At 38.9% G+C, this 144,179-nt stretch overlaps 3 protein-coding genes across 13 annotated transcripts; 2 read left to right on the top strand and 1 right to left on the bottom strand.

The window, feature by feature from the left end:
* Window positions 1–8,965: 8,965 nt before the first annotated feature.
* LOC128744395 (uncharacterized) lies at window positions 8,966–86,200 on the top strand. Of its 11 annotated transcripts, none has more exons than XM_053841382.1 (5): window positions 8,966–9,230; window positions 20,192–20,464; window positions 41,047–41,390; window positions 58,016–60,459; window positions 85,031–86,200. In XM_053841382.1, the coding sequence occupies exons 3-5, from the start codon at window positions 41,367–41,369 to the stop codon at window positions 85,140–85,142; spliced, it is 2,580 nt and encodes an 859-aa protein (XP_053697357.1). In that variant the 5' UTR covers window positions 8,966–9,230; window positions 20,192–20,464; window positions 41,047–41,366; the 3' UTR covers window positions 85,143–86,200. The 11 variants fall into 11 exon arrangements, with proteins under 11 accessions (XP_053697357.1, XP_053697354.1, XP_053697360.1 ...); XM_053841379.1 differs by having other exon boundaries at window positions 41,095–41,390; XM_053841385.1 differs by lacking the exon at window positions 20,192–20,464 and having other exon boundaries at window positions 8,966–9,253; window positions 41,095–41,390.
* A 17,558-nt stretch (window positions 86,201–103,758) lies between these two features.
* Window positions 103,759–104,416, top strand: LOC128744019 (multiple coagulation factor deficiency protein 2 homolog). The gene is made up of 3 exons (XM_053840759.1): window positions 103,759–103,907; window positions 103,974–104,197; window positions 104,274–104,416. Exons 1-3 carry the CDS (start codon window positions 103,759–103,761, stop codon window positions 104,414–104,416), a joined length of 516 nt encoding a protein of 171 aa, XP_053696734.1.
* A 119-nt stretch (window positions 104,417–104,535) lies between these two features.
* On the bottom strand, window positions 104,536–117,760 carry LOC128744024 (uncharacterized). Its single transcript, XM_053840763.1, has 3 exons — window positions 117,491–117,760; window positions 105,066–105,186; window positions 104,536–104,816 (listed from the first exon to the last, which is right to left on the bottom strand). The coding sequence occupies exons 1-3, from the start codon at window positions 117,758–117,760 to the stop codon at window positions 104,536–104,538; spliced, it is 672 nt and encodes a 223-aa protein (XP_053696738.1).
* Between the last annotated feature and the right edge of the window lie 26,419 nt (window positions 117,761–144,179).

The following is a 144,179-nucleotide window of genomic DNA, read 5'->3' on the forward strand; positions in this document are numbered from 1 at the left end:
AAACCTTGACCGACGTATTTCCCAATGCTGCTGTGATTTCTCTGCTCAAAAGCATTGCTTGAATCTACTTCATTGTAAAGTGGTGAATTCCATTCCAGTCAGCCATAATAATTGAAACGAAGGGCGTGTAATCGAAAGCTCCTTCGATATCACGGAAAGCACAAAGTGCCGTCTCCTGATATTTGAGTGATTTCTCAATTGACGTCACTACACAGTGCAGTGGGTTTTCCGTAGATTTGCCGTGTTGGTGTGTATGTTGATTTCCATGCAACGGAGAACTCTTTAAAATCACCTTGCGGATATTCAACTCCCTTTGGTATGAACACCACCTCTACTTTCTGCAAACTCTCTGTGATATGTCCCAAAGCGTAATTGGTTCGAAAAAGGTTATTGAGCTTGGACATTACAACATCGTCTATTTTCTAGCCGAGCCGTTTGACACATGATGTAACGACCCATTTCAAACCAGCGAGGCCGGATTTCATCGATTTTTTTTAAACACTTTACACTCTGCATTTAAATGAAGGAGAAAGGGAATCAATGGAAATCATGCAAATATTTCTGAACAGCCCGAGATTATCTACTAGACTTTTTTAACATTTTTTTTCTAGTCATCATCAAGCGCAAGGTTCTGTGCGATCGCACGGGTTTGCCGGCCTAAACGCCGGCTCTGGCTGACCGAATGACGATGCGCACCGTAAGGCAAGCAATGTTGCAACTCGAAAGCTGCCTGCCCGATGTGTCGCCAACCAAAGCCGCTGACCGAATGACGATGCGCAGCAAAAGGCAGGCAAGCAGAAGCAATGCAATGCAATCAAATACAACCTTTCCTGCCGATAAAAAAGCAAAAGGCATAGCAGCCAAAACCATATCGTTCGCTGGGGAGTTGATGGATTCTTCAAAAATCTGTTTAATCTGTGTAATTGGTGAAAATCATTATTCTATGCACACAGATTCTGCATAGGCGATTTCTTTCAAATATCTGTTAAACACAGAATAATCTGCGCATGTGCGCCTGTTTGCTGGCGTCTCGCTTGGTGAATTTGGATGTCTTCGTTGCCTTATCCGGGGAAGCAGGAACAACTAGGGCGTAAATCTTCTATATATATAAAAATGAAATGCTGTTCGTGTGTCCGGTATAGACTCGCAAACTGCTCGACGGATTTTGATGAAACTTGGCATACACATTGCGTTTGATGTGAGGAATGTTGTTAGCATGGTTTGAGACCCCTCCCCCCTCTAGAAGGGGGGGCTCCCATACAAATGGAACACAAATTTCTTCATAACTCGGGAACTAATCTAGCAAATCGAACCAAATTTGGCATGTGAAGGTTTTCGGAGGCAGATATTTTTTCTATGGTAAATTAAAACATCTCCTTCCTTTAAGGGGGGGGGGGGGTTCATACAAATAAAACAAATTTCCTCATAACTTGACTATTAATCAAGCAAATGGAACCAAATTTGGCATGTGGGGGTTTCTAGAGACAGGATTTTTTTCTATAGTTGTTTGAGACCCCTCCCCCTCTAGAAGGGGGGCTCCCATACAAATAAAACACAAACTGACTGGCATCACTGGTATCACGCCGGATGATTCGATATTTCTATCGTCCGCGTATTTATTATGAATTTATTGTGTTTAATTGCAAGATAATTTCATAACTAACTTGTTTGCTAGTGATAACGTATTTTTACAGGCTAAGTGATGTTTATTGGTGGAATTGTGCTAGAATAAACGTAGATAAAGTGATTTTATTTAACTGGTACTACGTTTCCAGAAGTGGCTATTGTTTGAGCTGTTATTAGGCCGAAATTCGGCGCTTGTGGTTGCTGTTTGTTGCTGTGTTATGCTGCTGCGGGTTGCTGTATTGGAGTAAAAAAAAAGTCTGCTGGTAAAACTTATACTGAATTGAGTAGAAGTCAACTGTGAGTACACCTATAGATACATTTGTGACATCACAGATTCTCTCGAGAGCTCTTCGTGCTGCCCCTTGCCGCCTGAACGGCCACTTGACAAGCGTTTAGCAATTGTTTGAACCCTGTTCGATTCGCATTTGGTCTCGCTCCTGCAATAACAGCCTAATATTTTGTGATATTCTTTGCCGCCCAAACGGTTACTTGACGAGCAAATATTTCGTTAGTGGTTGAGCGGTTTAGTCTGGTAGGTTGGAAAACATACTTCAACGTTCGGTTTATAAGTAACTGTGGACTCACGATCTCATTTGCAGTATCATCTTGCTAGCTTAACTCTGGCTCGTTATATATACATATACAGACTCATCAAAACTGCTTTTGCATACGCACATACCATTCACATACGTTCTAGTACTGCGTCCCTTTTAGCTCACTTTGGTCACAATTGATTTTGTTTTCATTCTTGCGTGATATTTCGGTGGGTCAGTTGTGACAGCTTTATTATGGATGACGATATTGTTTGTGCCGTGTGCAAAAAACAAGAAGTTGATCCTAATAAAATTATAACATGCATGTATTGCTTTTCTGCATCACACTTCAAGTGTAAAAACATTATCGGCGCTGCCATTAATAGAATTAAGTCTAACATGTTTTTCTGTACAGAAAATTGTTCTGAAATTTATAAACGTATCATCGAAATGCAGAATGGCAAATCTTCAATGATTAGTTCGCTCGCTGCTGAGTTGAAAGCGTCTGTATTCAGTGCAGTGGCAGATCAAATGGTTAATGTGAAAGCTGAGGTTCGTTCAGTAACCGCAGCTATTGAAAAATCGCAGGACTTTCTATCGGCCAAGTTCGATGATATTGTGTTGGAATTTAGAACCTTGAAACTTGAAAACGAGGACCTAAAACACCAGTTGGGTGAATTAACTACGTCTCACTCTGAGTTAACCAAGTTAGTTCATCTATTAGAAGCTAACGTTGACAAATCCGATCGCAAAGCGATTTCGAATAATGCTGTCTTACTAGGAGTCCCATGCGAACCTAACGAGAATGTTAAGAATTTAGTCGAAAAAACCCTTGCACACATTGGAGTCAATTTAGAAACGGATTCGATACTCTCTGCTACAAGATTGTATTTAAGTAATAAACCGAATATGTTAATACCAATACAAGTTGCTTTCAAAAACAAGAATATTAAAGTAGAGATCTTCTCCAAAAAACGAAGCTTTGGGACTATTCTTTCAACAGGAATCAAAAAATCTCTCTTAATTAATAATAAACCAACCCACGTAACAATACGAGATGAATTAACTCCTCTATCAATAGAACTTCTCAAAAAAATGCGCGAATATCAAGAATTGTTAAAAATTAAATATATATGGCCAGGAAGAGGTGGTGATATTCTTGTTAAAAGGGATGAAACATCTAAACCTGTTATAATAAAAAACAGAGAAGACTTGATCCGTCTAGTAGCTCAGTACTCTGCCCCTCTTAGTCACTCTCCGTCCCCTAAGCGTAAAAAGAATTAATAAAAAGTTATAAAAAAAAACTCCTACTTAAAATGCATCAAATCCTAAATTATTACCACGATCATATCGATGATTTCAACACAGCTTACGAGAAAGTCCCAGCCAAACACCTACGTGTGCTACAGTGGAACGTGAGAGGAATAAATGATTTAAATAAGTTAGATGATATATTATTGTCAATTGATCAGCTAACAATCCCTATTGATGTGATAATTCTTGGGGAAACGTGGATTAAAAAAGGGAACACTTTATTGTATAACATTGATGGCTATAACAGTATTTTCTCCTGTAGAGATAATTCGTCAGGGGGATTAACAATGTACATAAGGAATACAATTGAGTATAAAATAATTGAAAATATTTGCAGTGAAGGTTTTCATCACATTTATGTTGAGTTGATGCTAAATGGAGGAACGTATGATGTTCACGGTTTGTATCGTCCTCCTTCGTATGATTTCAATCTGCTCCATGATCTGTTAGAGGGTTGCTTACTCAGAAGCAAGGTTAATCGTCCTTGTTTATTATTTGGTGACTTTAATATACCAGTAAACCTAGGAAACAATAACGTAGTCCTTAAATACAAGCACCTCTTGCAGTCCTATAGTTTTATCTGTTCTAACACATTTGTTACGAGAACTTCTAGCCAAAATATACTTGATCATGTATTATGCAAAATGATAGATGCCAACCGACTTTGCAATCATACAATATTAAATGATTTAAGTGATCATTCTCTAATTGTATCAGAGTTTAAATTGTGTGGTGGATCTAGCAGGGTAATCTTATCAAAAAATATTGTCAACCATGATAAACTTGAAGCTGAATTCAAACGTTATTTGGAAGGCATTGGACCAGTTCATAACGCGAATGATTCCTTGAAGAATATCATTTCTAAATATAACGATATCCTCAAAGGTTGCAGTAAAACCGTATCTAAGGTAGCTAATATAAAAAGCACCCAATGCCCTTGGATGAACGTTAGTTTGTGGACAATGATTGAAATTAAAAATAATTATTTGAAAAAATGTCGCAGAGATCCAAACAACACGCGATCAGCTGAACTATTGAAACATATTTCAAAAAAACTAGATACAGCTAAGAAACAAGCCAAAAAAAGCTATTACGAAAATCTACTAAATAATACACCGCATCCTAAACTTTGGAAAAATATTAACGCAATACTAGGTAAACCTACTAATAATCCTAAACTCTCTCTATCCATACAAGGAAATTCTGTCACTGATAATAAAACAATCTGTGAAGAATTTAATAAACATTTTACATCTGTTGGTCCAAAGCTAGCCGCTAAAATAAATGCTACTCGTGGAAATCCGTCACGGCATATCAACCCTGTTTCTGAGTCAATCTTTCTGCAGCCATCGTCTGAAAATGAGATTGTGCTTTTGATTAACGAGCTAAAATCTAACAAAAGTCCGGGTCCTGACAATATCCCCGCAAAAATAATCAAAAGTAATGTTGCTCATTTCTCACGAATCCTGTCTGAAACATTCAACCTGATTATCGAAACAGGTTCATATCCAGATTGTCTTAAAACTGCCAAAGTGGTCCCAATATTCAAATCAGGAGACTCAAGCCAACTCGACAACTATCGGCCCATATCAACCTTGTCAGTTTTCAATAAAATATTTGAAAAGCTTCTAATTAATCGTCTGATAAATTTTCTGAACCAGCATAACATATTGTACAGTTTGCAGTATGGTTTCCGTAGTGGAAGTAATACAACTGTGGCAGTAACTGAGCTCGTTGATCAAATACTAGAAGAAACCGATGCAAAGAAAATGGTGGGTGCCTTGTTCCTTGATTTAAAAAAAGCATTTGATACTCTCAATCATGATATACTATTGCGGAAATTAGAAAAATATGGCATCAGAGGCATTGCAAATAACATTGTTCGTAGCTATCTGAGTAACAGAAGCCAATATGTCGTATATGACGGGGAAATAAGTTCTCAGAGAATAATAAGTACAGGAGTTCCACAAGGGAGTAACATTGGCCCTTTACTTTTCCTCCTTTACATCAATGATCTTAGTAACATAAATCTTGCTGGGACAGCTAGGTTATTTGCTGATGTTTTACCCTCACATGAAGTTGAATATCATCATTTCAGACATGAAACAGGATCTACAACTGCTTCAGGAGTACTTTTCTACTAATCTTCTGTCATTGAATTTAAAAAAAACTAAGTTCATGATCTTTCGATCACCCAGGAAAATTCTTCCACAGGTACCTGTATTAGCTATTGGAACTGATATTGTTGATAAAGTCGAATCATTTAAATATTTGGGTGCATATCTAGATTCCACCTTATCTTGGAATATTCACATCGAAAAAGTTGCAAGTAAGATATCTTCTATGTGCGGAGTATTGAGACGTGTTAGCTATTTTCTTCCTCGAAAAGCTATGCTTCATTTCTATTTTGCACACATCCACTCTCATCTGAGTTACTTGATCATTTCATGGGGTAGAGCTTGTAAGTCAAAATTGAAAAAACTTCAAATATTACAAAACCGATGCCTTAAAATAATCTTTAAGTTACCGTTCTTATATCCGTCAATTCAATTATACACTAATCTTCCTCACACAATACTACCAATTCTTGGGCTGTGTGAAGAACAAACGTTGCTAATGGTTCGCAGCATTTTACATGACCCAAAGCGGTTACACAATCTAGCAATAGATATAGCACCTCGGATTCACAACACAAGGCAAATTAATTACCTTTCGAGATCTCATACGCATTCCAGCTTCAGTCAAAAACGGATTTCTTTCATAGGTCCTACCAAATATAATAGGCTACCTATGCATCTTCGAAGAATGACTAATGCTTCATTTTTCAAAACTAATGTCAAACAATACTTGAAAGATCAAATGGCGCAACTAATAATTTAAAAATAAATATATATATGTAATAAGTTGAAATGCTTTTTCTTTCTTTTCTTTCTCTTTCTATTTGTTATTTCCTTTAGTATTATTGTTCAATATGTTTTTGCTTTGAGTAATTTTGTTATAATCGTCATTTAAATATAATTCGTAAATAGTTCAATATGCTGTGCTTCTTTAAAAGGATACTAAATCCATATATTATTTCTATGTTAATTTTTTTTTTTTGTTTTTTAGTTAATATTAAATTTAATCTTAATATTTTGATCTGCTCTCAACCAATTAAATTTTGTTTTTTTGTTTAGTGTATGGTTGAGTGTTAAGTGTCCATTACCAGGGGGCTCAAGAGAGCTTTTTGGTGTGGGGGAGAGCGGAGAGTTAATTAGAGTAAAAAAAAAAAAAATTTCCCCATAACTCGACTATTAATCAAGCAAATGAATTAGGGGGTTACTGGAGGCAATTTTTTTCTATGGCGTATTGAGACTCCTTTCCCTTCTGGAAGGGGTGAGGGCTCTCATACAAATTAAACAGAATTCAAAAAGTAATCGAACACCCGAGTGTTGCCGTCCATACACAAATATAAGATAAATTTGGAACAAAATTGTTAAGAATAAATCGGTGAAGCCTAGATAATGGGTTAAATTGAATAAAAGTAAGGTAATATAATACTTATTTTAAAAACAAAAGAAAAGGCAGAGAAAATACATTGTTGAAATGAAAACATGAAGAAAATAATGTTGAGATTACACTAAGTTTATGGTTTCTGACCAGTTTTCAACTGATTTCAATCGAACTTCACTGATATTTTATTACGATTTTGCCAACATTACCATTTTAAGGGTTGGTAATAAAACCCAAGTCATTACGATGGACTTGCTGCTCGAGTTACAAATGCTAATGCGTTGGATTAGAAATTTGCGGCATGATTTAGGAATATCTTGGGTTGTCAAAAAGAAAGCTCTAGGTTGCAAGATTACAATTAATCAAATCTTCAGGATTATGCGTGTACCCCCTTTTTAGAATGGCGTAGCAACGCGCGCCGGGTCCTCTAGTTAAATATAATCATAAGCGAGCTTAAGTTAAGCTGCTTAACCCATAGCTCATTTCCTACATATTTCTGTCATCCGTGCTAGGGAAACATTGACGTGGTAAGACGAAAAATGAAAATAATGAAATGATGAATAATCGTCTGATATTTTCTCAATTATTTAACGTCTGTTATGGAAACATGTAATCTACTGTGTTCCAATCGATTGATACCAATATCTCTAGAATCTATTGACGGATGACTGAGTTATAAGCGTGCAAAGTATAACCACTTTTCGTTACATGTTCCCTTTTCGTTTTTCTAAGGTGCTGCCCCATATAGATAGAATAAAAATCAAAGACGTAGTCTTACGTCAAAATTATAGAAGAAAAAGATTTTTCCTTACTGTATTCTTTTGAAAAATGTAAAACCGCTACCTTTTTTGTACAATCAGTCTCTTCCTAATCAATTAAGCTAGCAAATTGAATGATTCAAATCGAGAATATTAGAGAATTGACATCCATTTTGAAGTGATCAGATTGTTTAATTCAAACTATCATACACAGTGATATATTCGAGGGCCAACCACATTTCACATGGACAGAGGAGGTAAGTTGTCAAATATCCACAGTTCATACAAGAGAACTCATATGGACGGTGGAGAGGGTTGTAAGATCCGTATGAATAAAACAGTTTGCTTTGCTTTTCCCGGCTAAATCTTAAGGAGGAAGCAAAGTAAACTGTTTTTTTTTCATACGACCCAATGGCTGCTGCTGAGTACTCAGTACCGATTCATCTCAATCCTGACGAAACCTGAATGCACCCGCTGGCAATCTACAGAATTTTCGTGTATCGTGTACAAATAATCGACTGATTCAACTGGTTGATTTAATGTTGACCACCGAAGCCGGGATCCGGAATATTCCAAACTATTCTGAGTGATGCCGGTTTTGCATTGAATTAAAACAATCGGCACATTTTGCCTCTTTGTTGTGGCGCATTTTGACCCTTTGTTGTGGTTCGTTTTGTACACACATATACGCATTTTACCCCTAACGAATCTGAAAACAAATGTTTATAGGCCTCATAATATTTCACGATTTAAACGTATTTTATTGAATTTTTTCACTTCAAGACGAGTGTGTTATGCAAAAAATTGTTCAACTGTTGGATTTATTGTATAGTTTCATAAAATGCATTCTGCATTTTACAAGTAATACGAGATTCTTTTTAACATGGGCGTTATACCCCCAGTCCCCCTACATATCGAGCTCCCCAGCTTCGAACGGCGATGGAGCTCTCCAGGCCAGCTGCACTGCAATTCTCTTTCATTCAATCTCTTATTCTCTCTCTCTCACTTTTAAAGTTTAACCACTCTCACCCTCCTCTACTTACCTTGTGTTTTTTTTCTTGTTTATTTATATCCATCATTATTACGTTATTAATTTTCGCTCACGATGCAATCGCTGCCACCCGTCCGTCCGTCCGTCCGTCCGCCGGCCATTCGGTTGGAGCAGCATGTTTGGAGTGTCGCACCCTCCGCGTCCGTCGTTCGGCGGCAGCGTGGTTGGAGTTTTAATTTTTACTCCAGCCAGCAGCTGGCAATCAGTTTTGCTGCTTCGACCAGTAACCATCAGTCAGTGCATATCGGTGGACCGCTCAGGACAGACATACCCGCAATATTCGGTGCTCGCGGCGTGGACTAAAAACTAAAAGCAAAAAAAACAAAACTAAAACTGAAACATCGCCTACTTGGTGCGTTCGATTTCGCTATCTGTACAATTAGTCTGCAACTATTGGGAAAAAAAGATTGTGCGAATTGTGTTTAGTGAAAGTCGACTTTGTGCTAGCCAAAAATTGTACGGATTAGTTCTTGCTATCGGTTTGCCTGTTTAAATTAAAAATTCAGAATGGTTTGATTAGTGTGCAGTGGTTGTTTGGCGTGTCCCAAATTAAACAAAAAAAAAACACAGACACAGTATCAATAGTGGTATTTTTCGCAAAACTGAAAAATAATCCAGCTTTATTGAACGATTGTCTGAACTGTTGCTAACATATCAGCTAAGTGCGTGCGAGAGTGGTTTTTTTGAAGTAATTTGACGAAATAGAAATGAGTTTGGTTTTGTTTTGTGTGATTGGAGAAGAAAATTACTAGCAAAGTGCGTACCTTCGATTGGTTAAGGCCAGCAGAAGATTCCTCCTACCCACCTTTACACATGTCACCCACCCGTTTCCTTGCTATCCTTCCCTGCTTCCTCCTGCAACGCGCGATAAGAGCACCAGCACAACTGCAAACTGGTGGAAATTCGAAAACGCTTAATCAATGTATACGAGTTTTCCACAAAAAATTTCTCCAGCTACTAGTTTTATGCTCTAATAAGTGCAGAGTTTTCCTTTTTTTCTCCTCCACACTATCACTGCCTACTGAGTGCCACTAAAATATTTCCCCTGAAATGCGTCTGTCTGTGCGGCAAATGAGCTGAAATTGGTACGAAAGGGAAAATCTACGGTTGTGTTCGGTTCGTGTGTTTTGTTTCCAAATCAAACAAGAGCAATAGGAGATAGTCAGTCGGTAATTGAATGCATCCATTGCGCGTTAAACGGGGACTATTGATGGACTCGGGGCAGCAGGGTCCAACAAAGTGAGTGTAAAGTGGAAAAATGGCAAATCCATGGAAGACTCGGCGGTGGAGTACCCGGACTAGAAGATCGAATGAACCAGTGTCCGATGTCCGATGGTGCACTTTCCCACATGCATACGCGCTCTCCCTTATAGACAAATATCCGCCCGGACCCGCCCGGGGGCGGAGCAGATCTTCGGGGTCGGATGTACGGTTCGGTGCATTTGACAGCAGTCTGTGATTACCATTGTGGACTACTCCGGCCGTGGTGGATTGAACTGAGGTGAACTGTTTGGATCGGGTTGTCAGTGACAATGGCGATTGCAAAAACTGTGAACTGTGAACTGAGGTCAAGCAAGTTGTGTGGAAAAACTAAGCGAAGAATTTATTTTCAATATTAATTATAAACATGTTTCGGATGCGGTTGAAGTTTCTGTGTTGGTGGAATCGTAAATTTAGTCACAAATTGATGGAATGGATAACAGGTTTAATTAGTTAGGACAAAAGGTTCTGCAAACTACATGTTTGCCCCGATTATAAACTGTCGTCATAGTAGACGGGTGGGTTTGTATAAACTTTTTACCAACAATCAAAGGCTGGTATGTTGCCTGCCATCGTTATTTGTCATTTTTTTCGTCCATAACCACAGAACAAAACCTGATTTAATCCACCTGGTGGTGAAAGGAACCTTTGTTATACGGGCTTACTAGCTATTTGGGATAGAAATCGACACGTCTCCGAAACATAGTTCTTCTCTTGGTTAACGTTGAGTTGTGCGTTGGTCACTTAAAATTTGCAGAAATTGAATAAGTTTACAAAATTCGAACAAAATAGCAACACTTATAAATTTTGATAGATCATTTTTTCAAGGCCCCCACCTTGGAGAGAACTAGCCCCTCTAGAAAAATCGAATCTATTTCTTTTAAACTTAAAAAACTTTAGTTAGTAAACTAAAAGTTATAAAAACTTGAGAGTAATTTTCATTTGCGTCCCTTTTATAAGATTCCGTACATTAATGTGCATTTCATTTTGATATATGGACAAATGTAAAATGTTCTAAATGTATCCATCTTTCGGTAGTCGAGTGATTCGGGGTCAAAATCAGGGTATTTTTTATGTTAAAAGTTCTACAGTTCCTAAAACAGATACTATATTTAGCAAAGTTGTTTGTTTGTTTGTTTATTAGAGACATTTTATACCTTTCGGTGCATTCGTGTCTGTTAAGAGGTTTTATCATCTATCTACAACTGCTTTTATAGTCCTGTTTCCTTGAGGTAGGGTTTATTTCTAATTCCCGTCTAAGTAAGGAAAACCACTCTAATTGTCATCATTTCTAAGGTGGATTTAATGAATACTCCAAAAGTTCTGCTACTGATTTGACTCAAACACACTTACCTTCCGATCCGTGCCCTTTGGATTCACTAAAAAGCGATTATTAAAGCATTTTATTCAAATTACGCAACTGACTTTATATCTTAAATTCGTCGTACCATTTTAAAATCCGTCCATCAAAATTCTTCATCGTCCGAACTAAAAAACACAATACTGTTTACGAAGCTAGCGCGCATGTATTTGTGTAGGACAGCATAACAAATGTTATTCTGCAATATTTCTGTAGGTTATGCAAGTTTTCACGGCTGCAGAATGACAACACTGCGTTGCGTGAGTTATTTTCATTTTATGAATGACGGAAATTGAAACGATTAGTCGACATTTTCTTTTTCGTCGCACGAAAAAAAGTAGGAAATTTGGCTGCTAGGAATTCTTGGAAATGAAGGAATGAAAAATGGCATTTAATTAAATCTCAGCTAACTTCGATTGATCGCGTATGATTGACAACAAACTAAAATATTAAGGAATAACTAATTTTTCATTATTTCTCATAAAAATCGCTGATAGTTTTAATAATTTGTGTTGGATAGGACGGGAATAGACACTTACGACGAAGCAGCAACATACCCTAATTCACTATTTTTCTTTCAGTTTTGCTTTGGTTGTCAAGTGCTTGCTGGAGGCTAGTAGAATTCACTTCATGTTTTTGTCTCGCGTTCTCGTATTTTCTACAGTACAGTCCCAAGTAACAATTTGGGTTTTATTACACGCTTATGATGGCATTTAAGACCAAAATTGGTCTTGAAACCCACCGTAAGACTACAATAAAACTCACATGGTTACTTGGGTATGCGTTAGTCGCGTGTGGCCAATTCGCAGTGTTGTCGAATGTTCTGCTTTGTAGTTCGCAGTGCATCGGTTGCTGGAGTTGCTGCTGGCAACTGGCAGAGTCTGTCACGATTACCATGTTGTTCGGATTAGGGGTGCTCGCAGCTGTTTTGATAGCATACGCTTCTGCTGAGAATACACTGCATTGCTGTGGAAGGCTGACTGATTTGGCAAGGCCTCCATTAAAAATGCCAGCACCACCCGTGTTGTCTTTCTTTGAACCATCAGTATACATAATTGCCGAGTTGTTGCATCGGCGGGACAATAACTCCTTAACGATCGGACGGACTATCTCAGAAGGGTCACCCGCTTTAGCGTGCTTTTTGACGTCCCAGACAATGCGTGGTTGAGTTGAGTACCATGGTCGGTTATTTAGCCTCAATAATTGTGCAATTTTTGGAATAGGTGTTCCAGTAAGTTGCTGGATCTGAGTAGAAGCACGGTGAATAAGTGACAGGTCGGCATTGTTGCTGTTTTTTTTTTCAAGCTGGCGAATGGCAATCCGCGTGATGGATTGTGCAGTGAGTAATTCGAATGGTAACGTTCCTGCCTCAGCCATTACTGCTACAATTGGGCTTCGTCACAAATGCACCGGAAGTGAAGCGTACCATTTGGTTGTACGCTGGAGCGAGGGTCTGAAGGGTTGCTGGATTTCCTTTACTCACAAGGCCCACACCGTATAATAGTTTAGAGGTTACGATAGCTGAGCCTACCTGTAGCCATGTGGAAGTTTGACACCAATCATTTTAAGAATCCGAAGTCTTGACGCGCATGCTTTTCCAACCGTCTTGCAGTGAGATTTGAAGCTTAAGGTTCGGTCAATTGAGATTCCAAGAACTTCAAGCAAATTGGTTTTGGGAACGGCGGCTCTGTCGATGGTAATACTTCTTGTGGGGTCTCGACGTGCATTGGGGCTGCAGTAGAAAGCCCATGATTTTGTAGCAGAGATGGTGAAGCCGACTTTCTTGACCCATTTGTAACAGCAGTTACAGCTTGCTGCAGTTTGTGATGTAGTGATCGGTTTTTGTTTTGTCGTACCGCAAGAAGGATGTCGTCGGCATAAACAAGAATACCCACTTCTTCTTCTTCTTCAGCAGCATAGAGAAAAACAATGGAATGAGTCAAATATTGATCTTTTCTTTACATCTCAATTTTACTTGTGAGAATTCTCGCTGAAACGGGGCCACTACTGACACGAGGTCAAATATTAGAACTTTTGCATTTAACTTGCACTTAATTGGTTGAAAATGGTTAAAAAATGAGAACTACACTTTTAATACCTCGAAATAGTAAACCCCTCTTTCGCCAAGGGCCCTTCTTCTTCTTCTTCAGCAAAGAGCCGGAGTGGCTCGTGCTATTTCAAGCACTCGTCTCCATTCAACTCGTCGCCAACTGCCTAGTCGTCTCAGAAGTCCCAAATCGCTTTCAACCTGGTCGAGCCATCGTGCACGTTGGGCTCCCCTGTTCCTGGTGCCGGTGAGGTTGTTGAAGAGGTCTATTTTCGCCGCACTGTCGTCCGGCATCCTTACGACGTGTCTGGTCCACCATAGCCTGCTAACTTTCGCTATATGTACGATGGGAGTCTCTCCAAGCAGTTCCTGTAGCTCGTGATTCATACGCCTCCACCACTCTCCGCTTTCAGTTTGTACTCCGCCAAATATCGTCCGCAGCACTTTCCGCATTCAAACTCCGCTTTTTGAACGATCATTTGACTGTTTTTTGAATCCAGTCAATCGGTCGCTTGCGCTGCTGCCGTCTTACAATTCTCGGGTAATTTTTCAAATAGACCTAAGTGACAATGAGAGATTCTCTTCGCGTCTCCTCTCTTCCGCTTTTTGCGGTGATCCTAATGCATTTTAACACATCAGCTTTGCTTAAAACGGTTGCCGGAGTCACTAGTTAGCTAAATGGTTTGAAAATTTCCTTTTCTATGCATTTATGTAGCCGTGAAAGACGGAAGAGAGGAGACGCGAAGAGAATCTCTCATTGTCACTTAGGTCTATTTGAAAATTTACCCGAGAATTCGTGCGGCATCTCAGCAAAAGCAAACAGTCGATCTCCCGTTTTGCTTTGCGCTTTGAGAATATAAACTGCAAACTGACTGGAAGCATACGGTGACGTATTTTTTCGTTTCTCTTTTTGTCTCGGCTGCTCACAGTAATAGGTTGTCACCCGGACGTCGGTCCGACACAAGCAAAATATTCGCTTGTATTGGACGGAGTCTGACCGACTTCTTCCATGCACATGTAATGGTTGTTTTTTTGTAGTATTGAATCATACGATTGTGTGGTGTGTGACCTTTAGCGTGGTGACTGCCGGTCATTTGACTGTTTTGCAGTCATTCGCTGCTCCAAACGGTAAAGGCAACTTGATCGAAAAGAAAATGTTATTTAAAAAGCTTTAGAACGCGTTCGTTCTACTGCGTGCAATCGGCGTTTGACTGAGCAAACTGCCAGTTGTGTTATGCATAGCGTTCGTATTCCACCACTACACGGACGGTGTGAACTTGAATGCGCGTTGATGTGACTGCGGTAGAAAAAAAGGATCGGTCGAAGCCCTGAATCCATTTCTGAAAGAGGGGAGGTTACTTCACGTTTTCCCTCCCCGCGTCGATCCTGTGCGCTTGTGGGATTCAAGTCGTGAGGTGATTGTTATTTGTGGTTTTTAATTTCATTTTCGACCGAGGGATGATTGTTGCCACCCTTACGCGTATCACAGTTGCAAGTTTGGTCTTCTACCATAGCCGTATGAAACCCGTAGGGTAAACCTCTACGAGCGGAGCCCCCTGGGTCCCCTAACTGGATGCACGGTGCTTGGTTCAGACGATTTGTTGCTTTTTCTACTGAGGGACAGGTGTTTCCGCCCTTGTGCGTCTCGGTTAAGCTCCTAGCAGAGGGCTGCAGGTTATCCGCCAGTACCGGTTCATTGTACTTTCATTGTAACAGTGAACATTTACTCTTATAGTGCCCAATTTCATTGCATCCGATTGTATCTGCTAGTCAACTTTTTGGACTTTAGTGCAATGTTGCGGATATTCTCTTCGTCAGGTACATCAACTTCTGCGTCCTGGAAGATCTGCTTCAGTTCGGGGATTGTTTTCTTACAGAGCTCTTCATGAGGTTGAATCATTAGCGACCCCTTGATCTAGCTCCCTTATCACTAAATCGGACTCGTCAAAGATTCCTTTCAATGTTTGTTGATTTTTATACTTTATGCCAAAAAGTCGGTCTCGCATACTTATTACTGCGGCTGTACCGGCTTTCTGGTACGTCTTTACAAGTACGTCCATGATTTCCTTTGCATATTGCAGTCCGATGATCTTGTTCAAAACTTCGTTGTTGATCAGCATAACGATTTCGTCCATGGCTTCAATATCTTCGTTCAATCGTTTCTGCAGCTTTTCCTATCTTGCTGACTCCGGAGTAGCTCCTTCTCATAGTCTGTAGAATGCCTCTTCCATCGGCGTCCTCAGCAGGGTGTGAATGAGCTGCATCTTGGCCAGGCGATGCTCCACACGCCACTTATAGGCTGCGAATACGGCACGGTTGCCGTCGAAGATGTTTTCCCGATCGAAGCTAGGGTATGTTGCTACATCGTCGTAATTGCCTATTCCCGTCCTATCCAACACAAATTATTAAAAATATCAGCATTTTTATGACCCACAATGCAAAACTAGTTATTCCCTAATATTTTAGTTTGTTGTCTATCATACGCGATCAATCAAAGTAAGCTGAGATCTATTTAAATGCTTTTTATCATTAAAGAAGTCGTACCAGCCAAATTTCTTACGTTTTTTCGTGCGACGAAGAGGAAAATGTCGACTAATCGATTTAATTTCCGTCATTCATAAATGAAAATAACTCACGCAAGGCATTGTCTTTATTCTACAGCCAGGAAAACTTGCCTGACCTGCAGAAATTTTGCACAATAACATTTGTCATGCCGTCCTACACAAATATATGCGCGTTAGATTCGTAAACATTGTTATGATTTTTAGTTCGGACGATGAAAAAATTTGATAGACGGATTTTAAAACGGTTCGACCAATTTAAGAAATAAAGTCAGTTGCGTAATCTCAATAATATTCTTTAATAATCGCTTTTCAGTGATTTCACAGTTCGCGAATCGGAAGGTAAGCGTGTTTTAGTCAAATCAGCACAACAACTTTTGGAGTATTCATTAAATCCATCTAACAAATGAAGAACATTATGGTTTTACTTACTATGACGGGAATTAGAGATAAACTTTAGTGTAATGTATAACAAAGGTAAAAAGAAAAGTAAAATCTAATGTTCAATTTTCAGTCCTATTTAAAAGTTGAGCTTTCCGATTTCCAGCTCATTCCAAGTCTTTGAAGCTTAAACTTGAACAATTTTTAGGTCCAACTTCAAGTAAAATTTCAAATTTACTCTTAGTCTGACTTCAGCTCTGGCTTTAAGATCAATTTCGAGTGCGAATTAAAATCCAATTTTATGTTCCGCTTCCAGTCCTAAATATATTGCATGTGTGATTTCAATTCGAGTTTAAAGTTCAAATACGAGTCCAATTTTGAGTTCAATTCAAGTTCAACTTCCAATTTAATTTGAGGCCAGTCTTCAAACCTAAATTGGACCAAATTTAAGCCCAATTTCAAGTCCGAATCCAAGTTTGAATTTAAATGTAAATTGTAATCTAATGGCCCAGTCGATTTTTAAGTTTCAATTGCAAGTTCAGTGAGGTATCCAGACTAGCGCACGTGTCCCGTACTCTCTATGAAATATTATGTGAAAAATTCTCATGATGTAACCCGAAAGTTCACAGCTTTCAATCCAATCAGCCGATGTTCTTGAAAGCATCCTGGAAAATTACGATCACTGGAATCAATCCTTTTTCTTGGCAACAATGACCAGGCCAACTATATGCAGCATGTACGTACCACAGAGAGAATTCCAAGAAATAAAATAAAACCAGAAATAATACCTAATTCCGTTCCTAACTCCTTGAAATTCTATCGTTAAGACCCTCGGCCCTTGGGAATGAACTAATGGCACTTAGACCAGACAGGATATAGACCAGACTGCATTTGGTCAAAGATACAGCGCTTTATTTTGCTCTCTGAGCATGGATTAAAGGAACCAGCTAACAAAAATATTAGTTTAAATAATATAACACTTGAAAAATAAAGCCGTATGGTTCAAGCGTTGCCCAAAACTACAGTTGTAAGGTTAAGAACTGAAAACTACACGATCCCGCAGTTCCGGACTTGGCAACTCAATTATACAAATTGAAGTATTTCCACGTATGGCCACGTGGAGGCGCTAGGTACTGGCCTAGCATAGTTAGAGCTATGTTGGTCACCATACCCCATTCATCAGCGGATATTTTTGCGATAAGTAGACGTAGGACTACGTGTTACCTTAATAGGGTGGGATGCTACGAAAGCAAAGATAATCATGACACGAACAAGTGATAGATTTTGACCGCTTATAGCTCAACCAATTCTGGATATATATTTATGGTTCGCATACCATTCGAACCACAAAAGATATGCCTTTCGTATAGTTTTTATCAAAAGATTGAATTTTTCAAGTAAGGCCTGGAATTTCCACGTAAAGTTGCACAATTTTTATAAATTCACTACAGTTTTCAGCACATCATTTCATTATTAGTTCTCGTTGCTAAGTCGCTACAGGCAACACCCTCTTGCCAAGGCTACTTGATCAAATCAGCTGTTTCTATGCAGCAACTATTACACCATCGAATCGTAAGAATGACGCCATCAGTTAGTGACAAATTGACCAAGAAGGGCAAGGCAAATGAATAAGTCACGCCATAAGGAGACCTAAAGCGGTGTTTTTCAATAGACTGTTTAATCAATGGTATCTTTAAATGCATTGTCGTTAGGTTTTCCGGTATGGCTCACTACCAGAAGTGCTTCACGATTAACTCTCGCGGTCTTTAGATCACTATTAGTTTGCTGTCATCTAATGAATTGGATAAGCTGGTTGTCTCTGAAGCTACCAAGGGTTGTTACCAAGTACACTTACTCTAAATTCGTGCTTAAGAATAAGCTCTATGATCATCAGTCAGTCTTTTCAAGGGCCTTTCCCGCAAATAAAGCAAAAGGTGATGCTCTTTACCGGCTACGATTTCTTAGGAGTCCAAACACCCGATGAGACCAATTTTTTGTAAGGCGCTAGTACTTATTATAAGCTAGGCAATTAACAAAAATCTGCTGATTGACCTGAAGATTTTTGAGGAATCACAACGGGTGAACAGCACCGCAGGCTTTTTGTGATTTGCACCAGCATTTTATTGCATCAACTTTACGTAGTCCTACGTTAAACAGGCGGTTGAGTCTTGAAAACAACCTTCCATTTTTTGTTACGTGATTTTAATTTACCCGGAACGTATTTTTTTCCATGTGTGGACTCATTACTGCGACCAGTATAGTTGATCTATTGTAATATCGCCCGGGTGTTTGCGGTATGACCTGCACTGCATTTCTTTTTGCTATAATCGCTATTGAGTGAGTGATATGCTTATTTTAAATTGTATGCGTGCTTGCGTGTATTGGGGTTTACCCTTCCTTCAAAGCTTGATCTACTTTACCCACTTATTCCTCGCTGCCAGCACTATCCCATATTATAGCCGTCCCTGGCGAGGACTCATTCGTACCTCTGACCAGTACACTTAACTATAGGAGGGACATTTGCACTGCCAAGAGGCTTCAGAGGGTAAATATAGAATTCAGCACGAAGGAAGGGTAAATGGAGGGGGCTGAGAATAAACCCATGCTAAAGTCACTTGACATCGAATGGCTTGATTCTACTAAGATTCGAACCCACGACCACTCGCTTGTCAAAGCAGACTCGGTAACCTTGCGGCTACGGAGACTCCCTACCCGGAACGTATACTTCGCGCGTAAAAAACGACTTGAGTGTAAACTGATTTGTGAACTTTTTCAATCAAATAACCTGTCAATTTAGTAGAGATTTATTAGTCAAAACTAATAATAATGGAGTTTTGTGATTCATTCCTCGTTTATTGTGATTAAAAAATGCATACGCCAGTTTATGCGAATAAACAGACTGTCTGTTGAACGTTTATTCCCAAAGCTTGGTGTAAAGCTATTGAAAAACTGGCTACTATTTTACTATTTTACAAGAAAAACTTCAGTAAACTACAGTGAATTGGCCACGTCGTAAGGAAAACGGTTCTTCACAACAAACCTGGATTGCTGGACAAATCTTGTTGCATTGTTATAAAAAGGTATTATCCGATGTTGGGGTTCAAGAGTTTTGAATTTTTTAAAAAACCTGCGTCCGCGAAAATCGCAAAGGAGACTTCTGAGGAAATTCAAAACTACGAGTAATTGACATTTTGGCAAGAATATTGAACTTTTAGGAATCCATCGAACGTTATCGTCTCGTTTCTTCAACCTGTTCCTTCTCGATCTAAGTCGGATCCCTCCAGTGGTAATCTGGCTTTAGATATCGTTGCTGAGAACACATCCTACAAACTACACATTTGATTCTACTACATCATGCGCCCGGAAGGATGGACGTCCACTAACAGCCGTGGTCATATCCATGACTGTCTTATTCCAAAGCTAAATCCACGTTTATTTCATAATCAGAATTTTATAAATGACCGCAATTTACTATATCATCTAGTTAGTATTCAATTATCATTTAACCACGAAAATGTTTGCATGACATGTGATATGTAATATTTTATTTGTAGTTTGTAATTTGTGCATAGTTAAGAGAAGACGGTGAGGTGTTTATGCCTACAAGAGGATGACCTCTTTTTGGCTTCTCCCCGTCCAATTCCATCTTCCATGGCAGTAATAACACAAAAACCATAAAATACTTAAATGAAGCAAACGTGAAACAGCGAGGTTGCGAAAAAGAATTTTAAAGAAAATAATAACGTTATAACAACCATGACACAGCTGATTCACAACGAGAAATATGTTTTTCGTCCTCATTTCAAAGATTGCACAGCTGTGCTAATATGCAGTGAATCCTAAGCATTCGAATGTGATGACTTTCTGGCTGGTTTTATACAGTTAGCACTGTTCCAGTTTATTTCAAGTTGAAGACTGGAAGCATGCATCGCCACGCTGCTGCACCGTATTCGTTCGCTCGTTACATTCTTATGCTTTTTCACGTGTAATTTCATTTAACGGTGAGTTTGCATTAAAAAGCAACGCGATATCAATGTGTCCTAAAGCATTTCTTTAAGCAATTCGGGTTGGTGGTTTTAGGGTAAGTAGGGTAAGGAACGAGCTAAGCAGTGTCACCTATTTTAATCAGTTGAACATGAATGAGCCGAAAATGCACTTTTTTATTCATATTTTCAAAATCTTTTGATAGGATCATCTTCACAGATCACTTAACCGTAAAAATTGTTGTTCAAAAACGTACATTTTTCAGCTGCTGAAGGCAATCGCCACCTCGCTACTAACGAATCCATCACATTTTTCAGCACTGATTACAACCACTCTGAAAGTCAAGCACTCAATTGTCACATACCATATTATTCAGTCTCTTTTTTTCTATTATCTAAGGCTTTGTCACTAGCCGAAAGTTTTATTATTTTCTAACAAAACTGAAAACAAATTCTGAATTGACGGAACCTGTTCACCACTAGCAGCAGCTGCAGCACAACTGATGAATATCGTGTTGCCAAGACACTGTTTCGGTTCTGGAAATAAGAATTTTAAGTTTGAAATTAACTGAAACCTCCTATGGTGAAAACGTGGTTCAATACTTTCAAGAGAAATGTATGTTCATAATTAATTTTTCTTTATTAAAAACAACACAAAAGACAGCTTTTTCAATAATTTTCGAAAATTTTCTCAGTGAATTAATAAAGCAACGATGTGTTTCAATGTTATTTGCTTTGACAACACTGTTCTGAGTCGGATCGTTTGTACTGCTATATGTTTACCTCTTTTGTTCTCCCACCATCCTTATGAACAGCGAGTGAGACGTCAAACTCGCAGTTTCCCATAAGAACACCAGAGAATAAAAGAGACGACGAATACCGTTTGCCGAACGGTGCGGTGAGTGTATGCCCCGATGAACAATTTAGACAGATGGCATTTTACGCATCTATGCCGATTACGCATCAGATGCCGATTAGTAGGTCGCGGATAGGAACGCGAACTTACTGAATAGGGGGAAAAGTTCGAGAGATTTTTTAAGGGGACGTAAAAAAATTCAGATTTCAGGGGATTGCTTAAAAAAGCACCTTGCGGGTGAAAATGGGTTCGGTCTGTTCAAAATTAGTTCCGCCGCTTCAACTTTTAAAGCGAAAAATCAAAAGTTCAGCTCAACAATAGTGTCTTCCAATGGTAACAGCTTGAAGAACTAAAGATAGCAAGAAGATTGGTATGCTGATATCCCCCACTTAGTCAACTTAGACTTAGACAACTTAGACTGCTTAAAACTAGTTCTTTACCCTATAAAGGCATTGTGATCTTGTCAATGTCCACTTTCTGGGGCTGTACTTTGGTAGCATTTTTTATGTTTTTCGAGTGCGGATACGAATTATTTTGTCTTCAAATATTTTGTCGTATATTGATAGGGATTTTTTCCCTCTCCGCCATAGAGAATGCTTCGCTTTCCATGCTCAAAAAAGGTAAAAAAGCCCACCTTTGATGTTTAGAAATACCGTGATTTTATAGAATTGTTTGTTAACTATTACTCTTTCAAGTGATTAACAAGTTTTGCCATTTTTGTAAGATTTTGTTTACTTCCTTACATGGCTTCTATAATGTGTGCAAATATGCGTTGACAAAAATAAAAGCCCACCCCCAAAAAATAATATTCAAATCACTTAAAACCTTTGTGGGACCTAAAAATTACATAGTTAGGGTTTACTCGGTTTTGTAATTTACACCTGTAATCTAATTATTTATCTATTTATATAAGAGGCTTATGTCTGTACCGAAAACTAGGTCTCTGACAGGACGTCATAAGAGGCTTATCGGTAACTAAAAACAGGTCCCTGACAGGACGTCATGCTTTCGAAGCAATGGGTTGTATTCTCAGTCACCTCACTGGTCGACTGCTGGACTGCTGGATTGCTCAACTGGTTCACTAGACTGCTAGACTGGACTGGTCGATTAGACTGCTCGATTTGATTGCTCGACTCAACTGCTTGATTGGACAGATCGACTTGACTGCTTGACTGAACAGCTCGATTTAACTGCTCGAGTGGACTGCTCGACTTAACTACTCGATTCGACTGCTTGACACATTTGCTTGACTTACTACTCGACCCGACTGCTCGACGTAACTGCGCGATTGAGCTGCTCGACTGGACTGTTCAATTCGACTGCTCGACTGGACTGCTAGACTGGACAGCATGATTCATCTGCTCGACGAGACTGCTCGACTCAACTATTCGACTCGACTGCACTGATGAACTGCTTGACTCAACTGCTCGATTGGACTATTCGAATCGGCTGCTCGACTCAACTGCTCAACACGATTGCTCGATTCAACTGCTCGACTAGACTACTCGATTTGATTGCTCGGCTCAACTTACAGCTTGATTCAACAGCTCGACTAGACTGCTCGACTTAGCCACTCAACCCGAATGCACGACTTAACTGTTTGATTCGACAGCTCGACTTAACTACTCGATACAACTGCTCGACTGAACTGCTTGACCCGACTGCTCAACTAGACTGCTCAACTAGACTACTCGATTCAACTGCTCGAGTGGACTACTCGACTCAATTGCTCGACTGAACTACTCGACTCGACTGCTCGACTCAGTTGCTCAACTGGACTACTCGATTGTTTGTCGCGATATCATATGGTCGGTGTTAAATCAGACCGGACCAAGTCGCAGCAAAAATGTTTAAAAAATGAGTTAATGATACCAAACGATCAAGAATTTTCTAAGCAACATTTTACTCTAATCAGACTACATAAATGTTGCAAACAGCCAGAAGTTTTTATTCAGTTGAATATAATCCAATGCGACTCTGAAAACTATTTGTTTCAGTTTCCGGTTGACTCTTTTATGCACAACTTCTTAAAGCTATATTATGCAATATAAGAACTCAAAGAACTAATACAAAGCAGTTTTCTGAATTCTGAACAATTCAAAATTCAAAGCAAAATGCAATGTTTAGAATGCAAAACAACTGAATCAATTGGTGTTTGATCAAAATATTTGAAATGAGACAAAAAATATGGTGTAAAAGGTACTATGCCCCCTTAAGTTAGAATGTTTTGTGCTGAAAGACTTTATTTTCAATAGGTCCCACTAGCCGTGGATGCTCTGAAGTGGCGCCTTCATTTCGAACCATATATTTGATGCCGTTTGATAAATTATACAACTAGTTTTCGTGTGGTTACAAGTTCAATACACTAATAATATTTATCTACAGTCAGAAAAACATGTTCTTTCACAAAAGCCTGTGACCAAAATGTCATTCATAGAAAAGTGCGTCCAACTTACAACACAAATTGTAAAAGATACTCCAATTTGAAGTTCAATTTTGGTGTATGGAAAGCAATTGTAAGCAATCTATTAAGCTAGTGTATGCGTTGGCGTTGTATCTTTCATTTCTAGAAAGATTCAGTTGGAGAAAATAAGGTTAAAGCGAGCTATTCAAATTGCTCCTGGGTAACTTACTTGAATGAGTAATAGTTAATATACAATTCTATGTAATTACGGTAGTAGTTTTTGATGTAATCAGAGCCGGCATTTAAGCCGGCAAACCCGTGCAGTGGAATGGAGCCTCGCGCTTCAGGAGGGCCGCGCGCTTGGTGATGACTAGAGGAAATTGTCAAAAATTTTAGTGGACAATCCCTGGCTGTATACAATACAATTAGTTATGCAAAAATATTTGCATGATTTTCATTGTTACCTCTCCTCTTTTGTATAAATATACTTTGTGTACTACTTTGTGTTTTTCTTGATATTGAAGGTGCTTTCGATAGCGCATCCTTCACTTCAAATTTTACAGCTCTCTTTCCAAATGGAACCACCTATAATGAGCTAAACTCAAGCTGAGAAATCACAGAATCATTGAGCGGTACATCGGTCAAGATTTGGATGGATTCACACATTCCTTCACAAGCTATCGCAGCTTGGTTAGGTGACTTACGCCGAGGATGTTGTACTTATCGTCAGAGGAGAGTTTAACACTACCATGTTATAATTTTAAGAGGGGCCTAATAGAAACCCCACAAAAGCAGTCCATTCACCAGGCGACGTAAACATACCGCTACTCTCCCTATGCTGATTGAACTCCTCGGAATAATTCTGGATAAAGCACTAAACTTGATTATGCTGTTAAGAAAGTTGTTAACTGGACACAGTCCCGCTTTTTATCATTAAAAGAATATCGGATGATACCGTCCCTTGCCGATTTTGTAACTCTGAACTTGAAAGTTCAGTGCAACTGCGTGGCTCTTGCTTTATCTAGACATAACTTCTTCGGAAGTTTCCTTCTTACACCATAACGATTATAGACAGCAAATTTCAACAAGTCATTGATTTTATCAGCCATGTAGTACCGAATTGAGGCACAAGATTACTACTATCTAGCTCAGCTTCATCGTAAATTCCAAAAACCGCGTAAAAAAACCGCGTAAAAAACAAAATTTCGCGTAAAAAAAAACTTTGTGGATTTTAACACTACGCGAAAAAATAGACGTTTTGAGCACATCCGCGTAAATTCCGAAAGCCGCGTAAAAAAACCGCCTAAATTCCGAAAACCGCGTAAAAATAGTCGCGTAAAAAAACCGCGTAAAAAGCGACTTCAGTGTACTAGGACTCTAATGTATTTTATTCAGGCGTAGCCGTTCGCGCTCCCATCCGCGAAGATTCTCATTCGCTAAACAAAACGCTTGCAGTGCAATCTAGCGTTTGTCGATCTAGCAGTCCACGTGCGTGTGAACAAACGTCAAAACGTTGGTAAAAAAAAGCACAGTGTTGGTTTAATTCTGATTTGGCACTGAAAGCACCGGACAAGAAGCCGAGAAACTTCGTAAGAAAAACCAACCGTCGGCTATGGACGGAAGTTTCAAGAGGAATAATTAGAAAAGTATGGTTTGGAAATGAACTAGGATGGCCTTGGAGTGCTATGAGAAGAGCTGCGGATCTCAGCATTTCAGCTAGAGTAGCAGAAAGCAACTGAGCCAGACTTACTATTGATTGATTGGCGAGGTTTCTGAAGAGACATCTGGAAATTTCATTGAGGTCCCCAAACCCGCCCTGTCCTACTCAATTAAAGGCGTTTGACCGATCCAGTGTTGACCGCAAAAGGAAAGTCTTGGTGCTACATTCCGTTTGTGAGAATAAACATTCGGTTTTTGTTCAATAAACTTCACAGCCAGCTGTTTGAGTACATGACATTTGCGGGGCTAGTACCTAGACGTACAATCTTATTGACTCTAGCAGCCTCTCTCCGTCGAGATTCAACCTGGCCTGTTAGACCAGCATCGTAAAAACTGTCACAATCTTTAACATTGCCGCTTTGGTAAATAATGCATACTCTATAACTGCGTCCATCTCAGCTGCTTAATAAAACGGCTTTAAAGCGACCGGAATATGCCCGATCAATCGACACATTTTTACAGACAAAGATATTGCAACTTCCATCATTCTGTACAGAGATCCTTACCGTAGTCATATCTCAGGAACAAAAAATAAAACTGTCGTGAAATTTTCACCTTAAAAAGACTAAAAACCGGTGAACGACACTCGGCAAGGGAACGCTGTTAAAGTTGATTGGATTTATAAAAAAACTATGGATTTCTTGTGTCTCTGATCTCATCAGAGTGCGGTTCAAAGCAATGGTGAAACGATCTATTGATGTAAATCATTTTGAACAGTTCGATACTTGTTAAACGAACAGAATACTAAAAAAAGTAGCCTTAATATAAGTTAATATAACTAAAAGTATCGTAAGTGTGCTACCGGGACAGACAATGACCTGCTATCCGGAGTATCATGCTGGTTCTCGAAGAGGGCAAAGCATTTAAACAGCAGTGGTTTGCGATTACGATGATTTAGTAAAAACGATCGATACGAAAGATTCGGCCATACTGCTACTTCTGGGTTTATTCATAGCCCCCCACTCGTAGAAAACTATGTCCGAAGCTGGCAACCCAGTTCAAATTTACCGGTTCTGCTATTAACCCAGAAAAATCATATTTGAATGAACGAGCCTAAACTGTGTTCTGTGGAGATCAACAGTCCGCAGTGGGCATTCCTCAAGGCTTGGTACTCGGACCTCTGCTTTTTTTTATTATCACATCGACGATTTGCCCTCCATGCTCGGATATTGCTCGCTACAGATTGTTCCCACGAACTGATTAGGACGATTGGTAAAGATTCAGCAAGAATCATAAGGTGTGCAGTCTCAGGGCCTTAGGGGCCCCCGCAGATTGTAGAAATAAAACGCTTTTTTCTATTTCCCTCAGGTAAACCAGCCAGGAGTGTAACCAGGAAGTCTCAGAAAAACCAGCTATTCGTCAACCAATCGAAGAGCAAAGCAATGTTTTTTGACGAGTAGTCATAGACACACTGATCAAACCAACCTTCAACTCCCTGTCACTGCGGACGTGTGAGATTATTGAGTGAATAGCGGGTGCCAAAACCCTTGGTATCATTTTCCAGACAGACATGAAACTTCGATCGCTATCTAATAGATCAATAAATGAATAATTTGATTCCAACTTTAAGCACTGTTAACGCTTGGTAAAACGATCCATTGTTGAAAACGCTATCCACAACCAATGATCGAATTGACCAGTTTAATGTTTCAACAAAGGGCAGAGTACTAAAGGAAGAGTCCCAGGATAATTTTTTTCACGACAATGATTTATCACAAACACTCAAATCGGTTCGCGACACGCTAGAAGCACTTGGTTAGCAAGATCTACAGCATGAAGCTTGTTTAGCAGCTAACTCTTTTAATAAATATCTTTTTATAATTCTAACCTAACCTTTGTGGGGGAGTTTTTGCAACATTAGTCAAAACTAACAAAATAACAACCGTGCGTAAAACTGTTTTTTCAGATAATATTTTTTTTTTGAACTGCTGAGAAAATATTGTGTTACTTTCGTTAAAAAAAATTGTTCTACGATGCTTGTTTCGAGAGTTATGAATTTTTAACCCCCCTCCCCCCCTGGGTGTTTTTTGGGACACATTTTGTGTCGAATCACGGCGGCTTACGTTTTCTTGGCCCTTTGTTCAGTTTGGGTTATTATATATTTACAGTTGTGTAAATGACAACACTATTTTTATTGGAAAGTCCACCAAGCTATGACGAAAGACAGAGTAATTAAGATCGATGGTGATTATTTTCCTTAACTTCCTTCTTCGTCAATTTCCAATGGCAATGTTTTATAGCGCAGCCATTCAGGATGTATTGTTCAATAAAATCTGATGACCCTCAAGTGATGATGATGGCCACCGACTTGTATTGTAAGTCAAAAGATTGTTTTCCTTATTGATGTTTTTTACACCCTATTCCCTATATACCTATAAGTAAATGTTATAGAATATTTTTAACTCGTGACTCTCGTTTTTTTTTTTTTGTTTTTGCAATTTGTTTAATTTTGCTGCGTTTGTTGTGGATGATTGGTAAGCACAATCACAAAAAAAAGTGCTTACAATTTTGCTCGTGACAAATGTTGTGACAATTCCGGAGAAATTTTGCTTTCGCTCGATGATTATCTGTCAGATATCTGATCGTAATGAAAACCAAGCTGATTGACTCCTTTTTTTTGTTTATGATTAGTTTTTATTTGTTCAATCAAAAATCATACCGAAACTGTTATGCTATCAGTTTTCCATGGATTTTCTGTCAAATTTCCGCAACGTCTTAAAATCCGTTTGCATTGTGTCCGGACCTTTACTGTCGCCGATAGGCGACAGCCAATAATACCTCCGAGCTGAATAGCTCGCTGATTTGAAGTTTCACTGACTAACTAATCTGCAAACGTCAGTTACCGTTTCGAACACTCTCCGTATTAGCCAGTTGAGCATGTTTTATTCAACCTATCCGACTAAGCTTTCGATTATTCCCCATAACATCTGCGTTGTGGGCATGTAAAAAAGGTAAAAAACGACGCGTCTGCATTCAAGGCACATTCATTCAATGAAAATCACTCCATCGATCGTAGGTAAGTGATCGGCGGGCGGTTTGGCCACCTGTGGCAACGCTCGGATATTATCCGATAAATCGGCTGCTCACTCCTCGACGATGGTGGGGGGTAAGCGGTTGGGTCTGTTAGCCCCTTTCTGTAAACACCTCGCTCGATCGAGCACTATAATAGGGTTTGCAAAATGATAGTAAAAGTGAATCTTTCGACCAGTTTAATTCAACTTTTTTTTGCGTCCCTTACGGGGACGGGGAATGCAAGTTAATGTTTTTTTTTTCGTTGAGCCTTAAACCGGTTAGTTAGTTGGCCACATGAGATGCGACTAGGCGACTATAGACAACACCGTCATAGACTGGTAGACGGTCCAGACTGCAGGCAAAAACCCAATCAACTGTTCAACTCTGGCCACATGGAAACCGAAACGCATGGCAGCAGCAAGCCATGGCCCGGCTGTCATTTGTGTTTTGAAGTCGTTAATTTAATTTCGCGACATTTCTGAGTTTTAACTACGGGAACTGGCAACAGAAAACTTCCGATCCGATGACATAACAGACGCATTTAATTCTGTTCCGACTACCAAAAGGCAACAACGCGCAACGCGGTTTCCTCCTCGCCACCACCGAGTTGGACGGCTGTCGTCCGTCGGCACGAGACTTCACTTTCCTTTTCCGAGCCTCACTCTCTGAGGGGGGTTGTGTTTTGATTCCATGCGGTGGAGGTGGGAGCAGCACGGCGTATGTTTTTGTTTGAATTGGATCACAAGTGCTTGCGACGGAGTGGCCGGGCTGATGGTGGGTGTAATTTGACAGCGCGCAGTGCGGGGAGATTCACGCGCCCACAGATTATGTATTGAGTATTTCGTGTGGGTTTTATGTTTTATATCTACCACCTCCGACATTTGCTGTTGCTTATTACCTTTCTTCACACTTCTTTCTTAATTTCGAATTAATCACACCTAATGAAGAAATCAGCCGTGAATTGAGTTGTTTGCGTTTTTTGTTTTTCATAGGTACTATTTGAATTCTTTTTTGTTTCTACTATTTTAATTGACTGTAACTAAAGATTGGACTAAACCCAAAACTTTTAAATTGGTTTAAATTGGCATTCAACGGAATTAATTCGACACAACCGATCATTTTAATTACTATCCGAATTATATTTCCTGCAGACAATTTACTTCCGTGTACTCGTAGAGTGACATCGGGTAAAGTTCAAAACAAAATTACTTTCCGTCGTGACATTAACTTGTTTACGATGGGAAAAGGTAACCATGGTAACCAACCCACGCGGACGCGGAATTGAGCCGTAAAATTGACTCTAAATGTTCGTGGGTACCAGACATTAACGTCGCAATCGCTGAGCGTTAAAATGTAAACTAATATTATCGATATTTACCGTAAAAATCGTTCCGCTGCTGCAGGTCAAAAGGACCGTTCGAAGTGAGATGAATAGTGCAATTTTATGTTTCACAATTGGTAATAAAACGGGCAAAAAACTAGGTACTACCTCTTAAGTGGTGGAGGGAGGGGAGGGGGAGGGGTACAACTAGTAAGCTCAGTAAAAAGGTACCTCTAAAACATAAACATAATCGACGGTAGTTGAAAGCTGTAAAAGTGCTTCAACGTTCAGTGGAACATGGTCTTGCATTCTAATCAAACGACGAACCGCAATTGAACGCATCAAAATGAAATAATTACAATTATAACAATGATTATAGCATAATAGTAGTTATGACAATCAGACAGTAATAACTATAATTGAATTTACAAAAGCTTTCAGCCTGGGCGAGCTGAGTTTCACTGGCAGAAATGATATTTACCATTTGTGAAAAACATCTGCTATTACTTTGTACTCAATGAAACCTCCCTTGAATGCACTTTTCATTCCTTTTATTGACCATGGAAAAAGTCAAGTTAATTTGCCTCGTTTATAGAATAAGTAAATATTACAAACCATATAAATAAAATTAACTTTTCCCTAGCAAAGTTATTATTTGAAATGCCAAAGCTATGAAACAAAGGTTTGCAGTTTTTTTTTTCAATCTTTATCACTTTACACTGACTGCGAAGTCTGGTGAATAAAAAACAGAAGGTCAAGTTTCGAAAACGGAATGTAGCTCCTAGGCTTTGCTTTGTTTTTACGTATACCGTTGTCAACACGCAAAACTAGCAATATCTGCTCGGCAGGAGTGGTAAACAGACGACTTTTTTTAGGTCGTCGACTAAAGAAAGTTAACAGAATTTAAAAATGAGAGGACCAAGCGCGCTGCCTTGTAGTACACCGAACGATATGTAAAATATTCTGCGTGGAAATGGAATGCGTGGAGTTGACTTTAACAAACGCTCTGCGGATGAACAAGTAGGAAGAAAAGACAATCAGTCAATCATGACGGAAATCCGATGTGAGTAAAGGCCAGAAGAAGGCAATTGAGATTGCTAGTTTGATCAAGTCTACAGATTTTCTCCGTCCCCGAACGGTCGAGGAGTCGGTGTAGATTACCGACAATGGCACGAATTTCCAGGGAGTAGAGAACAGAAATCGATGGCATGCATAGTAAATCCTGCCGAATCATTCGCCAATCTGAAATCTAAGTTGGTTTTCAACCGGAGGGAGTTGACGTTACGAAGAGGACGCCTAACAATCTGTCTAGCAGACAGAATCCATACGACGAGACGTTGTTGATGATTCTCGTAGAAGCCTAACTGCTTCATACTTTTGAGCTCTAATGGGGTGGCCTCGAAGACGATAACAAAAGACCATTAAACTGGGGCAACCGATAACTAATTGGGATTTATCCATGCAACTGATCGACCAGTTTTGGACCGTTCTCAGTGGTGTGAGGAGTTAAAGTAGGTGAAGCTAGAGAAGATCTACAGGTTATTGTGGACGAAGGAACTCGCAACTGCTGAATTTGAAGCCGAATTACGACCATTATTCCGGAAAGCAACGAAAGGGTGCGGACGGAAGCTTGGGTGCAAACATCTGCTGGCGGTGCTGGCTGTGGAAGCTGCTAGTAATGTGAAATCGGAAGTTCAGCGTTACGGGTCGAGCAGGATGTTGAGGGCGAAGTCAACGACGTGGCAATGCCTCGGTTGATTTAGCATCTCTGTGAATGGCAAGGGTAACAGACACTAACGTGCCCAGATATAAACAAAGGGTGGGCCTTGTTTTCCATCTTTTCTGTCACATTTATTCTGTGTTTGGCTTCTATTTTCCCTTTGCCCTTCGGGTTGCGTTTTTTATTTTCCGGGTTTCACTTTTCTCTCTCTCTCTCTCTTCAGTTTAAACCTTGTTCTTTGTTCTGTTTTTCCTGTTTTTATTTTGTTTTTTCTCTGTCACATTTTCCCATCCAATTTGATTGCATTATAGATCAAATTTTGCATCTAATTTGATCTGTTTTTCCCATTTTCCTCGTTTCTGCTACCCGTATTTTTTTCCTTTCCTTTCCTTCTCGTTTTCCATCGTTATTGTTTCTCGTTGTCCGACCTTCTCAAACAATTTTTTTTTAATCTTTTCCTACCCCACCTTTCCTCTATTTGTTTCATTTTCTCATTCGTTCATTCTTTTTCCTGTCTCTTTTTTCACCCTTTTCAGTCCTAATTATACTCTAGTTTAGTTCCTCTAGTTGGTTTTCATTTGTTCCGTTCTTGCTCCAATTATGTTCCGCTTTTCCTCCTATTCTATCACGTTCTGTTTCCATTTTAACCCGTGTGTCTTCCGTTTCCTCAAATTGCGTGCTCCCGTATTTACTCCTTGCCATTTCCTTCTTTTCTGTTTCGTTTTTTCTCCTCTTTTGTTCTGTTTTTTCCTACTCTGTCTAGCTGATCCTCATTTTATTTCTCGCTTTCCTCATTTTCTTGATTGCTTTTCTTCCGAATAATTTTTCTTTTCCGGTCTCCCCCGTTTTCTGCACAGTCTCCTCATGGTTTGCAACGTTTTTACTCTCTTTTTTCTCCCGTGTTCTTTCTGTCCACTTTTTCCTATTTTTTCGTTCCTTTTCTCCTTTAATATCCCGCGTTTTCTCCGTTTTCAGGCCTGTTTCTCCTCTTTTCCTGTCTCGTTTTATGTCAGTTTCTGTCCCGTTTCGGTTCCGATTTTCGTCTTTTTTCTTTTCATTTAATTTCGTCGCCTTTTGATTTCTTTTCATTTCTGTTCTGCGTTCGTTCTACGTCTGTATTTTTCTTTCGTTCGGCTATTCCATTCTTCCTCTTATTATGACCCGCCTTTCCTTCTTCTTTGTCACGTTCTGTTTTTCTTTTCCATTTTATCCCTTTTATCTTTTGTGTTAATTTTTTTTCTCCCCATTTTATTTCCTTTCCTTTTCATACTCCCTCTTGTTTGTAACCGTCGGCCTAGTCTCCGCCCAAGGTTTAGGAGACTGTCGCGCGCGGTAAAATGTATGATAAATGTCACGAAATAAAATGCCAAGAAAATAGTGGAAATACTCTGTTGCAAACAGCTTTCCCCGGCGACGTACGCAGCCACGCGTCAACGGTTTCCACCCACCCACCACCAGGGGGCGGAAAATGGAGTCGAGCTAGCGTGGATTGAGTATGTCAGGAAAACGATCAGCCAGAGAGAGAGAGAGAGAGAGTAGGGTTCTTGGCGCGAAGAAAGGTCATAGGTCGTTGGACAAAAGCTAATCAAAGCCATTACCTTGTCTGAAGCCAAACCGTCAACGTGCACAAGTTCAAACAGACAGACGAAATTAGACCAGACGTTTCAGTTTGTTAAAATACACAAATTAGAAGGAAGATAGGAGTGAAAGACAGAAATTACCGCAAGTTTGAAGGAGGAAAGGAAAGACGTGTATCACAAAGCAAACAACAGGTATGGCTATTCAGAAATCTTCTACCATAGTCCCGACCTTGACCGTCTTGAGCCGGATGCTAAAAACCCCCCTCGCACTTAGGACCCTGTGCTTACCCTGTTTTTACCCCGATTACCTGACGTTACCAACGTGACTCGGAACGAGACCTGGGTTGTACCGAATTTGGTCCTCACGTCCGCCGCTGCCATCACGATCATCAACCCCGAAGCTGAAAGAGCGTCCCTGCCATCGACGCCATCGCAGTAACGTCGCGTCGTCGCCATCGCACTTGACAGAAGCCCTGAGTGAGCCCGCAGTCCCGGAACGCCGGAGGTTAGCCGTCGAACCCCGTTCCAACGTCGCCGACCTGACCGCATGTGGATCCCGGTCAGCATCGCCACCGGAAGTGAAACCCCAAAGCCAAAAGGTAGGAGTTACCGAAGAAAAAGTCGTGAATAAACGGGAATAGGTAGAACAGAAGGTTTTCTAGTGTTTTCTTGACAGTAAGTCGCGAACGTTTGCCATCCCTGAGGCTTGATTTAGGGGGTCTCGTAAATGCTGAGTAGTTAAGACCCCGTCAGTTACATGTTTTTCCACTCTGCTTTCTCATTTTCTATCCCGTTTCCTTCTTTTCTTTTTTGTGTCATTTTTTTCTTCTTTATGTGTCGTTTCTCCTCCCATTCTGTCACATATTTATACGAAAACTTTTTCCAAATTCAATTCTACTCGATATAAAGCAACATCGGTTCAAAGGAACTTCGATATAGCGTAACACGATATAAGATAACTTTTACCTTGATATAACGTAATTTTGTTAAATTAAAAAAACAACTGTATTAACTGTCATTAAGGTGTGACCTCGTATCCAGATTTCCACGAGCGGTAATGGCGGCTGGTGAGTCTGAAGGGTAAAGCTCTGACAGCTACTTTCTGAAGGGTACAGTTCGGTTTAGACATTCAATGCAGGGGCGGCTACTGCGGGTACTATGGAAGCCACTACAGTTGTTTGCTGGTTAAGTAGAAAAATGTAAACATTCAGGCTTGGCATACACTTTTCGCTTCGATTTTGCTCTTTTTATTAGGCCATTACAAATATTTTATAAAGTTTTTGTCCTTCCGATGTTCGGCCACTGAAGGGGGGGGGGGCGAAAAAAAAACAAAGTGAATTTTTTAATCGAGCAAAAAAAACATGCATTTTAAGAATTTTTATTTAAGCTTTAAACGTGAAAACCGAATCTATTCTTGCTTATAATATATACGTTATTATTTTCTATGCAAAAATATACGAAAAACCTGATTTAATCCACCTAGTGGTGAAAGGAACCTTTGTTATACGATCTTACTTGCTATTTGAGATAGAAATCGACACGTGTGGTTGACATGAAATTTTTGGAAATTGAATAAGTTTACAAAATTTGAACCAAATAGAAACACTTATAAATTTTGATAGTTCCTTTTCTCATGAAATTGCTGAGTAAGTTGCTACTAATGAGGGTAAGTCCAAGTAAAAGTAAGTTGTAAGATGAAATATTATTCTTTATCATATGCATTGCGTAGTAAAGGTCTAGTTTATAAGTTTTTGAACTATGCATAATTTCCTGTAATGCCATTCTATTTGGTTCACAACAATAAAGTTTTCTTGAATAAATTTCATCAATTTTTATTAACTTTCGGTTACTCACGCTGTTGTATTTTGTACAACATGTGTAGATTTTTGAATGCCATATTGTTATAAAGTTACAAATCGTATATTACGTATATACTAACGTATATTCTTCAGTAAACTTGTTATGAGCAAAATGTCAGAATTATTCAATGCATTAATACTTTAAATTGTTAGGAAACAAGATTAGCATAAATCGACATCACAGAAACGAAGCAAGTAGCATGTGAAGTGTACCGCAATTGACCCCAACTGGAATTTTCTCTCGTTTCTTCATATGGAAAAATGGTGTTTGTATGCAGCAAAACTACCAGCAAACGTAAAATGTTTAAGATGTATCCGTCTGTTGGCAATCGAGTAATTCGGGCTCAAAATCAGGTTATTTTTTACAATTAAAGTTCTACAGTTCCTAAACAAGCAAACATAGAGGTATACTAAATTCAACAAAGTTGCGTATTTTTATTATTTGTACAACTTTGTAATACATGGAAAAGTCATACAACAATTACAAGAAGAGTTAGAATAGAAAAACTGATTTTACAAATTCATATACAATAAATAAGATTTTTCTACCTTCACTGAAGAGATAGAAGGTTACTGTTTTCAGCAAAATTTCTTGTAATAATATGCTCTAAAAGTTTGCAGAACACATCAATGTGTTGTATTGAAACTGAAGGAAAATAATTTTTTTATTTCACTTTTAGGGGGATTAATCAAAATTCAAATTCCACCAGACGATAGAGCTTTCAATTTTAAGAAACTCTTCCAAAGGTTCGATAAACTTAAAACCAAGTTTTCCTACTCAAAACTCCAGTGCGCACGTTTTCTTTGGTTTTGGGCTATTGTGCGCGCAAGTAACCGTGTTATAAAAGTTGGCGCGAGTGTTCGAGGGTTAATATCTTTTGACCAGTTAAACCAATTCTTATGTAATTTTGCATATGTATTCGTAGTGTGAAAACCTCTCGTTTAATATTAAAATAATTGAAATTAGATAAATTATCTTGGTTAAAATCATTATAAATTATTGTCAATTTTGGTGTGGTGCATTCGATTGCTCATAACTTTCAAATTAAACGTCCAATCAGAAAACCATTCAATAGTGATCTATCCGGCTATATTACCTGCCAAACGAAACTAACAGCGTGTAAATCGGTTTGGCCATCTCTGAGAAACAGGCGTTCATTTGTACCTAGTCAAAACAAGTTTTTCAAGGCTAACTTTTAAATTGCTTGTCCGTTTTCAATAAAACTTAGCAAAATGTTTAGTAATAGTAAGAGCTTTCGTTTGGTACTAATATCGTTAAAATTGGTTGCGTGGTTCCGGAGAAAACCGTGTCACGTAGTTTTTACATTTTTGCTTATAACTTTCAAACGAAAAGTCAGACTACGAAACCATTTAATAGTGATATACTAGGCAATAATACCTTTCAAACAAAAGTAATAGCGGTCGAATCGGTTCAGCCATCGCCGAGTAACAGGCAATAGAAAATTCGGAGCGAACACACATACACACATACACACATACATACACACACACACACAGACATTGCTCAGTTCGTCGAACCCTATCGATTGGTACATGTGACTCGGCCCTCCGGGCCTTGGATCAATTTCGTGTTTTTCGACCAATTTCTAAACCTTTGTTATATAGTATAACAAAGGTAAAAAGACAAAAACGAAGGAAAATTTTTTTGGACGATTTTCGGAAATTCCATTGTTCGAATTTCCATTTCTGTTTCGTGCTAGAAGCGTTAATTCAACTCGGAGACTCATTTTTCGAGTTTTTCAGACTGTAGAGCCCACAGACAATTGATTTTATAAAAAGAAATTTGACTCATATCCTACAAATTATTTTTTTGCCCCCCGATTTTTCAAGCCAATTTCCAAAGGGGGGGGGGGGGGGGGGGGGTGACAAAAACTTTAAATATGATTTGCAATGGCCTAATAAGAAAAGAAAAACTACATATGATATGATTTTAAAATGAAAACATATTCATTATGTTTTACCTGCACTTTTTCATATAGTTTATCGAGGAGTTGGGGACACACAACATTTCGCTTCAAAATTGTATAACAAAATGGCTGTTTTGCATTTAATGCACTATACCACAAATAGTAACTATAAAAAGCATTGTCAGCATTTCGTTCTTACTATTTATTTAGTACTAACTATATACAATATCGTACCTGAATGGTTTAACATCCACTACTTCGAATGGTAGCAAATAATATGAAACTATATCACGAACAATCACTATTGGTCATATAGTACATTTATAATACTTACCGTGTTACCAATAGTTTTTGATTATGCGGGATGGTACGTTTCTGCTCAGCTGACTCCAGAATCGAACTTGAATCGACAACTCCATCAGCTTCCATGGTGAAATAACCACGAAGTTGTTCGTTTAGTTATTGATTTCGATCGGAAACCGTTCCTAGTTGAAACCCAAGAATTGCGGATTGAGATGATATCCGTGAATGCTCCATCCTAGCCGATATTTCGCACTAACCGGATGGGTTTGTCCTCTTTTGCGCAACTTTAGCTCAAACTCCAGTTATCTAGACCGATGAGTAATTTTGGTTCAATCAAATCATTGCTGTCGATGTCTAGTGAAAGGTCGCGCAGATCGGGAAAATAATTCGCTTGGTTATGGTACTTCAGGCTTTGAATTTAATTAAATCATGTCCGTATGCTAAAGCTAGTGATATTCCAAGTAAAGCACCTGGGAAGTTCGCCGTTGGAGAATGACGATGTCTACTTGGCCTTAAAAGCTGCTTTTGATCGAATTGATCATGCAATATTATGACGTAAGCTTTCACGACCTGGTGTTTCTCAAAAATTAATACAGTCCGCGGACGCAGCAACAAAATTTCAAAATTTCGGATTTCCATTAATAGCACTTTTGCACATTAAATTTAATAGAGAAGACGGGATGTGTGATCCAGTCTGGGTCCACCCGTAAAATTTATATTGGGGTTGAAATCAAACTTAGAATTAAATTTTAAAACAGATTATCATTTGGATTTGAATTCGGACTTGACGTTTTGTTTAAAATTGGATCAAAATTGAACTAAAAATTGGACCACAAGTTGCAATTTGACTTTGAATCGAACATAAATTGGAATTAAATTAGATTAGTTGTTGAGTTCATATTGAGTTTGAAATTGGACTGGACATCGGATATAAAATTGGATGTGAAATTAGACTTTAAATCGGAGCCGAAATTACAATTAAATTCGACTTGGGATTAGCTTTAAAATGGGGTATTATATTGGACCATAATTGAACTTCAAATTATACTTAAAATTGGGCTTGGAATGGATCATTTTAGGTAGCTTCTGCTCATGCTTACCGCTAGATGGACACTAAAGCCACACGTGGCATATTTAGAGTAAACTTTAAGGCTGGTACAGATTACACGTCATAATTTCTTGCCGTTCCGTTTTTTGAGTGAACCAATCAGATTGAAATGTAGTTTGACAGTCGATTACAGACGTTCGTCGAGTGTGTTTGACAGAACATGACTATGCTGAAACCATCTGTAGGATTTTTCAGCTTTTTCAATGATCCATTGCTGCTTCAAATCTGGTCTTGGAACTGGATTTCAACTCGGAGTTGCAATTGGATTTAAATTGGACATGAATTTCGAGTTGAAATCGGACATTATATTGGACTCAAAAATTGTTTCAAGTTCAATTCAAGTGAATTGAACTTGAAACAGGAGGTGAAATCGGAATTAAATTAGGTTCGGAACTAGACGTAAAATGGATTATTGGACTAGAAATCGAACTCAATTTGGACTTTAAAACTTAACTTAAATTTCAATTTAAAATTAGGCTTGCAATTGAATATGCAATTGGATCACAATAGGACTTAAAAATGCACTTGAAATTCGGCTTGAAATCGATGGTGAAATAAAAATTTGAATAAACTAGAAATTTGCTTCAAAATGGGACATTAAAATTAGACCTCAATTGAATTTCAAATTGCAGTTGAAATTAGAATTGGACCCGAAATTGAAGATGAAATTGAAACTAAATTAGACTAAATTGCACTAAAGCCATCGCACGAAACAGCTATCTTCTATAATTATTCAATTTCATGTAGTCCATGTTTTGTCAGATGAACCAATAAAATAAAATAAAAAAAATAAAATCTAAGATCCTTTTAAGGACAAATTTTGATACCGTCATCCGGGGATGGCGGTAATTGATTGGCCATTAGGTAACAATATCACAATTTTCAAAGGATACTGCATTCCTCTAGAAACAAAAAAAGAAATATTTACAGAAACTTTCATCAAGTCTATTTATTAAAGGTTCCGTACACAAGTTATTAAAATTGGATTTTTTGCTTTAAAAATATTCTGGCAAATGAACCGCATGCGGCAGAATGTTTCAGTCAAGGGTTTACAGCTGTTCGAAAACCGATTTGGATTTGAATGTGTAGAAGCATTGTCATGAAGAGAAACTATTCCGGTTTGCTTTTTTTTAGTATTCAGTTCGTTTTTCAAGCATCCAACGACACGAGTCGATCATTTGTTGCTAGTAGCCTTAGTCATTTGCGTCCATTACGGCTACATTTTGCAACGATTTTGTATTAAGTCTAAAGTTCAAACTAATAAGCTTATAGCTTTCAGACTCTTAAAACTATTTCATACGTTATTTAAAATCGATTTCGCAACCAACCACACTTCTGTCTAATAGATTTACAAACAATCATTCATCAATCTAAACATAAACTAAAGTTTCGAAAAATATAACAACATAAGTGATCTGTTCTTTTGATTTTGACACAACATTTTGGAAATCCAAAAAAATTGCCATTTCTTCTGCACAGTCACCTTAAAACCCACGTGGTAACTTTCAGCGATTTTTCCTTTCCTCATTGTTACAACTGTCAGCTGTCATATGCATAGCAGCAGTTTACTAATGTGATCATAGTAAACGTTGGCTGTGCTTTTCACTTTTTTGTGTAAGATTTACTGTCCAAGCTGAGGGTTCAAGGGACTGACAATCAGAGTGCAATAACTGATGTTTGTTTTATGAAATTTAACCTTTCAACAATTAAAGAAGAAAAATCACGTAATTTCAAAATACTAATTCAGCAAAATTTTTGTGATTCCGTGGCTTAGCTGGTTGCTTATGTAATATTCACCAGTTAAAATGTCATTTCGCTGAAATAAAACATATAAATAAATAAGCTTAACCAGCCCGATAAAACAGTATTGCCTTTTGGCACCTGACGTTGCTTGCTTGCCTGTACGCTTCAGATGATATCGCGACCGCTTTCACACAAATTGTTTACCCAGCCGGGCGCTGCTGCTGGTAATGACAAAACAGCTTCCATCGAAAGCAATTACATCGACTGTCTCTCAAACGTAACATCTCGCGCGCGCGGAGAAGTGGAGTAACATATTGTTTACCCCACTCGCGTCAGGACCATGTCTGGCTGGCTGACTCAACCGACCATCTCGTCCCGCGGTGTCAATCGGAAGAAAGAAAGCCGCGTAAACAGCGCCAATTACGACACGATCGCAATCGGTAACCAAGTGCTTGCACGTCGCAACGACATCATTATCATCAGCGCCTTGAAATGAACGATCGACTAAACGATTACCCGCGTCGCATGTAAAAGTGAAACTGCACGATCGTTCGATCGTTCGTCTCGCAGCGATGCGAACTAATTTTTCTCCCCCGCTTCGGGGGCGCGACATGATTTGCAACGAGAAAAGCTAACACTCCATGAAAAAAACCCACAAAGGCAAACAGGCAGCCTATTGTTGAGGACCAATTTATGATCAATTTCGAAACAGTAATATTCAAGCATTTTTTTTGGTAGCAATCATATTTCACGGTTTATTTGAAGTTAAAAATAGTCAATTTACAGTGCTTCATTAAAATTCATTCCGGCTTGCAAACCGAAGTCACGCCATCCGATCCGTGGCAAAACCAACCGACTGTTCCTTTTTTTCCAAATCGTACCAAATTCCGCTCATTTGTAATTCATTCATGCACCTGTGCTTCTATCGCCACTCATTCGGGCTTTCCACGCCACCAGTCCCACGTTCGAGCGGCATTTTTCGCGTAAAATGCCTTCCCTCGTATCACGCTATTCACCACGCTGCTGCTAGTAGAAATCTTTTTTTATATCTTTGGGTGCATGGCTTCGCTTTGAAATTGAAAACTAAAAATTGCATTCCGTATCCAACAACCTAATCAGTGGAAAAGATATGTTTTCCCCTTTCCGCTTTGCTTCTTTCCGGGATTCATTCACAGACTGAGAGCGCACAAGATGAGTATTGATCCGCGGCCAAACTATCGCCGCATGTCCCACTGAGGGAGGGTGAGTGACGACAACACGTACGTTAACCACACCAACCACCAGGACGGAACGGAACCAGTGGTCGACAGACAACCAAAAACAGCACACGCAAGAAACCTCCGACGTCCAGTGTTAAGCACCAGAACCAACCGGAAAACAGGTTGCAGCCAGGAATCGGTTCATCCCAGAGCGCACGCTGAGCGGTCGTTCAACATCCGATGCAACGATGGCAACATGCGTGAAATTTACGGTAAGTTTTCAAATTCATTAAACCCAATTTGATGAAATTATCAATCAGTGAAAAAAGAAATTGAGAATATTAGGTTACTTACGACATTGCACAAATTCACCGAAAAACGAAACTAGAGAAATGTGCTATGATATAACTCAAATCGCCGAAAGTGAGTTAACCTACTTTCGGCGGAAACTTCAAGTTCATAATTCAGCGAGTGCCCACGGTCTAACATTACCTAACCGTTAGCTTATCGAATGTCGAACAGATCAAACAATTCGACGACAAAATCAAAATCGCTACACCGCGCCGGACCCATCCGACGACCGTCCGAGTGTTCGACCGAATATTTGTTGAAGACCTTTCACTGGCCACCGACGACCGATTACGACACGGAACGAAATTGTAAATTACTATTATACCACCACGATCGCCACCAGTGCAGCGGGCGAACCGAAATCGTCGCCATCCGCTCGATCTCACTCTCGCCTCGTTGCGTTGGTACGGCACCCGGCAACGAAATATGTCGGTACCTATAGTGCTGCCCGCCCGGCTAACACACTGAACCAGTGCCGGCCGGGCCGGGCCGGGCCGGTCAGTGCCTCCTTCAACGCGTAAGGCCACAAGTGGTCAATGTGTTCAGCTTTTCTACATGCTTTCAATTTACTCGGTAAATTCGATCATGCTTTTATACATCATTAAAGATCGGCTCAAATTAAATAATAATTTTCAAAATTATTTTAATAATTCCATTTTACTTGTGAAGCTTTCAATTGCTATCGTGACCAATTCGTTAACATCATCGTTAACAATTCTGAGAGTATCGTTTACGCCTAAGAATTTATGCTGTGGTCAGAATCAATAATCGTAGTTACCAAGTTTACGGTAGCTTCGGTGTGTTGCTTAGCAACATATATCTAACATAACCTACATTATCTAATAGTATTCTATGCCCCAATTACATTCCAAACGCATCGGGAGCTTCAAAAGGAACGCCAAAAACATTTAACGGGAAATTAGCAGTCATTAACTTTTCGTCGGAGAGCCCAATTTCGGAAGCAGTTTTTGGCCCAAAAGCGAGGTTCTGTTTATAAAAATCTAAATACTGCATTCTTCTTGCCAATCTGAACACAGTGAATATATTCTCATGAACAAAATTTTTGTTTCAAACAAAAAAACTACTTTTGAAATTGGCCGAATCGATGACGACTAATTTCACCTTAAAGACCTTAAAGTGTCAAACGCCAAAAACGCCATCAAGCCATTTCTAAGTGATTGCGTGCATTTGAAATGATTCAAAGCGAAGGAATTTGCCTTGCGATTTGAAGCTAGAGTACTGAATTGAGAGACTGACCATCCCAAGTAACAATTAGGGTTTTATTATACTTTTATGATGACATTTAAGATCAAAATTGACCATGAAAACCGCCATAAGAGTACAATAAAACTCACATTGTTGCTTGGGATGGCAACTCAGTAGCTCGCGAGAACTTATCATCATTAAACCAGCGACACAAGTTTCACGTAATCAGTGAGTGTCGTTGGTTTAATGATGCGAGTTTTTGAGTGACATGGCCAGTCTCTCAATTCAGAACTCTATTTGAATCCAAGCAACGTTGTTTTGTTCTCTGAAAAAAGTGCTCCAGCACCAAAAAGGAAATGCGTTCTTCATCGCCTTGTGACGGATGACGGTCACAATACGCCCTGGAACATGAAAAGTGGATTCCACAGTATGAAAACGCTCGGCGCCACCTTGTGGAACCCGTTGAAACCTACTTGGAAACACTCACTCAAATTTTCCAGATATTTTGCTACGCGGTTATTATTTGTTCCGCTCGATGGCACATAACCTGGCTGACCAGTGGTTCAGCTCGTATGAAGAGAAATCGTAGTACGGCGAATCTATTTCACTCTATTATTTTACTTATCGGAAAAATATCAGCCGAGCAGACTAAAAACTCCAGGTTTCCGGAATACTTCATTAGTATCTTTCTAAATTAAGTTTCATAGAGGAAACGATACACGTTCTAATCTTGAGCACCATATTAGTAAATTAGATTTGAAATTAGACATCCAGTATTATCAAAATATTAGAATTTACATACAAATTTGAACTTGAACCCAAAATTTGAATTTAGATTGGACTCGAAATTGAACTTGAATTTACGCCTTAAATTGACATTAAATTGGACATGAAATAGTACCTACATAAAATCAGACTTCAAACTAAAGTTGAAAATAAACTTTAAATTGGACTTGAAAATAAGTCTTAAAACTGAGCTCGACATTGGAATTACCCTAACTTGACATTGGACTGACTATGACTTGAAATTGGGCTTTAAATTAAACCTGTCAAATGCAAAGTCCAGGTGCGGCATTCCGATTTCGATAGTAAGCCTTCCATTTTTATCGAGATTCGAACATGCGATGCCTGGTTTGTTAGATCAGTGTCGTTCCTCGAGGCCAACTGAGAGGCTAATTTAAACCTCATTGCTTTAAATTGCTCTCAAAATAATCCACACGTCCTTTCCACGTGAAAAATCACGTACATTTCTCTACAGGGAGTTAGGTGACTTTCAGCTGATTGTTATTGGAAAAAATAATAACATCTATCTGATTTTCACGTTAACGCATTAGTATGCGTGCGAACTTCCTGAAAATCACGTAAATAGTACAGGAAAAGCTGGATGGAAAATATTCACATAACTTTTCCTATGATCTCGACGTGAAATTTATTTTGAGTGTGTATTTATATTTAAAACTAGCTGATTGCCGATCTCACTCGGGGTCCCTTTGTCATTCTGTCACTTGAACATCTGTTTTTGTAACGAAAACTCTCAAAATGCAAGAAACAAAACCTTTTTACCTTTGTTATACTATAACAAAGGTTTAAAAATTGGTCGAAAAACACGAAATTGATCCGAGGACCGGAGGGCCAAGTCACATATACCAATCGATAGGGTTCGATGATTTGAGCAATGTCTGTGTGTGTGTGTGTGTGTGTGTGTGTGTGTATGTATGTAATGATTTTTTCTATCGCCTGTTTCTCAGAGATGGCTGAACCGAATCGTTCGCTATTACTCTTGTTTGAAAGGTATTATTGCCTAGTAGATCACTATTGAGTTGTTTCGTGATACGACGTTTCGTTTAAAAGTTATAAGCAAAAATGTGAAAACTACGTGACACGGGTTTCTCCGGAACTACATGACCGATTTCAACGAACTTAGTATCAAATGAAAGCTCTTGTTAAAACTAAATTGCTCGGAAATTTTTTATTGAAAATAAACAATTAATTTAAAAGTTATGCTTAAAAAACTTGTTTTGACAAGGTAATAATTATCGCCTGTTTCTCATAGATGGCCAAACCGATTTACGCGCTATTAGTTTCATTTGGCAGGTAATATAGCCGGATAGATCACTATTGAATGGTTTTCTGATTGGACGTTTAATTTGAAAGTTATGAGCAATCGAATACACCACACCAAAATTAACAATAATTTATAATGATTTTAACCAAGATAATTTACCTAATTTCAATTTTTTTAATATCAAACGAGAGGTTTTCACACTACGAATATATATGCAAAATTACATAAGAATTGGTTTTACCGGTCAAAAGATATTAACCCTCGAATACACGCGCCAAATTTTATAACACGGTTACTTGCGCGCACTAGAGTTTTGACTAGGAAAACTTGGTTTTAAGTTTATCGAACCTTTGGAAGAGTTTCTTAAAATTGAAAGCTCTATCGTCTGGTAGAATTTGAATTTTGATTAATCCCCCCAAAAGAGAAATAAAACAATTATTTTCCTTCAGTTTCAATACAACACATTGATGTGTTCTGCAAAGTTATAGAGCATATTATTACAAGAAATTTTGCCGAATACAATAACCTTCTATCTCTGCAGCGTAGACAGAAAAATCTTATTTATTGTATATGAATTTGTAAAATCAATTTTGTAATTGTTGTATGACTTTTTCATGTAGTACAAAATTGTACAAATAGTAAAATTATAAGATAAGAATAAGATTATAAAAAATACCCTGACTCCGAATTACTCGACTACAAGCAGACGATTACATTGTAAACATTTTACATTTGCTGATAGTTTCGCTGCATACAGACACCATTTTTCCATATGAACAAACAAGAGAAAATTCCAGTTAGGGCCAAATTCTGGTACACCTCACATACTGATTGCTTCGTTTCTGTGATGGCGGTTTATGCTGATCTATTTTCCCAACAATTTAAATTATTAATGCATTGAATAATTATGACATTTTGCTCATAATAAGTTTATTGAAAAATATACGTTAGGTAAACAACGATTTGTAACCTTATAACAATATGAGATTGGAAAACCTACACGTCTTGTACAAAATACAACAGCGTGAGTAACCGCAGGTTAATAAAAATTGATGAAAATTATTCAAGAAATCTCTATTGATTTCTATGGCATTACATTCTCTCTATAGAATGGCATTACAGGAAATTATGTATAGTTCAAAAACCAATAAACTAGACCTTTACTAGGCAATGTATATGTTAAACAATAGGATTTCCTCTTACAACTTTCTTTTATTTGCACTTACTCAGATTAATAACAACTTACTTATCCTTACTTAGCAATTTCATGAAAAAACGATCTATCAAAATTTAAAAGTGTTCCTATTTTGTTCAAATTTTGTAAACTTATTCAATTTTCAAAAATTTTATGTAAACCAACGCACTAGGCAACGTTAAACAATAAATGAATTATAACAAAGGTTCCTTTCAGCACTAGGTGGATTAAATCGGGTTTTTTTATTTGAATGTGATACATACTCTCTTTATCAGTTTCTCTTACGTTGTCCCCCAACCACTTATAAATCTGTCTTTTTCTCGCCAAAGCCTTTTTTACGTTTTTGAACCTCTCCCTTTTTACTGGCCGCCCTATTGCCCCTTTCAGAAATCCAGCAACTTAAACAACTGCTATCGTTCCAAATGCAAGAGAAGTGCACTCCTTTACCCATTTGAACCTTTCTCTCCCCTTATAAGAAACTGTCTCCCTCTTTTGTCAACCCCCGGTGCAGATTCTTTTATGCCAAAAACATGTGTTTGACAAACGACGTTTGATGAAGAACAGTCCAGAAGTTCCGGAGCTATGGCGGAACATACATTCATACTCACGTTCCTCGTCCCCCTGCATGTTGGGTCCTTCCCAGTCAGCTCCCTCTTTTGACACGTAGCTAATTATGCATCGGATTGTTCAATGAAAATCGCTATAATGGAAACGAAACAAAGGATTATTTACCATATATTCCTCCTCGGTGGAATCCCCCTCTTTTCTCAAAGTCAATTGCACAACTGCAATCGGTTTAAATGCACAAGAAACGCAGCCCCTTTTACTTACTTAGATCTCTCCCCTCCTTGTTAGGGATTCCCCCTTTTATCAATCTCCCAGTGCTAATTCCCTAATGTCTAGGAACTTGTGTGCCAAGTTTGATGAAGAACCGTCCCGGTGTCTCGTAGTGTATGGCCTACCCCCCCCCCCCCCCTTTTATGAACCCCCACCCCCTGCTCTTCTTGTCAACCGTTCCGTGCTGATTCCCTTCTGTCAAGGAAAATGTATACCAAGTTTGATGAAGAACCGTCCAGGCATTTCGGAGTTAGGAAATTCTTCCCCCCCCCCCTTCCTGTTACGACCCCCCCCCCTTTTATCAACCTTGCAGTGCTGATTCTCTTATATCAAGGAGTATGTGTGCCAAGTTTGGTAGAGATCGGTCAAGGCGTTCTGGAGTTATTATCGCGGAACAGACAAACATTCTCACGCCTACTTTTATATATATAGATTGGTATACATGTTTCGGAAGAACCGGGGCACAGATTTGAAATTGAATTTAAAATTTAACTGGAAATTGAAATAGAACTTACTTACTTACGTGGTTTGCATAACGTAATTCCTCCTAAGTAAGGCTCCTTACTTAGTTGGCTTGCCATCCTAGCTAAGACAAAGCCTATTGAACAAAGTTTCTCCAATGAACTTGGTTGTGGGCTACCGCACTTCAATTTCTTGGATACCGCGTACTCTCCACCAGATCTCGTTCCTCCTGGTCTTGGTCTTCTTGTTCCTACCGGATTTGGGGCAAACACCATCTTTGCAGGGTAGTTGTCCGGTATACTTGCAACATGCCCTGCCCATCGTATCCGTCCAGCTTTAGCCACCTTTTGGATACTGGGTTCGCCTTACTTTCACTTTTAAATTCTCGCTTCTTACTTCTTACTTCTTACTTCTTACTTCTTACTTCTTACTTCTTACTTCTTACTTCTTACTTCTTACTTCTTACTTCTTACTTCTTACTTCTTACTTCTTACTTCTTACTTCTTACTTCTTACTTCTTACTTCTTACTTCTTACTCCTTACTTCTTACTTCTTACTTCTTACTTCTTACTTCTTACTTTTACTTCTTACTTCTTACTTCTTACTTCTTACTTCTTGCTCCTTACTTCTTACTTCCTAATTCTTATTTATTTCTTATTTTTTATTTTATTTTCTTCTTACATTTTCCTTCTCACGTATCCCTCCCTTTACTTTACTTACCTTTACTTTATTTTAGCAGCCGAGAGCCGGGGTGGCTCTTGCCGTATCAATAATTTCTCTCCATTGTACTCGGTGGGCTACCCGTCGCCAATTCGTTGCGCATCTCGACACACGCAAGTCGGTTTCAACCTGGTCGAGCCATCTACCACGTTGGGCGCCTCTATTCCTGGTGCCGGTGAGTTTCTTGAAGAGAACAGATTTCACTGCACAGTCTTCTGGCATTTTTGCGACGTGGTCGGCCCACCGTAATCTCCCAACTTCCAACCCAGGTGTACGATGGGAATCTCTCCAAGCAGTACCTGTAGCTCGTGATTCACATTCACACGCCTCCGCCACTCTCCGCTTTCCGTTTGTACTCCACCAAAAATAATCCTCAACTCCTTTCGTTCAAATATGCCTACAGCGCCATCCTCCGTAAGCAAAGTTACTGCCTCAAGTCCGTAGAGGACTACCGGTCTGATTAGCGTTTTGTACATCGTTAGCTTTGTGCGGCGGCGTATCCCTCCCTCCCTTCTCATGAAAAGATATCACTAAGACGCTCAAAAAACCAATAATTTATTTGATCAATGAAGGTCTTTTAAAAAATGGTTGTGTTAGGAGCGTATAAAACGTGTCCAGTTTTCGTTAAGTAATCATTTATTTTTCGTATCATAAAGTGCACCCCAAGAACGTTGTAAAATTATACTTATAAATAACACCTTTGCGTAGACCTACGGCAACAGGCGGTGGGGTCTCTGATGCAACGTTCCACTTTTTTCAACTTTCCAATGGTGGTCCTAAAACGAAAATTGATTTGGGGGTTCATGGCAAAAACGGGAATATTTCGATAAAATCCAATATGGCGACTAAATCCAAGATTACCGCTAGTTGTTTTTTACTTCATTTAAAAGCCCTATCCTTTCTCTTTAGAAAATCGTGTCGTTGTTTATTTCATCGTAGCAAACTTCGGATATGTCACAATAATTATATGAAAACTGTGAACCTTGCTACGGATAAATGGTTGGTTTTAAAATAAAAATCGGTTGAGGGCTCATGGCGAAAACGGCGATTTTTTGATAAAATCCAACATGGCAGCTAAATTCAAAATGGACGCCAAAAATTTGTTTTTACTTCATTTGAATGCCCTATTCTTCTTCTTCACAGAATCATGCCATTTGTTAGTTGTTTTATTGCAAATTTAGGCAATATCACATCATATAGATCTCAAGGTTTGCTAAAAATTTAGTTTATTTTGAAACTTTCGGGCCCCTTGGCGAAAGGGGAATTTACTGCTTCGAGGTATTAAAAGTGCAATTCCATTTTTCTAACCATTTTCAAATAATCAAGTGCAAAAGTTCCGAATATTTGAAGACCTCGTATCAGTAAGCGTCCCGTTTCAGCGAGAATTACTCATACACTCATACTCAAGTCTTTTTTTACACGGGGGATACGTGCCGTGTAAAATAAAACCGTTCAAAAAAACCGCGCTATTTCGAAAAATGTCGTAAAAAAAACACGTTAATTCAAAAATCGTCATAAAATAAACCGTGTTAATTCAAAAGTTGACGTAAAAAAACCCCGTTAATTCAAAATCATCGAAAAACCGCTCGAATTTAAAAATCGCTGATCAAAACCGCGTTAATTCGAAAAATGATGTAAAAAAACCGCATTAATTCGAAGATCGTCATAAAAAACCGTGTTAATTCAAAAATCGTCATAAAAAAACCCACGTTAATTCAAAAATCGTGAAAATAAACCGTGTAAAACAAAGACTTGGAATGGAATTAAAAAGGGAATTTAGACCGGGAGTTGACAAAAGAAAAGTGGTCCCTATCAAGAGTAGGAGGTCCAAATAAGTAAAAGGTGCAGTGTTTGGTTTGCATTTAGACCGATTGCAGTTGCTTAAATGGCTGGGAGACAAGACGACAGGGGGGGTTATGGGGATGGGGGTAGCCGAGAAGAGATATATGAAAAAAGGTTTTATTTCTCTTTTGTCATAGGGATTTTTAGAAAGCAAACACATGTAATAATAATCTACCTACACGACAGAGGAAGATACTGTATATGCACCGTCATAGCTCCGGAATGCATAGACGGTTCGAACTTGACACGCTTTTTGACATAAAAAAATCAGTACAACGAGGTTGACAAAAGAGGTAGACGATCTCTTACAAAGCAGGAGGAAGCTTCATATGGGTAAAGGGGTGCGTTTCTCCTGTATTTGAAACGATGATAGTTGTACAAGAGGCTGGACGAAAAGAGAGGACTTCTGAAAAGGGGAATAGGGTGGCCTTTAACAAGGGGGAGGTTCATAAAAGTGAAAAAGGCTTTGTCTCGCCGTAGAACGATTAACCCCAAGAAGACAGATTTACAAGTGGCTTGGGGACAACAGAAAGGGAAGGGAGTAGATACAGTCAAATGAAGAAAGAGGGTTTTGTTACTTGCGTTATGAGAATTTTTGTTGCAATAACAGATGTACAAGTGACTGAGAGACAAAGGGGCAAGGGCAAGATCGGGCTAATAGCTAGTAGTTCATAGTTATCGCACAAAAATAGTAAATCTAATTTATGCAAATAGAACAGGGATTCCCGGATCCAGCCAAGTAGTAGTTAAAAAGAACAACCCTATCTGCTTAATATTTTTCCAGCACTTCATCCAGAAAAATATCTGTATTACTATTAATGTGATTATACAGAGAGCAAATGTGTACAACACCAATAGAGACAGACAGTGTTAATTTCCTTTTTAAGAATTATTTCGTTGTACATATAAGAAACATACAGACAGGCAGACAGAAATCCATTTTTATAGGTATAGATTTTTGTCATCATTTTATAGTTTTGTTTGCATTTCCTGGCATCTGTTTGTCCTAATTTGTAGGCTACATATCTTGTCTTTATTTTGCCTTCTTTTTATCATCTTTTTATCGCATTTTCTGCGTTGTTTTTGATTTTTTTTTTTTACATTTTTTGTTGGTTCTTTGACGTTTTTCGGCGTCTTTTCATCAAATTTTTGTCGTCTTTCGTCATTTTGCATCATATTTTTGCTCACTTATCTTTGATTTTCGTTATTTTATTTGCCTTTTGTACACTATTTCAACTTCTGCGTTTTCAACGCCAACGGCGTCTTCCGTGGTTAAACTTTTATCGCACCCATTCTTCGTCTAGCTTTGGCATTTAACCGAAATGACTATAATTTTAAATTTTTATGTTAGTTAATTGCTGTGTTTTGTTCATTTAAATTATGTGACTTCTTATAACGAAATTTCAAGGCAGCTTGCGCCGGCAGCCATAACGGTTATTCATTGAGAATACTTATGTCTTATGTTGACTTATGTCAACTTATGTCGGATGAAATAATTAATAATTAACTAATCTCTTTGTACATTTATATATTTTACATTTGGCATTCTTACATCGTATTTTAATTGTCTGTTCGTTGTTTTGGCATTTTTGTCGCATTTTTCGACGCCTTTTAGCCGTTTTTTGTAATCTGTTCTTCGTCGCCGTTATTTAATATCGTTTTGTCACCTTTTTGCCATTTTACTGTCATCCCGTTAGTTGTCTGGACAATAAAATGCGGTATTTTTGACGTTCGATTGTCCCCTTTCTGTCGTACATTTATCATCTGTTCGTCATTTTTTGGCATGTTTTGTCACCATTTTGTTAATCTTTTCGACGTTTTGGTTTTTTTCCGTTAATTTGGCTTCACACATATTTGCACTGTCTTTTTTTTTGTATTTTAGTCCTCATTTTAATTGCTTTTTGTTGTATTTTCTGAAGGCTTGAATATTCAACAGTTTACGGCTGGTAAACGGCTGAATAATGCGTACCGTCGGTGCCTTGTGCACGTGTTGGCATAAAATAGACCCTACAGTGGTTCATAGCCTTTGCACTTCTGCGCCCAAGACTCTCCGTTGTGCACAACATTCGGTACCGACGCCAGCCTCGGTTAGATCTCGCGCGGCTGAAGCAGCCAGACGTCGCCGCAAACTACGCGCATTCACTCGAAGCTGCGCTGCCGGAAGAGGACGAGCTGGACGAAACCCCTCTCGAGGACTGTTGGAACACTATCAAAACAGCCATCAGCAGTGTAGCGGAGAGCTCCATCGGGCATGTGGCCCGGAATAAGCGAAACGATTGGTTCGACGATGAATGTAGGAGGGTGATTGATGAGATCTCTGCGCGGGCGGCCAACATGCGCAGTGCCAAACGTCAGAACGTGGAAAGACACAAACAGAAGAAGAAGAAATCCTCCAAAAGGGCCTTTGAATACAGAGTTCCCACGCATCATTTGTCCGTTGACTTCAAAGCCGCGTATGATACCATCGACCGGAAAGAGCTATGGAAAATCATGGACGAGAACAGCTTCCCCAGGAAGCTCATCAAACTGATTGAATCTACGATGAATGATACACAGTGCTGTGTTCGGATTTCGGTTGGATGGTCAAGTTCATTCGAATCACACAGAGGGCTTCGTCAAGGTGATGGTCTTTCATGCCTGCTGTTCAACATAGCGCTACAAGGTGTTCTGAACCGAGCGGATATCAACACACGGGGCACGATATTCTACAACTCTAGTCAATTCGTCTGCTTTGCCGATGACATGGATATTATCGGAGAACATCTGTGGCGGTGGATGAACAGTACATCAGACTAAAGCGCGAAGCAGAAAAGATAGGGTTAAAGGCAAATACGTCTGAAACAAAATACATGCTGCTTGGGCAGTACTATATTGATCGACGGCGATGAGTTTGAGGTAGTCGATGAATTTGTCTACCTTGGCTGACTGGTAACGGCGGACAATGATACCGTGATAGCCGTGAGATTCGAGGCGTATTATCAGCGGAAGTCGTGCTTACTATGGGCTTCTCAAGCATTTGCGGTCGAGCAGACTAAGTCCCCGTACAAAGTGCACCCTGTACAAGACGCTTATTAGACCGGTTGTTCTCTACGGGCACGAAACATGGACAATGCTCGAGGAGGACCTGCGAATGCTCGGAGTTTTCGAACGACGAGTGCTCAGAACGATCTTCGGCGGCGTACAGGAGAATGGAGTATGGGGGGTGAAGATGAACCATGAACTCGCACAGCTCTATGGCGAACCCAGTATCCAGAAGGTGGCTAAAGCTGGACGGATACGATGGGCAGGGCATGTTGCAAGAATGCCGGACAACTACCCTGCAAAGATGGTGTTTGCCTTAAATCCGGTAGGAACAAGACGACCAGGAGCGCAGCGAGCAAGATGGGTTAGACCAGGTGAGACGAGATCTGGCGGAGAGTACTCGATGTCCGAGGAATTGGAGAGCGGTAGCCCTCAGCCGAGTTACATAGAGAAACTTTGTTTAATAGGCATCCCGTTGGATCACGGAATCCTTGTTGTTGAAGGCACGAGAAAGAAAACGAAGTCCTTTTGCGTCCATAATTTTGGCTGGTTTTCCTCTACCTTACTTTCGAGTAGTTGTTGAGGATTATAGGATATGGTGAATATGAATAGCCGAGGTAGCAACATTTTCGCTTCTTTGTGCAATTCATATAAGCGTACAACGCATTCGCGAAATGCTTCTTGCTTGGACTCCATTTTGAGCAAAACTTGGCAAGCAAAAGCAAAAATACTGTCAGAAAGAGGAGACAGAGAGCAAACACAAACACACTCTCATTTTACTCTGAGCTTGTTTGTTGTTGTGCATAGACGCCTTGAAAAAAATCCAAAATTTTAGTTACCACCCGTTACATATACCTTTTTGATTTTTAGTGAGGGATAATTGTTGGAAAGCATACTTCCAAAAGACCGAATGAACAACCAAGTGCCGAATGACCAAATAAAACTTCTTACTGTCCACTTCTCACTTTTCACTTCTCATTTCTCACCTTTCCTTCCCTCACTTCCCCCTTTCTCAGTTCACCTTTTTTCACTTTTTCACTTTCTCCTTTCTCCCTTCCCCTTTTCTCACTTTCTTGTTTTCCATTTCCCCGTTTCTCACTTCCTCCTTTTTTTGTTTAGATTATAGTCACTTTAACTAGTTTTGGGTCTTTCGTGAATTCTGCGGGGTTGGGAACCTACCGACGCGGATATAGCTTAGATAGTTCGTGAGACCGAATCGAAATCAGAATCATACGGATTTCGGATGAACGGATTTCGGATGAACGGGTTTCTTTTTAGTTTTAAGCAGGAATGTTGGACTTTGGGTACATTGTGCGTCAATTTGGCTCCCTGGAATAGTCGGATCATCTATCTGTTGCAATTTTAATGGTTTAGTCTACTGGAATTAACTGAATTACGGTCAAGTTTCAAAAGAATTGTAAGAAATTGTGCAAAAGATAGGGAAAAAATAAGTTTATCATGCTTTAATTCATATACAATAGTGTAATAGAACCGTTTTAACTTGTTAAAGTTATGACAAAAGACGGCTGCCGTTAACCAAGATTTAGTACAGTTAGCTGCTGATAAAAGCATATTCTTACACATTAAATAAAGGAATAACATAAATAACAGTTATTTATATAATATGGACATTAATAATATTAATTCAACAATTGTTCAGTTCGCGAAGCTTCCTGAAAAATCATGCAATTCATATTGCGCAGAAAAGCACATGTTCTGAACATTCTAGAACGGACGCGCGGTATTTTTCCATAATGAACGTGATCATGCCACCGTCCATTCATCACGCTTGCGATATGCGAGCCACACACGTACACTGTTACAGCGCCAATCAGCACGCAGCATGAGGAGCCTGCCGCATGGGAGACTACAAGCACCTATAAGAAGCGGACCCTCTGCGTCACCATTCATTCAGTTTAAGGATTCAGTTTTTTTCCGATCATCGATTCAGTTTGCGGATTTAGTTTTTCAATCAGCCATTCAGTGTTATAGTAGTAGTAGACGAAGTAGCTTTTATTTAAACTGATAAAGTGTGCCCATAAAATGTCTGCATAATATATTAATTAAGTGCTTCGTATCCATCGTTCGCTTCCTTCCGACAAGTTTGAAGAATAGTGTCCTGGCGCGTAGTGAAGTGTGAGGGAGAAATCAATCGTCCATCCACCTGGGCAGCATTCATCATACAGTCCACTCAGTTACTTTTCCTATCCCAACCAAAACAACAATCTATTAATGATTTATTTGTTTATCGAATGACGCACTATTTTACCATAAAATAAGGCCATTGCAAATAATTTCAAAAGTTTTTGTCATCCCCCCCGTGGAAACTGGCTTGAAAAATCGAGGGGAATTGCAGGATATGAGTTAATTTTTTATCATAAAATCAATTTTCTGTGGGTTCTACAGCCTGAAAAACTCGAAAAATGAGTGTACGACTTGAGTTAATGCCTCTAGTACGAAACAGAAATGAAAATTCGAACAACGGAATTTCCGAAAATCGGCCGAAAAATTTTCTTTCGTTTTTGTCTTTTTTTTGTAGATTTTTGCATGGAAAATAATAACGTATATATTAAAAGCAAGAATAGATTTGGTTTTACTTTAAATAAAAATGCCTCAAATCAATATTTTTTTGCTCGATTATTAAAATCTCTTTGTTTTTTTTTTCGCCCCCCTGCCCCCTTTAGTGGCCCAACACCGGAAGGACAAAAACTTTATAAAATATTTGTAATGGCCTAACTTGGTCACTATTGACTGGTTTCTGCGAACTCACTTTGGTTGCAATCAGATCATCCCGCATAAACGAAAACAATTGTGAAAAGGGTCATAACCATACCACTATTATAATCTTTATAATCACCGTAAGATCAAAGGTTACAGTACATTCCAAAAGCAGAATTTTTCAAAGACGCTACGACGCATTTATATTATGGTTCAACCATTATCATTATGTTCTTCATATCCTACACACTTAAAAAAAAGTGCCGAAGTCAGCAAAATTTTGCCGAGATTTGGACAGCCGAGCGTTCGGTAAAATTTTTTATGATGCCGAACGTTAGTAAAGATCCATAAACGTCGATTTGCAAAACTGAAATTTTTACCGAACGCTTGGCTGTCCAAATCTCGGCAAATTTTGCTGAGTTTTTTAAGTGTGTACGCTTCAAAACTATGCATGGAAAACCACTCGTTTTCGTATGGTGAACATTCTTAACGACCTATTGTTTTTATGGTTACTTGTCGAACAACTATAACTATATAGTTGATATTATACCAGGCAACCCAAGTAACAATTTCAATTTTAAGGTGCACTTGAAGAGGTTTTCAGCATTTGCTGCATAAAACCGATCTCAAAACTTGTAATTCTACAAAACTGCGATAAAACAGCCATAAAACCCTTATAAGGCGAGGGAGACCCACACTAAAGAAAGTTCTCAAGAAAATTTCCAAAGATCCTTTTAAAACTTGTAAATCTTATCGATATCTATTTATAATGACTTCCAAGAGTCGCCTGAAACAAAAAGAAAACCGCCACAAGTGTTGATGATTTTATGGTTGTCTCTTCAAAGAACACTTGCAAGACACCATACACTTTTCACAACCTTATATGTTTTAAATTGATCAAGAGCTATAAGCTATAAGCATTCACAGATATTGCTATTTCTAAATGGGTATAAATGAAAATTGAAACTAAAAATGGTAATAAAAGCAGCTGCTTTGTTGCTCATAAATGAGAAATTTTTCATGTCACGCTCGGTTTGTCGATGTTTTGTGACATGAAAGTTAGAACATTTTAACGCGCCAGTTATTTTTGCTAGATTATTGAAAAATTAAATTAATTAAAAAAATTAATGATTTCATGCAGAAGTTGATAGCTACCAAATTTTTACCTAATTGTGGCAAAAAGGCTTTTATGTCTTAACATTTATTTAAAAAGATAATCACCATTAGTGATTATGCATTAGTGATTAGATTAGTGATTGCATAATACCATATTTATATGCGCCCATATGCAATTGACTACAATTTCAAAAGTAATCAAAATAGCCCTGCCCGCCATTTTTTCAATGGTTTTATCCAAATCAACCCGAAAGCGCTTATTAGACTAACATTTCTTGCACAAGACAAAGAAAATTTTTCCAAGAGCGCGATAAGTTCATCAATACTTATTGTATTCTTGACGAAAACATGTTGCGCTTGAATAAGAATTGTTTGAATTACTTAAGGGCACCAAGTTTTTGCAAGATAACCATTCTAGTATAAACAAAGAAAACACCAACGGAGTATCGACGTAACGTGTTGTTTGTGCTGTTTGGACTGCACGACAGTTCCAAGCGTTTAATTTACAACCGGTACAACTATTTCTAAAAATTATGCTTCAACTGCTTCACTGCCTTCAAACATTTTCTATACAAAGATATCTGACTTATGAACTCTATATTTAGTTTAAAAAATACGAAAAGCTCTAGAGGAAACCCGCACCGCCTCTGGCAAATGCATCATTACCTGCACTGTCCTTCCCCAGTTCAGATAGTCCTGAGATCTTTATTGTTTTGTGACTTCGTTGATTATTCATATGAAACAGTTTTCAAAATATTACACAGATTTTCGCTTAATTTTCGTTTAAAAGATTTGTATTCTTCAATTTTCTCCAGGTTCAGACGCCCATTTTGACAGATTAGTTGTTTACGTTAGAATGTTCTTATTCAAGAGTTTAATTTCTCTTTCAAGAATATACGATTTTAAGAGAGTTTTATGGCAGTGTTGTTAAGATAAACGAATCTTGCAGAAGAATGTCATAAGTTTTTATCAAAACTATTGTTAAGTTTTAAGGAGCGTCGATTTTAAGCAAAAATGAAGTATCCTTTAAAACCCCTTATAAGGTGAATTACACTTATTGATAATTTAGTTTTATGGGTGATTCTTCAAGTCTTCTTCAGTCATACTTCAGAAATGTTAGTCAAATAGGATAAAATTCACTTGAGGAAAAACATTATAAAACCTAACAGACTTTGAAATGCTCTGATAAAACTATTATAAGAAATGAATAAGACCAATTGATGATGTGTGATGATGATGAGTGATTCTGTTCAGATCTTTCTGATCAACACCCCATGAAGAAAAGTTCCACAATGCAGCAGCATATTTATTTACTTTTTGTAATCGAATTTTTAAGCTAATCCTTAAACCCTTTCCCATTGCAGATTTCCCGACCCCTGCTGACGCTGACCCTATGGCTGCTGGTGGACTACACCGCGCAGGCCCTACAGACCGCCGTCGGTAACGGCACGGTCACAATCACGTCGCCACATTCCTCCTCGACGTCGTCGTTTTCCCTGTCGGCGGAACTGCCGCCGGAGACGAAGCTACGCTTTCTTCGGCCAACCTTTACCCGCACGGAGCTGAAAGTGTCCCGCAGCCTCGATCCGGACAACGTTCAGAAGCTGAACGTTCGCTCGAACAACGGTCGAATGGTGGAAATCATCGTCAAAAAACGAGACGAAAAGAGTAACCCCCATTCGAGGGGCATTCCGCAGAACGATGGGTATCGGGTGACTAGTGACAATTCACCCGAATCGGTTGACCTGATCAGTGCTTTTCTCGATCACGTGAATCGCATCGAACGGCCAAGTCGACTGTACGAGGATGAAAGTTCAATCAAAAACGATCGGCGACCGGTGAGGATCGCTGTCAACAGTCGACCGGTTGATGAAACCGCATCGGCCAGCGTACCAGCCCCAGTAATGATCAGTTCGGACACAATCTACATGAAGGATAATGTTTTTGGTAGCAAAACGAAAAAGAAAACGGCACGAGCTATACAGGAGATTGGCGAGGATGGTATCCCGGTGGTGCACGGTATTCGAGTTCCGGATGACGAAGCCGACAAGCGTCAAGTATGGCGGAATGCTCGCGTAATCAATGGGGAATTGGTACCGTACGAGAAGGGTCATGTTCCGAAGAGGATGGAAGGAACCGGCGATGCCTACGGCCAGTTAATTTTCGCTCGTCCATCCAGCGGTGAAATGGGTCGCCACCGAAGCATCGGCCCCTTCACGACGGCCGATAACTTTCCGCGGAACGATAAACCCAAAAGTTTCGGTCCGTTCAGCGTCGAAGACAATTTGCGCTCGAGCGTGCGAATTAACGATGCGGAACCACCGCAGCCAATCATAGTGAGAGCACCGGTAAGCATTGGACCCTTCTCGCGTGCCGACAATGCCCGTGTATCGAACGCCAAACTGATCGAATACATCAAAAAGATCAACGATCAGGAAAGTCGAAAACAATACTACATGGCACGAACCCCAAACAAGGAGATCTATGCAGAGCCACAACCGAAAATCCAACGGCGAATGCTGCAGAATCCTGGCAATCCCGTGTACCCGGTGTCGAAACTATACGCCATTCCCGGTTCCAGCCAACTGCAGGGCGAATTGGAAGACTCTAGGAAACCGGTCCTACAGTACGCTCATCCAGAGTTGGGTGTGCAACCGGCTAAATCCGTCCCTCCGGAGCACAAACCAACACCGAAAGCCACGAAGAAAATTATTAACGTTGAATTCGCCAAACACAACGATCATTCCCCATTCGCAATCGAACCGGCCATGCTGGGAAAGGAATACTACGACAATCCACCGCCGGTCAAGTTCCCCACCAAACACCCGTACGATGAAATCTACCAACCGTCGAAAATGCCCGCAACCTATCCGTACACCTACGGATTCATCCGGCGCGTCAAACCCGAACGACCGCTGTGGATCAAGCTGACCGAGAAGGTGAAGGATAGTTTTCAAAACGGAATCCACACCGTGCATGAATTCACCAAACCAGTGCTGGACCCGCTCGTGGAAGCCGGCCACAAGATCTCCAAGAACCTGGGCTTTGCCCCCAAACCTAGCGAGGCTAAGGACAAAGCTGATCTGGTGGTGGCACCAGCTTCAAGTTCAATTGTTCTGCCGGCTCTAGGCGTGCTGGCCGGTGGTGCGGCGCTCAGTCTCGGTGCCGTTGCCATGGGACGTTTTTTCGATCTGGACATGCTGCGGCGGTCGGGCGAACAGCTCGTTATGGAACTGGACGAACTGCAGCACAAACGAGCCCTGGAAGGGACCGAAGCCAATCCGGACAAGTACTATCTGTTCGTACCGACGACGGCCATCACCCAGATGGAAGCGATAGAGGGTGACGGTCAATCGCGACGATCGAAACGATCGATTGACCGAAGCGATTTGGATGCAAACATATTTGAAAACGAAATCTACCGGAACGATAAATTCGACGATCAAGGGGACGTGATAGAAATCATTGACCTAAAAGCAACGAACCAGCGGAGTGATGATGATGATGATGACGAACTGCCGGTTGACAGCATGCAGCTGCTGGACAGTTCGGATCATCGCCGGTATAAGCGTGCCATCGGAGCAGCAGCAGCAGAGTTTGGTGGTGAAGGGGAAGGCCTGAGCCAGGCACTGCAAGATGTGGAACGCGATTTGCCCCGACCGTCGCGGGTGGCCTTCGAGCAGCAGCTCAAACAAACCGACTGGAAGAATCCTTCCTGTGCCAAACGGACGTTCTGCCTCGTCATGGTCCAGCAGGGCGCCGACGATGTGGTGCTGATGGAGAAAAAGATGTACACCATGCTGGAAATGTGAGTAAGAATAACTATAACCGTTATATAGCGAATTAACACTAGCGTGGGTAGGGATAAACAAAGGGGTGGGGCACCGGACCTTTGAGAAGAAAAATCAGCCGATTAGTTTAAAGATTGCGCACATTCGTGTGCAAGTGGATTTAAAATCAAAGTTGAAGTTGAACAAGAAATTCAAGTAGGAACTCGAAAATGAACTCTAATTTAGACTAACTTGGACTAGAAGTTTTACTTGAAACTGGCCATGAAATTAGACTTAAACTCGATTTTGCATTTGAAGTTTTTATTTGCAGTTTGCCTTGAATTAGACTTGGAATTGAATTTAAAGTTAAAGTTGAAATTTGTCTAAAAATTTTAATTGAAATTAAGATTAAAATTGGAATTGAATTAGACTTGATATTGGGCTCAAAATTGCACATTTAATTGCACTTGGGATTGGACTTGACATTGGACAGTAAATTAAACTTGAACTTAAATTAATTTGAATTTGAAATTTTACTTCCAACTGGACATGGACTTGAAATTAGATACGAAGTTTAACTTAGAATTAAAATTGACAGTTTTTGTCTTATTCTCTCACAAGTTTTACCTATTGTCTGTTCCACCTCTTCTTTTTCTTGTTCCGTTTTACTCTGTACCATTTTCTTGGTTTTGTTCTCATCTTCCATCCGTTTTCCCGTTTTTTTCTCATTTTCCTTTTTGTCTGTCACGTATTTGCTGTTTGACTAATTCATTTTCCTTGTTCCATTTTTTCCTTTTTTCAGTCCTGTTCTTCCACACGTTTTCACTTGTTTTTGTTATATTCTTTCCCATATTTTCTCTTTGCCTCTTTTTTGTTTCCATTTCTCTCTGTCTTCCGTTTTCGTCTTTTTCTCTTCCGTTTTAACTATTTCTTTTCTTATCAATTTTTCCTATTTTTAATTTTTTCTTTTTCTGTCCAATTTTCCCGTGTTTTGTATCTTATTTCGACTTTTATAACCCACTTAGACCACTTTTCCCATTTTTCTCGTTTCCTCTATTGATTATCTTTTGTCTGTCGCGTTATTCTTCTTTTGCCGTTTGGTTTCTCTTGTTTGCTGTTCCATATTCCCTATTTTGCGTGGTTTTCCCTCTTTTTCTCTGTCGGTTTTCCTTTTTTCTGCCCGTTGTTTTATTTTCCTTCGTTCTTAATCACTTCTTTTTCCTTCTCCTTCTCTTTTTTCGTCCTTTTTCCTACTTTTTTCTTCTTTCGTTTCTCTCCGCTCTCAGCCCCGTTACTTCTCTTTTCCTGTCTCGTTTTATGCTCGTATGATCCCGTCAGGTCCCGTTGCGGTCACGGGTTTCGTCTTCTTTTCGTCGCTTTATAGTTAATTTCTTCTCTATCCCGTTTTACGTTAGATCTACGTTTGTTTTTTTGTTCGTCATTTCCGTTCTTCCTCTTACTATGTCCTGATTTTGTTGCCTCTCTGTCATGTTCTGTTTTTCTGTTCCGTTTGATCCCTTTTATCTCCCGTTTTCATTTATTCTTCCCTTTTTATTTCCATTTATTTCCTCTTTTTCTGTCCAATAATTTCTCTTTATTTTCTCGTTTTCTTTAGTATTCTGCCTTTTTTTCTCTTCCGTTTTTCATCTTTTTCTGTCCAGTCTCCCCGTCGTTTGCCTGGTTTTCTCTCTGTTTCTCACGTTTTCCTTATTTCATTGTTTCGTTTACTGTTCCATTTATTCTTATTTTCAGTCCTATTTTTCACTTGTCTTTAGTTATTTTCTTTCCCGTTCAGTCTTCTCTCTTCGCTTTGTCCTTTTTTTTTATTTCCAGTTTTCATATTTTTCTAACTCTTTTTATCTCCTTTCCGTCTTCGTCATTTTTCGTCTTCGTCTGTTTTAGTGTCTTCTTTCTGACGCCCGGTGCCTCCGTCTTTTCTGTCGATTCTGTCGTTAGCTCCTTTTTCACCTTTCCTCTCCGGTTTTCGTTTGTTGTTTCTCGTCCGGTTTACCTTTTTCTTTTTCTCCATTTTACTTCCTTTTAGTTTTAGTCCCCTTTTTGCTTTTTTCTGTCTTGTTTATCCTCATTTTCTTCATTTATTTTAGGATTCTTCCTATTTTCTCTCATTTTTCTTTTCTTCGCTTCCGTTCCTTATGTTTTTCTGTCCAATTTTCAACGTTTCCCCTTTCTCTCGTCTCCTGTCCCAAGTTTGTTGTCTTATTGTTTCGTATTTCACTTGTTTTTTCTGTTATTTTCTTTCTCGTTTTAATTCCCTCTCTTCGCTTTGTCACTTTTTACGTTTCCAGTTTTCATATTTTTCTAATGCGTTTTAGCTCCTTTCCAACTCGTTTTCGTTTTCTTCTTTCTGATGCCCCGTTTCTCTGTCTTTTTATTTGTTTACCGTTATTTTCTCTTCCGTTTTACCTATTTCTTTAGTCCGTTTTGCCTATTTTTGTTTTCTTTTTTTGTGTCGTATTTTCCATCTTTGTGCCCGTGTTAAGCGGGTTATATTTGACCACTTTTTTTCGTTTATTTCCAGTCTTTTTTTCCTTATGCTTTTTATTTGTTTTTATTTTTAATTTTCTTTCTCGTTTACAGTTTTTTCTCTTCGTTGTTTTTTTCATTTGCAGTTTTCGTATTTTTCATTGTTAGCTGTATCACTTTTTATCTTCTATCCTTTTCATTTCACGGTTTTTAATATCCCGTTTTTCCGTCTGGCTTTTTATTCTGTGTTTGGTTCCTTTTTCCCCCTCTCCTCTCCGGTTTTCCTTTTCAAATTTCCGTTTTTCGTCTTTTTCTCTTCCGTTTTATTTTCTAATGTTGGTTTTCCTTTTTGTTCTGCCCCATTTTACCGTTTTATTGTCCCATGTTTCTCCTTTTGAAACTCGTTTGACCATTTTTTCCCGTTTTTCTTGTTTCCTTTATCTGTTTTCCTTCTTCGCGGAAAACCTTCTTTTTTCCTTCTCTTTTCTCGACCGTTTTTCAGGATCGTTTCTCTTCTTTTCTTGTCTCGATCTCGGTATCTGTCCCGTTTCGGGCCCGGTTTTCGTACTCTCTTCGGTTAATTTCGTCGATTTTTAATTTCGTTTCTATTCCGTTTTACGCTCGTTCTACGTTCGTTTTTTCGTTCGTCTGTTTCGTTGCTCCTCTTATTTTGCTTTCCTTCTTGTTGCGTTCTGTTTTTCTTTTCAGTTTTAACCCTTTTATCTTCCCTTTTCGTTTTGTTCACCGCAATTTATTTTCTTTCCAGTTCTCCCTCTTTTTCTGTCCTTCGTCCATTCTGCTGCTCCCGTACATTTTTCCTTTTTCTTTTCCTTCTTTTCTTTATTTTGTCTCATTTTTTTCTGTCCAATTTATCCTCATTTTCTTTTTCACTTCCTTTGTCTTCCTTTGTTTCCAAGGCTTCTCCCTTTTTCCTCCCGTTCTTCTTCTTTTGTCTTCCATTATTCACTTTTATTCTGTCCCCTCCTTTTGGTCTTTCTATTTTGGTCTGCCCAATGTTTGCTGCTCCAAAGTTTCTTTTCATGTTTACGTGTTTGTATTTTCGTGTTTGTCTTTTCGTTTTTTAGCTCCTTTAGTGGTTCGGCTGTTCCCTTTTTCTCATATTGATGCCAAGTTTATCCGTCTTTTCTGTCTCTTTATTCTGTTTCTGGCTCCTTTCCTCTCCTTTCCTCTCCTTTCCTCTCCTATATTCGTTTTCTGTCTGCCGCTCTTCCATTTTATCGTTTTCTTTGGTCCATTTTCCCTTTCCTCCTGTTTGACCACTTTTTCTCATTTCTCGTTAATTTTGCTATCTGTTCCGTCCAGTTTTCCTTATTTTCGCTTTCTTCTTCTATGTTTTCTGATATTTTCTCAACTTATTCTTCCTCTTTCTGTTCTTTTCTCTTCTTCATCTTTTCTTTCACCCTTTTTTTAATTTCTTCTGCTTCGTTGCTCGTTTTTCTTCTTTCGTTTGTTCTCTCGTTATTTGTTTTTCTTTGTACTTTGTTTCGTCAATTCTTCTTATTTTGAGTCATTTTTTTTCCTCACGCTTTTCCTTGGTTTTCGTTTTCTTTTCTTCCGTTTTACCCTTTTCATTAATCCGTTTTTACTATTTTTGTATTCTTTCTTTTCTGTCCCATATTTCTCATTATTAATCCCGTTTGGCCACTTTTTCTCGTTTTTCCAGTTTGCATAATCGTTCTCGTTTTCGGTTCGATTCCTCTCTATTCCTATTTGTCTCTTTCCATTTGTTTTCTCCTGTTTTCTTTATTCCGTATTCCTTTTCTTGTGTCGTTGTCGCTTTATTTCTTAGTCGCTTTTCCATTTTTTTCTGCTCTCTTCTTCTTTACCCGTCTCCATTTCGTGTTTCGTCCTTTTCCGCAATTTCCTCTGTTTCGTTTTAGTTTACGTTTTGTTTGCCATTTGCTTATCGTTATGCCTGTTTTCCGGACCTTTTCTCTTCTTTTCCTGTCTCATTTTTTGGAAAGTTCTGCCCCAGTTTTTGTCTCCATTTCGTTTCGCTTTGTCGCTTTTCAATTCCCGTTCGATTTTTTCGCACGCTTTTCACTTGCACTTGTTTTTTTTTTGTATTTTTTTCCCGTTCTCAGATGGTTTCTCTTATTTTCCGTTCAGTATTCCCTTTCTTATTTCGATTTACCTCTTGTTCTCTCTTCTTTTTCCTTATTCTACTCATTATTTCCTATTTCTCTGATCTTTTTCTCCTGATTTCCATTTTTTGCACAATTTCTTCGGTTTCTTTTTCGTCTTTCTTCTTTCGTTTTACCCCCGTTTACCCCGTAATCTCTTCCAAATTAATTCTTTGTCAGTCCCATTTCAATCCCGATTTTCACTTTCTTTTAAACTTTTCGCTTTTAAACTGTTTTACGATCATTTTTTTTATTAGTCTGTTCTTCCTCTTTTCTTTTCAACCTTTCAGTCATTTCTTTTCGCTTTTTTCATTTTACGTTTTCGGATTTTTTCTAACTCTTATTTCCTTTCCTTCTCGTCTGTTCTTTTTCCCCATTTTTCTTTCTTTTCTGTTTTTTTGCTCCTGTGCTTTTATCTTCGGTTTTCCTTTTTACCCTCTTCCGTTTTACCCTCCCATTTTCCGGTTTTTGTCCGATATTTCTCCTTTTATTTCCCGTTTGACTACTTTTTCCCGTTTTTCTCGTTTCTTCCGTTGCGTTAGCTTCTTTTTGCGTTTGATTTTCTCGTTTTATCTATATTTCTTTGTCGTTTTTTCTTCTTGTCCGCTCTTTTTCCATTCTCCATTTCATCCTTTTCCTCTGTTTGGCTTTCGTCTTTCTCCTTCCGCTTTTAGGTCCGTTTCTATTCTTTTCCTTTCTCGTTTTTCGTCATTTTTTCTCCCGTTCTGGTAACGATTTTCGTTTTTCGACTCGTTTCGTCGCTTTTTAATTCCTTTTCTGTGCCGTTTTATGTTCGATTTCTCATTCCGTTCTTTCTCTTACGTCCTGCTTTTCCTTCGTCTCTGTCGCGTTCTGTTTTTTATTTCAAGTCTTTCATTGCTGTCTATCTGTTTTATTTCCTTTTCTTTCCTGTTTTCCCTCTTTTACTGTTTTTGCTTCTCCATTTTGCTGCTTTCATTCATTTTTTTCCTTTTCTTTTGCTTCTTGTGTTTATTTTGTCTCATTTTCTCTATCTTTTATTTTTCGCTTTCTCCGCTTTTCTTGCTTTCTTGCTTTCGCTTCTTGTAATTTTTCGTTTTTCGTCTGCCGTTCTTTATCTTTTTCTGGTCTGTTCCCTCGTTTTTCCTCCTTTTCTCTATTTCTCCTTTCTGTCTGTCTGTTCAATGTTTGCTGCTCCATTGTTTCTTTTCCTGTTCAATTTGTTCTTATTTTCAGTGCGGTCTTCCCTCACGCTATTCACTTGTTTTTTGTTATTTGCTTTCCCGTTTTCAGATTTTTTTCGATTCGCTTTGTCCCTTTTTTCGTTTCTTCTCGTTCGTATTTATTTCGTTTTTAGCTCCTATCTTTCCCGTTTTTCGTCGTCGGCTGTACCGTTTTCCTCATATTGATGCCCCGTTTTCCGTCGCTGTCTTTTTATTTTTTGGCTCTCTTTTCTCCTTTCCTTTTCGTTTTTGTCTTTTGCTCTTCCGTTTTCTTTACTACCTCCTTATATATCCTGTTTGACCCCTGTTTCCCGTTGATCTCGCTTTTCTCGTTTCTTCTTTTTTTCTCACGTTCCGGCGTTTTCGCTTTTTTGTACCGTTTTTCGTTTACGTCTGTTCCATCCTTCCTCGTATTATATCCTGCTTTTCCTTCTTCTCTGTCGTGTTCTGTTTTTATTTTCTATTTAGGCCATTGCAAATCATATTTAAAGTTTTTGTCACACACCCCCCCCCCCCCCCCTTGGAAATTGGCTTGAAAAATCGGGGGGCAAAAAAATAATTTGTAGGATATGAGTCAAATTTCTTTTTATAAAATCAATTGTCTGTGGGCTCTACAGTCTAAAAAACTCAAAAAATGAGTCTCCGAGCTAAATTAACACTTCTAGCACGTAACAGAAATGAAAATTCGAACAATGGAATTTCCGAAAATCGTCCAAAAAAATTTTCCTTCGTTTTTGTCTTTTTTCGTATATTTTTGCATAGAAAATAATAACGCATTATAAGCAAGAATAGATTCGGTTTTCACGTTTAAACCTTAAATAAAAGTTCTTAAAATCCATGTTCTTTTTGCTCGATTAAAAAATTCACTTTGTTTTTTTTCGCCCTCCCCTTCAGTGGCCGAACACCGGAAGGACAAAAACTTTAAAAAATATTTGTAATGGCCTTATTCACTTTTATCTTCCGTTTTCATTTTTTCCTCCATTTTCCCATTTAGCCCCACTCTGATCCATTCTGCTATCTCTTTTACAATCGTTTCCTTCTTTTATTTTTTGTCCCATTTTTTCCCTTCCCTTTTCAGTTTATGTTATTTTCCTTTCTCGTTTTCATTGCTTGCTTTAGTAGTTTTTCGCTTTTTTCTCTCATTGTTCTTCTATTTTTTATTCATTTCTTTCTTTCGTCTATTCCGTTTTCCTCTTTTACCTCGTTTTGCCGTCTGTTGTCTTTATTCTGTTTCAGCTCCATTTTTCCACTTCCCTTTTCAGCTTCCGTTTTTTGTCTATTTTCCTTCCTCTTACCTTTTTCTTTTTTTTTTCTATCCCATTTTTCGTCCCATGTTTCTCCTTTTATATGCCGTCCATTTTCCCCTCTATTCTGTTCTACTTTCTCTTGCATTATTCCGTTCTATTCTTTTGGTTTCACTTGTTTTCGTTTTTAATTTTGTCGTCTTTAGTCCGTTTACTTTTTTCCGGTGTCCTTCTCCCTCTTCCATAATTTTCGCTGCTTCGTTTTTCGTTTCTTCTTTCTTCTCTTTTCGTGTCTCGTTTTCGATCTTGGTCGTTGGATTTGTCTTTTTCGGTTCGTTTCAACGCTTTTTAATACCTTTCGTTACGTTTTATTTTCGTTCTTACTCTTATTATGCTTTCCTTCTTCTCTGTCACATGCTGTCTTTTCGTTTCCCTTTTATTTATTTATTTTTATCCCGTATTTTCATTTCCTCCTTTTCTTTCCCGTTTCCTCCTTTTATGTTCTATTTTTGCTGCTGTTTATCTCTATTTCTTTCTTTATTTTCTTTCTTCTTTTCTCTCATTTTTCTTCTTTCTCTTCCATTCTTCAACTTTTTCTGTCCAGTCGGTTTTTCGCTTTTCTTATTTTCATGCCTGTTTTTCCTCAGGCTTTCTTGTTTTTTCTTCCCATATCATTCCCATCTTTTCATTCTCGTTTTCAATCTTTTCTCATTGCTTTGCCCTTTTTTCATTTGCAGTTTTCGTTTTCCAGTCCTCGTTTTTCATCTTCGTTTGTTTGGTTTTCCTCCCTTTTGCTGCCCCGTTTTTGCGTTTCTTCTGCCTTTTTATTTTGTATCTCTCTTTCGTTTTACCTTTTTTCTTATTTTTTTTCTTTTCTTTTGCTGTCCTGTTACCCGTTTTTAATCATCCCGTTAGACTTTTTTTCCGTTTTTGTCATTTTCTCTAACTGCTTTCAATTTTATCGCATTATTCTTCTCTTCCCATTTTGTTTCTCTTGTTTTCTGTTCCGTATTCCCTTTCTTGTCTCGTTTTCCTTCTTTTCGTCTATCGGTCTATTCTCTGCTCGCTGCCTTTTCTGTTATTTTTTTCTTCCGCACTTCTTCTTTCTCCCTTTTTCCCAATTCCTCAATTCTGCCCCGTTTTCAGGCCCGTTTCACCCCTCTTCCTGTCCGGTTTTTACCTTCTTTCGTTTCGTTTCCTCGCTTTTCAATTCCTTTGCGATTCCGTTGTACGCTCGTTTTTCTGTACCGTTCTTTTTCTTATGTCCTGTTTTTCTCTTCTATTCCTTCCGTTTTTCATTTTTTTCCTCCATTTCAAATGTAATAAATTGTTTTTCTATTTTATTTCTTTTTTCTTTTCCGATTTCCCTCTTTTTTGTTCTTATTTCTTCTTCTGCTCCCATATTTTGTCCTTTTCTTTTCTCTGTAGGGTTCCTCGACCTTTTCGCTTATTTTTTGTGGAGTCTCCTCGTTTCTTGCCACTTTTTGTCCTGTTCTATTTTTTGTCAGTCCCACGTTCTGTTTCTGGCTCCTTTTTTCTCCTTACCTTTCCAGTTTTCCGGTGCCGTTGTTCTTCTTTTCCTCTTGCGTTTTACCTTAGTCTGTTTTTCCTATGTCGTATTCGGTCCCATTTTTCCGTTACCGTTTTCTCTCGCGTTATCCATCTTTTCCAGTTTGGTTTCTCTTGTTTTCTGTGGTGGTTTGGTTCATGAGATGTGTATTTTTAGTCACGTAAATACTAAAAAACTCGAGTTTTTCAGCTATCACTCAGGAATGACAAAGTAACTTACACTTGGACTTAAAAATAGAAATGAATTGGTTTTAAATTGGACTTGAAAGTGAACCTAAAATTGGTTTTAATTTCAAATCGGACTTGAAACTAGACTTAATCATGAAATTAGAATCAAGTTTGAATTTGAAATTGAACTTTGATTTGGCTTGGAACTAAACCTGAAATTTAAAATTTAATTTATAACTGGAATTGAAACAGACGGACTTCTGGGTTACCGTTACTATTTTGTTTTACATTAAGTTTTACAGAGCGGGTTGGGCACCCCCCTCGATGTGCCTTTACCTGGGGACGCTAGTGACTAATGAATCAAAACAACACGCAATCGTTCGTACACTCATCTGTGTTGTGCGGCAAAGGACTTTTTGTTTTTGTTTGTTTCGTTCGGTTGCCATCGTAACTCACGCAAGGCGGCTGCGCCGGTCACCGCCAGCCACCATTACGCACCGGCGGACTCGGCTCGTTTAGTTATAAAACATTACAACTTTCTCATGAATGGTATTATTACTTCTTCGGTGTGCTGGCCACCGCAAAGTCCGTACCGGGAAAAAAGCACATGTTTTTGTACATACCTACCGGCCATGCCCATTTACAGCCCAAATCACTTTCGAAAATTCGCGAACTCATTCCACATTCCTGCACTTATTATCGGTCCCGAAAACGGCTTCGTGCTGTTGTTTTTTTTCGTGTCGCTTAACTTGTCGCAGTGCGACGTCATTTGCTTGCAGCTTCTTTTTTGTGGGTATGCAAGCGTTTCCTGCCGATTTTCGGCAAAATCTGTACAACTTTTGCTGCATTCAGCAACGAGCAGGATAGTTTTTAAATACCTGGCGGCGTGTTGAAGGATGATATATATTTGCGAGAAAAAAAATACCCAAAAATTACATCCAGTCCAGTCCGTTCGTAACAGGTGAAAGCCTCCCGCAGCAGCAGGTTGCCCTTTACGTTTGGCTTTTGTTTTCCCATTTTAACTGGGTTAGTCACTACTGGCCATTGAGTCAGTCGGACTTTTCGATGCTGCCGGTTTGACTTTTTCAGGATTTTATCTTCACGAAATTACACAAATAAAGTTAATGATTTGCGCTTCTCTTTATTTATGCGTGACGGTTCGGTTTGTCGTTGCCCTAGCGACTCATAAACAAGTTTGGTTCGTTTACAAAACAAATTATTCTGAAGGGAGGGGTCACCAGCGTTCCCAGACTTAAACAAAGGGATAGGGCAGCCAGCTTTTTATACAATTATACAATTTTATACAATTTCGTCGGGTAAAAACCCCTTAATCAATTGCCTTAATACAATTACAATTACAACTGATTCCTTTTCCGAATTTTTTTTTTAAATTATACTTTGAGCTTAACAACATCCACTCAAACCACAACTGTTAAATGTCGATTCATTAGCATAACATGACATTATAATAAAACTTTTAGGACCATGAATCAAATACAGCGAACAAACGTACCGCATTTTTTACAAGCGACATTTTATTCTACGTTTTAAGCGCGGTTCCGGTGAGTAAATGTGAGCACAGTTCTTGCGTCATTGACCACAGCACCAGCTTTAGAACTTTCTTGGCCCTCACCCACCCTTTCTTAAGTATAGGTAGGCATTTTGTTCGATTTTGACCTATAACGGTTTCTAACGGTTTTTGTCGGACAACCTCTTGATAACAATCGATCGAACAATCCAATCGGTGGTCTCTTTGAAGCTATAGAATTGCCCCGTTTTTATGATGAACAATTCACAAACAATAATTAGGCTTTTATGACACACTTATAACGGTTCTAGTAGCCAAGATTGTGCCATTAAAACTCGCCTTGTTGCTTTGAGCTATTAACGTACGTTCAACAATGAATGTTTTACGATCTATTTGCACGTATTTGCAAGTAAATCGGGTCCTTCAATGAAAAATACCTTGCAATAAAATGGTTTATTAAGTTAAGTCAAACAAATCAAGTAATTGAACGTATTGATACGATCTCGGGGTGCCTTTTGATCAGAACGACGTCGACTGTCAACAGCTGCAGCTTTGTGCATTGAACATTTGGCTTCATGTTTTAGTGATAAAAATAACCTTACGACAATATTTTTCCTCCACTTTTCAGTAGAAGTGAATGGAGTAATTGTGCTTTTGACCTAGTTGCACTGTTTGTTGTTTTGTAAGATTGTTTTGGTAGAGCTCATTCATGCAATGGCACTCCGCGATTTTGTCTCCAGAAAAGTATTCGTTTTCGGTAATATCAAATACGCATGAATTGCTCATTCTTTGCTGTTTTTAGTACAGAAGAAATGAACTTAGTAAGTATTGCCAAACCAACGATTCGAGCGAATCAATTGCATTCATGTTCGTGTTGTTCTCTACATCCATTCATTCTCGACAATAGTGAATGAAATCAAATGTGAATCATTCATTCATTCATTTTGAACTGGCGACAACGGCAAACGAAATTACAATAAACGTAAACAATGCCCCTTTAGCCAGGATTTGGTTGATTTTAAAAAGCAGACAATTTAAAAAACAAATCTTTGAGATCTCCAATATCAGTCAAGAGCAAGAAAATTGACTTGACTGACAGGTTAGTCGAGCAATCGTTCAGCACTGCAATTCATGAATTGTTTTGAAGGGTAGAATAGTGAGGAAGACAAACACTGTCAGCAATTCAGTAGTCATACCCATGGACTGACAGATAAGAGAATACTACCAGGGATAAAACTGTATGCGCTGAATGCATTTTATATACGCCCGCCTTTATGCAGGGCGTGACCGAAGCAAAAATTGAAATTGAAAAAAAAGGTTTTCACTTCAGTTTGCTTCCCGAGCAGCACAATGTTGGCACTTTTAGTTACATAAACTTATTTATGACTAGAATTAGTCATATTTTGGCTGCCGCAAATAATTTGTAACAATTGTGCTCTAACAATTGTTGTTGTGCTGAACCAGGAGCTGTGAGTTCGACTCTCACCTTCGCTAAGTCTATATTTTTGGCCTAATATCAAGAATTTTCAGTTTGCCTGAATCTACTTTTCTCACATTAAGCATTTATTCTTCCCTACCAGAAAATAAGATAAGCAGAAGCTACAACTCCAGGTTGCCGGTAGAATGCGTTTCCAATTACACCACCGCACAGTTTCTTTTAAGCTTCCTTCCAGTTTTTTTTTTGTTTATCACATATTTACTCAGCGAAAAGTGTTGTTGATTAAATTTAATTTTGATTTTCACTATGTTTCTTCTTCTTCAGCATAGAGCCGGGGTGACTCGTGCTGTTTTAAGCACTCGTCTCCATTCAACTCGGTCTTGGGCCAATCGTCGCCAATTTCCTAGTCATCTCAGAAGTCACAAATCGCTTGCGACCCGGTCGAGCCTTCGTGCACGTTGCCCCCCCCCACCCCCTCTGTTCCTGGTGCCGGTAGGGTTGTTGAAGAGGACTATTTTCGTCGCACTGTCGTCCGGCATCCTTACGACGTGTCCGGCCCACCGTAGCCTGCTAACTTTCGCTATATGTACGATGGGAGTCTCTCCAAGCAGTGCCTATAGCACTGTATCAAATATCGTCCGCAGCACTTTCCGCTCGAACACGGCAAGGGCGCGTATGTCCTCCGTAAGCAGTGTCAAGTCCATAAAGTCAAGTCAATGGCTTCAAGTCCATAAAGAACTACTGGTCTCCTCTACCATTTCTAGTTCGTTGCCGTCAACGGTTTCCGTCCGTGGGAGACGCGCGCTTGTTTCCTCCAAGCCTCTTCCTTTCATGTATTTGGTCTTCGACGCATTTATTTTTAGCCCAATTCTCCTAGACTCCGCTTTCAGTCTGGCGTAGATTACCTCCGCCGTCGCGCAAAGTACCTGGCTATGATATCGAAGTCATCTGCAAAGCCTAGAAGTTGGCTACTCTTGGTAAAAATCGTGCCTCTCGTTTCGATGCCCGCTCGTCGGATCACCCCCTCAAGAGCGATGTTGAACAGCATGCAGGATAAACCGTCACCTTGTCTCAACCCTCGCCATGTCTCGAAGGGACTCTAGATTGTCCCAGAGATGCGCACGAAACGCATCACTCGATCCAATGTAACTCTGATCAGTTGCGTCAGTTTGTCCGGAAAACCGTATTGGTGCATTATCTGCCATAGCTTGTCTCGATCGACCGTATCGTATGCTGCTTTGAAATCAATAAAGATGTGATGCGTGGGCACGTTGTACTCCCGACATTTCTGCAAGATCTGTCGGATAGTAAAAATTTGGTCCGTAGTTGCGCGAGGCCTAACATTTGCTTCGCATAATGTTTCGATTGTCTAAGGATCATTAAATTGTAAACAAAAGCTTTTGATAAATGTTAATATGTTGCTTGCTTTACATTTAATGTTGTAGATGCTGTCATGTCCCTTTTATTACTGCTCGTAATAAAATGTAAAATATGCTGCCTTAACTACTATGTCCTAGGACTGTCCGCAGCATTTACATTTAAAAACATGGAGTTCCAAAATATGCTTAATGACCCATGACTAAACTAGGTTCCCTCTTAGTTAACCTTAATTAATAATATCCGTCCATCATCCATCAAATCAGTCGGGCCGCACTGTGACCATCCATGTTTTATATCATTACCATCGTCACAAATTACCCCTTCTCTATCATCTCCCTTCATCTTTCATCTCTTATTCTGCATTACTTTTTCTTCATTACTCTCGACCCACTTTGAGATGATCCTCTATTTGTATCTCTCCATCTCTCTCTTCAACCCTCCTTTTCCACTACTTTCACTTATTCTTCCTTCTTCCTTCTTTATTCTTATTCTTATATACATACCTCTATTACCCTTTTTTATCTATCTCTCTTCATCAATCTCTCAATTAATCTCTAAAGAATCACCCTTTCAATCTCCCTTTCATCCTTCCATCCTTTTCACTTTTCCGTTTTCTCTTGCTTTCTTTTTTAACCCCTATTTATTTTCTTCTTGCACTTTCGCTCTCTTCATCTCTCCGCTTCTGTCCATTTATCTCTTCTGTCCTTTCAAACCATTTTCATTTTTCTCACTCACTATTCCTCTAGATTGTAATGTTTCTCTCTTTTTACATCCCCACTATCTTCCTTTTTCTTGCTATTTCGTTTGTCACTGGGAATCCTTGACACTGTACACACCAACCTAGCCAACCTAATATTAAGGGGGCATAGTACCTTTTAGAATTACCATATTTTTTGCCCTATTTCAAATATTTTTTTTTTACTCGATAACGGCGAAAGGCTAATCGGTTCGGGTTTTCTGCATTCTGAACATTGCGTTTTAAACTAGTATTTACAATTTTGTTTACATATGGGAACCTCTTCCCCCCTCCCCTACGGTACGGCTCTTTGAACATGATCACTCGAAAAAAAACATAAATTGTACTACCATGGATCGGCGCCCGGGAGCTTATCCTAGATGAAAAATTCCCAAACGGCATGAAAGTATATTAAATTATCTTAATTTAATACCTAGCAATTTAAACTATATTTTTCAACATAAGATGGCGTCTTTTCATCACATGGTCCATCGAGTGGAATCGCTGCCCCGCATTAAAGAAGCGAGACAGATTGAAATTGACTACATTTTTGAAGTTGCTAGCTCAAATGACTATAGTAGAAACGCCATTCAAGCCATTGTCAACAAGAAAAGTACGATCAAATATTGGAAACCTTTAACCACGCTCACTCCGATAACTGAAGATCTGAAAAGAGTAGCCGTGTAATACGATATGGTTTTAACGTACCACTTTCGTAAAAAATTTAAAAAATTTGGTTTAGATATTGTATACACCAGTAGGAACAACCAAATCAAAAATAGATTATGGTCTACTCAAGATAAAATTGAATTGTTAAAAGGAATTTGGGTATTCGTTTTGAGGAACACGCGGCTGAAGTTACCAAGGCTCACAAAGACGCAGGAAAACGGATACCTTTCCATTTTAAGTCCAAAGTAGCCGAACATATATTCGAGAATATCCATCCATTAACCCCTGAAAATATCCATCTTCTCCGCCCAACCGTGGAAGTTGGATGTTGCTGTGAGTCTGGAAATATATAAACAAGAATCTTCCTCGCTTCTTAACATGGCTATTCAAGTTTATTCCGAATCTATCACGACATAGGACGAATGATCTTTCCATAGAATCCGCCGATTCGTCTAGGTAAACTTTTTCAATTTTTAATTTCAATTGTGAAATGACTCTTTGGGTAGTTATTCCGAAATTCTTAAAAGTAACCTTTACTTGCTTTCATATATACCGATGCTTCTGCACTCAGATCGTCAAAGCACTGAAGAAGGCTGTATGTAACAGTCGAAATACGTATCTGAGAATGTTTACGTGAGTGGATGGTTAGTTTAACTATGTTATAGTTGTAGTGTAATTATAGTGTAGTGAAATTTTGTAATTATCCTTAATGTGAACATTGTGTAGTTTAATTTTAGTAGCAGAATAAAACGGAAAACTTTCCTAGCTTAACTCGTATTCGAGATTCTGCTAAGACGCTCACCGTAATAACTTTCAATTAGTTAAAAAAAATCAATTTTTTAGAATTGAAAAAGTACTCTACCCCCTTAACCAAATTGGTATTCTTTTTCACCTTGCTATTAACGCTTGGTAGGCGTTTTTATAGTAAAAGGACTTTAAAGAGAAAGAAAACAAGAGGAGCAAAATAAATAATTTTCAGAGAGACGATTTGGAGAAACCGTCCGTTGGAGGCACGCGTTTGTTTCCTTCGAGCTTCTTCCTTTCATGTATTTGGTCTTCGACGCATTTATGTTTAGCCCAGTCCTCTTAGTCTAAGGACTGGCTTTCAGTATGGCATAGATTGCCTCCGCCGTCGCAAAACTCCTGGGTATGATATCAAAGCCATCTGCAAAGCCTAGGAGTTGCCTACTCTTCGTGAAAATCGTGCCTCTCATTTTAATGTCAGCTCGTCGAATCACCCCCTCAAGAGCGATGTTGAACAGCAGGTAGGATTAGGCGTCACTTTGTCCCTTCCCGCGTCTCGAAGGGATACGAGACATATCATTCAATCCAATGTAGCTCTGGTCAGTCGCGTCAGCTTATACGGAAAACCGTGTTCGTGCATTGGTTGCCATTGCTGGTCGATCGACTCTATCGTATGCAGCTTCAAAATCAATAAAGTTGAAATGCGTGGACACGTTGTACTCCCGACATTTCTGCAAGATCTGTCGGATAGTAAAAATTTGGTCCGTAGTTGCGCGAGCCCCCATGAAACCCGCCTGATAATTCCCTACGAAACCTTGTGCTATTGGTGACAGCCGGCGTAACAAGATCTGGGAGAGTCCTTGTAATCTGCGTTTACCAGGGTTATCCCGCAATAGTTGTAGAAATCGATCTGATCACCCATTTTGTAGATGGGACAAACCACTCCTTCAATCCATTTCTCCGGTAGATTCTCCTCCTTTCAAATCTCGGAAATAACCCGGTGTAGAGCCGTTACTAGCGTTTCTCGGCTATGATAATCTTAGATAATTTTTCCAAGCAATTTTTTTCTCTCCGCCGGTTGTTGGCATTCCCCATCAAACCAATCATTTTTTATACTCTGGGGTGCTTCACGAAATACCGCAGTAGCGGCCTCGCTGATAGCCGAACGTATTCTGCCCCAATCGTCTTCGGGGTTTTTGGGGCACCTAATTGCTGGCAGTGCCTCATCCAGTACTCGTGGGTAGTTCTTAGCGGGTTGCGATTTGCTGTGTTTGGTTAGTTCCTTGCCCAACTTCGGTTCAGCTACCCTAACGTTGGATCTATATTTCTCCCTAGTTCGGTGTATTGCTTTTGAATCTAAATTTCCATAGTTTTGGAACTTTTTAGCGATACTTTTTCTTTACAGGTTTGCACAGCGATTCGCCGTTCTGCTCTCGGAATAGGATTACGGAACGATTTTGTCCCTCCTACAACCAAGCACAACACTATTCCATTCGAAAAAGATTTCAAAAATTATTAACTTTCAGCAAACTATACTTTATTCACCATTAGTAGTAATCTAGCTGATTCATGATGGTGATTTTATTCTCATCTTCTAGTCCATATTGCCTGACTACTACCACTAGATCTACACTTACTCCACCCTCTTGTTTAATTCCATCTTCTCTCTATCTCTTTCTTAACAGCGGCACTCATTTGACGTACCGCAGCGCTTATGTTACCAAAGATGCTTCTGCGATATTGCAACACTCCCGCCCGTAACATCCGATACCTCCAGAAATCCGGATTTACTGAATCTCCAACACCGCTTAGTTCTTCACCCCACGTGTTTGAACCTCACGGTCTGCGGTTCTTACGTCCACTTGTCGTACTCTTCCATCTGATCCCTTGATCACAGCGTCCACGATGCCTCGCTTCCAGCTCTACCGATTTTACCATGCGTTCCCAAATGCCGCCCATATGCGGCGTTCCAGGAGGATTGGAGTACCAGGCGGTCGAGGGATTGGCCATACTTTCAGCACACTGTTGATTGATGCTCACCATCCCAATCATTTCGTTGTTTGCTCCCTGGAAGGCCCTTATTCATTCATTAGTTTGCGTGACCGAGCTCCTTATGGTAGTGTCAAATCAACTGCTGTGTAATCTCGTGCGATCGCGATAGGATGATTGGATAGGGAAGCCCTTCGGAATTCGCTAGCCTCCCGTCCATACGCAACAGGTCATCGTCATCGTCTATTACTGGTAAACTCTTGTATATGCGGCTATACTTCTTGACCTTCTCTAACGCCTGCCCAGGTTGGAGTAGTTGATTGTTCCATGATAATGCTCATTTCATCCGGAAAACTGTCCCACTGCACGTGATGCCACAAGATCTTTTCTGCTCGCTTGGGTTCTTCTTGCTCGAGTGGAGTTTGCACAGTTCCAGTTGATGAACCCGTCGCATCTTTCCAACCAACAGAACAGCCAACAGTCGTTCTGCCTTCATATGGAAGAATCTAAACGGCAAACTGACTGGAAGCATAAGATGACGTATTTTTGACGTAGGGCTACGTCTTTGTTTACTATACTGGCACTGGGTAGCACTTTGTGAAAACGAAAATAGAAGTGTAACGATTGAATGAAAGATTTCAAATGCTAATAACTACTAAACTACTGAATGAAACTGAACAATTTATATGTCGTTGGATAGATAAAATGACCAGCAATTTTATAATGGGGTAAGAGAGCAATTTTAAGGAGCGCTTAAGAGGGGGGGGCTCCTATACAAATGAAATACAAATTTCCTCATTACTCTAGTACTAATCAAGTAAATGGAACCAAATTTGGCGTGTGAGGACTTTAGAAGGCAAGAAATTTTTATGATGAATTGAGACCTTATTTAGGAGGGGGGGGCTCCCGAACAAATAACATACAAATTTCCTCATAACTATTGAACTAATCAAGCAAAAGGAACCAAAATTGGCATGTGAGAGTTTTTGAAGGTAAGATATTTTTCTATGGTGTACTGAGACCCCTTCTTCTTCTATGAGGGGGGGGGGGGGCTCCCATACAAATGAAATACTAATTTCTTCATAACTCGAGAACTAATCAAGCAAATGGAACTGAATTTGGCATGTGGGGATTCTTGGAGGCATGAATTTATTTTGAATTTATTTATTTTATGAAACCCCTCAACCCTGTGGTAGGAGGATAAGGACTCTCATGCAAATAAAACAGAAATTCGCCATTCATTACCATTTCAACCTTTATGATGCACACAAGTGATCTTTTAAAGAAATCTCTATGTCTTAATGATTGGTGGCGTAGTACCTATGAACCACCGTCCACGTATTTCAAAGCCACCATTGCATTCAATGAAGAATTGAATCTTAATTTTGCGCTCTTCTCTTTTAAACTTTCACTTAAACAATGGCACTCTCAGATTCTTATAAACATACATATACCAGAAATGCAGTTTACATTAGTCTTTGATCTGATGATCTGATATAGTCCTACGTCAACCTTTCGTACAACCCTTAGGGCTGTATACCTCGTAGTTTTTCGTTTCTCTTTTTGTCTTCAAATCGCCTGCAAGCAAAAAATCCGGTGGACTACGTCTTACGGCAAGTTTTGAGATAGGGTGCCATTCCAAAAAATCGAAAAATGATAGGTTTTGAGCGCTAATAGCTCAGCGGTTTTCCGATCGATTTACAATATTCTTACACCAACCGATCGGAAAATATTCTAAGAATTGACCCAAATGAAGAAAAGTCTCTTGATGTTGAACTATTGAAAAATTGAAAACAATGAATCTATGTTTTACCAGAATTCTCGCTTCGTGATTGGTTGATGGAAATGAGGTCATCAAAGTAGAAACACGGTTTCACGTTTCGGCTTATATTTCAGTCAATTTTCAATAGCTTTCCAAGATATTTACACCAATTGATCGGAAAATCGATTTGGAAAATATTGACAATTCAGGAACCACCGAGAAAGTTGATGGAAAGTTCCATTTCATTCTACTATAACAAAGTTACAAGAGAATTAAATGGAATCATACCCTTTCTCGTTGATTGGGCTTGAAAATTTCTTATTGAGATGTACCACCAACGGCAATACGAACGGTGACGCAGTCGTGCACGCTTGCAGTCCCTGGTCGGTCGTATCTATCGGTTGCTGAGAAAAGGAAAGTATGTTGAGCGTGTGTTAGAGTTGGAGCACTCGTTTCGCTGCCGTGATGGAATATCTGGCTGCTGAAGTTCTGGAATTGGTAGAAAATATGCTGCACGCGACAACGAAACGATCAGAATCATCGTCACTTGCAGCTGGCCATCCGCAACGACGAAGAGTTGAACAAATTGCTGTCCGGTGTCACCACTGCTCAGAGAAGTATCTTTCCGAACATCCAAACCCATGCTGCCCAAGAAGATGGAAAAGAAGGCTTAAATTTCCAACATATCACGTCGACAAAATGTTCTTTTAAGGACGAAACATAATGTTCATGAAGATTTGAGGAATTTTCGCTCACTGATTTTCATTCTATTTAATTAGATTGATTCGACTTGTCCGCTTCTTAAAAAATAATTTTAACTGGTCACCTCTCGCGCTTCTGTTCGCTTGTTGCTGCTGGTTAAGTTGGTCATCTCAGAAGGTACCAAAGCAGCCGACAAATATACCAGCTCCAAGTAAATGTATTCGGTCAAGCGTCAAAATGCATAAAACCATGAGTTTATAGTTTTAGTAACATCTTTTGCATCTTCATATAAGAATTTGTTCGTTCTTCAAAGAACGGTTTTCGGTAATTGATGAAACCTAGTAAACTGGGAACTTAGGGCTTTTCACTCGGTTTTCTTTAGCAACACAAATTTATCCATCACCAGTGCTACAGTAATAATACGTTGCGTAATTTTTCTTTGGCAGCAAAAGGTGAACGGCTCACTGGTAGCTTTGCTCTTTTGTTCGGACTGAAAAATTGAAATCCTCCATTTTATTTAACGTAGATGATAGAATGAAGGACCATGAAAAATAGGTGGGACCGATTCTTGTCGCTTGCTCTGGTACATAACACGAGGTAAGCCGGCGAACAGCATTATTCAAACGATAGCTGAGCCAACTGCCAACATCTTATTGGTATCTTATTAAGCCGAAAACAGTTAATAAAACAGTTTGCTTTGCTTTTCCCGTTTAAATCGTATGGGAGCATTTGCTCTAACTCTTTTATTCATACGGCCTACTGTCTGGACGCGACAAAGGAAGAAGCACCAACGGCAAACGAAAGTCACGCTCGACTCGTGCACGTCTGCAGTTCCCGGTCGGTCGTGTTCATCGGCTGCTGAGAAAAGGAAAGTATACTGAGCGTGTGTTGGAGCTGGAACACTCGTTTAGCTGCCGTGATGAAATATCTGGCTGCTGAAGTTCTAGAATTGGCAGGAAATATGCTGCTCGCGACAACAAAAACGACCAGAATCATCCCACGTTACATGCAGCTGGCCACTTGGAGTGCTATTTTATCGTGACTCAGAACCATACAAGAACGGTTTCGTTGATCGCATAGCTACTGAGGCTTTCCGGTTGGTCCGTTGCAACAAGCCGTGCCTGGTTAGCGGTTATCGGTACTCCAATTTATCGAACAGAGAATTATGTTACGTGCGTTAGTGCAAGTTTATTGCAAGCTGGAGTTATGATAATCAAACAATCGGTTCTTTTAAGGGACACACAACGATTGAAGAGTTTATTATATTTTCTTACCCAGTTAATACCATAATAACACAGGCAACGAGGGAAAAGTTGAATTTTTCGCCATTGCGGACGACCTACAAATGACAGAAATAAGTTTTCTGGTCACGGGCGACATTTTCTGCGACTTCCAAAACGTCTGCAGCTTGTTAATGCTTTATTATTAGTGTTCTTTTGTAAGCCGCAGAAAAGTTGCGCAAAATTTTCAACTTTTTGAAAACTCGCGCGTACCGTCTACTCTTTAGCGGATTTCTATACTCTCAGGACATCAACTTGGTTTAGCTTTGATCGAAACGAATAATCTCTCATGAATTGTCAACGTGTTTGGACGTGTTTCTCAAACTCTCCCTAAAAAAATCATATTTTCTCACTGTCTCTGGGCGTCGGTACGGACTTATCGCATTCTTTTTCGCATATGTCCACTTTTTAAGTGCCCTTTTGGTGACGGTTTTGTTTATGCGGCTCAAAATGCGGCTCAAAATGCGGCTCGAGGGTGCGAATCAAGCCGTTCCCTCTTGGGGGAACTATGGGAATGATCGGGGGATACCGGATTGGATGGACCCCAACAGAGAAAGTGGTGGACTGGTAGTGTTGTTGATGGTACCCAGGAATGCAAAATTCTCAGACACCGCCTTCGTCATTGGTCATGAAGCATAAATGCTGCTGGCTGCATGGACGATTCCTACTCGGTGGACAATGGTACGAAATATGTCATCAAGGTACGAAATGAGGAGAAAATTAGAAATCCGTCCGTATTTTCCATCGCCAAAGATTTACTACCAATGCTTGAAATACATATGGCCATATCAAGGCCGCTGCTGTCGCTGTCGACGGGCGCTGCTGGACGCTGTCGGAATTGGGCCAACCCGCATCAACTCGGAGCAACTACGGGCAATGCAAAGGGCCGCCCCCAACGGGGACATCGAAGTGCAAGAAGCCTAAAGCGGAAAAGGAGATAATCCGGATCAAGGTAAACAGCCCCAGTATGAACTTTGTGGAAGCAAGGAAAGAATACGGAAACAAATCCTATCCAGCTGTTGCGAGCGTGCAAGATCATCTGAAGGAGGATGAAAAAGACCGAATTGAAATTGGAAAAATTGAAAGGACTGGAAATGAAACTGACGAACGGAAGAAGACGAAAGTAAGGTGGTACAAAAAAGTCGGCCGGTTCAAGATCAGGACCATCCTCTCCCCCTCACAAGAAGATTGGAAATACGGGATTAAACTTAAGCCGGGAAGGATGCTTCAATGAAATGCTCCGGTAGTACGATGGAAGACAATCACGACCCTGACATAATCCTGAGAAGAAACCGTTGGAGGAATCGTGCGTGGTAGGTTCCATCAACGCAATTAATCATGGACCAACACCAACGAAATATCAATGGCTCTGATCTCGCTATGACTGAATCGGAAATCTACAATTGTGACATTCCTCTGAGTGAATTGCTTTGGTCGATTGATCTGGGTAATGGAAATTCCGTTGGGCCAGATCTGTTAGGATGCCCCATGCTGAAACACATGCCATTCAAGACGAAAACCGTTTTTCTGATGTTGATTAACTGTATATGGGAGACTGGTTGCATCCCTGAGGAATGGAAGGAAGGAATTGTGTTCCCGCTACCGAAACCAGGAAAAGAAACCCCAAGGTGGTTGGTAACCAATCAGTCAGTAATGAGAAGTTTTCATTGAGTATTGAGTAATGATAGGTAAATACTAGGAAGTGAGTGTTGAGATGTGACTGATGAAAAATGAGTGATCAGAAGTAAGTCATAAAAACTGAACGCTGAAAAGTGAGTACACTCAAGTGTACACGGTTTGTTTTTTTCGATTACTCAAGAACAGTGCTACTAAGGCACTATTTACGAGTTATTACGACTGAACTGAGTTGCCTATGTGTCATCAAAACTATTATTTATAAGTCCGCCATACCTTCAATCAGCCCGCGGGCCGAAGGAATTATTACGAAGGGCCGCAATTAGACCATCACCAGAGCAGTCATCTTCACGGATTCAGCAAGTTCCGTCTCAGCAATTTAAGGGAATATCACCAATCATTCTTAGATCAGAGCGGCTCAAATAGAAATTGAGCGAAACGATGCTGTATTGTGATGGATACCAGGTCGTACCAGAATCCCAGGAAACAGTGAAACTGATGCGATGGCAAACAAAGCAAGACCAAGAGAAACACTTATGTAGAAAACTCATGGAAAAAATAAAATTGATGGAAAACACGCATTTTCTCCGAAAGAATACGATTTTTATGTTTGTTTTCCCTAGTAGAACAGTTGTTATAAAGTAGCTGACGTGACTGATATATGACTAATACAAGTCATAAATAAGTTATTTCAACTAAATGTGGAAGAAGCGTGTTTCTTGGGTTGAATATCATTTTAGAGATGTAACTGTGGTTACAAGGCTATGAACTCATTCTCCACACCTCCAAATATTTTTAATTACAGCAATCGTTTGACAGCAGAACAGCACCATGGAAGCTTTTTTGGGGCGTTTAGGCTTGTCTAGCAGTACAAAATGAATATATCCACTATGCAAAAATCGTTTTTCAATCAATAAGCAATTAAAGTTAAAACTGACTAATAATTGTGTGTAGCCCATAATTGTGAAACGACTGTAAAACAGCTCACCTACCAAAATATTGTAAAGTGCAGTTAACTTTTGACATCTGTGTTCCGGACATGAAAACTCATAATTTTATGATAGCCATGAACAACTGACAATAGACGTGATCGTTTAGGAAGTTTATATTATTATTTTCTTGTTATTTTTACGCTATATTGGCTGTACATGAGGCAATAAAAGAGTTTTCATGTTCAACTTTTTATAGCGAAAAACCAGTCAAACCATGCGGTCCTGTCTATAACACAACCTTTCTGACTTTTTATTCCTATAAGACACTCATTATATCTAAGGTTACACCCTTTGTACTTTAAAATATAACTTCCGGCTATGACACAAAGAAACTTGTTCGCTTTATATTCTTGTTTAACGGATTTGACCTGTACCAAAATATGCAACAATATTTACCAAATAAACAAACGAGCACCGCGAACGGTTTTTTTAAAGCATTTTTTTTACTACCTTACCGTTGAACAAAGCGAATAGCACCAACAAAGACTTAACTTTCGAAAGCATTACAATAATGAATGCTATAACACTTGTGTACTGCTGTCATACCAGCATTTTTCATTGAAATTTTAATCAAATCGCGATCACAAAAACAGTGCAAAACATAATAACGAACCAAACCAGATAAAAGCCTGACGTGCACCCGCGGGCAACGGTTACTGCGATTGTGTAAAATTTAGTGCAGCTGCGGGTCTACGTCCTCTATTCAGCATTTAGTGCAAAACGTCAACCGTATGTTATCAATTCACAATAGTCATCAAAGGTGACACTTTAATTGTGAAACACATAATTGTGGTGTACAAAACAAAGAAAATGCAACCACACAATTGCGATTATTCACTGTTGTCGTTTAGTTTATTGACATGCAAGGCTTGTAAATTCCATAAAACTGTGCTCTAACGAAGAAATGAAATTTTTTTCTTAATTTCTCCCCCCTGCTTTCCAGGATGCATCCGACGCTGGGGGCAACGCTGACCAATCACCTGTCGGAAGTAACCGATGCCATTCGGCAGCATGACTGCGGACGATTCGTGTGCCTGCAGCATCCAAGAGCGTAACATCCGAGAGCCACCAAGCGGCAGCAGCAGCAGCAGCAATAGAAGTAGCCCATCGAACGAAAAGAGCAGACGGTTTCACATCCACCCCGCCCACAAAAAAGGCCAACAATAGAAGCAACTGGGAAATCGTTTGGTTTTATAGTATAAGTTAAGCAATTCTTTCTGTAAAAACTAAAAAAAAGCAAACAGAGATTGTGTTGTTGTTACCTACTTGTAGTGTCGATTTCAAAACCCAACACGGAAACAATAGAAAAGCGCAAGGATAGGAAATCCGGACCAGACTGTATCGCACACGCAAACACACAAACACACTTGTATTTAAATGCCAAAGCAAGATGATTAGGACAGCGGGAAAGGGAAGCAAAATTTCCGTTTAGTTTAAAGTTTAAACATTCGATGCAGTTAATGATAAAACGTTGTAGTGCCTTTAGATGGTTAAATCCGACACGAGAACACACCCAATGATGGCACGAATCCTATCACGAACCGGAACGGAAACTTAGGATAAGCCCATACTAAGCTAGAGAAGAAAAAAAGTTGTGTCAGTTCAGTAACTTTTCCATGCCCTACGCGTGGAATGAAAAAAAAAAAACGAAAACGAGAAAGTGACAAAATGACAAATCTCGCATATTTATTACTCGATTTTACCTAAATTATGTAAACGATTATTTAATTCCGATAACTTATTAGTCGGCTTGGGGTTGATCTTTTCGAACCGAACAATACGCAAACACCGAACTGAAACCGAACTACCCATTGCATTGGGGATTGGACATTTTGTCACATTTTGTCGGACACTGACCATTATTGTGACGGAACCACGAATCCACCACCACCCGACGACACCCGACGACGACTGATGAGGAGAAGAGAGCAAGTTCGAACACTATTCATTTATATCGTAGATTACGTCACTGAATGGTAAATTAATTAAACAATAGAGATAGAGTTTTGCTATAGTCTTGTTTAAAGAAAGAAAAAAATATGAATCGAATGAAATACAATTGTGATGAGAGAATGGAGATGATGTCGAAAATAAAGCAATAGTAATTATAGTAACGTTTAAAACCGAATATTGTTTTAATTCTGGTAAAGTTGTTGGATGTGAATGACGTGACGATTTTCCACGTTTTTTGAGTTATCTAAGCTTGAATTTTAGCTATCAAAGTCTGTTGCGTAAAAGGGTTACGACAAGACATTTCCAATTTAAAACTGATTCCTGATGAAGCCTAAAATCGGAATCAAAAAACGCACTGCAAAAACCTTGTGAAGTAAAACTGAGTGTGGCCACCCTGGTTATTCATTACGACTTTAGATGTACGTGTGTGTGCGTACGATTGGTTAGGCTGGAGGGACGGAAACTAGATGTGAAACTATCTAATATAGGGTGTCGTGATAGTTTAATTGTCAAAACACTCGTGCGCCAACCGAGAGAGTGTGTTAGAATCCCACTTACCAATTGAACTACGCAATAAATTTTTGGTCTCATATCGAAGTTGCGCAGTTTCATCCAGTCTACATTTCTTCTTACCAAATGCTCATCCACTTTAATATAAAAAAAACTTTAGATGACCCATAAGGTATATCCATCGACAGCATCTTGAAATGATAGGGCACTCCAGCTTTGTTGCTACGCAAAGTATTCTAATTTTTTAAATATTTCTGTCGACTCGTTCATGTTTCTTAAATGACCTGCGGTCTAGTTAGCTCTTATCTTGTATGTACTAATTTTGCTGCTCTTTTTCTGTTAATTTTGTCTTTATTAAATACTTTGACTCAAGTTTCTATTTTGGTTTTGCGTTATATGCCTGACCGCCTTTCAAGGTCAAGACTAAACACATGAGGTTGGTCTATTTGCGTTAAAGTTTTCTCAAAATGTCTCTAACCCAACGCCGATAATAATCAACGTCAATCGTCGCTTTGTCCTTTGCGGGTCTCGATGATTTATAGTAGATCTTACCACTCACTACTTACTAGTGACTAATCACCAGCCACTATTCACAACTCAGTATCCGCTTCTCATTATACATTACTCAATACTCACTACTAGTTTATCATTATTATTACTCACTTATTATCAGTCACTTCTCATTGCTCATTTCTCATAAGGCCATTACAAATATTTTATAAATATTGTTATAAAGTGTCCTTCCGGCGTTGGGCCACTGAAGAGGGGGGCGAAAAAAAACAAAAAGATTTTTTTAATCGAGAAAAAAAAATATTGGTTTGAGGCATTTTTACTTAAAGTTTAAACGTGAAAACCAAGTCTATTCTTGCTTTTAATATATAGGGTATTGTCGTTATCATCGGGCCACTGTTATGGTCGGGCCATCATGATTTTATAGTTTTAGTAACTCATGATATCTATGATACAATCATTGTAAAACTTCTTACTGTGATAGCTAACTTTTCACAATATTGTGAGGTTCAATCGTGTATTCAAAACACCCGTACTGAATCTAAATATTACAAAAAAAGTTTTCCGGGCGCAATGAATTTTTCTTCAAGAAATGGTTCATGAAATGCAATTAACGAGATAAATTTTGAAAATGTACGAAGTGTTTTGTGCTGCACACGAAGACTATAGAAAAATCCCCTCCACTAAGGTGTTTGGGAAGGCTAAGGTGAAATACTAGAAAAGCGCTATTTGTAAAGGTCGGGTCACTTGAATAGTCATGGTTGGGCCACCATAATTTTAAGCGCAGAAGCGCAATAATCGCTAGAGAATGTCAGTCACGTAAAATGTGATGAAACAAAGCAAAATTAATACGATAAAAACCTAGATTTTTGTTACTTTTTTTCATTGCAGTTGTACACTTCGGAAAAGACGATTGTAGCAATACTGATTTTACAAGATCGCCAAAATTTCGCAAAAATGCAATTAAAATAGGGTATTTGTACCTATATGAGTCATTGTTCACGGAATTCATTCTTTTCATGTCTCTATATAGAATTTCAATACGTATGTCTTAGATTTTCTGCGGTGGCCCAACCGGCACAACATGGCCGGACTATGACAACATTTTTTGTCTTCACGTAAATGCCTATAACTTTTTTATTTTTCAAGCAATCAGTTCAAAACTTTCCAAAAATATACCTTATTCTTAGACCTTTGCAACGATGTATTTAGATTTCCAAAATACCTTTTGAAACGAAAGTTATGGGCGAATTCCAAAACGTGGCCCAACCACGACGACACTCCCCTACGTTATTACATTCCATGCGAAAATCTACGAAAAAAGACAAAAACGAAAGAAAAATTTTTCGGCCGATTTTCGGAATTTCCGTTGTTCGAATTTTCATTTCTGTTTCGTGCTAGAGGCATTAACTCAACTCGTACACTCATTTTTCGAGTTTTTCAGGCTGATTTCTTATCACTCCTTTCTTATCGCTCACTTCTCATCACTGATTTCTCATTACTCTATACTCACCACTCACTTTTCAATACTCATTTCTCATAACCATTTTCTCATTTTCCACTTCTTTTCTCTCACTTCTTATTACCCACTTTTCATCACTCACTGCTTATTACTGACTTCGCATTGCTCAACTCTCATCACTCACTTCTCAGTTTTCACTTATCATCACGCATTTCTCATTATTCGGTTCATCACTCAATTTTCTTTACTCACTTATGATCACTCACATCTCATCACTCACTTCTTAGTATACATCACTCACTTATCACTCTTATCTCTCTTATCACTCACTTATCATTACTCAGTTCACATCACCCGCTTCTCATCACTGACCTCTCATTACTCACTTCTTAATATTCGCTTCTCATCACTCATTTATCAACCTTCACTTTTAATCACTCACTTCTCATTACTCGCTTCTTTTTACTCACTTCACCATTTTTCATCCTTTTCTGATTACGCTCTTCTTTCCACTCACTTCTCATTCCTCATTTCTCATCACTCACTTCTTTTTACTGACATCTCATAACATTTCTCGTAAATCACTTCTCCATATTCGCTTCTCATCATTCACAACTCTCCATTCTGTTCTCATTTTACTTCCTATTACGCTTTTTTTCTAGCTTTTGTGCTAACGTTCTTGTCTATCAACGAAAAGATGGCCACAATGCGGTGAAACGTTGGTTTATCGTGGGTATTGTAGCTGCAGCTTCCATATGACGTGTTCTGGTATGTCACGTGCCCTGATCGGTTACTTCACGTAACCCTGAAGCAGCCCTTTTCGGATGTGTGACAAATGCGCGGAACTGTTTGTTATAAAGTGAATAATAAGTTGTTTTACAGTCGTGCGTGTCCTCACCGTATGTCCCTTCCGTATAAAACTACCGGGACTGGCCCATAATACTGGGGTGACTGTAACTTTTTTTCAAATGAAACAACGAAACCGTACAGGCACTTGCTACTTACTAATTCAAATTCAGTCTAAATCTAATCCAAATCGACTCCCTTACAAATTCAATCCAAATACAGTACAACCTAAATCCCATTCGAATCCAAATTCAAACAAATGCGATCCAATCCAAATCTAAAGAATCTCAATCCAAATACAAACCAATCTAGATTAATCCAATCGAAATCCCATTCAAATCCAATCGAAATACACATCAACTCTAAACCAATCTGAATCCTCTCGAAATTCAATCCAAGTTCAATCCAAATCCAATCTAGGAACTGTCTAAATCCAATTCAATCTAAACCCCATCCAGATCCAATTAAGTCCAACCTTAATCTCAATCCAATCCAATTAAAGTCCAGTCCAGTTTCAATCCAATAAATATCCTCTCCTAATTCAATTCAAATTCAAACTAAATATAATCCAATCAAAACGATCCAAATCCTTTCCAAATTCAATTCAAATACAATCCAATCCTAATCCTGTCCAAACCTAAACCACGTCCAGTCTATTCCAAATCCAATCCAATTCTGAACCTAAACCAATCCAATACAAATCCTATCCAAATCCTGTGCAAATATAATCCAAATAAACAAATCTAAATATAAACCGAAATAAGTCCAAATTTAATTAAGTCTAAATCCAGTTCAAATCCAATTGTATCTAACCTAAATCTTATTCAAATCCAGTCCAAATCTAAACCAAACTAAATCTACTCCCAATTCAATCCAAATGAATCCAAATACAATCAGATCCAGAACCAATCTAAATACAATACGAATCCAATCAAAATCCCATTCAAATCCAATTGCAATTCAGTCCAAATGTAATCCAAGAGAATAAGGCTCTTTATGAAAGCTGAAATTCTTATCCTATTTGCATTAATTAGTTTTACCTTTGTTACGCGATAAACTTAAACTGTTGAACATTTGAGACTTGAAAAAACGCAACAAAAAGGTGACCAAAAGATGACTAACATTCAAAGAAGCGACGACAGCACTATGAAAAGATTGCGACAATACGATAAAAAGTTGACAAAAAGACGACTAAAGGTGACAAAAGAAACTATGAAAAAGACGAAAAGGTCCGAAAACAGCAGAAGCAATCCACAAAATGACAAAAAGATGTTTTAAAGAGTGCAAAGAGAGAGCAAAAAAGTGACAAAAAGTAGGGTAACCATGCGTCCTGATTTACATGTCCTGTTTTCGCGTACATTTACAGTGTGACACATATATATTCGAACAAAAATCATTTTATGCTTGCAGCGGCATATACAATTAATATAATCAAACTAAGACCAGGTGTTTGTGGCATCATGACTTAAGTCTTACTGACGTAGTTTTTCGTATTGTGTCTCGTTCTGTGTGCACGTACCAGAGTTTAAGTTACGGTCGTTGATAGTAAATAAATTGTGAAACGGTGCTACATGCGGCACAATCTTTCGTGACCTCAAACATCACGGCATGAAAAGAGGATTTGTATACTATACACTAAAAAGATTTGTCGAGACGGTATCGGTTGAAAAGCGTAAAAAACCGGATGAAAACGAAGTGTTAGAACTGCAGAGGTAAACGGTTGTTCGGGAATGAATTCGTCGCAATTGCGACCGTTCATTACTCACAACCACTTCAATGGAGAGACGACGAAAAGATGAAAATATTATAAAACGATGACGATAAAAAAAGATGGCCAAAATGCGATGAAAAGTTGACAAAAGGACGATGAAATATGACATCGAGCTTGCTGTTTATCGTGTGTATTGTGGGTTCACGTCACACGCTATGTCCCAAGGCACTTATTATTTCACTTTCATGCACCTCAGATTTCTTTTCACATGCTGTTCATGCTGTCAGATGATCAAAACAATGAATTTAAAGAAGGTCTTAAAATATTCTATCTTTGGGGTTTTTTGAACAATTCAGTTTTTAAGTTTATATTGGGGTCATTCCCTCTCAAGTGATCTTACCCGTTGTAATCTACCACCTCCGATTTCAACCAAATTTGGCATAATTACTCATTCCAACCTCACATTCAATTTACCAAAGTTGTGTACGGATTGATCAATCCCCCTTGCAGTGACATGCAGTGAAAAATGAGTTTTTCCAAAAATCCGAAAAAAATAGAGAAGCGGCACTGATCAATTCATACAAAACTTTGAGAAACTGAATGCGGGGTCGGAATGAGCAATTATACCAAATTTAGCGGGAATCAGAGGTGGTCGATTACAACGGGTAAAATCACATTATTGGGAATGACCCTTTTAGAAACCTAAAAATTCAATTTATTAAAATACCCAAGATAGAATATTTTAATGCCTTTTTTAAATTAATTGTTTTGACCAATACTAACATCCTGTGAAGAGAAATCTGAGGTGCATGAAAGTTAAATAATAAGTGCGATCGGACATAATGTGCGTCACCCTGAAATAGCTTTTATTGAATGTGTGACAAATGCGTGGAACTGTTCGTATGTAAACTCCCATTTTTGAAACATATCAAGATAAGTGGTTGAAAAATCGTCTGTGGCAGATCTGACGGATGCAATTAACTGCCTGCGACCGGAGTTAATAACGACGTCGAAGACCGAACCATCAATTCTTGCCTCAAAAGTGAATCCTCAACCGAAAGCGCTATTCGGCTTATAATTTACGATGGACTTTTGGTGAAAACCCAGAAAATAACAACAAATCGACAGTCGATTGGAGCCAACTAGCAGGAAACTGAGAAACTTAACTGCTGTCAAGCATGCAAAGCCTAGGTCCTACATTTCGTTATCGAAACTTGACCTTCTCTTTTTATACGACAGACTTTGCAGACAGCTGTTGGAGTACGGGACAATTGCAGGGCCAGTACGATCCTATTGACTCTAACAGCCTCTCCCAGCCGAGATTCGAACATACAACGACTGGCTTATTAGATGAGCATCATACCTCGAAAGCAACTGGGAGGCATACAAGCATGCAGCGAAATATTATTTTTAACTATTAAAATTATACCCGATTAAAATACTATTATGGTAGATTGTTAAGTATGGTTTATGGACTGACCCATAATACTGGGGTGACTGTAATTGGTTTTCTAGCGGAACGACGAAACTGTACAGGTGCTTGCTATTTACTGCACCACTGCAGTAAACGTACCGTTGTCCGTCCGTGTTAGGGTGTTATTCGTTTGTTCGTCCATGCTATTAAATATGTATATTAAATAAGTCATTGAATTTTGAATATGTCCAGAAGTTCCACTGTAGCAGAACAATCTATGAAAGCCGTGTCTTCGAATAGGCTTAGTTGCAATTTCACTTCCCATTGCAAGCCATTGTCAGTCCAAAATTTGGTTGATTCCAATTTCGAAGGCCTATTCCAGGACCAATTTAGAGTTTGTTGTCAACTTCAGTCAAGTAAAATTTCAAATTCAATTTTAGTTTAAATTTAAGTTTTATTTCAAGTGAAACTTCATATCTAATTTTAGCTCCGATTTTAAGATCAATTTCAAATGTGTTTTCAAAACCCATTTCATGTCTGATTTTAAGTACTATTTCATGTCTGATTTCAATTCGAATTTAAAGACCAGCTTCAAGTCTCAGTTTGTAGTTCAATTTAAGTTTAAATGATGGCAGGGTTTAAGTCTAAAGTGGTTAAATTGAAGTTCAATTTCATCCATTTGTAATGCAAGTTCAAGATTAATTTGAAGTCCATTTTAAATTGAAATTTTGCGTTCAAGTCCGAGTCGAAGCTCAAATTTATATGCAAATTCTAATATTTGATAATATTTGCTGTCTAATTTTGAGTCTGGGTTTCCAATAAAATGCTCAAGCTTAGCACGTGTGTTGTCTTCTCTATGAAACTTAATTTAGAAAGATACTCATGATGAATTCCGGAAATCTGGAGTTTTTAGTCTGCTCGGCTGATATTTTTCCGATAACTTTTCACTTATACTTAATTGCGTAAAGTAGATCCACCATACTACGATTTGCCGATTTTTCCTAGTCAAAATATGCTTCTGAAATGTGTTCTTTCAAAAGATGTATAGGGGAATGTCGTCGTGGTCGGGCCATCTTTTGGTCGCCAAATTTCATTTCAAAAGACACTTTGGAAATTTAACAAAGGTCTTATTAATAGTTCGTAGTTAGACCTTTGTTAAATTTCCAAGTTTCTTTTGAAATGAGATTTGAGGCCCAAAAGATGGCCCAACCACAACGACATTCCCCTACCAATCTATATAAATAAAAGTGAGCGTGAGTATGTTTGTATGTTCCACCATAACTCCAAAACCCCTTGACCGATCTCCACCAAACTTGCCACACATGTTCCTTGATATAAGAGAATCAGCACTGCAAGGTTGATAAGGCCGTAACAGGGAGGGAAGGGGTAAAGTCCCTAACTCCGAAATGCCTGGACGGTGCTTCTCCAAACTTGGCATACATGTTCCTTGACATAAGGGAATCAGCACTGAAGAGTTGACAAGAAGAGCAGGACGTGGGGTTTCATAACAGGGGGGTAGGCCATACACCAGGAAACACCGGGACGGTTCTTCATCAAACTTGGCACACAAGTTCCTGGACATTAGAGAATCAGCACTGGGAGGTTGATAAAAGGGGGAATCCCTAACCAGGAGGGGAGGGATCTAAATAAGTAAAAGGGGTTGCGTTTCTTTTGCATTTAAACTGATTGCAGTTGTGCAACTAACTTTGAGAAAAGAGGGGGGTTCCACCGAGGAGCGATACACGGTAAATAAACTTTTGTTTCGTTTCCATTATAGCGATTTTCATTGAGCACACCGATATGTAATTTGCTACGTGACAGAAAAGGCAGCTGACTGGGAAGGAAATGACATGTAGAGGAACGTCAGTATGAATGTATGTTCCGCCATAGCTTCAGCACTTCTGGACTGTTATTCATCAAACGTCGTTTGTCAAACACATGTTTTTTGGCATAACAAATCAGCATCAGTTGACAAAAGACGGATACAGTCCCTTACAAGGGGAAAGAAAGGTTCAAATGGGTAAAGCGGTCGTTTCTCCTGCATTTGGAACGATAGCAGTTGTACAAGTTGTCTTATTTCTGAAAGGGGGAATAGGGTGGCCATTGAGGGGAGGATCAAAAACGTAAAAAAGGCAAATGGTTGGGGGGGACGTAAGACAAATGGCGTAGACAATTCAAATGAAAAACAAGGGTTTTGTTTCTTGCATCATGAAAGTTGGTTGAAGTTGAGGTGTTCGGTACAAAAATAGACGTACAAGTGATTGAGTGACAAAGGGGCCTCCAGTGAGATCGGGCAATTAGCTAGTCTAATCTAAATCTAAGCCGAATCAAATCCCAACCAAATTCAATCCAAATGCAGTATAATCCAAATCCCATTAAAATTCAACCGAAAGCTAGTCTAAATTAATACGATCCAATCCAAATCTAGTCCAAATACTCTTCATATTCAATCCATATAGAAACCTATCCAAATTCAATCCAATTCGATCCCAATCCAAACCAGATCCAATTCAACTCAATCATAATCCCATTCGAATCCATTCAAAATCCAGACCAAGTCTAAACCAATCAGAATCCTCTTCAAATTCAATCCAATCTTGACCCAATCCAAGTTCAATCCAATTCATGTTCAATGTAAATCAGTCCTTATTTAACCAAATCCATATCTTCTCCAAATTCAAATCAAATGTAATCTATATAAATAATATAAATAAAACTAATCCAAATACGGTCCAAATCCGCTCCAAATACAATCCAATATAAAACCAATCTAGATCTTATCCAAATCCCCTCAAAATCCAGTCAAAACCCTATGCAAATATAAACTAAATCTAATCCAATCCAAACCCAGTTCAAATCCTGTTCAAATTCAATCCAAATCCAATCCAATCTAAAGACTGCCCAAATCAAATCTAATTAAATTCAATCCAAATTTAATTCAGATATAATCCATTCCAAATCTAATCTCTATCCTCACCAAACGCAATACCATTCAAATTGAATCCAATCCAGATTCAATATAAATCTAATCCTAGACAATGCAAATCCAATCCAAAGCCCGTCCAAATCTAATTGAATCCAAATCCAATTAAATCCAACCTAAATCTTATTTAAATCGAAATCCAGTCCAAATCTAAACCAAACTAAACCCGCTAAGAGCACAATGCAAATCCAATTTAGTCCAAATCCTCTCCAAATTGTATCCGAGTGCAATCCAATCCAGTCCAGAGATTCGGTCTAAATCCAACCGAAATTCAATTCAGATCCAATCGGAATAAGGCGCAGGAGAAATACGTCCAATAACTAGCTTTACTCTTTTTACGCGATTTTTTTTTTTTTTTTTTTTTCCCGTGTTGGGGACTTACCACCGCGACCATTATTTTGATCTATTGTGGTGTGTCCTCTTTTAATTTACGCCATGTCATATCGGTGAGCTATCAAAGTTTGATGAGCCACCTCAACTACTGTCGGCATTTATCCCAATCAGGTGATGCATTTCGTATGAAATTTATCACCTGATTAGGAGCAGCATTCCAAATATCGCAGGGCTGAGTCAGCCCCTTATCAAGATATCTACGTCGTTTATGATATAGTGCAACAAAGTCGCACAACACATGTTCGGAGCTTTCAATTTCATGATTACAAAAGCGACAGTTAGCTTCATTAAGTTTACCGATGAGTTTCAGGTGGTACTTACAAGGACAATGTCCTGTTATCAAACCGGTGTATGTGCTCAAGTCGGGTTTTGAAAGGTTTAATAGTTTTTGTGATTGAAGAGCATTTGGCTCTATAAAACGTTTCGATTGCCGGGCATTCGAGGTAGTATTCCAGTTAGACTGTACCTTTAGTTTTTCCCAATTCCTAAGTTCCATTTTAAGGGCACATGAAGATAGTCCAAAAAAGGGTTCGGGTCCTATGAACTGCATAGATGATCCCTTCTTTGCCAATTGATCAGCGGTTTCGTTCCCTTTGATTCCGCAGTGACCAGGAACCCAATAGAGGTTGACCATATTGCGACAGGAAAGTTTTTCCAACAGTTTTATGCATTCCCACACCAGTTTAGAAGTGTGAGTTTTTGATTTCAAAGCATTCAATGCTGCTTGACTATCCGAGCAAATGCAGATATTTGCATTTTTGTAGTTTCTTTTTATGCATACCGATACACACTCTAGTATTGCATATATTTCTGCTTGAAATACAGTGGGATGTTTTCCCATTGCAACTGAAACGTTAATCCCTGGGCCTGTTATACCAGCACCTGCCATGTTATTTTGTCTTGATCCGTCTGTGTAGAATACCAGTGATCCTGAGCGAAAGTTTGGTTCTCTGGCATTCCAATCAGAGCGAGTAAAATCAAGAACACGAAATTTGTGACCGAAGTAGTTACGCTTAGGCATATGATCTTCGTTCATTAATATTAAGGGATTTACGGAAAACTCTTTGAGAATACTCAAGTGTCCAACGAGATCACCATCGAAGAACCTCATGGATCGCTTGAGCCTCAAAGCACTTTTCATAGCATCCAATTGGATGAATTGATGTAGAGGAAGAAGATTGAGTAGAGCTTCTAAGGCTTTAGAGGGAGTGCTACTCATAGCTCCTGTTATGGAGATGGTAGCAAGCCTTTGTAACTTGTTCAACTTAATTTGAGCCGTTTTACCTTTGTTATAGTATATAACAAAGGTTTAGAAATTGGTCGAAAAACACGAAACTGATCCGAGGCCCGGAGGGCCGAATCACATATACCAATCGATAGAGCTCCACGAACTGAGCAATGTCTGTGTGTGTGTATGTGTGTGTGTATGTGTGTGTGTGTGTATGTGTGTGTGTGCAGCTCATTTTCTATCGCCTGTTTCTCAGATATGGCTGAACCGATTTATGCGTTATTAGTCTCATTTGAAAGGTATTATTGCCTAGTATATCAAATGAAAGCTCTTCCTAAATTATAAAAATTTTTGGAAAGTTTTATTGAAAACAAATAAGTAGTTTAAAAGTTATGCTTAAAAACGTGTTTTGACAAGGTAATAATTATCGCCTGTTTCTCAGAGATGGCCAAGCCGATTTATGCGCTATTAGTCTCATTTGAAAGGTAATATAGCCGGATAGATCACTATTGAATGGTTTTTTGATTGGACTTTTAGTTTGAAAGTTATGAGTAATTGAAGTTACACGTTAAAAATTACAATACTTTATAGCGATTTTAACCAAGATAATTTATCTAGTTTCAATTGTTTTAATATTAAACGAGAGGTCTTAACACTGCAAATGTATTTACCAAATTTCATAGGGATTGGTTCTACTGGTCAAAAGATATTTAAAAATGATTGATGAAATTTATTCAAGAAAACCTTAAGGGGGCATAGTACTTTTTCAATTTAAAAAAATCGAATTTTTTTTATTGATTATTTCGAAAGATTAACATTTTGACCATATGTGTTTCAAGTCATTTCGATGAATTCCAAAAATTGACAAAGTTACAGCTATTTGTACCGCGCATGTCTGGAGCGATTACACAGCGAATAAAAACTTCAACGTCGTTTTTCTCGAAACCTGGTTTTGAAAATCGGTACCATAAATATCTCAAGAACGGCTGAAGCAATTCTCATGATTCTTTTTTTGTTTCAAAGCTAACAAAATTATCTAGTGTTTGACCCATCCTTTTTTCGATATTACAATTTTTGTATTTTTTAGAAATGTTTAAAGTCAATTTTTTCGGCTAAAAACCTTACTTTTATGTTTGAATGTCCGCCATTTTGTTATGCGTTCGAATTTTAAAAAAAGGATGGGTCAAACACGAGATAATTTAATATTCTTTCATGTCGTTTTGGAATTTTTCAATTCGGATAAGCCCCCCAGCGCCAATCCATGGTACCGCAAATCATGTTTTTTTCGAATGATCATGTTCAAGGAGTCGTAGGGGAGAGGGGAAGAGGTTCACATATGCAAACAAAACTGCAAATATTAGTATAAAGTGCAATGTTTAGCAAGCAATAAACCCGAATCGATTCGGTTTTCGCGTTATCGAGAAAAAAATATTTGAAATAACGCAAAAAATATGGTGTAAAAAGTACTATGCCCCCTTAATGACCAAACCTTTAATTGGACTAAACCTTTAAAACAGAATAATATAGTAAAAATGTGTAATTTTTCAACGGATGTTTCTTTGCAGCAGTTAATTAATAAAATAAAGCACATTTTCTTACACTTTTAGGGTGACCGTGAATCCACCTAATAGGGTAACACAAATTTTTGTTTTTTACATGCGTCCAAAAAATAGCGTCTTCGCAAAAATTCTAGAACACTAAAATAAGCAACTTTGCTGCATATAGTAACTATCTATCTCTTACTGGTTGCGAAATTTAATGATTTGTTTGAAGAAACCACTTTAAAATCAAGCAAAGCAAAGCCATGGGTGTAAACGTCCTTCAGAACTTTAACCGGAAAGCATTCAGATTCACACCATGCACGAAGCATTACGACTAAACTGAGGGATTCCTATGTCATCAAAAACTTTTCTCATAGGTCCACCATCTTTCAAATCATCATTTCAAATCAATTTCGAAAAGCCACCCTTCTTTATCGACAGACTTCGCAGCCGGTTATTAGAGTACAGGAAAATTACGGGGCTAGGGCAAAGATCCTATTCACTCTGTAGCGACACCGATCAGTCGAGATTCGAACATACAATGACTGGCTTGTTAGGCTAGCATTGTACCCTGAAGCTAACAGCCACTTTAAAATCAGTTCTGCTCAAAAATTCTGTGCACGATGTTTTCATTGCTTTCCTATATTCTATAAAGTAATTTAGTAGGTTAAAATACACTCTGAAAATTGTTTATCGCTAGGATGCATATGGATGATAACTAGCACAGCGTTAACAAACAGTTGAATTAAATTCCGAAGACGTGTCGATTTCTTTATGATCATTTCCAGCTCAAAACACTAAAAAAAGCCAGTTTTTACTCGACTATTTTCGATATTGGAATTTGAATGTGAAAATAGTTTCTTTCTAAGCCTAATATTTGACGAGCAGCATTCCAAAAGGTCCAATGTGCAAATGAGAGATTCTCTTTGCGACTCGTCTCTTACGGTTATTCCGGCGGTATAAATGCACTTGAATGCATCTATTTTGCATGAAACGGTTACTGGTGTTATTGGAAAGCTTATCCTTTAGAATAATTGGGTTGAAATGTATTTATGCCGCCGTAATAAGCATAAGAGAAGAAACGCAAAGAGAATCTCTCATTTGCACATTGGACCTTTTGACGTGTTGGTCGAGATTTCCAGCTTTATCTGTGAGTAAAAAATAAAAAGGTTTGACAAAACGGGTCTTTTTTTAAAAAGGAGGTACTACCACTAATCGTACCACTAATGGAGGTATCAACCGACACCAAATTTAAGATTTTTGCTTTCTGACCTAAAATGAACAATCTGACAAAATTTGGTTCAAATCCGTGAAAGTCGATTACACGGTTATCGGATACTTTGCATGTGTTGACTCCAATAGATAATTTTGAGATTTCACATCTGAATAACTTGAGAACGGCTGGGCCTAAGAAACAGTTTATATAAGAATTTAGTTCAAAGTGATGCGTATATAATTTGACTCTATCAGTTTTATGAAAATTACAAATTCAAATACAAATCAAAAATAATATTTTAACTGAAAATGCCTATGTCAAAGATGGTATTACAAAGGTTCCTTTCACCACTAGGTGGATTAAATCGGGTTTTTTGTTTTGTTTTCGGCCACCAGATAAGCGATGCATAAGTGATTCTGGGTTTAACTATTGCTGAGTATATCCAGTAAATCATATTTGGTTTAAGACCCCATTTTTTGCCGAAGGTTCTTTTACAGACCCAAAAAGCATTTATTGCTTTACTTGTTTGTTGTTTTACGCGATAACTAAAAACTGTTGAAAATTTAAACCTTCAGAAAACACAACAAAAAGGCGATGAAATGATGACTAATATTCGAAGAAGAAAGAATGGAGAGACGACGAAGAGATGACGAAAATAAGGGGAAATGATACAAATAGTCACCGAAACAGCGACAATAAAAAACGTTTCAAGGGGAGTCAAAAGCGTGACAAAACATGAGAAAAAAGAAGACAAAAATAAGACGAATGAACATCAAATAGATGACGAAAAACTATATTTTTGTTGTCTTGACAACAAACAGCGAGACGAACAAGTGACAAAAATGCAACAAAAAACGACGAAATGACAACAAAAGACCATAAAAAATGTGTCAAATTAACAAAAAAAGACGTCAAAATGACAACGCGAGCAAACGTCGAAATAAAAAGACAGCAAAAGCCGGTAAAAAAGCGACTTAAGAATGCCAATTGCAGTCGGAAAACAACGAACAGACGCCTGAATAGTTGGCAAAAATATCAAGAAGAGACGTTAAAAATGCGACAGAGAGATGACGAATACGACTACGACAAAGAGAAAAACGACGAATACGAAGAAAAGCTAACAAAAAGATGATAAAAGACGGCGGAAAGACGGTGGCGGTGAAAAGTTAGGTGAAAACAAGACTACGAGATGGCAAAAGAGTGATCACGAGTAGGCGAAAAGACGGTGAAAAAGACTAGAAAACGACTAAAATACGACGAAAGATGCTAAAAGAACGCCATGAAAAAGACAAAAGGCTGCTCGTGACAAGTTGGGGCACATAAAAAAAGAAAAAAAAAACGAGATCAGAGTGAAAACGCGGCAAAAAAAGCAGGAAACTGAATAGAAAGATCTGAAAAATGAGAGAGAAAAGAAAATCAATCAAAACATGAAGAAAAAGAGTAATAAAATGGGCAGAAAAGGAGAACAAATAGAACAAAAAAGAGCCAACCGGGATAGAAAACGAGAAAAATATAAAGGTAAAGTACTGGAGCAGAAAAATTGAGGAACGAAACCAGAAAAAGAGGAAAATGAAGATAAAAAATGAAAACAAAAGACAAATGTCATAAAACGAAAAACAGAACGTGACCAGAAAGAGGAAAAGCAGGACACAATTAGAGGTATAGCGAAAGAAACGAGAGAAAAAATTGAAAACGAGAGCGGGACAGAAAACAAAAGGATTGAAAAAGAGGAAAACTGGGCCTGAACAAGGAAGAAAAAAAAACGAAAAACGAAACGAAAAAGAGGAAAATCAGGACTGTAAAGGGCGAAAAAATGGGTCAGGAATCCAAAAGCCAGATAAAGCTACGTGCAGAAAAAAGAAAAAAAAGAGCGAAAACGGGAACGGAAAAGGGAAGAGGGACAACACAAGAAGAGTAACCGAAGAGGTTGAAAAGCGGGACAGAAAAGAAAGGAAATGGAACAGAAAACAAGAAAAACCAACAAGGAAAAGGACAATATTTAGAGTAAATAAGGAATCCGATAGATGATGAGAAAAGCGGAAAACGAGGTTAAATGGTATATAAAAGGAGAAAGATGGGACAAAATGCTAATGGAATGGGAAAATGGGACAGAAAAAGAAGAAAAGAAAAGCAGGAAAAGAATCAAAAGAAAAAGGTAAAACTGTCGAGAAAAAGACGAAAAACGGAAAAAGGAAACCCAGAGAGCAAAGCAAAATAAGCGTGGCAGAAAAAGATTAAAAAACAGGGCATCCTAAAGAGGAAAAACGGAGCAGACAAAGTCGAAGAACGATAAGCAGAAGTATTAGAAAAAGACGAAAACTGGAAACGAAAGGGAAAAGAAAAGGCGTAAAACGCAAAAAAAATACAATAAATGAATGAAAAAAAGGAAAACAAAACTAAAATAAGATAGACTGATGCAGGAAACTAAAAAAACAGAATAATGAGACAGAAATCACGGGACAGAAAAAAGAAAAATGAGATAAATGAAAGAGGAAAAAGGAAGTGAAAAGAAGAAAGGTAAGACTAAAACTAGAAATGAAAAAAAACGGGACTAGAAAAAAGGAGAAAAGGAACAGAAAAGAGGAAAAACGTGTAAGAGTGTCCAAATTTAAGTTCAATTTATTTCCAAATTCAATTAAAATTTAAAGTTTAATTTTAAATAAAAATTTCTAATTGTCTGATTGTCTAATTCCAATTAATAATTAATGCTTTCGATCTAAAATACTATAAATTTAAACCCGATTACAAATTCAATAAGGCTTCAAGCTTACATTATGCTAATTTAATGCCTTATAACAAGCCCAATTTCAACTCTAATTCCTCTAACTCTAATTTGTCGAACTCCTGTTAACCTTATTTAAACTTGTTTTGCTATCTTTCGCTGTGATACCTGATGCAATTAATTTTATGTAACATGATTTGAGGCTGGTCAATTAATTTGCCTTCCTCCCTCAATTATTTCCAATGTAACACTCTTTATGTAATCTGTTGTGCACTTGAATCACTTTGATGAGTTCACCAAATGAACGTTAACGAATGTAAACATCATTGCTTTGTTGGTTTTAACGACAAGGTCAACAGAGTACATTCGTGACAGACGATATCTGCTTTCCCTTCCCCATTTTCCTCTTGCCAACATAATCCCATAGCCTCAGGTAACCGTCACAAAAAATAAAATTGGTTCAACCAACCTGCTGGTAACAAGAAGATTTTGCAACTCAAACCATTAAACGCTGCATTCCACAGGTTGATTTACTGTTTGGGTCATAAAATGCACTAAACAGGGAGATTTGTTCACAATTAAAATTCACCACCATATTTTCACTTTTTCGCCATCTATTTTTCAATTATTTTTGTTCGACCCTTCCACTCGGTGCGAAGCATTCGCGAAAGTTAACTTGAAGCACATTAAGGGGCTGAATTACCATTCGAGCTGTATTTTTTTAATGTTTATATCAAGGCAAATAAAATCAAATGGCTGGGTGTTAACGCGGATAATTCCAACCAACTGCACAGTAGTGAGGATAGCAGTGAAAAAAATGCTCATTCAAACATTACCTAACTGTCGTTTTAAATTAATTGCACGTCTTTTGAACCATCTTAATTTTTGCGTTTGAGCCTCAGTTTAGAACGTCGTTAGATGGCGATACATCCACAATAAGAAAGATGACAGATACGGACGCACTGCAGTTATGCAATCTGTTCCTCCGTCAGCAACTGGGCATGCGCGCCAACTGTCAGGACGAATATATATCGATTGCTGCCCCAAAACACAGCTGCTGCTGGTGCTGGTGCTGCTGCTACGCTCGTTCGTAATCGGCAATGTGAAAAACAGCTCAAAAAGATTGTTTTCCTTCCAAACCTCAACCTCAACAACAGTTAACAGACAGTTCCCGCTAGTATGATGGCCCTACTGGCTCTAATTGTAGTTAACACGCTCGTAATCGCCACCAGCACGCTGCAGTTCGCGACTGCCAAAGGACCGCATCATCCCCGGGGCGATTACTCGGCCCGGAGCCGCAAGCTGGACGAACATTTGCACGCCAAAGATAAGTGAGTAAACCGCTACTATCACAATTCACAAATTACCTTTAAATAAAAAAATCGCACCCTTTTCAGCCACATTCAGCAGGATCTGAAACACTTGTCCATCGGCGAGGAAGAACTCGCCAAAATGTCCGACGAAGAGAAAAACTTTTACTTTTTCAAACTGCACGACTCCGACAACAACGACCACCTGGACGGGTTGGAAATTTTGCACGCCGCCACGCACCACTCGGACGGCCACGTGCACAAGCTGGAACGGGACAACGAGAACGAGTCATCCGAGAATTCTGTGATAGGTTTAGCAAACAAACAAAAAACAATTCACTTCTTCCTGGTTTATTGTAAACAAACGACTTTTGGTTTCCCTTGCAGATGTCATCGATGATTTCATAGCCTACGCCGATTTAGACCAGAATGGATTACTCACCTATCCGGAATATATGAAGGCAATCAACACGGACGACTGGAGCAAAGTGGTCGAAACGACTGAGCCTATCTCTCTGGACTCGAGTTAGATTAGAACGAAATAAAGTACTGGTGAAGGTGACATTTTGTGTGCCATTTCGAATTCATTAACCGTAAACACAGAAGATTATCTACAGATACTGAACTGATTGGTAAAGAAGCTTTTTCACTAAATGTGACAGGGGTAAATCATGTCGCACGGGGCTCCTTGCAGTCCCTCCATGATGGCCCGGTCCATCTGCAGCAGCAGTCGGTTGTATTTTTCATTTTTCGGAATTTCCGGATCGAAAATCTCCGCTCCCTGTACCAGTGCGTGGGCAGCACGGGAATATTCGTTTGCGGTGCGCGGCGCCCGACAGGCCGACTGTAGCATGCAACCCTCTTGGCCGGAACCTTCCGCTGCCAGGTAGCCAATCATCAGACCGGCTTCGCCGGGTTGGAAAAATAATCCTAACAAGTGGAAAGGCGGAAAGATAGATTATTGTACGATTATGTCATTGGTACTTCTGGGGTACTGGAATTGCATCACTTAAAACCTCGCCATTGTGTCACACTTACGCACGCCAGTCATCGCTCAATTTACTTAGATAATTTTTTTCTGGTTATTGTGTTCACCAGCGAAACCGGAAGACAATGCGAGGTTTCTTCACGGGCTCTCTATTTTCATGTGCCTATGCATACTTAGTAAGTGCTACTTACCATCTTCACTTCGGCCTCGGGCGTAGTGTCCCCAATTTCCGGCACCAATCAGGCCGGCAGCAAAAATGAGTGCCTTCAGTAGGAACAGCACCAGCAAATTGGTCAGATTTAAGCTCAGCACCTGTGCCGGAAAAATGAAGCGTTAGCTAAATGCGTCAATATGTTGGAGGAGAATAATAATAAATTTTGAAAAAACAGATGCTTTTTTGCAACCATCTGATTTTAAAAAAGATAAAGAAAGCTATTAACATATTACTGTAGTGAGTGATTTAGCATTTAGCTACCACTAAATTTTGTTAACTATCTTTTCTGGTCACAATAATATCAGTTTTTACGAACGGCTGAGGTGAAGTTCACATTAACAAAAACATTACACTGGGGACACAGGACATTACATTAAGGCTTGTTCTGAGAGGTGAGTGAGATATGGTAAATTTTAATTCAATCGTCACTCGTCTCGTCATTAAAACCCTTAATGGAAGCGTCGGCTAGAACGTTTAAAACATTGATCCATAAATTCCCGTACAAAAGATATTAGCTCGTTTGCACTTTTGCAGTTGCGTTATTGTTGCCCTCACAAGGTCTCTGATATCTGGAGAGTTGTCCATTAGTGCGGAACTTGTACATTCCAGAGATCGTTTTAACAGGTAACACAACGATATTTTTGTCCAACAACTTTTAAGCCTTGCTGGCAAAATATGAAGTGAAACATTGGACGGCTTCACGGCGCCCCAGGGCACAATTCCGTAGAACAAAACTTACTGCAAGAAAGATCAGCGCTGATGAGATACCTAAATCAGTTCTATCGAGCCATAATTCTGTTCATTTCACTGCTGAATTACCACCATATTTTAAAAAGTGAACAAGTCCTTACGAACTCGAAGATTTAGATGGCAAAGGAGTATTTGGCCAGCTGAACATCTGTAACCGTGAAGGTTTAGTTGTAGAATGTCTATTATTTTGAGTTTCATTTGCTAGATGGGTTACAGGAAAAATTCATTTTATATTTATTTTCTTTTTTCTTTTAACGACGTATAGCAGTCGGCTTGCTTTTTTCTGTTGGAGAAGAATAAATGCTTAATGCGAAAAATGTAGATTCAGGCAAACTGAAAAGTTCTTGATATTAGGCCAAAAATATAAACTTAGAAAAGGTGAGAGTCGAACTCACTTTGTTTATTTATTAATCTATTTGTAAAAAATCATTGGACTTTTAATGGTCCTCATGGTATGAAATAAAATACAACACACATGCGACAGAAAATGCATACAAAGTACAATTTCAAATGTATCATCTACGAGAGAATCATCGTTGAACGTTATTGGCCGTCAAGTTGCAGTCGAACCAATCGTAAACTTCGTTGAACCGCATTATCATAAATCATTTCTCATTTGTCTATTGTTCAGTAGTGTAAGGTTCTACATTTTAAAAAATATTACCGCCGTTTTGTCATAGTAATTACAATTCTAATGCTTGTTTGCATCTAATCACTAATAAATTAATTTATCTAACGGTTCCAAAAACTTATGCGACCACTCTCAAAAATAGCTTCCGATGAAAAACGCTTTACTATGAGAGATAAACTATCTTAAGTAATAACACCTCGAACGAATAGTGAATTGGCGTAAATAGCCAACACACACTGTTACGCTATTAAATCGTTCAATGAAGATCCAGTCTGGAACGTATATCCTAGGTTGTTCTCGCTGTCCGATGACACCGGAGGTACAGATCCCATAACTCATCTACGGCGACTTATTATAAACAGCGCTTTAATTATGGTAGGATTGATTGCAAGCCCGCCAAGTGACCGCTCCGAAATTCTTTCTAGGTCTACATTCATCATCCTGGTGATTTGCAATGTGCAGGAACTAAGACGACCGATGTATAGTTGTACGGCATCAGCATATATCTGGATGAAACAAAATTTAAGAATTGTCGGAAGATCGTTTATGTAACAGCAGAACAGCAACGGGCCGCGAACTGAGCCTTGCGGTACACCAGATGTAGATTCGGCGCAGCTGGAACAGTGACCACCACAGTACACTGTCTATTTTTTGCCTTGTAGACATGCATACAATATATTCACAGCCAGTACAGAGGAAAAGTTGAATTGAGCCTCTAGTTTTGTCAGCAGTTTCCAGTGAGGGATAATATCAAAAGCCTTTACCAAATTTGACAGCAGAAGAATACCAACTGCTTTTTTATCGACTACCGCTCCCAAATCGTCATATACTCGGAGCACAGCAGTTTTAATGCTTTGACCTTCTCGAAAACCAGCCTGGAATTCAGTTAGTTGGTTGTAGTTTGCTATGTAGTAAGCCATTTGTGGGATGGTAAATGGTTGAATAATGCGCTCCAGAACCACCACGAAGTTCCACAGCCTCTTATTCAGCAACTCCTATCTCTACCTCCTCGTGGTACCATCCGGGATACGTTCCTTAGTTGAAATCGGACAACCGGCGAAAACTAGGGTCGAATGCGGACAGAGAAGGGGGCACTCATGCGAAGGCTGAGTGTAAACTCTCCGCCTGCAGGACGGTTCTTGTAGAAGGTATAACTACTAGGAACCAAAGCAGAGGGTTCAAAGCCCCTAAAGGAGATGGTATTGATAATTGTTATCCATGGGTATTATGTAAAAACTTGAATGGATAAACCCCTAATCCAAGGTGTGATGCGACCCGTACCGAGGTATGAATGGTGGAGGAGGTTTTATAAATTCTCTCGCCGCAACGGAACCTGCGGAGTACCAGGGCGCCCTCCACAGTAACCTGCCCTTGCTGCATCAAGCCGGTCACTGATGCAGTGGACGATTTCTTACCATGCATGCTCCCTCTGCCAAAAAAAACAAAGACACGAAAGAGGTGGAGGGGAGAATAGGAGCGTAGGGGAGGAACATCTAGCCCTGTTCCTCGTCTATCCTCAATACGCCAACTCGTAGTAAGTCGAAAGACGAGATGGCTCCAACTCTGAAGGGTGAGCTGAAACTACGGGAGAGCCGAACAGTCATGGCCAATTGGATGGCAGTACAATCGCTCAAACCTTCTAACTATTTATAACGTCGAGTATTAAGGTATTCAAAAGTTGCTGAGTCTCAATAAGAGAGATATCAGCACGCTTTCCGGTCTTGTGACTTTTCATTGTCCGAGTAAATATCATGTTCGGAAACTTGGTTTCGTACAAGAATATTTAACCAAGGAACACTTACTCTGCAATTGCGGTGCACAAATAGCACGCAGACTGCAATATCTCAAAAAGGGGATCAGGGTAACAAGGTTCAAACCCATGTCACCTCTGACTGACACCTGCCTCGCTTCAGCTACCAGCCTATCATTTCCTTAATAAGTAATAGGTCAGCTTGAAGCGTACAGAAAAAGTAATAAACGGGGCATACCACAATAGTTCAAAATAATGGAAGCAGTGGTTAGGGTACTCAACAGAAGAAGAAGAAGCCATTTGTTGTTTGAGAAGCTTTTCGAAGGATTTCGACAGTGCGTATGTATGCGTATGCTGATCGGGCGTGGACTCGTAATGTCGTTCAGATGGGCCTTCTTTTTCAGTAGTGGAAGATCTTTGCATGCTTGCCTCATTCGCTTCACTCGTTCCCACAAGACCATCGACGAAACCGGATTGGGTCGTATAGTCCATAGTTTGCATTCCGTCTTTCCAGGTAGCTAAAGGAAATTCCTAGTTCTGTGGTGTCGTTCGGGAGCATACATGTGCAGGTGACTCAGAATGGTGGGTCAATTAATATCTCCTAAAATCATTTTGGCCAGGAGCAGGGCTGGAGCGTTGGCACGTCTTCGTTCCTGAGTCTCGAAATTAAGCAAACGGCAACGTTCTTCATATGGCGGTTGGTTTCTGGGATTACGCCATGGAAAACTGTGCGCAGCATGCCGTGAAAATTTCTTCTGTACTGCTTCGATTCTGGCGATCCAAATTTGTTGATTGGTGTTCTTATAGATCACAACTCCGAAGTAGTGAATGATCGAAAATAGTACGGGTCACGGAACTCCTTAGCGAATTTAAAAATAAATCCAAGCTTCTTATCGGCCTGGAGACATTGTGTACAGTAATGCCTCGATATAAAGCAACTTTAACTTAACAAGCATTTGGACTGGTTGCAAACGACAGAAACAGTGAAAATCTTGGGAGTGATATTTGCCAACTCTTTGCGGCAAACTATGCAACTAAACTGGGATAAAGCGGTAGGAAAGCTCACACAAGTACTATATATGCAGTCTTTTCGATCTCTAACGCTGTTACAAAGGGTCACATTCCTCAATACTTTCGCTACATCCAAGTTGTGGTACTTAGCATCAAATATAGCCCCGACAAGTGCACACACGGCTAGAATAACCTCAGCAATGGGAACATTTCTCTGGCGGGGAATTCCAGCCCGCGTTCCGATACAACAGCTAGCACGAAATAAGGAACAAGGCGGACTCGGATTGCAACTGCCAGCGCTCAAGTGCAAAGCGCTGCTCATCAATAGGCATATCACTGAGCTAGACTCAATCCCTTTCTATAAAGCGAGCATTACACAAAATAACCTAAATCCGGCCAATTGCCCATGCCTTCGTATGATCAAGCAGCAACTACCGCTTCTTCCCCCGCATCTACAACAAAACACAACAGCAATCTCCATTTACCAGCACTATGTGGAGGGTACGGAAGAACCAAAGGTGCAACGAGAAAATCCAAGGTACAACTGGCGTCAAATCTGGAAAAACATCCTACGCACGCGAGGACTATCGTCACAACAAAGAACTACATTATATCTGATGGTGAACGGAAAAATAGAGCACCGACGCTTAATGTTTGTTAGCAGAAGAGCGGATGGTGAAAACTGTCCATACTGTACAACGTCAAGCGAAACACTTGAGCACAAATTTAAAGAATGTATCCGTGTAACAGCCGCATGGGAACTGCTGCAGGATACGATCGCACCGTTTCAACTAGGACACAGACGCCTCCAATTTCGTGATATCATGAAGCCAGTGTTGAGAGGAATCAACGGTAGAAATAAAGTAGAAGTGTTGAAGAAAATTGCAAATTATATAAATTTTATTGATAAAGCTAGTAATACGATAGATATAGGTGCTTTAAGATTCGAACTACAATTTGATCTGTAAAAATTAAACTATAATAAACTTTACTATTGACAAAAAAAAAAAAAAAATTTAACCATTAATTAGATTAAACACAACTAAACATGTACCATGCTGCATCAAAATCCGGACGGTACCAATATCCGGACACCTTCACTAATTTATCCTTATTAAGTAATAATAAATGCAATTTACAAGGTGTAGCTATGTGGATTACTTTGCAAATATATCTAAGACCGTTTATACATAATCGGTGGTTAAGTAGGCTGCGCGAAATAACTTAAATAAATCCAAACGTAACGTTGGTGTCAAACAGTGTTTCTTTTCTGCGAGTTTCTTAGATCGCTATAAAGTAGTGCTTTCGCGATTTAAGGTTTTGAGAACTTATTATTAAAAGAAACCACTTTTTTTTAACTTAGCATGGACAAAGAAGGTAAATTTTAATCAATTGAACCGGTGTCAATAATTAATGTGTTGGAATAAGGTGTATTTTTGTAAATAATTACGCTGTCCGGTTTCAAAACCATGTTTTTAGCTCCGGACATGTTTGACTATTGATGGTAGCTGCCTAATGTTTTTCTTAGAAAATGCAAAAGTACACATTGAACCAGGCAGAAGTTGCGCTACAAGAAGGAGCCTCGATCCATGGAACCGGCAAAATATTTGGAAATCTAAAATTCTTTAAGGCATTTAATGTAGAAGTACTTAATCACTTTCATTCTCTGGTTAGGTAAGTGAGTCAGTGTCGTACTTGACTAGAATCGTACCGTTAATGACACAAAAGTGCAATTAAACGTAAAAAATGTGCAGAGAGATGATTATTTAATCATAAGTTGATGGTGATAAGTTGTTTACTAATAGGCATACATTTCTTAGACAAAATATGAGAAAGTTTTACCTGTCCGGAAAACGATTCAAAAGTGTCCGGATATTGATTCACTGAGATGTGAGGTGTCCGGATTTATGAACACGACAAGCCTGTTCATCTTTTTTATTTTAACGTATTTTATTGAGCTTTTATTGTAAAATTTATGTGTTATTGCAAATTTAAGTTTTATATTTGAATATAGTACAAAGCAATTACTAGAATGTTGCGAAATTATTGTTTACGGAGCATATTAAAAATATGACCTGCTTAAGTGTCCGGATATTGATGCAGCATGGTATGTCATTTTCTCTGCTTTATACTGAATACTGATTTAGCGTGTACGCTTTCACTTGTCATTATATGTCATCATCAACATAACTTTTATATCCAGTCCTCAGAAGTAACCACGAGTGTTTTTACATTTCTCCGTATTCCCATTAGGTTATGGGCTCCAGTGATTCGGTTTCAACGCGTTTATAATCGTTTTCTGGAAGATTAATCGGTTCGGTCGGGAAATAAGTAAAAATGTCGATGGAAACCAGCAGCCAGCAGTTAGCAGCCAGCGAGTTATAGCTGCGAGTGGCAGTATTTCGTTACCAGCAATAGAAAGACTTCGTAGCCGGGAGAATTATTGTTCGTGGACGTTTGCAACTAAGACGCTTCTGATCCGGGAAGGAACTTGGGACGCTGTTACACGATAGGACGATGATCCGGTAGACACACAGTCATTGCGCGCACTAGCTACGATTTGCCTCAGCATAGAACCCATCAACCGGGTGCAGAGCACCGACACGGCTAAAAAGCCATGGCCTAACCTGAAAGATGCCTTCCAGAACAATGGAATGACGAAACGAATAGGATGACTGTTTGTCGGTGGAGGAATATATCAGCGAGCTGATGACGACTAGCTACATGCTTTCGGAAGTGGGATTTGAAGTCGATGATGCGTGGCTCGCATGTTTGCTTCTGATGGGGCTGCCGGAATCATATGAGCCGATGATAATGGGCCTCGAGGCATCCGGGACAGCTATTACGGCGGATGCAGTGAAAGCGATAATTCTTCAGGACGTGAAAATCAGCAAAGCTCCAAGGTCTAGCAACAGTGATGACGCCTTTTACAGCCAGCATCGAAAAGGAAGGAAGAAACCGGACAAGTCTAACCTCAAATGTTACAAGTGCAAACGGCTTGGGCATTACGTTTCAGGATGCCAGAACAAAGAAGCGAAAGACAAAAGGGAAAATCCTGACAAAAGGCATGCAGCAATGAGCGTTTTTCAAAAGCCTTGTAAGTCGAATGTTGAATGGATTTTCGACGCAGGTGCGTCTGCGCATATGTGTTCCAGTCTGACTTTGCTCGAAAATTCGAAGTGAATGCTGCAAATGACACTGAAATGTCTGCAGTTACCAGTGCAGACTTGCAGTTAATTTGCTGTCTGATAGTAAAATATGCAGCAATGGCTACCGTGTGCTGTTTACCCAGGACGCTTGAGAGGTGCGAACTGATAACAGCGTGCTAATAGCGGTTGGTCGGGAGGTTGGCGGTCTCTGTAAGCTGTGCTTAGCTGATAATCCAGTGTCATGTTCAGCAAGAACCCAAGATGATATTGTCTTGTGGCATCGCAGAATGGGACATTTAAGCGAGCAAAACCTTAAATGGTTACGAAGCATCGTGACGGAAGTTGAATTTCGGGATGCCGAATTACCTGCCTGTGTAACGTGTCTGGAAGGAAAGCATCGTCGTCAACCCTTTAACAAAAAAGGAACGAGAACGAGTAGCGTTCTAGAACTGGTGCATTCGAATCTGTGCGGACCGATGGAGGAGACATCTTTAGGAGGCAGTAGATATTTTTTATCGTTTATCGATGATGTCAGCCGTAAATTATTCTTGTATTTTGTCGGATCCAAGGAGGAAGTGCTAGACTGTTTCAAAGACTTCAAAGCGTTTGCTGAAAACCAGACCGGTAAGCGGATTAAGCGACTTCGTACAGCCAATGGCACCGATATGTGAACCGTGCCATACGATCGTTTTTGCGTCGTTCTGGTATCAAACATGAAACAACTGTTCCGCACAACCCGGAGCAAAATGGGCTTGCGGAGCGTATGAATAGAACGGCTGTTGAGAAGGTGAGATGCTTGTTATTCGACGCCGGATTAGAAAAGGTCTTTTGGGCAGAAGCGACGGCAACGGCGGCATACTTAATCAACCGATCACCGTCCAAAGGCATATTCGCAACACCAGAAGAAATATTTAGTGGACATTAACCAGACATGTCGAACCTGAAAGTGTTTGGTGCGAAGGTTATGTTCCACGTTCCTATAACAAACAGGAAGAAATGGGACTCCAAATCAGAGTCGGGTATTTTTCTTGGTTTTGCTGCCCAATCGAAAGGTCTACGAGTCTACGTGCTGAGAACGAAGAAGGTGATAATCTCTCGCGATGTCTTTATGTCCATGTGTCTACTTTAAGTCGGACAGAGAACGAATCATCATCATAGCAGTATACGTTGATGATCTCTTGTTATTTTCAAATGACCAGAATTGGGTCAACGATATTAAGAAACAGTTGTCGGCAAGATTCAGTACGAAAGACCTCAGAGAAGCTACTCAGGTTCTAGGTATGCGGATCAGTCGGAAAGCTGGAGCAGTTATGCTTGATCGACAGCGATACATCGAAGAATTGCTTCAACGTTTTAACATGGTTGAGTGCAATCCTGTGTCTACACTAGTCGAAGTAAATCAACGGTTGCCCAAAGCGATGTGTCCGACTACGAAAGAGGAGAGGGACAGAATGCAGAATGTTCCATATCGAGAATTGGTTGGTGGATTACAGTTCTTGGCGCAGTGCACTAGACCTGATATTGCATATGCAGTCAATGCTGTCAGCAGTTTTTGCCACGATCCCGGTGAAGCTCATTGGACAGCGGCGAAACGCATCCTTCGGTACTTAAAGGCATCAAAAGACATAAAGTTGGTCTACAGGAAGCAAACTGAAGCAGTGTTTGAAGGATTTAGCAATGCGGATTGGGGCAAGGACCCTGACTCGAGACGATCTATTACCGGATATGTATTCCAGTCTGGCGGTGGATCAGTGTCATGGAGTTGTCGAAGACAGCCTGGGGTTGCGCTGTCCTTGTCAGCGGCGTCACAAGAGGCGTTGTGGAGGCGTATGTTTCGTGCGGAGTTGACTGGTAATAAACAGGTGGTCCCAATCAATTGTGACAATCGCAGTACTATTTGTTAGGCAGAAAATGAAACTATTCACCCAGAAGCAATCACATTGACGTGCGACACCATTTTGTGCGAGAACAGCTGGAGCAAAAGACAGTGTGTTTGCAGCACGTTAGTTCGAGATAGCAGAAGGCCGATTGCCTAACGAAGCCTGTACCGGTTCCCAGATTCGTCGAAGCCCAGCAATCTTTGGGATTAATCCAAATTAAAGTTTAAGCGGGAGTGTTAGCATTTAACCATTAATTAGATTAAACACAACTAAACATGTATGTCACTTTCTCTGCTTTATACTGAATACTGATTTAGCGTGTACGCTTTCACTTGTCATTATGTGTCATCATCAATATAACTTTTATATCCAGTCCTCAGAAGTAACCACAAGTATTTTTACATTTCTCCGTATTCCCATTATTATTTTTATTTTCGTTACGTTATGTCGAAGCATAAACGAAATTTATTCCTATTTGAATGAAAATAATTGCAAATGAACGGTGAACTTTTCAAACCGTTAACTTTTAAATTTTTTGATGATTACTCTTGTAGTTTGAAGGATACACTAAGAAAAGCCGAGAAGCGCAGACAGTGTAATGATTTTGTAATTGAAATTTGAAAACATAAAACACGGAATTGTATATCATCATATCATAACTTGCAAAATAAAAAAAAAAAAGGAATGGTTTTCGCCAGGGCTTGAAAAGGGATCGCAAGTTGAATGTGACTGCCGTGAATGCGAACTTTCCGCATTCAAACTCCGCTTTTTGAACGATCATTTGACTGTTTTTTTGAATCCAGTCAGTGGTTGTTTTTTTGTAGTATTGAATCATACGATTGTGCGGTTGCTTTTTGTTAGCGTGGTGATTGCCAGTCATTTGACTGTTTTGCAGTCATTCGCTGCTCCAAACGATAAAGGCAACTTGATCGAAACAAAAATGTCAAAAAATTTTAGAGCGCGTTCGTTCTGTTGCGTGCGATCGGCATTTGACTGAGCAAACTGCCAGTTGTGTTATGCATAGCGTTCGTATTCCACCTCTAAACGGACGGTGTGAACTCGAATGCGCGTTGGTGTGACTGCGGTAGAAAAAAAGGATCGGTCGAAGCCCTGGTTTTCGCACCAATCTTCAATCTTGTCCATTAGGCATTGCAGTTCAATGTAGTCGGAATCCATTCTGATTACCTTAAAGATTTTTACATCGTCGGCATAAAAAGACTGACGCCAGGTAGTCAGACAGCTGATAGTTTATTTATAAAAAGAGAAACGAACAGTGGTTCAAGCTGGCTCCCCTGTGGTACACCGGAGATGTTGCAGAAACAGTCAGAAAACTCGGACACGATCTTCACACTTAACCTACAGTGCGTTAGGTACGATTGTAGCCACTTGCAAAATGGTGCAGAAACTCTCAGTTTTTCTAGCCTCGCAAGGACGATGCCGTGATCCACCCGATCAAACGCTGCTTTCAAGTCCATGGTACTGCGTCAATTGGCACTCCTTCATTCATGTTGCGCAGGCAGAACGAGACAAAATCAACAAGATTCGTAGAGACTGAATGTTTTGGAAAAGACCCATGCTGGGGTGAAGAAATATAGTGTTGACAGCTAAGGAACAAAGTGTCCTTTACGATTATCTCGAGCACTTTAGAGCTGAAGCACAATGGATGTGTTGAATTAAAAAAGGGTTAATCACAGGTGTGTCTGCATATGTTTCACTTAGAGTGTATTCAAATGTCAACACAGTTTGCGTTTCGTTTAAGAGTCGTGGCAATCATGGACACAAAAAAGGAACTTATGATAATAAGTGTGTTTTTGAAAAAAATTAGAGCGTATATATCTCAAAGAAACTGAAATCCACTCGAAATAAACGAAAGATTCACCTTTTGTACAATCAAGCGATACAAACAAACCGACTCCCCAAACGTGACCGTAAACGCACTGTAAGGACACCGGAAACCATTGAACTAGTAAACAAGCGAATTCGACGGAAACCAGAACAGCCTGGACGTGAGATAACCAAGGAACTGGGAATTTCGCAGTTAACCGTGAAAAATATTTTGAAAGATGATCTCTGATTGATTCCATACAAAAAAACAAAGGGTGCACGGTTTGAGCAGAAGGCTGCTTAAGCTGCACGGTTATTAAAAAAAATGTGCTTGCTGCAGGATCACCGCAACCACAAATTGTTCTGATTATATGCAGCACATCTTTCTTATATTCCTCGGGAAAAACTGGCATTTCAATTGTTCCAGAATGTTTCCAGGGTGATGGTATGGGGTTGTTTCTCCAATTTTGAAAGTCCATTGCTGGTCATTGAGACTGGTGTCAAAATCAGTCAAAAGAACCATCTGCTACTCAAACAAAAAATACTTCAAGAATGCACCATACTACTTCTGCACCGTCTCACCAACCGAAAGCTACACAGGTTTGGTGTAAGGACAATTTTCCGGATTTTATTTCTTCTAAAGAGTGGCCTGCCTCTTAGCCTGATTTGAATCTTCTCAACAACTATGCTTGGGGTTACATGTTTAGGCAAACTAGGAAGCACCAAAGGATTGACTGGTGATACTGTCAATCAATAATGGGAGTAGATTTGGGATAAAATGCCTCAGGATATCGTGCTGTAACGCTTTTCAACAATGATTACAACGGATAGCAAATGGAGAAAGATTTGAATTGGACTAATTTAAGATAAATGTTATGGATATACTTCACACGAAATACATTCAAAATTAAAATTTTTACAAGCGTCTTATTTTTGCGTAAATTTTTTTGTAGCTCTCGATACGCTTCAGACGAGAATTATTTTATACAAAATCTGACATTGTTATAAAACCAAAGTATAAAGTGCCAAAACAAGATCAGTAGTGTGTGAAGGTGGTGTTTATCATATATCGAAGCTTGGGTTCAGATATATCGAAAACAACCAACACTTACTTACACATTCTTATACTTTTTTTACTACTTTTCGAACATCGCTTCCTCTCCTATTCTGGGCCACAGAACTGTGCCGTTAATACTTATTTCACTCACTCTTATAGTAATTTGTAATTTGCTTTTGAATATTTTTTCACAAAATTTATCCGAAAACCCGTTCTAAAGCAACGATTTGCACAGATCATAAACAGATGTCACTTGGTTCCGGAGTTATTCCGATGTTATTTGGACACATTGAGATGATTAGACACACTATCGTACACCCGAACGACTGTTAATTCCACTCAGCACCCACCTGACTATTCCCAGCGGACCGGCTGATCATTTCCTTCGCGAAGGAAACCGCCAGCTGCCCGGCAGGGCTCGCTATAAGCTGCTGAGCCGTTTCGGCGAATCCACGACCGACCGCAGTTTCAGGCCGTCCATTTGGACCATTCGGACCAATCGGACCGTGCCGATCAATTTCGTTTCCTTCAAAATCACGCACTTGACCGTTAATTTCGGCGATCACCAACGCGAGTAACAGCGCACCGAGCAGCGACGAAGAAATCCTTGAGATGCGCATCCTTTCCGGTACCTTAAACCACCTACACTAGTTGTTATTCCTGAGTCTTCTTCGAAGGGTTGCACAAAACTAAACCGTCGCTGTCGTAATCTAAGCAATATAAGTGAGTTTTCGCTTTTCAATTGTCCCTTTCGTAGTCGTTGGAATGCGTCTACCTGAGCCTATTCTGAAACCAAAACAACTAAAACGAAAACAATGAAGAGTGCACCTGCAGCTCAGTTGACAAAGAACGGTGGAAGGAGTAAAACCGACATCCGAAATCTTTGAGGGATCGTCGTTTTTTTAACCACAAAATAGGCTCACCTTCCTACCTGTATCAACCCGTAAAGAGACGTTTTTCTGATGACTGGCCATACACAATAGAACGGACCTGCGATGCTAAATTATGACTTCACTAACGCACAAATGGTTTCCTCCCGATACGAGCGGCCGGAGGCCCGTGATTTGTGTTAGCACTGAAAGTTGAATTGGCACGTAGCCAAGCGGAAAATTTGACAATTTTTCTCTGTTTGTTTCATGTTCACAGTATCAAGGCATCCGCCACACAATTCGTTGCGGATTGGCAAGGGTTGATGATCTACTAGGCTGGGGCACTGTAATGACATGATGATAGTAGATATTTTGAGATGATTTGATTATGTAATTATGGACAAGCTGTCCCAAAACAACAATTGTTTATCATGTTTGCCACTTTCTGGTCAAAATGTAAACATAGTTGGACTTGTTTTTCGAAATTCTGTCCCGAACTGCAAATAATTTCAACTTTTTAAACCCATTAAAAGACCACTAGCGTGCTCAGACATAAACAAAAGGAGGGACACCTAGCCTTTCAGAAGAAATAAATAGACCAAGGTTAAAATTAGACTAGAAATTATACTTGGAACATGACTAGAAATTAGAGTTCAAGGTAGATTTAAAAACGGACTTCACATAGGGCATTAAATTAGACTCTAAATTAGATATGAATCTGGCCAAAATTTTACTTGTAACTTGGATTGACATATCTCGATTAATTTGCTCATACCTCTTATTTTTTTCCGATCCCTTTTTCTGTTTTGTAGTCCCGATTATGTGCTTCTGATTTTAACTTTCACTTCTCTTCTTTTTTCTTCCGTTTTCTTCTTTTTCTCCCTTCTTTATTCCAGTTTTTCACTCATTTTTTTGTATTTTTCTGTCCCGTTTTTCAACTTTTCACCACCCTCTTTTCTTTTTGCCTTTCCAATATTTGTCTATCCTCACTTTTCGTCCTCCTCCATTCCGTATTTCCTCTTTCTCATGCCTCGTTTTTATTACATTTCTGTGACGTTTATTCAGTTTTTGTCTCTCATTTTTTCTTTGTTCTCCGAGTTTCCTTTCCCATCTCCCGTTTTCCGTCTTTTTCTTTACAGTTACCTTTTTCTATGGTCCGTTTTACTTTTCATCTTTTTCTGTCCCATTTTTCCATGCCCTTCGCATTTCCCATTACCATTACGACTCATCTTTCTCTTTTTATATCTTGTTTGGTTCGTTTTACTCGGTTCCTTCCTTTTCTATCGTTTTTGCTTTTCTTGTCCCGTCTTCTCTCGATTTCATTCGTTTTCTCTCTTTTTCTATCTCATTTCTCCTTTTACTGCTAACTGTCTCCCGTTCCGTTTTGCGACCTTTGCAGTCTTCTAGAGTTTCTCTTTTCTGTTTTTCCACCTTTTCAGTCTCGTTATTTCTCTTCGTTGTCGCCGATTTCGTTCTTTTCTATCCATTTTCCTTCTTTTCTGGCACCGGTTCCCAATTTCACTACTTCCAGTTATCCTCATTCATCCTTTCCAATTTTCCTCGTTCTCTTTATTGTTTTTCTTTTTTTTGTGTCATATTTCATTTTTCATTCTTTTCCGTTCTCTCTTCAGTCTCCTTTTTCGTTTTGTTTCGCTTTTTTTCAGCCGTTTTCACCTTTTTCTCTTTTTACGTTTTGTTGTCCCTCCCACCGTGCCAAGTTTCTTTCTTCCATTTTTCCTTTTTTCATGCTAGTTTTTCTACTTTTAATCTCTCGCATTTTTCTTTTTTGTCTATCCCGTTTGTCCAGTTTTTACTATTTTTTTCGCCCGTGCTCTTGCCCGGTTTTACCTCTAGGAATAGCAAGGAACTCCCTAAGAGAATTTATGTACATTTCCGTAAGAAGTATATTAGAAAACCGAGTTTTTCGGTCTGTGGAACAACAAAAAATACTATCACGACTCTCACGCCGAGGACCCGGGTTCAAATCCCAACCCCGCAGAAGTCACGAATGATCTAAGCTGTTAAAATGACTATAATCAAACAAAACAAAAAAAATACTATCACGAAAATTTTATCTTTAAGAGACTAGAAAATGACAAACGAGAAACAAAGAATTTCAAAAAAAAATCCAGAAAAATGTGACAGAATATAATTCTCCGGCCTTTCTTTGGAGTTTGCCACTGTCAACTAACTTAAAATTAGACTTAAATAAGGAAAAAGAAGGAAAAATGATTAGCAAAACGAGGAACACGAAGAAGAAAATGGGAACCAACTGAACAGTAAAGGAGGAAAACCGCAAGCAAAAACACGCCATGGAAAAGGTAGGAAAGGAGAAAATACGAGAGCAGGAAAATTGTGAAACCAGAAATGGAGCGAAAAAATTAAAGTGGAAGTCAAGCGGGATAAAATGAAAAGAAGAACGTGACAGCAAAGAAGGCAAAGCAGAACAAAAGAAGAGGACGAATTGAAAGACGAAAGCATAAAATTGTGAAGTTAAACAAAAGGAGTTACCGCAACAGAGAACAAAAAAATGACTGCTATCCAGTTTTCCACGATCGATAATGGCGGCTGATGGGTACAACTTTCTGAAGGTCACAGCTCGTTTTTGACATTTAATGCAAGAGTAGTTACTGCGGTTACTATGGAAACCATACGGTTGTTTGCTGGTTGAGTGGAAAAATGTAAACATTGTTTAGTTTTCGCAGACCGCAGGTCGAAGAAAAAATTAATTGAAGGGAAGCGAATCATGGTGCTTTTTAGCTATCATTTTGTGAAGTAATTTTTGCATTGGATCAATATGACAATATTTCAGCAAAGAATCAGCTGGTCTGCGAAAACTAAACAATATTTACATTTTCCACTCAACCGCCAAACAACCGTAGTGGCTTCCATAGTAACCACAGTAACCGCTCCTGCATTGAATGTCAAAACCGAACTGCGCCCTTCAGAAAGTTGTGGAAGAGAAAAGAAGGGAAAAGGAAAGCAAGGCCAGGGAAATCAAACGAAACTAGTATTAGTAGTAGATGGTAGTAGTAGTAGAAGTAGTAGGGGTAAGCCATCATCACTTCAAGGACTTGCCAGTGTATGTAGGTAAAATTACAGTAGATCCAAATTTGATTATCAAGTGAATTTCACAATAATGCTGTTACAGAAGGGCCAAAAGGGATTGGGCGGACCCACAAGCAGAGGAACTTGTGCGCACTCCGGGGTTATAAGAGTCGCCTTCCAGCATTAGGATCCTTCCGCGTAATAATCAATTTCGCCGTACCAACTTTAACTCACGTGATGATTTGTTTGTGAGAATTGAGAAGCGCCATTTTTGCTTCCGACCGTAAGGATTCTGGTTGGCAATCCACTCCATCATCCAGTCTTTCACATATATCATATCAATAATAATATGATATTAAATTGGAATGTGTCCTTCGAATGGAATTGAGTTGCGTCCTTTGAGTTTCCATAAGTGCTTCTAATAATTATTTTAATTTTTTCTTCTGGTATCCACGTGCAGTATTAAAACTCGTTTTGGTCAAAGTTTTCACTATTAGCAAGGTGGTATGGCTCCGCCGTCTGCCCAAAACTGCGGTTTTGAGCTCCTAGTATAGCACCTCCTAGCTTGGTTACTCAATAGAGCTTTACCGGGTTGTACAACAGATCTTGTTTCTACCATTGATCACACAAGTGAGCGATAAATGGCTCACATCGTACCTGGGTGCCCGAACTCCTACCCAATCCTCATGATGAACACGAGTTGGCAATTAGCTTTGCCAATAATCATGTCATAATGCTGTCGGAAGATTAACAGATCATCTAGCATAACGCCGAGATCAATTACAACATTACTACGATGCATGTGTTTGGTTTTTGTGGGAGAAACTTATAACTATCCATTTCGGTATGCTAAGCCTCATATTGTTACTGTCGCACCACTTCGCAAACGTGTTGATCAGCTGTTGCAGTATCAGGCAGTCCATAATTATCATCAACATAAAATAATCGCGTGGGAGGCGGAAGAACTCGGGATAAATCATTTATAAACATCGAAAACAGTAAAGGTCCTAGACTGCTACCCTGAGGTACGGCGAAGCAATCCGCGAACTAGTCAGATAAAGATGCATGGATTTCTTGATACGGCAATAGCCGGCAAAAAATATGCATTTAGTTTTAGAAGCGTTTACGGAAAGAAGGTTAGCTGCAAAGTATTTTGACAGATTTTTTAAATCATTGTTCATGATACGATCTATAACATCAGTTTGCGGATAGAAAAGGCAGTATTATCTGCAAATAAGCGTAGAATACCATTCAACTAAAGTCTGTGCAAATCATAAATATATACTAGAGGAACAGTAACGGGTCTGTGTTGCTCCCTTAAGGTATACCCACACCAATCGACTTCCGCGAACTTTTAAACGTACCTAAAGATACCGACTGTTTTCTTCCTGATGAATAGTTTCGAATCGTATCATGAAATCAGAGGTGTGATTTCATAGTCGTCAAGCTTCTGCAAAAGAATAGAGTGGTTTAAAGCAAGGAGTTTCCAACAGCAATGAGTACTACGCACTTTTGTAAAAAGTTACCTTTGATTACTTTACTGATTACTTTACTGATTTATTAATCAGTCAATCTCTTGTAATTACTAAAAATCAATCATGATTACCAATGATTGCTTGAGATTATCAATATATGATTACCATTGGTTTAAAGTTAGCAAATGCTTTGCGTAAATCTAAAAATAGCGCACTGGCTATTTGCTGATAATCTATTCCATCTACAATATTATTCAACAACTCAGTGGTTGCCATCGATGTACTACTCCCTTGCCGAAAACCGTATAAGCTATACAGTACTTTATGTTTATCAAGTAAAAGTATAATTCAATCAATAAGTATTTTTTACAAAATTTTACTAAAAATTTACCACGTCAATATTGGGCGATAATTCCTTGGATCACACGCGTTTCCTGATTTAAAAGTAGGAACAACCCTTGCAATTATCAAACAATCTGGATAATAGCGTATTTCTAATAGTTTATTGAACACTCACGATAGAATTCGGGAAAAAGCAACAGAATTATTTTTACAAATGCCAGCTAAACAATAATTGAAGCCACAGCTTTGATTACGTTCTAAAGTTTTGATCAGCAAAGTGACCTCACTCGCAGAAGCCGGAGCAAGAAAAATCGTTGAAGTGAAAACATAAATTGACGTTCATCTTGAATTTGGCTGCCATATTGATTTTTATCAGAAAATCAGCTTTACAGAACCATGCCATTTGTTGTTTGTTTCATAACGAATTTAGGTAATATCACATGATAAATATGTCAAGGTATGCTCAAAACCAACTTTTTTGACCGGCCCCTTGGCGAACAAGGAATCCGCAGTTGGTCTATGTGGCCCTCCTAGCCTCGAATCAATTTCGTACTTTGTAATGCATTGCACTATGGGCAAAAAGAAACCAAAAGACGGACGCAATCAAGATACGACCTGCAGACTGATTAAATGAATTATGTAAAAAAATTCCGGAGGATCGCTTGGTGCCAACCCCTTTCCTGTATGTCATCGGGAGGTACCCTATTTTGGTCATTTTCCACTATTTTTAACATATTTTTATCCTTTTTGGATTATACCAAGCAAGGTTTTAAGAAAACAAAACTTAAAAACATAATAATTTTGTGTAAAGAAGTCCGTAGAATCGAATGGAGTTTATCCCATTTAGTTTAGAGCATATTAATTTTTTTGGTCGAGTTCCAGTTTGGTATGGTCGGTTTTGTAACGGGAGCCGACCAAAAAAATTAATGTGCTCTAAATTAACTGGGATAAGCCTTATTCGATTCTACGGACTTGTTTACATAAAATTATTAAGTTTTTAAGATTTGTTTTCTCAAAACTTTGCTTGGTTTAGCCCAAAAAAGGTAAATAAAGTTTAAAAATAGGGGAAATGAGCAATGGGACACTTTCCAATGACATACAGGAAAGGGGTTGGCACCCCGTGATCCTCCGGAAAATTTTACATAAGATCACCAATATTTTATCAGACCGCAGGCCGTATCTTGATTGCGTCCGTTTTTGGCTCCTTTTTGCCCATAGTGCATTATTACAGCCTAACACAAGACAAAGCGGGGTATCTTAAAGAGGAAAAACGGTAGAAACGAAGACGAAAGACGTGAAGCAGGAGAGTTGTAAAAAGGCGAAAATTGAAAACGAAAAAAGAATAAAGTAAAGACGGTTCTGTGTTCCGAAATTACTATAAAAAACCTGATTTAATCCACCTAGTGGTGAAAGGAACCTTTGTTATACTATCTTACTTGCTATTTGAGATAGAAATCGACACGTTTGGCTTACATGAAATTTTTGGAAATTGAATAAGTTTACAAAATTTGAACCAAATACAAGCACTTATAAATTTTGATAGTTCCTTTTCTCATGAAATTGCTGAGTAAGTTGTTACTAATGAGGGTAAGTGCAAGTAAAAGTAAGTTGTAAGATGAAATATTATTCTTTAACATATACATTGAGTAGTAAAGGTCTAGTTTATAAGTTTTTGAATTATGCATAATTTCCTGTAATACCATTCTATTTGATTCACAACAATAAAGTTTTCTTGAATAAATTTCATCAATTTTTATTAACCTTCGGTTACTCACGCTGTTGTATTTTGTACAACATGTGTTTTTGAATGCCATATTGTTATAAAGTTACAAATCGTATATTACGTATTTACTAACGTATATTCTTCAGTAAACTTGTTATGAGCAAAATGTCAGAATTATTTAATGCACTAATACTTTAAATTGTTAGGAAGCAAGATTAGCATAAACCGACATCACAGAAACGAAGCAAGTAGCATGTGAGATGTACCGCAATTGACCCAACTGGAAATTTCTCTCGTTTCTTCATATGGAAAAATGGTGTCTGTATGCAGCAAAACTACTAGCAAATGTAAAATGTTTAAGATGTATCCGTCTGTTAGTAGTCGAGTAATTCGGGGTCAAAATCAGGGTATTTTTCACAATCCAAGTTCTACAGTTCCTAAACAAGCAAACATAGAGGTATACTAAATTCAGCAAAGTTATGTATTTTTATTATTTGTACAACTTTGTAATACATGAAAAAGTCATACAATAATTACAAAAAGAGTTAGAATAGAAAAACTGACTTTACAAATTCATGTACAATAAATAAGATTTTTCTATCTCCACTGAAGAGATAGAAGGTTACTGTCTTTAGCAAAATTTCTTGCAATAATATGCTCTAAAAGTTTGCAGAACACATTAATGTGTTATATTGAAACTAAAGCAAAATAATTTTTTTATTTCACTTTTAGGGGGATTAATCAAAATTCAAATTCTACCAGACGATAGAGCTTTCAATTTTAGGAAACTCTTCCAAAGGTTTAATAAACTTAAAACTAAGTTTTCTTAGTCAAAACTCTAGTGCGCACGTTTTCTTTGGTTTTGGGCTCTTATGCGCGCAAGTAACCGTGTTATAAAAGTGGGCGCGAGTGTTCGAGGGTTAATATCTTTTGACCGGTAAAACCAACTCTTATGAAATTTTGCATATATATTCGTAGTGTGAAAACCTCTCGTTTGATATTAAAATAATTGAAATTAGCTAAATTATCTTGGTTAAAATCATTATAAATTATTGTTAATTTTGGTGTGGTGTATTCGATTGCTCATAACTTTCAAATTAAACGTCCAATCAAAAAACCATTCAATAGTGATCTATCCGGCTATATTAGCTGCCAAATGAAACAAATAGCGTGTAAATCGGTTTGACCATCTCTGAGAAACAGGCGTTCATTTGTACCTAGTCAAAACAGGTTTTTCAAGGCTAACTTTTAAACTGCTTGTCCGTTTTCAATAAAACTTAGCAAAATGTTCAGTAATAGTAAGAGCTTTCGTTTGGTACTAAGATTGTTAAAATTGGTTGCGTGGTTCCGGAGAAAACCGTGTCACGTAGTTTTCATATTTTTGCTTATAACTTTTAAACGAAAAGTCAGACCACGAAACAATTAAATAGTGATATACTAGGCAATAATACCTTTCAAACAAAAGTAATAGCGATCGAATCGGTTCAGCCATCTCCGAGTAACAGGCGATAGAAAATTCGGAGCGAACACACATACACACATACACACATACACACATACATACACACACACACACACAGACATTGCTCAGTTCGTCGAACCCTATCGATTGGTATATGTGACTCGGCCCTCCGGGCCTTGGATCAATTTCGTGTTTTTCGACCAATTTCTAAACCTTTGTTATATAGTATAACAAAGGTAAAAATCTGAGCAAATTATAAAAAAATGTATGAAAACCAAGAGGAAAAATAGGACTAATGAGAAAAAAGCCGGACAAAAAACAAAGAAAAATGAAACAATGAAACAGAACAAACGATATAGAAAAGAAGAAAACGAGAGTAAAGAGGAAAAAGAATAAAAGTGAGAGCGAAACCCAAGAAAACAGTACAGAAGAAAGGAAAAAACACGATGAAAAGTGGAAAAATGGGGCTGACAAAAAGAAAAAAGGAACAAAAAAGTAATAAAACGTGTGAGAGAGTCAAACGGAATATGTCAACCCTAATGTCCATGTCCAAATTCAAGTCTAATTTAATGTCCAATATCAAGTTCAATTTTAAGTGCAATTGCTTTCCGAATTTAAACTCTATTTCAAGTCTAATTTAACTCTAATTTTAAGACAAATTTTTACTCTGATTTCAAATCTTATCTTACGTCCAATCTAAATCCAATTTCAATTCTAATTTATAGTCCAGTTGGAAATAAAGCTTCAAGCTCAAATTAGTCCAAATTCAAATCTAATTTAATGTTCGAATTCAAGTCCAATTTTAACTCTAATTTCTAGGCAAGATACAAGAATAATCACTAGTTCAATTTCAACTTTGATTTTAAAACAAAATTCACCCGAAATTCTGGGATTTATAACCCAATCCTTTGATTACTCGACTTCCATTCCAAAACATTCTTCTGAAAAATCGCAAGGTGGCAGGGGGAAGCCACCTTTTGTTTACGTCTGGTCACCGCATGCGGGTGGTAATTATGGACAAGCTGTCCCAAAACAACAAAAGTTTATCGTGTTTGCCACTTTCTGATCAAAATGCAAACATAGTTGGACTTTTTATTTTATGTTCTGTCTCAGGTTGTAAATTATTACAAATTGTTGACCCCATTAAAAACTAAATATTTTTAATGAAAGAAAAACAGGTTTCACTGTTTTTAATTCATCACCTGAATTTTAAAGCTTATTGGCAATTCCCGAAATTCACAATCAATCAGCAATCAGTTACAGCCATTGACATACACGCTTGCATAAGTATGATTGAATGTATTGCATTAGGTTTGACATATCAACGTTCGAACCGATCGCTGCTGCTGGCTCCCGTCCGTTGGATCTGGTTCCGTCCGCTACCCGCCTAGCTTTTTTGCCATAGACGCAAGAAATCCCAAGCAAGCTGTATTTAAATCCACTTTGGATTTCCGAACAATTTACATTTAAAAGCACTTACTTACACGCTTGCTCTCCTCACTGAGCATAACAGCAACGGCAGCACCAGCACCAGCACCAGCAGCATACAGCACACGGCAAAAACATGGACACCCCCTGCCGGGTCCGATCCCTGGCTTCCGCGCAAATCCATTGCTGCCAATGCAGCAGAGCAATGTCACCGTCAATGAGCGCTGAAATACGAAACATGCTGAGAACGTTAAGAGAGTGCAGTAATTGCTATTGAAAAAAGTCTAATTTAGATTATGAACGACATGTTACACTTGGCTTTCCATTCCCCCCCGAAACGGATTTTCCTGCTCGCAAAACTGAGCAATTTCACATCCCCGTACGCACATCGTAAGCTTACGGGATGAATGGTTTTTCCCCCTGTTGCCGGACGGAACAGTGTGGGTGGTTTCGATGGTTGGATTGCTTTTTCGGAAAGATGACTGTATCATCAAGAAAGCATTAAATAGAAGAGAGCATCACTCTAACCCCATAATTATCGCGCCTGTCGACTAGGAACATGAGGGTATTCATATTTAAAAGAACCGCAGTCGGAATAACAAAGTATTGTTCGGTTTCTAGTTCGGTCATTCCGGGTGGTGCCGTTGGGTAGATCAAACGGGAGGGACGACTTTCGACAGGATGCACCATAAGGTGGCCAAGAATTCCGAGTAAGGCCAGAAACAAGTGCGTTCCCTGTACTGTACCAGCCAGAGAGCCGAGATAAAGTCCCTGCAAATTCTGTGTTCTAATAGTGGCAGAGGGTGGCGGTATGACTCCGCCCCCTGATGAGTACCCTCGGGGTACGCATATGTCGAATTGAAATGAGATTCAATTTCTATTTCCATTGTGCTGATGTTTCGGTTCGGAATTCTCCCATGTATATGCCATGCATCGGTAGAGCTCGCCTCGCAGCAGACAGACTTGGCTTGGCAGCTTCGGCTTCAACGGCAGCTTCAGCAATTTCTGCTTGCGCACAGATTCTGCAGATCCTGCGATGGTATGCTATTAAAATTAATAACAATCGAAACAACAAACGGTAATTATGTTCGAATTATACGCTTCAGGAATGGATGGAGGCTCGTTTGAAGTTTGCTTCAAGTGTGCAATCCATAGCTGATAAGCTGAGCTGCGATTAAATGCAGTTCCAGCAGATGGGATTTCGTCGGATGCGTTTCTGCCGCAATTGATTATAAATTGAAGCGGTTTAACTACGTGCAAATCGATTCCTAAATCAAACATTTTAATGCACCATTCTCTATGGTTTTGTTTTGGAAGTGCTGCACAGGATTTAGATGATAAATCTTTACTTTTCGCATCGACATTCAAATCTCGAATATTTCAGTCTCTGACATCAGACATCTGTATAATTTAATAAGTATTAATGTGTTTAGTGTCACTCAACTTGACTGAGTGAAATTATGTCCTTTTTATAGACACCATCTTTTTAAATCCACCTAATAGTATAATTTAAATTTTTCACATAATAGTTTCAATCCATACTTCTGTAGTCAATTGCTAATATTTTCGAATTCTATGTACCATATCTAAGGCAAGTTGACTTTGTACAGCTTTACAATGCAGACAATTCATTTTCCCGAAGGAAAAGCCGAAAAACCCTGATATTATTCGTGGGTGTTCGAAGTTTGAATCACATCTCAAAACGTGATTCAAACTTCGAAGAACACTTTAATTTATCGAATATCTTTGAAATAATGAATGAAATATTGTATTTTAACTGTGCTCACAAATTACGTAACGTAGCTATTGTAGTTTTACGTAACGTTAACTAAGCCTCCCCCCCTACCATTGAATAAAAATCTCATTAATTCAATTCATTAAAACTTTTATATTTTTACGAACTCAAGAAACGCATCAATTCTGTATTCCTAGCAAAACCACTCTGGTCAGAATGTCAATTCTGAATTCTGATCAAACTGTTCGATATAAGACAACCAGGTCTGAGTTTAGAACAGAATTTTGATCAAAAATAGAATCGAAGCCAATTTGATTAATTTGATAAATTTGTTACGTAACTCCCCAGCAAACATTTTCGTACGTATATCAAAGTAAAAACTATGATATATGTACCGATATGTATCTAGAAAAATTGCATTCGAAACCAGCATATGCGTACTTTTTTGGAGGCGATATACGTACTTCAAATTATATGAAAACATTTCACATTCATAAGTATTTGTATACGATGAAATCCGACTCAACATGATTAGTTCCATGATGCTATACAATTCTGTGACGACAAACGTATGTGAATCAGCTACTATCATTTTGTACGAATAAATGTAAACTAGGGTGTGCTTTATTAAGCTTTATGTACGATTTCGAGTTTGTTTAGCGATATTTAAGATGATTTCCACACATTATTATACAATTTGTGGTTTGCTGGGTCTTCTCATGACTTCTCCTCCCTCCTGTGTAACAAAAAGTAACGCAAGCTCAACCTCGCCCCCCACCCCCCCAGTAAACATTTTCATATGCATATCAGAGTAACAAATGACCCGACTAGCACAGTTGTTATAAACTAGTTGTGGTAACCAATTAATGACTCATTTCAGTAATAAATAGGTTGTGGCAACTAGAAATGACAAAAGTGTGCTGCTTGGGGAGTTATATGTACCTATATATACCCTGAAACCGAATACCGTTTCGCAAAAACCCTTAAGCAGAATATACCATTTCACGGAAAACTTTTTCGTGGAAAGTACCATTTCGCAGGGGTGATCCTCTCCTTACTCGCTGTCGCTCGTTCGGACCCAACTGCAGGAAAGTAATAGAGGTCAGTAGACCTATGAAAACAAATAAACCACTGTCTAGGTGATGTCTGCGGGGGGTTGCCCCCCTCCCTTCAGTGGCCGTCGCTTCCGACGGTAGGCCGCCAGCAACACTCGCGGCCGTCTCGCCCTGATTGAGGGTAGTTCTCACTGAAACGGGGCCACTACTGACACGAGGTCTTCAAATATTGGAACTTTGGCGCTTAATTGGTTGAAAATGGTTGAAAAATAAGAATTGCATTTTTCATACCTCGAAATTGTGGACCCCTCATTCGTCAACCGGTATTTCCGGTATTTTCTAAAATCCTAGCTTTTTTTAAACTCGTTATTCGAAGAACTAAGTTTGATAGAAGATTGTAAAACTGAGTGAAAAACAACTTGGTGTTAATGCTGATGAGATTCTTCGGCTACTAGCAATGAAGAGAGTAAAACGGTAAAACTGTGCATCATATAATTATAACTCTTGAACCCGTTTAAGGCACAGCAGAGCATCTTTGCTGTAAAAATGTTTAATTGTATGAGCCAGACGTCGTGTTTCAATTCATTTTTGAGCAACTTGATATTTAAAAGCCGCCAAATTATTCGAAGCTCTTAAATAACGAATTTTGGAAACAAGATCAGGGCCAAGAAACGTCACTTACAATAGTAGATCGTCACTCAACGATGATGTAATGAAGCTTCAGTTACAACTGGCTTACATCAGCGTCAATGAAATGGATTTCACTTCATCATGACAACCGGTTTTAATGTTTCATTTGTATTTTTCTATCAAAATTCAGTAGAAGGCCAGCAACTTTGAATGCAATTGAATTGAAGTTATGTAACATTTTCTACAATTTAACACATATTATAATTAACCTACTCAACATCGACAAATCGTGCCTGACTGTTAGTCGTCATTATTTGAAACAATCACTTATTTCAGCTGAAGCTTGCTTGAAACATTCTGTTCAACAACCACCACTCTCCGCTTTCAGTTTGTACTCCGCCAAATATCGTCCGCAGCACTTTCCGCTCGAACACGGCAAGGGCGCGTATGTCCTCCGTGCGCAGCGTCACGGCTTCAAGTCCATGAAGAACTACCGGTTTAATAAGGGTTTTGTACATTGTTAGCTTCGTGCGGCGGCGTATGCTTCCTGATCGTAGCGTTGTACGAAGAGCAAAGTAGGCCCGATTTCCCGCTTGGATGCGCCGCTGGATCTCCTTACTAGTGTTGTTGTCCGCGGTCACCAGCGATCCCAAATACACGAACTCTTCTACCACTTCTAGTTCGTCGCCGTCAACGGTTACCGTCCGTGGGAGGCACGCGTTTGTTTCCTTTGACCCTTTTTGCTTTAATGTATTTGGTCTTCGACGCATTTATTTTTAGCCCAATTCTCCAAGACTTCGCTTTCAGTCTCGCGTAGATTGCGAGAGTGTCCCAGAGATGCGTACGAAACACATCACTCGATCTAATGTAGCTCTGATCAGTCGCGTCAGTTTGTCCGGAAAACCGTATTCGTGCATTATCTGCCATAGCTTGTCTCGATCGACTGTATCGTATGCTGCTTTGAAATCAATAAAGATGTGATGCGTGGGCACGTTGTACTCCGGATATTCTGCAAGATCTGTCGGATAGTAAAGATTTGGTCCGTAGTTGCGCTAGCCCCCATAAAACCCGCCTGATAATTCAGGCCTACGAAATCTTGTACTATCGGTGACAACCGGCGTAACAGGATCTGGGAGAGTACCTTGTAGGCGGCGTTTACCAGTGTAATACCACGATAGTTGCACCAGTCTAGCCGATCACCCTTTTTGTAGATGTTGATATATAGCGGGTCGATAAATAGAATGACAAGTTTTAGGAAATTATAACAGCACTGGAAGCGCTGATTACGTGCTCTGCCAATACAGATGCATTTTGAGGGCACAAAACAATACATACATGTAACGGACGGTAGCCATTTAACCAGCCATTTTCGGTTTCCCCTTAAGTGAATAAAACAACCAGTTATTTGTAGAGAGGTTTACAATTTTCATATAAATACAATACAATACAATTTCCAAAATTTGCTATGAAACTAACTACAAACGACACGGTTTTGTAAAGAAGAGAGTTAGGGGCCATCTTGGATTTGGCCGCCATGTTGGATTTTATTTTACGCCCTTGCACTTCAAATTTTATGAACGTTTCTTGTAGCATTTTTTCTCAGCTTTCCGATGATGGTCTTAAAATGAAAATCGGTTGGGGGGCTCATGGTGAAAAAGGCGATTTTTTTGTAAAATCCAATATGGCGACCAAATCCAAGATGGCCGCTAAATTTTTTTTACTCCATTTGAAAGCCCTGTTCTTTTTCTTTACAGAACCGTGCCATTTGTTAGTTGATTCATGGCAAATTTATGAAATATCACATGGAATAGATCTCAAGGTTTGCTCAAAATTCAACTTATTTTGAAACTGTTAAGCAACTTGGCGAACGAGGGGTCCACTATTTCGAGGTTCTGTTCTGTTTGTATGAGAGTCCTTATCCCCCTACCACAGGGGTGAGAGGTCTCTAACTATCATAAAATAAATTCAAGACTCCAAAATCCCTCAAATGCCAAATTTGGTTCCATTTGCTTAATTAGTTATCAAGTTATGAGGAAATTCGAATTTCATTTGTATGGGAGTCCCCCTCCTAAACAGGGGAGGAATCCTAATTCATCATAGAAAAAATGCTTGCCTCCGAAAATCCCCAACTGCCAAATTTGGTTCCATTTGCTTGATTAGTTCTCAAGTTATGAGGAAATGTGTATTTCATATGTGTAGGAGCCCCCCCTCCTAAAGTGTGGCGGGGTCCTAATTCATCATAGAAAACATTATTGCCTCCAAAAATCTTCACATGCTGAATTTGGTTCCATTTGCTTGATTAGCTCTCGAGTTATGAGAAAATTTGTATTTCATTTATATGGGAGCCCGCTCTCCTAAATGGGGGAGGGGTCATAATTAACCTCCTAAAGAGGAGAAGGGTCTCAATGTACCATAAAAAATTCTTTTCTCCAAAAAAACCCACATGCCAAATTTTGTTCCATTTGCCTGATTAGTTCTCGAGTTATGCAGAAATTTGTGTTTCATTTGTATGGGAGCCCACCCCTCCTAGTGGAAGGAGGGGCCTCTAACCATCATAAGAACCTTCTTCGGACCCAAAAACCCCTACATGCAAATTTTCACGCCGATCGGTTCAGTAGTTTCCGATTCTATAAGGAACATACAGACAGAAGTTCATTTTTATAGTTATAGTTTGAGGTGTTTGCCCGAAATGTGTAATAAGATGTTTACACTATGATTGCCCAAGGAACAATTTTTGCTTATTAAACGTTTCACCGACAGCTTTTATTCAGCACATGCTGTATAGCTGCTTTTAAAGTATATCTAAACACCTCTGTTCAATGCTTATACAGTTGGTTTTGGAGAATTTAAACAGCACCGTGCTGAATATGGACGTGGAAGATGCGTTTGTATGACTGTTAATCAACGTATAGTAAAACGTTTATTCAGAACGCATAGAGAAGTTTATTAAACTGCTGCTAATGACACTGAAGCTACGTTTATTCCACAGCAGTTCAATATTTAGACAAGCAAAAAGAATAAAATATGCAGGAAAGTACCTACTGTTATTTTATTTTGCGGGTTTCGTTATTTTCATGTTCACTTTTGTATTCGTATTTTTATAATTTAATGAGAGACTTAGTAGGAAATCGTTGGTTGACTCAAAATTTATCAAGCCCGCCATTATACTTTTTTCATTCATCCGGATTCGAACTTACATCCTGGCGATCGGAAGCCATCGACGAACACATCTGAGATAATCTGACAGATGACAGGCGTCGAGTTTTTAGCCGATGTGGATTTACCAGTTTAAGTTTGTCAAGCGTGGAACAAAAATGGGCTAAAATACATTTAAGCGCTGAAGAGTAGTTTCTTAAATCATGTTTGGCATCTGCTGTACAAGATTGCTTTAGAAGTATTTATTCTGCACATGTTAAACATTAATTAAACTATTTGTGCTAAAGTATTTCGCTTGTACCACCAGCAATACCAGCAACATAACACACTCACAACGCAAAGGTTTTTTTTTCTCTTGAATATTGTCGACGGTGAGCGATGCTACTGAGTGAAATTCACTGGAAACTGGAAATCCAGAACTTTCGGCTAGCTGCGAACATTGTGTGCGATTGTTCAGTTAGTTAGCAGTGATGTTATTAGTTAGCAGCAGCAGTGATTAGTTAACAGTAGAAGTGGTTCGTGGCAGTACCGCAGAGGAATAGTACTTTTGTCACCCCGTCATTAGTTTACGCAGATAGTACTGCTTCATGAGCTAAGCGCTACGTATATTCGTCATCGGATCGGATTTAGTTTTTTTCATTTAAAAAACAAAAAGCAGCAGTGGATGGCACGAGCAGAAGTGGGGTTTTTGCGCACCGGCAGCGGAAGCTGGTCACGCGATTACGGTACGGCGCTACCAGCAGTGGTGGTATCGCCACTATGCCACCCGACCATGACAATTCTGGCGGCTTTAGCCCGACGCAATTCATCTCGCTGAGCAAAATCTATTGTGAGTAACTCGCAAAGCGTCAAGCAGAGCTGGTTGCCTTGGACGAGGGATAACGACACGCCGAGGGAGAAGATACATACCGTCCAGACAACAACAAATAAAAGGATTGCCACGACCAGCAAAGTAGACTTGTCTCTGCTAAAAGTGGTAATGCAAATTTTTTCTATTCTTAATCTGTAAAAAAAAGAAATAAAGTGTACCTAAAATAAATTTATTTACATAAATTACTAGCTGACCCGACAAACTTCGTATTGCCACAAATTAACCTGTGTTGTACACAAATCATGAATCTCGGATGATCTTTGTCACAATCTCGAGTTTTGCAAGCCCCTCAGGGGGCGACGCTTCCGACGGCGGGTCGCCGGCAACACTCGCGACCGTCTCGTCCTGAATGATCTAGTGTTACTATAGATAGTTTTTGTGGTCTTGTATTGACTAATGTTTTATGGAAGAGTCTCGAATTTCTCGAGTTCGATTAGTTTTTGAGTTTCGCAAAAATTTCTGTTTTATTTGTATGAGAGTCCATATCCCCCTACCACAGGGGTGAGAGGTCTCTAACTATCGTAAAATAAATTCTAGACTCCAAAATCTCCCACATGCCAAATTTGGTTCCATTTGCTTGATTAGTTCTCAAGTTATAAGGAAATTTGAATTTCATTTGTATGGGAGCTCCCCTCTTAAAAGGGGAAGGGGTCGTAATTCACCATAGAAAAAATTTCTGCCATATAAAACTCCCACATGCCAAATTTGGTTCCATTTGATTGATTAGTTCTCGAGATAAGAGGAAATTTGCATTTCATTTGTATGGAAGCCCACCCTCTTAAAGGGGAGATGGGCCATAACTCGCTTTCTAAAGAAGAGAGGGGTCTCAATTCACCATAGAAAAAAATCTTGCGTCCAAAACCACTTACATGTCAAATTTGGTTCCATTTGCTTGATTAGTTCTCGAGTTATGAGGAAATTTGTTTTTCATTTGTATAGGAGCCCCCCCTCTTAAAGTGGGGAATCCATAGAAAATATACCATAGAAAATATTCTTGCCTACAAAAACACCCACATGATAAATTTGGTTCCATTTGCTTGATTAGTTCTAGAGTTATGAGGAAATTTGTATTTCGTTTGTATGAGAGCCCCCCCTCTTAAAAAGGTAAGGGGTCCTAATTCATCATAGAAAAAATGGTTGCCTCCAAAAACACCCACATGCCAAATTTGGTTCTATTTGCTTGATTAGTTCTCGAGTTATGAGGAAATTTGTATTTCATTTGTATAGAAGCCCCCCTTACTAAAGTGGGGAGGGGTCCCAATTCATCATAGAACAAAATTTTGTCTCCAAAAACACCCACGTGCCAAATTTGGTTCCATTTGCTTGATTAATTCTCGAGTTATGAGGAAATTTGTATTTCGTTTGTATAGGAGCCCCCCCTCCTAAAGTGGGGAGGGGTCCTTATTTACCATAGAAAATATTCTTGCCTTCGAAAACCTTCACATGCCAAATTTTGTTCCATTTACTTGATTAGTTCTTCAGTTATGAGGAAATTTGTATTTCATGTGTATAGGATCCCCCCCTCCTAAAACGGGGAGGGGTCCTAATTCATCGTTGAAAAAATTTTTGTCTCCAAAAACACCCACATGCCAAATTTGGTTCCATTTGCTTGATTAGTTCTCGAGTTATGAGGAAATTTGTATGGAAGCCCCCCCTTTTAAAGAGGAGAGGAGTTATAATTCCCCTTATAAAGAAGGGAGGGGTCTCAATTTACCATAGAATAAATTCTGGTCACCGAAAACACCCACATGCCAAATTTTGTTCTAGTTGCTTGATTAGTTGTCGAGTTATGCAGAAATTTATGTTTCATTCGTATGGGAGCCCCCCCTCTTAGTGGGGGGAGGGGTTTCTAATCATCACTAAAACCTTTCCTGGCCCCAAAAAACCTCTACATGCATATTTTCATGCCGATTGGTTCAGTAGTTTTCGATTCTATAAGGAACATACGGACAGACAGACAGACAGACAGACAGACAGAAATCCTTCTTTATAGGTATAGATAAAGTGTAAAGTATAAAGTGTCATTCAAGTTATTGGTGTTATTGGCTGCCATCAAGCACACCTGCTCTTGGTGGTGCTATTGATACGTTTGTACGACGATTAATCGACACATATTTCACACTTGCTCTCAACAATGCAGCAGATACGTTTGCGCAACTTTCATTCGACCCTTATTCCATCACTATTCCACAGTTGCTCTCAGCAATGCTGCTGATTCGTTTGCGCAACATTTATTCCACTTTTATTCTGCACGTGCTGTCAGCAATGCTGCTGATACGTTTGCGCCACGTTTATTCCATCCTTATTCCACTACTATTCCACACGTGCTTTCTGTAATACTGCTGATACGTTTGCACAATGCTTATTCCACTCTTATTCCACTTTTTCTCCACAATTGCTCTTAGTTGATACGGTAGCTTTTAAACGACCGGTATTCCACACCTGCTCTTAGCTGTGCTGCTGATACGTTTGCACAATGCCTATTCGACTCTCGTTCCACACTTAAATAACAACATGTAGATGTTGATTACAAGCTAGGAAAAATGTGGGATATAACGTTTAAACAACACGTACTTCAGCAAATTCGCTTATTCAGCACCGGATGCTACCACGCAACTCTTATTCCACACCTGCTCTTTTAACTGCTGCCGTTTTGCTCCTTGGGTGGGGAGTCACGAGCTAGCAAGTAACGTGTATTGATGGACAATCAGTCAAGTCAAGGTAAGCGACCCGTGTAGAGTCAGTAAGTGTGAGCAGCTCGGGACCGGTGACATGGGATACCACATTTGGCGATCCTGCTTGGTTGAACCGCAATAGTTGTCTGAAGATATGTTTGTTTTATATGATGAATGTATTGGAAGTGATATTTATGTATTCGCGCGCGCACTTAGCTCAACGGTGGTCTACAGTGAAGGGCCTTGGTCTCCTCAGAACTACTGTACTCTGGTTAGCAGTTATCCTGGATTTCAAAAAATCGCTGTTGTATCGTCCTCTCTGCAAATTGAGAAAAAAGCTAACGTCCACAATCTGGTAGCTATTTCCCAGAGTATCCATATCCAGCAGACAGCACAAATCTTTATATTCCGGAAGATTTCCTCTCCACCGTAAATTTCTTGCGGCGAATTTAACAATTTTTTTCTGTACCGTTTCCAATTTATTCATGTATGTTGCATACATTGGCCTCCACACCACACTTGCGAATTCTAATTTAGATCGTTGATTTGCAACTTGCATGCTGAACAGAAACCCCCAAAAGTTTGCAAATCTCTTTGTAGCTTTAAGTAATCTTCCTGCTTTTTCACTGGATAAAAGAGCTTCACATCGGCAGTGTAAATTAATACGAGGGCATTATCAATTATTATGGAGGGCAGTTCGTTCATCAGTAGGATGAACAGAAGTGGTCCCAAATGACTACCTTGCGGAACTCCTGACGTTACATCGTAAAGCTTGCACCATCTACAGCAACGTATTGCTTTCTTCCGGTCAAGTATCCTTGGATCCATGTTAACAACGAGCCACCAATGCCGGCACGTGCAGCGGCTCGCAACACCTCTAGAATTCCGACAAGGTCGAAGGCTGCCGTGGACAACTCTCGTTATTACTCTCTGCTGGGTATATTGACCTAAAAAAGTTGACAAAAATTTGTGCGGCGCTTTGTGGACCCGATGAAGTTGTCGCTGCATGGCTGATCCGAGCCGGTTTACTTCTGCTCTTTCTTTTACCGTTGACAAAATTTTCAGAAGCTAATTAGCATAAGGTATTCCATAATTTTAACATAGTTATGTACTGAATCAATATAATGCGACTCCAAATCCTTAACGATTATAAAACTTAAATTGGCATTATTTTTAGTTGGTGTCGTTAGATTGAGATGATTGGAACGTGATCCACTTTTCGCCATTGACGAATTTCAATGCACCGTTCCAGAGTACATCACGGGAACCAGTGATGCTATTGTTTCTGAACAAAATCCGTTGTGTTCTCACATATCAAACTCAAAATCAATTATATTTTCGATAAAAATGTAAATATAAACGAGTTTGAAGACCAGAACAAGGCGCAAACGATGCTTCTGGGGGTGGCGAAAACTAGATTTCAAACATTTGGTCTTAATTTTTATGCTGAAAGCGAGATTGATATGTTATCACCTTATTTTAATCGTCGAAAGTTGCTCATTTAAAACAGCTGAACTAATTTACAACATCCGAGATTAGAACTGCGCATCAGTCGACGCGTGACGATGACTCATGTCCCGGCGAGACGTACAGTTAGACTTCAGCGTCTGCCGGGACATGTGCGAAGGGAAAAATTAATTCAAAACTTTTCCACCGCGACCAGCAGCAGCAGTGGCAGCTCAAAGAAACTCTTCCATTCCAACAGATCCCCTGCCACTCCCAAACCGTGACCTGCCTGTCACGTTAATGGGGAGAACACACATACATACACACACACACCCTCAAACAGGATAAGCAGAAAGAAAAACTTACCCATCGCTCGGCACCCAACTTCAAATGGAAAGCATTGCAGTTAGCTATATCTAACTAGGAGGTGAAGTATGTTGCTAAATGTGTGTTCGGTTCGCCAAATACACTTCGGAAGTTTTTTTGTTTCCTTTGATGTCGTCAAGATTGTACAGTTCTTTTTTTGCTCTGTCCGCAGTCTTTTTTCTTCTGTGCGAATAAAACTTTTGATGGTTTTGTTTTATGTTTAGTAATTGATTCTACTTTCTCTGCTGTGCCCCATGATGCCACGATGCCGAAGCTGCCTGATGGGAGTGCATTGCTACTGCCCAAGCTGCCTGCTGTTGGTTTCAGAGATTAACTTCTTCGTTTGTGTACGTTCGTTTCTTCACGTGTCCTGTACTGAAATTAGATTTGGCTTAGTGCATTAAGTTGAAACCATTACTTTGTGACTCCATGAGATGTAAAGTCTGGCTTTTTAACGGTTTTTCCTGGTTGCTCGTTCCGACTGTTTGGAAGAAAAAAGAACAGAAACAGTAAAAACGGTTACTTTTTTAACACGATCCGACAGGATAATTATATGGTTCAACGAGCCGGAGGTGGGCCACACCGTCCCACTCCCAGGCCAAGCACTCACACGTGCCTTGCCGTGACGTGACGCTTCATCTTCAGCACGCCTATCATTTTAATAGAAAGCTTATTTTCTCGGTGGGATACCCTCTTCTATTGGCGAAAAGCAACAGTCGTTCGCCAATTAAGGAAAATTAGAACTCAATTGTTGCCAAATCGGACGGTGTGAGAACGGGAAAGAGTAAATATTGTGACACCCGAGTCAAGCGGTGCACGTGGCTGCACTTCACCGGATTCCCGCCCATCTAATTGGCGTTTTTTATTGCGTGTGAATGCGAACACCGCATTGGAAGGGATGAAATTTTTAACTATTCTCACAATATTAACACCAGCCGCCACAATCGAATGCAACAAACGCGTGTATACGCCTCCTACATTTGAGTTTTGACTCAGGATTTGGATTAATACCATTTGATTGAAATTGATTAAGTGAAAATTATCAAAATGCAAACCGATGAAACTAAATCTTTGTTTTAGACAATTAGAAACAATGATTGCCACTGGCGGGTCCAGACATAAACGGAAGGTAGTGCTCTTTAAAAAGCATGTTTTGGCCAGGAAAAATAAAGTAATGTAAAGGATGGTTGGTTTATTTTTACGCAGATTTAATTTGCTTATCGCAAAAATGTCTGACAAATAGGTTAAAAACTTCCGAGTACAGTTACAAGATTTTTACTTTAAATTATGAAAGAGTTTCTTTTAGAGAAGGCAGAAAACGTGCGCCAGCCTGAATCTTGAAATTGGATTTACAACTATCTGGACTTGAATGATAAAATCGTGATAAAATCGGATTGGGTATTAAATTAAGTTTGAAATTGGATCTGAAATAGTACTTTAAATTAGATTTGAAATAGGAGTTGAAAGTGGACTTGAAATTGGACTTTAAATTGGACAAACGTGGGAGTGGGATTTAGGGAAGATTGTGGTCCAAATTCAAGTCGTATTTAATAGCCTAATACAAATCCGATTCCTAGTCAAATTGCACCGTAAAGTTCGGAATTTTCAACACAATCGGCCAACATTTTTGTGATAAATAGTAGTAGATTCGCCATTCTACGATTACTCGACTTTCCCAGACCAAAACATTCTTCTGAAAGATCTGGAACGCTACCTTTTGTTTATGTTTGGGCACCCTAGAGATTTAAACCAGTTTGGGCTTGAAATTTTACTTCAAATTGAACTGGAAATTCAGCTTGGAATTGGACTAAATTATGAGTAATTTGGACTGGAAGTTTTACTTGCAGTTAGACTGAAAAAAGAGAAAATTTTTATTTGAAATTGGACTTAACATTTTCTTTAAAAGTTAAATTGAATAAGACTTCTAATTGAAACATTTTCTTAGCTTTTATTCACACTTCTCCTCTCGTTCCTATCCCATTTTTCTTATTTTCAGTACTCTTAATTTTTTGCAAATTTCTTTCCCGTTTTCCGTCTTTCCTCTTTCCTTTTTCCTTTCTTCGTTTTAAGTTTCCGTGCTTTTCTAACTCTTTTTATCTCCTTCCGTACTGGTTTTTCCGTTTTTCCTCTTTTTGAAGCCCAGTTTTTTTCTTTTTCACGTTTATTTTGTTTTTGATTTCCTTTTTTCGCTTTGTTGTCCGGGTTTTCTTTTTCATCTCACATTTTTCGTCTTTTCCACACCATTTAACATCCTCGTCTTTTTCTTGGTTCCAGGAAATACTTTTCCTGTTTTTCCTATCCCCATTCTTATTTTTCTTTTTGGTTTCTCTTGTTTTCTGGTCCGTCTTTCGTTTTCTGTCACGTTTTGCCTCTTTTTCTCTGCTCTTTTTACTTTGTTCTGGCCGCTGTTTCCACCTCCTTACGTTTATCTTCTTTTCCTTTCCCGTATTTCGCCCTTTTCAGTTCTGATTTACTTTTATTTATATCGTTTTTCAATTCCGTTTTTTATCTTTCCATTTGCTTTCGTGTTTTACTTTCCTTTTACTTTCCGTTTTTTGTCATTTTCTGTACCGTTTCGTCTTTTTTTCCTCGTTTCCGATTTTCGCCTTTTTCCCGATTTTCATCTTTCTCCTTATCAATCCCGTTTTTCGAATCGTCTGTTTCATCCTTCCTTTTATTAAGTGCTACGCTTCTTCCTTAACTATCATTCTGTTTATCCTTTTCATTTAATCCATCCCTTTTGACTTACGTTTTCATTTTTTCTCTTCATTTTTTTTGCATTTTCTATTCCCATTCCCCATTTTTCTTCTGAAGTATATTCTCCTTTTCCAATTTTCTATCCTGTTTTTTTTTCTTTTTTCTGTCTTTTTTTTCTCCTTTTCAATCCAATGTGTCCTCATTTGTTATTAAAACGGATCAAACGAGATAGAAATCGAAGAAAAACAAAGAGAGAATACAGAAAACAGTGAGACACAATACAGCAAGAAAACAAGGCGAAAATGACGAGACTGGACAGAAAAAGATGAAGTAGAAAGGAAGCGTAAACGATAAAAACAAGAGAAATTAAAGAAAAATGACAGAAAAGAAAAAAAAACTATTGAGAAATTAAAGAAAATAAGCATAAACTGGACAGAAAAGGAGAAACAGAAAAAACGAAATAAGGAAGAAAGAAAGAAGAAAACACAGGAGGATGAAACGGAAAATAGAAATAGAATGTGACAGAAAAGGAGGCAAAATAAGCCAAACAGGAGGAAGCACGCAGGTAAAGCAGGACAAATTAGAGAAAAAACAGAACAGACGACAAAGAAAAACAGCATAGAACAGGAGTTGAACAGCGACAAAAGACGATAAGCGGAATAAACAACGGAACAAATGACAAAAAACAGTACAGAAAATGACCATAAAATGAAGCAGGAAAAAACGAAAAACGGACGAAAAAAATTAAGCACGGATAATGGTATGGCAAGATTCAGGAAGAGGGCAAAAAACGTGACGGTATAAGAAGAAGGAACAAAGAAAGAAGAAGTTGCGAACAAAAGAAAGAAAACTGAGAACGAAATGAAAAACGTGACAAAAAAAAAGTGGAAAAAAAGAAAACGAGAGAGAAAAAATGGGAAAACGAAACAAGAAAGGGAACACGGGACAGAAAACAAGAGGAACCAAAAGGGAAAAGAAGCATAGCGAGAGAGAAAGAAGGAACCCGATAGAGGATACGGGAAAAAGCGGTCATACAGGATGTATAAGATGGTCAAATGACAAGCAAGGTGAGACAGAAAAAAATTTGTGAATTGAATAGAAAAAAAAGAAAAAGGGGAAACGGTAGATAACGTAAGATAAAAAATAAAAACGGAGAAGTGAGAGAACAAAGAGATGAGAAAGGATAAGCGTGACAGAAAAGCCGGAAAAATGAAACAGACGAAGGCATAAAAACGAGAAGGAAAAGAAACAAAAAGAGTTACTAAAATTCGTTTCCAAAACTGGAAACGAAAACAGGAAAAAATCGAAAAACGGGTAAGAAAATAACAAAAGATCGGTGAACTTGAGACAAAAACTTTTAAAATGATTTGCAATTACCTAATTAGATAGAAGGGTTATAAGAACGATGGATTTCAATCTCACATCTACCTAATAAATGCAATAGAAGTAACCAGTTCATACCCGAAAATGCTCATACGTGATAGGCTGGAAGCTTATGTAAACTCAATAAAATTGTTCGACACTATGTAAAAATTCCATCAGTTAGCTGTAAAGTCCAAACTTTTAGTGAAAACCATAGAATAGGCACACGTTTTGTGAATCTATTGGTATGTAATCCAGCAAAATCCGTTCAGAATTGACGGAGCTATTACCGTTCAAAATATATCACTTTTTCGTGTCACGATGATTTTTGTTTTTGTAGCATGCCACCCTATTAAAGTATGACGTAGACCTACGTCAAAAAGGAACATAAGAGATAAAAGGAAAAAATGGAATGAAAGTGAAAGCAACGGTAGAGAAAAGAAGAAATAACGGAACAAAAAGTAGGAAAACGGGACTGGAATAGAGGAAAACGATGAGATTTGACAGAAAAAGAAATATACAGAACGAAAAGAGAAACAGTCGAAAAGGAACACGAAAAGAGCAAAAAAACAATACAGGAATTAACGAAAAAAGGGGTTTGAAATCGATGAAAAATGGAAGAAAAAAGACGAAGAACGGAACCGAGTAAAATCAAAATACAGTGCAAGGGCCAAAAAACGGCACAGGATAAGAAGATAA

The sequence above is a fragment of the Sabethes cyaneus genome, chromosome 3 (genome assembly GCF_943734655.1).
Source record: "Sabethes cyaneus chromosome 3, idSabCyanKW18_F2, whole genome shotgun sequence".
NCBI classification, from domain to species: Eukaryota; Metazoa; Arthropoda; class Insecta; order Diptera; family Culicidae; genus Sabethes; species Sabethes cyaneus.

Bases quoted from the DNA above. Each gene is read 5' to 3' on its own strand.
- LOC128744395 (XM_053841385.1), top strand. From the start codon at position 41,367: ATGGCAACATGCGTGAAATTTACG. The intron at 41,391-58,015 runs GTAAGTTTTCAA...TTCCCATTGCAG, and splicing joins CAACATGCGTGAAATTTACG to ATTTCCCGACCCCTGCTGAC. The intron at 60,460-85,030 runs GTGAGTAAGAAT...CCTGCTTTCCAG, and splicing joins ATGTACACCATGCTGGAAAT to GATGCATCCGACGCTGGGGG.
- LOC128744019 (XM_053840759.1), top strand. From the start codon at position 103,759: ATGGCCCTACTGGCTCTAATTGTAGTTAACACGCTCGTAATCGCCACC. The intron at 103,908-103,973 runs GTGAGTAAACCG...CACCCTTTTCAG, and splicing joins CATTTGCACGCCAAAGATAA to CCACATTCAGCAGGATCTGA. The intron at 104,198-104,273 runs GTTTAGCAAACA...TTTCCCTTGCAG, and splicing joins ATCCGAGAATTCTGTGATAG to ATGTCATCGATGATTTCATA.
- LOC128744024 (XM_053840763.1), bottom strand. From the start codon at position 117,760: ATGCGCATCTCAAGGATTTCTTCGTCGCTGCTCGGTGCGCTGTTACTC. The intron at 105,187-117,490 runs GTGGGTGCTGAG...TTTCCGGCACAG, and splicing joins GGTCCGCTGGGAATAGTCAG to GTGCTGAGCTTAAATCTGAC. The intron at 104,817-105,065 runs GTAAGTAGCACT...TCCACTTGTTAG, and splicing joins CCGAGGCCGAAGTGAAGATG to GATTATTTTTCCAACCCGGC.